The sequence below is a fragment of the Lycorma delicatula genome, chromosome 9, assembly GCF_047948215.1.
Source record: "Lycorma delicatula isolate Av1 chromosome 9, ASM4794821v1, whole genome shotgun sequence".
Taxonomy (NCBI): domain Eukaryota; kingdom Metazoa; phylum Arthropoda; class Insecta; order Hemiptera; family Fulgoridae; genus Lycorma; species Lycorma delicatula.
Window position 1 is genome coordinate 63,557,186 of NC_134463.1, and position 144,179 is coordinate 63,701,364.

The 144,179-nt window shown below is 27.7% G+C and overlaps 2 protein-coding genes across 8 annotated transcripts in view; both read right to left on the bottom strand.

Annotated features, from left to right (window-relative positions):
- Nucleotides 1-3,555: 3,555 nt before the first annotated feature.
- Dic1 (Dicarboxylate carrier 1) lies at nucleotides 3,556-77,750 on the bottom strand. 5 transcript variants are annotated; one of them, XR_012757585.1, is made up of 9 exons: nucleotides 77,621-77,750; nucleotides 76,987-77,093; nucleotides 55,174-55,326; nucleotides 30,675-30,841; nucleotides 20,632-20,839; nucleotides 18,437-18,517; nucleotides 14,211-14,267; nucleotides 11,238-11,419; nucleotides 3,556-3,737 (listed from the first exon to the last, which is right to left on the bottom strand). XR_012757585.1 is itself a non-coding variant. In XM_075374483.1 (9 exons), exons 2-9 carry the CDS (start codon nucleotides 77,077-77,079, stop codon nucleotides 3,690-3,692), a joined length of 825 nt encoding a protein of 274 aa, XP_075230598.1. In that variant the 5' UTR covers nucleotides 77,080-77,093; nucleotides 77,621-77,750; the 3' UTR covers nucleotides 3,556-3,689. The 5 variants fall into 5 exon arrangements, 3 of the variants coding, with proteins under 3 accessions (XP_075230598.1, XP_075230597.1, XP_075230599.1); XR_012757584.1 differs by having other exon boundaries at nucleotides 11,231-11,419; XM_075374483.1 differs by having other exon boundaries at nucleotides 11,402-11,419.
- A 26,446-nt stretch (nucleotides 77,751-104,196) lies between these two features.
- The window catches only part of LOC142329985 (protein rhomboid-like), a 295,664-nt gene continuing 255,681 nt past the window's right edge, over nucleotides 104,197-144,179 (bottom strand). For all 3 annotated transcript variants that reach the window (XM_075374980.1, XM_075374979.1, XM_075374978.1), the window contains exons 4-8: nucleotides 120,926-121,068; nucleotides 113,997-114,109; nucleotides 110,910-111,010; nucleotides 108,773-108,827; nucleotides 104,197-105,131 (exon numbers count right to left, since the gene is read on the bottom strand). In XM_075374980.1, coding sequence (XP_075231095.1) covers nucleotides 104,887-105,131; nucleotides 108,773-108,827; nucleotides 110,910-111,010; nucleotides 113,997-114,109; nucleotides 120,926-121,068 — 657 coding nt within the window. In that variant the 3' untranslated portion in view covers nucleotides 104,197-104,886. The remainder of the gene's footprint in view (nucleotides 105,132-108,772; nucleotides 108,828-110,909; nucleotides 111,011-113,996; nucleotides 114,110-120,925; nucleotides 121,069-144,179) is intronic.

The window sequence follows — 144,179 nt, forward strand, 5'->3', positions numbered from 1 at the left end:
AAAACGAAACTAATGAAATGCAGTAGAAATAATGTAGATGAACCACTGAATATAAAAAATAGGAAGAGAAAAGATTACGGAGGTAGAAGAATTTTGTTATTTGGGAAGTAGAATAACTAAAGATGGACGAAGCAGGAACGATATAAAATGGCGAATAGCACAGGCGAAACGAGCCTTCATTCAGAAGAATAAAATGTATACATCAAAAATTAATTTAAACGTCAGGAAAACATTTTTGAAAGTAGATGTTTGGAGAGTAGCTTTATGGAAGTGAAACTTGGACGATGGGAGTATATGAGAAGAAATGATTAGAAGCTTTTGAAATGTGGTGCTATAGGATAATGTTAAAAATCAGATGGAAGAATAAAGTGACAAGTGAAGAAGTGTTGCGGCAAATTGATGAAGAAAAAAGCAATTGGAAAAATATAGTTAAAAGAAGAGACAGAGTTACATCCCACATATTATGGCATCGTGGAATAATTAATAACGTGATAGAAAAAAATTACAAAAATATATTTGATTACATATAAAAAATTATTTTTTAAAAAAGCTTTTATTTAACTAATATTAATATTAACATTAATAAAAAAAGGAAACAAATTAGAAAAACCCTGTAAAAAGTAAAAAATAAGAATTAAATTAAATTGAAAATTTTAAACAAAAAAATATAATATAGTTACAAATATAAAAATGCACTGAAAAGTAAACAATAAATTATATAGATATCTAATAAATAACCAATAAATTAATGTAATAATTATTAAATTTTTTAATTAAAATAATGAAAATATTTAGTTAAATATAAGTGTGGCGCAGTTTTTATAGTATGCATTTATTGAGAAAATTATTATTTTGCTGAAAAATATATGGTAAAAGAGCGATTGAGGTAGATGAAAAAAAAAGAATGCACTAAAAATGCCAGAGGCTTATGCACCAGTTTTTGATGCAGAACATGAGGGTGTGTTTCTGATAAAGAATATGCATTTATTGTTAAATTTACGTAGTAAAAGAGTGGATTTACTGAAAAAAATGAGGTGGATGCAAAAAAAAGAATACATTAAAGAAGCCTGAAGCTTAATGTACCAGATGCTGATGCAGAACCTGAGGTTTCTGTACTATTCACAGATTTTTGACCAAAGGCAATGTAACACGTTTATTAATAAAGTCTAATGTTTATTTAAAAAAGCTAACAAAGTTGTTACACTTTTCTTGCGTTGGTTATTCTTATGTAATGAAAAAATAATGATACATGTAAAATGTTTTAAAAAATTGATATTTTTAAACTTTGACTCCCCCACCCTTAAAGAACTTTTTGGGGGACACTTGCACTACTGTTACCCCTAGGAAGACAAAAACATAATTAGTTTAGAAAATATGCAATAAATAAAAATAGAATAAATTCTATTTTCTCTATACGGTTCATCTAAGTGTAACATCCAGCAATAGTCTACCATCATCATAGTAGTCCATTTTCCTTGATACCTCCTTTTCATTTCTTTCATGTCCTGATGAAAATCTCTCACCAATCTCTTTGCTAACGACATCCAAATTTTCAGGAAAATAGTCCAAATGTGAATTTAGGAAGTGAACGGTCCCTTCAAGCTCATGGAACGGTCTAAATTTTTGTATTTCTGCAGCACTTTCTAAACAATTGATTTGAAGTTCAGATCCTTCTTACTGCCCACAAACTTAGTTACAAAGTCTTTAAAGACTCCTCACCTTCTTTTTCTGCAACTTCCATTTGTTTCGCAAAATTACCATCTTTGAGAAGTTTTCTAATATCTGGACCAGTAAAAAGATCCTCTTCTAGTTTGGCGGTTGATAAGAGTAAATTTGTCACAGGTCTATTTAAAACATTTACCTTCTTTTAGTAAGGCTTTGACAAATTGTTTCATCAAGCCTAACTTGATCTGCAGAGGTGAAAGGAGAATTTCATTCAGATCTATTTAGAGCTTTCTGGAGCACATTTTTGTTTCCAGGTTCTAATGAAGCTCTTTTTGGACTATCTTTCCTTATACAATGATTTCTCTGTCTCTGATATCCCATTGACACAAGGGAACTTTGTGTATCCTCCTTGCTGTCCTAGGAGCATCGACATTATTTGGAGATCATCGTACACAATCCACTTATGATTGATGTATTTAATTTTATCAGGAACGAATTCCAAATTATCATAACCGTCTTTTAAATGTACAGATTGTCTGACGGGTATTGATGGATACGTATTCCCATTGCTCTCTAATTTTTCTCTGATTTCTGAGAAATTTTTTAATTTTTCTCAAATATGCTATAAATTCTTTAATTTTTCACAAAAAAATTATATAACTTCTCATTTTCTACAAAACTAATAAAATTTCAAAAAAATAAAGCAATATACTTCCATAATCATTTATTTTTATTTTCTGAAAAAAAAAATTTTACATATCAATTTATTGAACACATAACAATGGTATATCTATAATTTACAGACATTTTTACATAAATTTTGTAGCATATATTATTAATTATTATAATACTAACATAAAAAATTTAATTACTTATCACTGAACAAATAACAAGATTAGAAAACTTTAAAAAAAAAAAATCAACAATAAATGTTGATAAAATATGTTGTATAAATTAATGTTGTAAAAATTGTTGGTAAGTGGAACTTTAATTTATACAACTGTATTAATACCAACGGTGCCAAATGCTTAGTAAATTAAATTGCTATGTTTACGTTAATTGCACAATGTTTGCTTATTATCCATTGTGTCTTCAAGTACTGTGCTTAATTTTTAGTTAATGCACAGAAATTGACCAACTGAAATAAAAAATATCCTTAAAAAGTTACATTTTTTATTAAAAGATTGCTTAGGTAAAATAATATCTTCAACACAATAAAATTTGATATATGTAACTGAAAAACATGAAAACAACTATTTTTATATCAGAAGTAAATGTCTAATGAGAAGATGCTTAGATTGACTAACAGACAGCTGAGGCAGCTATTATTTATCAAAGTTTAGAAAGTACAGTTGACATGTAAGGTGGGGACGGATTATTGGACCATTGATAGGGTTCTTGTTACCCATCAGTGTTACAACACTCCTATATCACGAAAAAATTATGAGCAATATTACATCTTCTTCATTCAATAGGATTACTCAGCCACTTACTATTAAGTTAAGAGTGATGATATGTGTCAAAATGATAGTTATTATACAACTTGAAAGAAATTAACATCAGAAATGAATTTCATTAAGTATTTTTTAGAAATATCCAAACAATCCAGTTTGATTACATTTATCAGTTCATATGGTACTAAATTAAGTTTTTTTTAAACAATCTAGCTTATGAATAATTGAAAATACAGCCATAACTTGTTATTTGCAGTTTCATAAATTTTGACACACTTTTCAATATAAATAATTTGTTCAATCATCAGCATCTTCAATATAGACATAATACATAATTTACGTGCAAGAGAAAAGTGATTCTAGTTACAAAAAGGCGAAAAGATCCTTCACATATGAAGAATTTTTCATAAAAAATTAGTCTGGCATGTCAGCTTACCCATATTCTTGGTAATATGGTGGTGTAAACTGATCCCAGCAATTAAAATATAGAAATATTAGCATCTGAATCCCTTAAAAAATATTTTTATATCCGATCTGCATTTAAATTAAATCCTCCATTTCTCCACACAACTATGGACGGTTAATTAAAGTTACATTTGGATGGAAACGACAGACTAGCTAAAGGACATAAAAAAAAGAAGTTAAATACTCATCAATATAATTGAAAACAGTAAAATAAAAGCAAAATTAAATAAAGTATTAATAAAGAAAAAAGAAGATTGAACATTTATGTGACACTTCAACATATACTCCATATTAAATATTATTATAGTATTATATGTATTATATTAAATATATAATATAATATTATATCATATTATATAAATATATTTAGTATTATATAGCGATATAAGAGTACCATAGTTTAGGTACTCTTATATCACTATATATATACACAATAGAAATAATTTTAAATGAGTTGAGAAATCGTACTGTTTTACATCTGCATTAATTGCATTTACTAACAATAAGTTTACATGACTTATTTACATACTAAATGTGTAACTTACCATTCATTCATATTAATATTTAAACAACTGCATAACTTAAAAAAAAAAAAAATCACAATATATAACCAGGAATATTATAATTTCACAGAATTGTGACAGTTTATTTAGTGAACTATTAAAATTTCAAAACAAAAAAAAGTAATATTTATTAACAGACTTATGTTTGTTACAAAATGATTTGTGGCATATTACAATTTTCTTTTGTAAAGTATGTAGGAGATAATTATGAAGAAATTTCTATAGATTAAAAAAATAAGACTTTCAATAATATTATAAAGACTTAAAGATTAGAACGATTATAAAGAGTTAAAGATTTATGAAAACTTCATTTTAAAAACAATCCAACTGTTGTTCGTCAACATGGTACAAACCATGATATTTTGGTGAAGTTACTTTTATTATTATTAGTATGGCTTTACTGGAGAAACAAAAATTCTAAACAAAATTTAGAATTTTTTATAAAAGGAAGGCTTCATAAATAATGATTCACAATCAGGACAGAAAAGTTATTAAGCTTCAAGCAAATTCTACGTCATTTAAGCAGATTAGTTAATGCTACATAAAATCAATGAGATACTGATCCTATAGAAGAAATAAGTAGAGTTATTAGAAAGAAAACATGCACAACAGGATGATTATCCAACAGGAAAGAGTTCAGAAAATAAAAAAAAGTAAAAAATAAAAATGATAACAAAATTTATTGCATTTATATTACTTCAAATACATTAGTGTATAATTAATTGCCTACATAATCCAGTATTGCTATTTTAAATTATTTTCTATATATTAAAAATAAAATATATTTATATATTTAAATAGATTAAAACAGAGATAAATAACTAATAAGAGAATAATTAAAATGAATAAATGTATGCAGCAAAAGCAATATGTAAAAAAGGCTTTCCCAAAACTGTTTAAAGCATCAAAATTAATTCCTGTTGCAAGCGATAATATACTTGAATCCCTTGCTTTTACCAAAGCTTACAATAGGAAAAAAACATAGATATAACAATAGATTCACCTTAACACAAGAAACTATTAAATTTTTAATATAATAAACTGTATTAGATGTGATATAAAAACCAAACTGTATTAGATGATATAAAAACCAATAATAAAGGTTATACGTCTGGAATACCATAATTTCAATGGTAACTAAAGAAAAGTCTTTCTTTTTTTATGCAATGCTTAATGTAAAAAAAGAAAGACTTTTCTTTAGTTACCATTGAAATTATGGTATTCCAGACGTATAACCTTTATTATTGGTTTTTATATCATCTAACATTGCATAAATAAGTCATTCATGTATATTCATAGCTTCAAGCTTATATATCAGAACTGAACAATTACATGGCTTAAAAAACATATTTAATCTTTTGAAAAATGTGAGTAATTGCATCAAAATTAAGTCTTATTGTATAAAACAATTTAAATTTAAGATATAATGAAGTTAACATTTTAAACACTTTCATGCCTACTATTTAAAAATAAAAAGATAACATATTTAAATTTGTTACTTAAAAAAAGTACTAAATGAATTACTTTTTTATATATTTATTATAAAAAAAAATTAAAATTACTAAAATAATGTATCCTACACAACAAGCTAGTCATAAAATAAATTTCAACTTTTTGTTCTTTAATAAAAAAAAAAAAATTGAACAGTAAACAAAATTGTTAATGGTAATGTTATACTACTTTAAGGAATGCAGATTAAAGATTGGAATGTAAACCTACCTGAATAAATATTTTTACATTTTTAATTAAATTTTTCAACAACTTTGAAACTAAAAGAAATATAAAAATGGAAGTAAAAAGCTAGTGTAATGAAAAAATTTAAGGTGAATAAAAAATTAAAATAAACCACTGATCAACAGAACTTAAAAAAAGATATCCTTCAATTTTTGATCTTTCATAAAAAAATGGTACAATTTATACGTTGATGAATTAACTTAGAAATTAATAAATAAATATACATATCTTTGGTATATAAAATACCATACCAATAAAAAGATATAAAAATGCTGATATTTTTAATGTATTACACAACAATGTAGAATATATAATTAGTTTTACTAATGTAAAAGTTGATGAGTAAATTAATTATGTAAATTACAAAATGTTTCTGATTAATGAAAAAGATCTGTTTTATTAATAAAGTTGTAAATAAGCTAATCATAAAGATAAAAATCATTAACAGCATTTGGCTAAAATATACAAAATTACTTTAAAAACTATGGAATATAAAGGGATACAAAATTATAACATTAAAAGATATCAAATTATATATATTCAAAAGTAAAAATCCAGTCAATAATTACTTTTTAACATAGATTTGTTTACTGGGAATGTTTTGCATTTAACCAAATTCAATCGATTTAAGTATATTCCTGGCATCATATGCTGGCATTAAAATTGTACAGATGATGACATGTTAAGGAAATAGAATTATTGCTATGCTTTGGTTTATTGTCAGCAATAGCAAACTGGCAGCATCACATAATAATGCTAACAATCAAGCGAACAACAAAATTGAATGACAACTCATTATTTATAGACAAAAAATAAAAGTAAATTAACAGATGATGTAAATCCCAGCATATAAGTCAAATATAAATTATCATGATGATTTTGGCTTACTTAAGGACTCTGGCAGCAGGAAGCACCAACTAATAATGCATAACATAAATTCCTGAGAGTATAGAGTCATTACAATTATTTGATAATGTAAACAGATAGTAAAAATGATGTATTACAGATTCCTTAATATATTGTGTTTTAATACAGCTGATATATATCAGTAATATAATATTACTGTAATCCAATATTTTCCAATAATCCAATAACTAAGTTAAAAATTATAGATCTGAAAGTACAACACTGAAACTAGGTAAGGCAACCATGTTAATAAAAGGAAACAAAGCTTTTGTGTTTAGCAAAATATAAAGGAATTAAAAAAAAAATTCAAAATGCACTATGTGAATAGACAGATGGTGATGACCTAAATTTAATCGTAAAGCAAAATGAGTAAATTGAAAGGAGCTTAATTAGTTGTTTAACACTCGCCTAAAGAAATTTTTAGAAATAAATTTAGTTGTCTTTTAACATCCATTTTCCAAGCTTTTCTTTTTACATAAGTCATATGGGAATTTTTACAAATGTATTCCAATCCCATCTAAAAGAGAAAGAGATGTATGGAAATTTATAATACGTGAAAAATGTCTGTTACGGATTTAAACCAGAAACTCTGGATTAAAAAAAATCTTCAACTCTGTCACATAGATTAGCAATAATTTTTTTAATAAACTATTTATTTATTGTTACTATCTATATTTCAATAAACTGAAGTTAAAAAGAAAAAAGAATCTTCTTATTTTAATATCTAAAGTACTTGTTGATATCAGCTTTGTTAGTTAATAATCATACTTTCGGTTTCAAAATTTTGATTTATGTGCCAAGATTATAAATTGCTTTGATTTTAATATTTATTCAAAAATTATTGTTTGCTAAATAAAAATGAAAGCAGAACTCAATCTACATGACATACTGTCATCCAAAATCCATGCATAAACAAACAGTGATAGCATCTGCATTGAAAGTTACTTTTAGATTATTAAAACGAATTAATTACAGAATTAAAGAAATCAATTAATTATCAACATCTTAAAATAACTCTAAATCAAAAATAATTTTAAAAGAATTACTAAAAAACATTACATGTCAAAAATTGAGTAATTAGTACTAATAAATTCATTGTACAAATCTGAAAATAATTAGTAACTATCTACCTTAAAAATATAACAAACTATACACTAAATGCTTTTGAATATATCTGATATAAGAATACTTTTTTTTATGTAATAAATTTAAATAAATAAATAAACATATAAAATATGTATAATTTAAAACACATATACACTCACTATAGCTGTAAACAAATATAAATTAGTAGCACTAAGTTAAAATCCAAAAACAATTAAAGTGAAGTATTTTTGTTTAACTTAAATTATTTTAATCATTTTCTACACTATCAAACAGAAACACTGCTGGGAATATTTTAAAATTATTCCAGATTACATTACAAGCTACAAACAATCCAACTCATAAAAGAATTAAAAAAAACAATCATTTAAGTACTTAAAACTTAAAGTGAGCCAAATTTGTTTCTTTAATCATCTTCAGAAACTAATACTTATTTGAAAAACTTATATAATTTATATGGTAATTGCATAATTCATATTCTTATTCATTACATGAGAAATTACATTAAATTATTTTGATAATAATTACATAATGAATACTTTTTTGTTTAGTATACTGTTAATATCTATACATCTATTAAGTTACATCAATTAGGACAAAACCTAGTAACATTATAACATATACAGAATATATACAAGGTGTATGAATATACTACTTACTACAAGAAATATCTTTATGCAAGCAAAAAACACACATAAATTTTTCAATATTCCTTTACATTTTTATTCTAATTTTATATAATACATATAAAAATATATAAATGTATATGTATATAATAAATACAGTCTCTAAATATAACAACACATAGGTAACCATCATCCTTTTCCAAAGTTACTTTTAAGAAAATACAACATATTTTGTATATTCAAACCATTTCATTAAAAATTTTATTTTTAACGATATAAAACAACAAAAAACTAATTTAATTCTTTAATAATCACAACAGACAAAGTATATACAAATAAAACTTTTTAACAACAGGTACAACCATGATTAAAGGATATAAAATCATATAGAAAAAGCAAAAGAATTTATTAATGAAGAAACTTTTTTAATTTTCAGTGGATAATTAATTTAGTAGAATCTCTAAAAGCAGTACGGAAATAAAAATTAAAATAAATTTTTGTTAAATTATACAGAAAAGGATGTCCTTCATTTTAAACATGCAAAAAATTAATATGTTAAATCGTTTTATTAGATGTAGATATTTTTTTAAATTCATTAGTCCCTGTACTCTAAGCATTAAAAAAAAAAAACTTTAGTTTTAACCAAAATATATTAATTAAAAAAGAACTAAATCTGATTGTCGAAGAATAAAGTTTCAGAAAAAATTTAAGGGCAGCGTAAAAAAAAATGGACAGGATAAAAAGAAAAATGTAGAAATTCATAAATTTTTCAAGAACTGGATTGATGGCAGAGGATTATTATAAAGGATTCAGCGGTAAGGACATGTTCTGAGAAGAGAGAAAAGAATGATTAAAAAATCACATGTGAGAAAACTAAAAGGAAAATGATTTATTAGGAAGACCCAAGTTGAGGTACAGGGGGAGCCAATAAGAACATGATGAGTGATAAGGAGACACGGAGGATGCTTAAAAATAAGGAAATAAATTGATCATAGTTTTTGAATGGCCAGCTTTCTTTGAACTAAGTAATTTTAAATTAAATGAGTTTCCATCATATTTATACTTTCCTTTTACAATTCTCTAAAAATAAACCATTGCGCATTTTTCTTTAAAAAATAATCAAAAACCTATGCAATATTTCACATTGTATATTTTATTATCATAAATGAAATTACATTAATGTACTGCATGATAAGCTAAATAGATAAACAATATTTTTTTTATACTTACAGAAGTTGTATTAGTGAGCTAGTAACTAACAAACCTGGTGAGAATTCTACCAGGAATGATGTAGTTTTTAAACTCTGCTGATTTATAAAAATAATAATTTTGTATATTAAAAACATTTTCTACTTATTTAAATGAAGAAAAATTAATGATAAAGTGAATGCTGGTATCCAAAGAATACATTGTAAATAATGGAAAGGAGACTAGATTTTTTTGTCATATAGAAATAAATAATCACATCCCTATGAATGATAATAGAATTTATACTTTATACATATAATAATATCCAAAAATTCAAATTGAATAAAATTAATAAATAAACTAAAAAGAAAAAACCAATCACAATAATAACATGTATACTATATAAAATACCATATAAACTGCAGTTTTACCTTAACCGTAATAACAAATGCTAGCCCGTTATCTAAAACTAAAAAAAATAAATATTTGTCTTTCAGACAACTTACATACTAACTTAATTTTAAATATATGTAACAAAAATGGAAAAAAAGTCTTAAAATAATAATAAACTATTATCAAATTTCATCTATTCTTTTCAAAGAAGAGTATATTATTATCTTACTGCAACTCATGTGCACAATAAAGAAAAATATATTTAAAATAAAAATGACTTCTTTCTTCCATTTAAAATTAATATTTAAGAAATTTTAAATAATAAATAAATTATTCTTTTTATTCTGATTAAAACAATAAATTTGTTTCTTATTATTATAACAGAAAATGTAGCTAAATCTATTAAAAAAATTGTGAACTTTGCTGTTGAACATGTCATATAACAATAGAATGTATGTATTTCTACCAGTTTTAATTAATCCTTGGTGCTACAATATGTTCTATAATTACAAGTTAAATATCATCAGAAAATGATTCATTTCATTAGTTTTGGATGATCAATCCTTAAAATGAGTGTTATGAACTTCAGCCATACATATGTGGAAAAGCCCAGAAAAGAAGATAAGAAAATCAATCAGTTGTATGGTTTTATAATCTAGAAAAACATTTACTTTTTTATTAACAAAGTTATTCTACATTCTGAACTGTTACAAATAAATATAAAGACTGAATAAATTAACCGATAGATTGGTTAGAACCCTAATATTAATCTGACTCAAACGTATGTACATCTAAAAACGTATGTACAGCTAAAAAATGTAATTTTATGAATTTCAAGTAAATAAAATTGATTTTAATATATATTAATACACGGTAATATGATAACAGTGGTTTATACACATAAACCATTTTTATGGATTTAATCCACAAGAATAAAGATAAAAAACATATATACGCAAGTACACATCCCCACACCAACTTCTATAAGTAAATATAATATAAAATTAGTCCTTCGGTAATTTAGATTTACTGTTAATGACAAGTCAAACAACTGTGTTGTTTATTATCTGCAGTATTAGAAAGTTTTAAAAAAGATTCTCTGAGTTACAGTAAAAAACGTGACATGATTTACCTTTTACCTTATGTTACTTTTTAAAAGTAATAACATCTTAGATATGTGTAATAACATCTTAGATATGTTTAACATTTCCATAATTTATCAACCAGTTCTAATACTTCCAAAATTTGTTCTTAATTGTTCTAAGAAAATAAAAGTAAGTATTGTATGTGGAGCCAATCTTACAAAAGCTGGAACATATCCCTGAAAAAAGAACCAAACATATGCATGAGATTAAAAAAAATAATAAAACAAAACAATAACGAAAAAAATAATTATACTGAAACAAAAGCTAAATGTTAAAAATTAAAAACACAACAGCTGAAAAAAAACATTGCTGACAAACATTGCTCTTTTTGTTCTGGTTTGGCTCCATGGTGATTTTGTATTATACTACAAAAAACCCCGTTTGAATTTTGAAAATCGGAAGATTGGTTGAGAAAATATAACAACATTTCCAGATCACAACTGTGATCTGCTAAATTGAGAGTGTACCTGATACATGCCAAAATTAGCCTTCAACCTACTAATAATTACCCTGTTTGAATTTTGAAAATCAGTGATTGCTTGCAGAGATAGAGCACCCCATTGCACCTCACAAAACAGCGCTCTAGAGACATCCCATTTGTTACCAGATGATGGTGATGATTGATCTATCCATGATCTGTCTGTCACTCCCTCACTCACCCCCCATTTCCTCGTGATGATTCTCAGAATTCCTCATATGACAACACACACTCCTCAGTCCGGTGGCCCTTCATGCCACATATTGCACAGGCACTGTATAACCCAATCGCTGGTGTCCCGGCCTCCTGCAGTTGTAACAGAGCTGTGACCTGTCAGTCCCTGTACAGGTCGTTGAAATGTGCCTCATGGCCCAGCTGATAATATCTGTTCTCATCCTCCCGGATGACTGCCCTACAACAGACCCATCTGATTTTGATCCTCCCCTCCAAAATATGTTTAGCCATGACAACAAAATAATATTAACAAAATATGTTTGGTACGTTATAACAATTGTGATGTCTTTAGTTTCTCCTTAAGCAAGATGGATGGACGTCACCTGAAAGCCATCAGTTGCCCCAATAACAGCTTTGTGTACCTCTCGGTTAGTTGTATCTGCATCAATGTCCTTAACATGCACAAAGATCCGTTTAGTGCCCAAAGACTTTATATCAATGTGTAAGTCCGGTGCTCTGACTCGTAGGGCAGCCAACAACTTCTCAGCCTTATTGGCTCCCTTGACCTGCATACACAGTTCAACGGATATACCCCAATGGAGGGACAGCAACTCATCTACCTCCTCCTATGTCACTGTCCACTTAAATGCCTTCAGAAGATCTGCGTAGGACTTTCCTGCTACTTGCACCCTTACAACCCCACTATCACTAACAGCCGGAGTGGTCCTTGGAACTACCGGAGTCTCCCAGTCAGTATGGCAGTCGCATGGAAGTGTATAAATTCACACCGGGTGGTTCATCCGCTAATGATATTCATAAGCCAGCACTCTCCTGATCTGGTGTTCCAATTTGTCACCAAGCAACTGAAAGACAGGCAAAAATAACTCCGTAGTTAACACATGCTTCACACCTCCTGCAGACTCATAAAAAACAGTAAACCTCTGCTCCTTCAAAGAGTAATCCTCCCTGCCAAGAACGACAGATTCAGCCTTGACAACTTCACCTCCCTTCCAGTAGCTGAGCCCCAGCTACCAGTCAAATTGCAAAAGTGAACCACCTCCCCTGCACCAGCGGTATAGACGGGAAGGGAAACTGAGTAACTGCCCTAGTGGCCTCAGCCGACCACCACCCTCACTAGGTTTTCATCTGTTAAAGTCATTTTAAGTAAATCCAATATCCTCCCTCCTCTTCCAGAACCCCTCTGAGACTGGGGAAGGCAATGACTGTGTAGACCTCTCCACCATTTCCAACAGCAGAGTTTTGCTCTAGAAATCTTTGAGGGCCTCAACCCGTTGTGCATCAGCAATCATCTCTCCGGCACGATCCTCGATGTCATCTCAAGACACCCTCTGGGAGACTAGATCATGTAAGTACTCAACTTTAAATAACAAATCCGCCAGTGCATCATGAAGCTCTTCCTTACGAGTGAGCATTTCATGCTCCTCCTAGCCGCTGTACACTTCCTTCATCTGATCTCAGTCATCAGCTGACTGTGTGCCTTCCATGGACGATATCGAGCCTCTGTTTGCTGCTCACAACTACTTCAAATCTTCCCCTTCTGTAGGAGAAACACTCAATCTCCACTTTGTTGGAGGTTCTTCCAGCGGTTGTCTTTCTTTCTTTTTTCTTTTTCCTGTTTAGCCTCTGGTAACTACCGTTTAGATATCCAGCGGTTGTCTACACACTTCAAAGTCCACCCGTGATACCCCAGACAAGGGTGGGAACTCCTGATAATCCGTGACCACTCTCACCTGAGCTGTTGGACCTACCACAAGAACTACCCCACGCCAGTTACTCCACATGTTCTCTCTGGAGGCCTTCTTCTCATTTTTCCCAATTGGGACTGAAGCATCACCATGAGAGTGCAGGGTCACACCCTGCGACCCACCAGTATAAGACATCATAGTTGTGAGCAATGAAAACCACAGTAGTAATACTCTAAAGGTCAAAAGATAAACAGTGATTGACTGGGCACTTGGTTACCATTGCTAACGTAAAAAACCAACAAAAGTAAATGCTAGGTTAGGACTGAAAAAAAAAACTAAAAAAGTAAACTAACTAACAATACCCCAATAAAAAACTCCATAAACAACAAACAAAATAGTACAACTAAACAACAAAATGATAACAATCATAACGGAATATGCAGAATCAAACTGCAATCAAAGAGCATCACAGAAACACGATTGCCTCGAGCAACAGCTTCTGACTCTATACAGTAAGAACAAGTTAGAAAAAAATACACATACTTATCAAACTAATACATATACAAATATTTAAAAACTGTTTAATCTTTTTAAATATTAGCAACTTACTTTGAAGAATCCAAGAGGTCCTACTTTAGCCGTATGTATAACAATGGCCCACAAGTTCTGAAAAAACAAAAAAAATAACAATAAGTAACCTAACTGAAAAAAATGGTTCATTACTTTTCTTCCTAAAACCCCATGTACATATGAATAAAAAATGTGGCTGCATGTATTAACAAATGTGTAGAGCTACATTTGATTGGGAAAGCATTGTAAAAGTATTATACAACACATTCAAATATTATCATAACAGTATAAAGAAAAACTTATATTTAAATTAAATGAAAATTGGTTTTAGCAAATTACCTCAGTTGAAGAGTTTTTGAATTGCAAACCTTCTAACATATCTAACTAGATAATCTCATGGATTATAACAGAGCTTGAAGTGACCAATTTAACGTTTCCTTCAACTTCAGAAATACAATTACAGAAATAATTTCTTCAGTTCTTTTAGATCTTCTTGGGCCTGTGTGAACCGTTTGCCTTTATTATTTTTACTTTGGAAGAAAAACTTTTCTTCCTTGTTCTTTATTTAATTTTTTTTTTGTTACAATTTATTTCTGTTATAAAGAATAGGCTTGTTATTGCTGGTAGGGGAATATTTAGTCAGTATTTTAATAAGGTTCTTAAAGATGATGACCATTAAATATTGATGAACAGAATCTATGTCAGGATTAAAAATATTTTCTGAAATGTTTTTTAAATTTTAAAATATAGTATTTGTCAAAAAATATATCATGGCAATGCAGGAACACACAGATTAATAAGTATAATTACAAAATGACGTATACAAACAAATGATGTTATTACCACATAATTTATCTAGAATTTACCATACTGACTTAATAAACAGTAACTAAAAAATTCTATACGGTACAGAAGATAAGCAAAAAGGAAAGCTTATGAAAAGTTCATCAATTCTGAGCATATATGGCAGTATGGCAATTTATTAGGGGTGAAGGAAATATGCAAAACTAAAACTTGTCCAGTTGAAATTAAACCATTAGGTTTAATGAATACTGTGCGAACTATGTAAAAAAAAAAAAAAAACATAGCTGCTACTTTTTCCATGGATGATAATAGTAATCTTATGAATTACATTTACTTAATATAATTCATAAGTCTAGTCTTACCAGAAAGATTAAAAAAAAGTATTCAAAAAAATGTTGATATGGAATTTGATTGAGTAAACCTTTACTATAAAGAACCATAATAAACCTTTAAACCTTTCTGATTCAAATAAACTATAATAATAGGCTATAATAAACCTTTCTGATTCAAATTCCAAAGATATTTATAGTGTCAAATAACTGTATGATAAAAAATTGTAACTTTTATTATTATTACTAAACAAAATTGGTGAACTCATATTTTCTCATTGGAACCTTATCCAGAATATTAAATTTAGTGCAAGTGACTCCAATAATTAAGTCAGGATAAAACAAAAATGTCCAAATATCATCCCATATGTCTTGTCAATATCTTTTCAAGGAATATTAAATGCTTAATAGAAACATAGTTTGTTAGCTACTGAGAAATATACAAATTTCTACAGCACACACAGTTTGGCTTCTTCTATTGGCATTGTAATATCTTGTGAAATTAATTATTGGAGTCTTCAAAAATAATGAGACTGTGTCATTGTCACTTAACCTATCTAAGGCATTCAATGTGATTTTACATGAGATTATTTTAAAGAAACCTTCTGTTTATGGAGTTAGTGAATGAACATGCACTAATTTTATTTTTAGATTATAACTTAAGATAGTTCAAATTATTTGCAATGAAGGAGAATTTTCTGAGGTAACAGAGGTTCAATTTAATGTGCCAATGGTTCAGGCCTGAACTAGAACCGGCTAGAACTATTTTAGCATTATATAGCATAATATTATGAGAAACTATTTTGTTATACTTCCACTGAAAAGTTTTTACAAATTTCTAACTAATTGAAAAGGGTTTTATCAACTTACTCAACAGTAAATTAAAGGGATTTATTTTATGAAACCAGTATTACTCTGCTAAGAGTTTTCAAACAATACTAACTAAAATGGTTTTGTGCATCCATGTTTTACATGTATGAATGATACATATTCAGTAATATCAGATACAGTAATATCAATTAACACCTGTCTAAATTATTTTATTTTATAGTATTTTTATAAATTAATTATCTCCTACATGATCCCTTTAAGTTTTTCAACATAACTTAACAAAAATTTTAAAAATAAAATATGACATTGTACATGTAGATGATTTGATGCTATTTTTTCATTTTTTGTTGTCATTATTGCTTAATATTGGATTAATACAACATTAACAGTAAACAGTTTGATATTCAAAGTAATTTTTTGAAATCCAAGAAAATAAACTTGAAAACTTATGATAAAAATAAATGTAAGGAACCTTAGTTCATGCTTCACTGCCGTACCTATGTTTCTTACAGGTGAATTCTATGGTATTGTAATAGTGTTAGCATATCCAAAAATAAAAAATAGATTTTTTGAATTCTAGAAAAAACAAAAAAACACCTTAAAAACTCTTTAAATTTTGTCTTTTTGAGGTTAGAATTTAATTAAAGAATAATAAGTTAATGATAGCATATTGTTCTAAAAGTAGTAATTGAAAGATGAATTAAAAACTTAATAGTTTTTGTGACAAATTTTATTTTGTTATTAACTGATTTTGTAAAGCTGCTCTGATCAAAATTTTCACACAGCTTCCTCTTTATTCTTCTAGGCTAATTCTTAGGTATTCATTTACCATCCTTGGAGCAATACTAGCATACATATCCATCCCTGACATGATCTACAAATAACATGCAATTATACAGGGTGATTCAAAGAAATGGGAAATTAAAAAAATTAAATAACATTAATGAAAAATTTTTTTTAGAAAATGAATTTTATTTCATGTAATTGTACAAATGTTGCCATTTTAGGATACAATCATTTTAGTTTATTTTTTAAAGATGACATCTTGAAGGTGACCTCCTCTTCTATGTAAACACTCACGAAGTCTCTTCGTTAAATTGTTCATGGTTTGACGTAACATCTCAACTGGAATTTCCGCAATTGCTTCTTGGATCTTTGCTTTCAGTTCTTCCATTGTAGCAGGTCTACTGTGGAACACTTTGCTTTTAAAGTGACCCCCACAAAAAGTAATCGCAAGCTGAGAGATCAGACGATCTGGGAGGCCATCCAATGTCACCATTTCGTGAAATGACACGTTGTCCAAACAATCGGCATACAGCTGCCATCGATATTCGTGCAGTATGTGACGTTGCTCCGTCTTGTTGAAACCAGGCTGTGTTAAGAATTGGTGGAAATCTCTTTTGTTGTTCCACAACAAAGGTTTCAAGCATGGCTACGTAACGAGCCGACGTCACTGTAATCGCAAGACCATTGTCAGCCTCAAAAAAATAAGGGCCTATAACACTGTAAGATGACATAGCACACCACACGGTCACTTTCTGGCTGTGCAACAAACGCTGGTGTAGCTGCGTAGGATTTTCTTGTGCCCAGTATCTGTTTACTTGTTAACAAATCCACTGAGGTGGAAATGCGCTACATCTGACATCCACAGTTCGTGAACAAACTCTTCGTTATCATTTATTTTCTGAAGCATTACATTACAGAATTGTAATTGCAAGTCCTTCACTAACATTCTTTGAACACTTGAACTATGCAATTGTAAAGATGCTGAGAGACGACAGATTGACCGATGTAGACTTCGTATGACAGCATCTTGTAAAGCTTGAACATTCTGTGGTGTACGGACGACCTGGAGGTTTCTTTTTCATTGCCAAACCAGTTTCCTCAAAATTAGATATCCATGTTTTAATTGCATGTGCTGATGGAACATGGTCGTGCCGTCCCAGATTAAAATGACGGCGAAATTCTCTACGCGCTCCCTCCACACTGTCATTGTTTTTGTAAAACGCTTTTACAGCAAATGCACGTTGCGCACCACTCCAAGGATCCATGACAACTAAATGGCAGGTTAGGTTAGAGAAGCTGGCGCCACTTATCAAGTGGTACTAATCGCCCACGGCTACCAACACAACTTTCAAAATTTCCTGTTTCTTTGAATCACCTGTATATCAATTTGAATAAAATATTTATTTATTTATTAAAAGAGATATATATCTCTTTTCTAAATGTTGATTTCTTATTTTAAGTTTTTTTACAACAAAAAACTTAATTTAAACATCATTGTTTTCAGTCAATACATACTTTATATTCACCAGGTTTTGCATTCATTGCTCTTGTTTTTAAAACATCTAATGGTTGTGTAAGTGTTGTTGCGACACCTCCCTGTAACAAATAAAATCAGATAAATTATTTCTTATTTTTAACTGACAAGGCAGTTTCTTTACTATATCAATGAATAATGATTTACAGATACATACACATTTGTAATAATACACATTTGGTCATTGATGACTAAATGTAAATATTGTATTAGTTTCACCTAGTAAACAAAAAATTGAAAACAGCACATTTAATAATAACATCTAAATTATTCATACAAAAAGTGTTATTTCATTCTACAAATTGGCAATGAAATACTTTTTTTCTTTTCCTCCCTACACCCCTGCATTTAATCTGTTCTCAATCACCTGTTCTCAACATTCAGTGGGCAAACCAGATTGGTTTGCCAATCTATTTCCTATCTCAGTCTCAATGAAATACTTATCAAACATTAGCCACACATGACATCAAATCATAATGAAATTTGTGGGAAATTGTCAATGGGATGTCATCAAAATTGTAAGTGAATTTATTTGTCACTAAGATAATTTGTCATTGTAAATCAAAAAAAATTTAAAAATTTAAAATTTAATAAAATTTTTATTTAACATACTTTTAGGAAATCCAACCTAACCTACATCACATTCAATTCTCTAACATTTTAACTTATGATACAACATACATGTATTACAATAGAAATAAATTTAACTAAAATTGTACAAAATATTTCAATTAATAAAATAAGAACACATTTAGTAGCTTTTTGTATAAGATTTAAATTAAATTTATTAATCTAAAATACTTTGGACTGATCAAGAAAACACAATATTTTTCAGAATTATAATTTTTTTAACACCTTTTTTTAGTACCTTGCAATTATTGTGGCATTGTGGATTTTTGTGACAATTTCGTTGATTGTAGCGATTTTTGGACATTCTTCACATTCATCTTCTTAAATGGACGTACGACCACACTTAAATTAAGCAGCCCACATTTTTATTGTCACAAACAAAGGGAAAGAATCTTTGAAGTGGAATGTAACTCTTTTTGTATGTTCATCAGGGTTAAAACTTTTAAAACAAACTACTTTATAACAATTTGAACTTCTGTTTTATTCATTTTTTTTAAAATGTCAAATTTGTTTGCTTTACTCAACCATCGTAAACAAGCAACTAAAACAATGTCTGAAACTGCACAAAAAACATATAAAGGATCATACTTGACAAATATAATATCTATTTGGTCATATTTGTACCATCTCTGTTCAGGCTGAGAACTTTCCCAATGACCCTCATATGTCACTTAAATGTATCAAGTTTGTGTAAGATTTTCATGTTTTTGTATATGTGATTTGTTTCAATCAGGCGATAAGCAAAAATTGTTTCAGTGCTAGTGTTTTAATGTGTTCTTAGAATTACTGTGAAAAGCTTTGTCCTATTTTCTTTACAGAATTTAATACAATGTGAGTAGTCAGTTTGTACACCTCAAATAAATCAAATCTGCTGTGTAGTTAATGTGAGTTTTTGTGCAATAGGTATGCTGCTTTCTTAAAAAAAGAAGGTTCTATATATAATATTGTATCTAGAATTTTTTGTTTGTATGTGGTTGATAATGTTATAAATTTATTTATTGTCTCAATCAGTTTTTGTCCTGAAATTTGTGTAAGAATTGATCTATTAGTGTTCTGTTGTATCAATTTTCTTTGGAATATTAAAATTTTATTTTATTGTTCACGGTTCACAAAATAAGACTTCAATTCTTTGAATCACTTCAACAATGATCCAAGCAGTTCAAATTTGTCATTATAATGGTTGCAGGTACTAAATCTCTCCTTTAATAACAGAAAGTAATCTTATGGATGAAAATCGTCATTACTACGGACTTATTATAAACTATAATCGTATATTTTTGAGAATGAAATATATTATGTTTGGGTAGATGGTAATCAAGTTTTAGGCATGTGTTATTATCTAATGCTTAAACTGACTGTTACTATTCAGAGTCCAGTTTTTGTGTGGTCTGCACTAAATCTGTAATGATTTAAGTTATAAATTATAGAATAAAATGACAGTTTCTTCATACTTCAAAAAATTAATACTATAAAAGAAATTAAAAAAAAAAAAAAAAATAGTAACAAAATTGAAAATCTATTTTTAAGACTTAGTAGTAGTACTTACTGCAGCAAGACTAGCAAGAAAATGTGTTGTGGGATTGTCATGAAAATAACCCGAAGCAAGCATATACTGTTTGAACTGGTCATAGAATGACAACTGACCAACATTCATTAGCATGGCTCGTCCAACAGCTGTAGTTGCACCAGAAAATAATCTTGTGAAGCCTTCATCTTTATAAACTCTCCATAAACCATCAATTGCATGTTTATAACTAAAAATAAATTATTTTTTATAAAAATTAATTAATGTGCACTAATTTTTGAAAATAAAGCATTTTTAAATTTAAAAAAATGTTTACACAGTACAGCATCCAAATTAATTAGACAGAGGATATCAAACTATCTGAAGAAAAAACAATAGAGAATATAAAATATAAGTAAGCTATAGAGTTTAAATTTACAAAGCTTTTGGCCACAAAGATTAGTGAATACTGTACTAAAATAACACTTTTAATGATTGGTGTTTCTTTATTAACACTTTTAATGATATATCAAACTAAAAATTTATTATAACATTTTTTGAACTTGCATCATAACGTTGGTCAATGAACCATTTACTGAAGATAGCTGCTAAAGCAACTAAAAGCATCTGATGAAAGTTACGAAAAATATTACATTAAAATAAATTTGGTTTTGTTTGTAACTAAAATTAATATCTGTGAACAATATTTATAATACAATAAAAAATTCTATACATTTTATAATTAAAATATAAGTCTGTAGTCAGGAGATTTTTTTTCTAATTAAATAATATCATTATAAATGATAAATAAAAATATTATTAAAATATTTTTAAAACAAGAAGTAGTTTAATACCATGAAAAAAGGTTACTTTTTTTTGTTGCAATATTTTCAAACAGCTTTTTTTTTGCTAGTTATTTCATCTATTAATTTTTAACAATTTAAGTTTATAACAAATGAAGACTATGATTTCTACTGCACATAGAACTACAAGTAGGTCAGTGTAAATGTACTACTCTTGCTGTAGTTGCTATCATAATTCACATTCACTGTCATCTTTGTTGCTTTCCAGAGACTTTATATGTCACTTTTATCCATTTTCACAAGTATTTAATTCAATTTATTATAATCTAAACCTCGTTTTTTTACGGTTTAATCAACTTTCCACCTTCATCAATTAGCTACAGATTCACCCCAAATTTTTTTTTAATAACATTAATTTTGTAAACATGTTTCATAAATAAATGAGCATAATTATTTCTTAAGCTGAGCTTCTGAGAAAAAGCTACAACGCTTTCTGATTCTTTATCACCCAAAAGAATGCAAGCTTAATATTTTCTTTGAATGAATTTTATTAAGTTTTTAATGATATATTGACACTGGGTTGAAGCATTATGATAGTATAGCAAAAAATAATAATGTGATGATTCACACCAATCACTGCTGACTCATATTATCAGTTAATCATATGTCTTAGCTTTCCAAATCACAAATTATTATTATATGAAAAATATAATCACTTTTTTGTATTTATATGGACTGCCATTAATAGTGTAGGTTTGGAACAGAATTCCTAAACTTCTACACCAACACCACAATAACAACACCAACAGAAAACATCAACCCTTCCACAATAAAAGAAGTCTACCATATACTGAGTGAGACGAAGAATTACAAAGCAGCAGGACAAGATCAATCAGACTTTTGTAGAGATCTGGAAACATGAAGGAAGATCGGCAAAAATTGCTCTTCATCAACAGCTTGTCAACATCTGGATCAAAGAAGATCTACCAGAACACTGAACGACAGCCCTTATCCTTCCGCTGCACAAAAAGGCGGACAAAACAGATCTTAACAATTACAGGGAATCTCACCCCCAGACACAACATACAAAGTTTTTTCAAGAATCATCCTCAACAGGAAAACTTGAGAAAGAACTAGGAGAATGCCAGGGAGGTTTCAGACCCTGGAGGAGCTGTCCAAACCAGATCAAGTCTCAAGCTAATAATGGATTGCAACAGGAACATGGTGATAAGATTTGTAGAATTCAAGAACATTTATGACTGCATCCACAGAGAACCTACTAAAAATTCAAAGACACATCAAACTACAAATCAAATTAATAAACATGATAAAACTGATACAAAGTGTCCATAACACAGTTATAAAACCAGAAGCCACTTATGCAACTGAGTCCTGAGTGTTTATGCAAAAGAGTGTTTCTACACTCTTTCACCTGAAAGAGCAATCAAAGACAGAGTCCAATCAAAGACAGAGAAAATCAAAAGAATCACAAGAACCTGCATCGATAAAAAGTACCAGAAAGACAGGAGGTGGTGGATTATGCCCAACAAAGTTGTATACAAAGAGTTAGAACCCATGACTGGCACCATGTGCAAGAGGTGACTAGGATTCTTTGGACATATCATGAGAATGCAAGATTCAAGACTTTTGAAACAGCTAGTATAATACAATCTTGACTCAAAAAACACTAAGACAGGATGCAGATGGATTAGGGAAATAAAAGAGGATCTGAAGGAAATTGGCATTATGTCAGTAGTCATCACAGATAAGATAAAATTAAACAAGAAAATCAAGAACAAAAACACTCGCTTTACACCCACAAGAAAAAACTCACAATGTGAATACTTTCAACACTAAAAAAGGGCACAAAAATCAGAATGTAAAAGTACTAGGAGGACCACAAGGCCGAAACAGTCCCATCAAAGAGACTTGGATAACAGACTGACTAAAGTGATCCTATGTGGTCATAAAAGATAATAGTAAGAATCGGATCGAACCAATTAACAAGAAATTAACCAATTAAAAAGATTCAGTACGTAAATAATGACAATTATTTTCTTTCTAAGCTTTGATTTGCAACAAGTAAGATACTTGGTGTTCGGATATAATCCCAATTTTTAAAAAAAATTAAATTAAAAATATTTTTTTCAATTAATACCACTTAAATTTAAATTCACAACTTCTGTTCATATATTAATGCAAATTTAATGTAATATATATGATTCGGCATATAGAAAAACTAATGAAGACCAAATGTCCTGAGGTTGAGCCCTATTCTAGGTTTACAGCACCGTATCAAAACTGCCTAGACTTTGAATCAATAGTGTTACGTAGAGAATTTTAAGAATTAGCTGAACAATTTTACAATTTACAATTTTACTGAAAACTGCAGTGTAAAATGTGGAAAAAGTAATGTAAAATTTGAAATGCATTTAAATGATAAACTATGGATCAAAACTGACCGTTAACAAAAGATGATTGGGATTAAAAGTTAACTGAAGATGACCTTAGTTTTACTAACATATATTTTTTAGACACAAGCAACTAACTGCAAACAGATATACTTTGCAAGATGTATATCAAATAGGGTTTTCTGAAAAAGTTTGAATTTTAGATGTAAAAAAAAAATTCTTCTACTATAGAGGTAAGTATGAAGCATCATATAGATATTTAAAAATAAATAAGTTTTTTAAATATTCCAGAACATATTTTAAAACTACAAAAATCTTGAGATTTAGAAATCTATTTAAAATAATTGATGAAGGAAACTTAATCAATCAATAATCTCTGTGTTCACTTGCCTTGTTCACTTTATTTTACCACAAATTGATGGTGTCTGTATTAGAATATAAATCAAATTTTGCATTGTAAATCGTGCATCTCACATTTCTCAAACACAATAGACCAATGGCTCAGAAGATAACTTAGAACACACACTTGAGTAAATACAAACTTATCCCATAACACTAGGCCAAGTTTACGTTTAACAGTATTCCTTTAAATTTGAATAATAACCAACAATAATAATGTCCAATTGTTCATATCATGCTTGAGGTTGATAAATGATATACTTCACATGAATACAGGTATTCGGTTGTGTATATGTTATTAAACCAAGTTTACAGAAGTTAAATGACTAATATTTTCAAGGTATTCAACAATTCACATGTCTTTACACAATAATTTTCTAAGTCTCATCCAATCATGAGAAATTTTCTTCACCTTATCAATATCTCAGATGAATTACAATGTAAATGCAACAATTTATATAAAAAAATAAATGTAAATATAAATTATTTGTCTCTGCAATTAATATACCATCATTATTACACCCTTCTGCCAGATGTGTCTTTATGGTAAAGAGCTTAATTTCTAATCAGGGTTAATAATATATTGCACACCCAATTTTATTTAATCATCATTTTACTTTATTTAACATTTATTGACTTAAATTAATTTTATTTACCATCAATTTATTAGCGATTTATTAGTGATCAATTACAAACAATTTTAATTAACAATGAACAATTTTGCTTTATATAAGTATATTCATCTTTTGATTCACTAAAAATAAATGTTCATTTATCCAATTAAATTACTGATTATTAAAATACATATAATTCATGGATATAAATTAAGAGATTTGCACATTTTTTTAAAAGTAACCTCTTTTACTAATAACGAGTTTATATATTCAAAACAGCTATATGTTAAATATTAATACAATTATATCATGCAAAACAATAGTATTTAAAATACTTTACCATTCAGTTACATTACCAGCATTGCACTTACAATTTCCTTTAATCTAAAGCTACTCTAGTAAAAATTTACTTACATAAAAAACTTATAAAAAGATAAAAAATTAATAATGTACATGCTTTATATACTGAAGTTATATGGCTTTTAAGCTTTGCATAGTTTGAAAATTATAGTACAATTATCAAAAATTGTAATACATTCCTTGACAAAATTTTTGCCCCCAAAAAAAAATTACTTATCATAAAGATTTCCTGCTTTAGAATAATGACTGACCCACATTATTCTGTTTAATCAACAAATCTACAGTGCATTGCAAAATATTTCATAAAAACAAAGCCTTCAAAATAATTCTACGATACTTTAATCAAAATCATTCTGTATAATTTTTTTAGATCATGCACAATTTTTTAAAATTTGTTACTTCTACATTGATTCTGGTAGCATCTTCAAATTATGGAAAACTGAATGAGAAAATGTATAAATAAATATTATAATGAATTTAATAAGTTTATGGATGAATAAATATGGTATAAAAAAAAATCAATGCAGTGGCAGCTTGCCCATAACGGGCAATAACATTACTGATTTGCTAGTTTAACAGAATGTAAACAAAAGTTTTAGAGTAATATAACAATGATGTTAGAGTGAGAAAATGTAAATATAAAGTGAGTTCCCAATTGATATTGCATTTTGTGCTCTGTATAAAAAACACATTTTCAAGAGAAAAGCAATGAAAAGGCATGCAGTACCAATATCTGCCAGCTGGGCTGTAGTCAATATGTATTAAACCAATTCTCAATGGCAGGTGCTACGTGAATTTTGATTAATGTAATCAATCATGCATTTATTTATGACCTGATTCAGATCTTTCCAGTTTTTTAACAGGTAGCATTTATAAAATTATAAGTGTAAACAAGCTTATTTGAAGATACAATTGTGACACAACTTCATGTACCTGATAATCTATTATTTTTACCTGTTCTGCTGTAAATGTTTTTTTTATTCCAACTTTTCAGTCACAGTTTTTTAAATAAAATCATGCATAGCAGAGTGGAACAAAGTACACACTAAGGGATCATTAAACCTGATCCAGTTGAATTTATGTAACCTGAACAAAACAATAAAGTTTAAACTTTTGATAAAATAATATAAAATTTCATTCACCCCATCTTTTGTAAATTTATTCAAATTAGAATATACAGTTAAGTTATATACTGTAAATTCAACATTTTTAACCTAAGTAGATTAATCACAAAAACAATAAATTAAAATAAAAAAGATGAGAATAAGATTAAAAATCAGGTGAAAGAAATTAATTACTATTTCAAATAGGTGACTGTATTGTTGAACTCTGTATGAAACATAATTTTATAAATTCCAACTAAAATGAATGCTTACACTTTCAGCGGTAGAAAATGCTACCTATTAAATGAAAAGATTCCTTGATTTTTCACAGCAGTATTCAGGTAACATTGTTGCCAAATTAAATTATTTTCGTTGAAGATTACATTTTTAATATTCATTTAACATAACTGAAAACAGTTAGCTTACCTACAAAAATATTTGTTTTTTCGGTTCAATACAGCTGAAAAAGAAATGAAACCAAGAATTTAGGTAACCTAGTCCTCATTTAAACCTACCTCACATATGTTAAGCAGATAAAACCAAATTTGAAAAACTGATCACAAAAATTTACAAAATAATACATAGTAATTCAATAAATACACTAACTGTTTAATAGAAAAATAAATTTTAATAACCATTTCTATTTAACACTCAACTACTTTTTACTGCTTAAGTTAAAACTGCCTGTTGTTTGTATTAACCAGTACAATGTAAAATTAAATAGACTATGGATGTACAGAAAATCTTTACGAGTTTCAAAGTTCTTATTAATTTTAAAAGCTGCCACTGAGTGAAAGTATGAGCAATGAAAGATACTGGGATAAAAAAAATAATTAAGAAATATGATAATATTGATCAATGATGAAAAAACATTTATGACATTTTTAAATGACAAACCAACTAAGTTTATAATTAACAGATCTTTTTTCCTTAGGTAACTGCAATTAATTTCTTTCATCTGAATTTGAAAAGATATGGACTACTGAATAATACTTTGAGAATCAAACAAAAAGTACTACAAAATATCTTGCTCGCATAATATTACAAAATCCTTCTGGGTCACGCCTACAGAAAAATAATAATTTCTTTATAGAAGTGAAATTGTGAACAAGATCTGTTTAATTAAAATAAACACATAGAATTTATCAACTAGTGTACATATAGTATGTTTTTCACATACTACATAACTCCTGGGCCTGAAGATTTTCTGATTGAGGTGGTCAGGATTGTGGTTGACATGCTGTTTAAGGTCTTAGATGCATTCATCTACATCCTGAAAAATTAGCACATGCTGATGGATTGGAAGATGTTACGGTTGTTGACAATCAATAAGGAAGGACGCTCTGCCAATGTACTTTGTGCCTATCGACTTCTTCATTTGATAAATTAATTTTACAAAACTGTTTGAAAAAGTGCTGGTAGTGCAGCTTACTGATACATCACTAGAAACAGTGGCCTAAGTCCATACCAGTTTGGTTTTCGGACAGGAATCTTGATGACTGACACTGTTAACAAGGTAATGAATACAGCTAACAGTGCAGTTGCTGAATCGAGACATAGAAGGAACATCCTGTCACTCATCTTCTTTAATGACAGGAATGCCTTCAACAGCCTGTTATGGTTGTTGATCTTCGAATGCTAGCAGATAAGGGGGTTGACGTCTATTTGACAGGGGTGCTTCAGTCCTATCTGTGCCGTGGGACTATCACATTTAGTGTTAATGGCAGGAATATGTTTACAGTTGATTGGAGTGTGCTGCAGGAATCCGTGCTGTCACTTCTATTGCGGAATGTTGTCTACGATGGGATGCTGAGGTTAATGTTCCCTTGCTTGCATTTGCCGATGACTTTGTTCTGGTCATAGTGGATAGGACCGAGCAGAACATCATGGCCTGGGACAATGAAGCCTCGAATTAATGAGGGCCAGGCTATTCAATAAAGAACTGAATTGGACACAGAGAAGACTAAGGTGTTAGTCATGGCCAGAAAGCAGAGACCAACGTACTTGGGGGAGATTGCCTTCAAAGTACAAGATGTCAGTGCTTCCTAGAACTTTAGTGAAATACTTGAGGTATGGCTGGATGAGAGACATATGATCGAAATCATGGTTAAAGCAGAGGATGGTGATTGTGCTGTGCAAGCTTCTCAGTAATGTTGAAATGACGCATGTAATACAGTGTTGTGAATTTGATCCTGCTATACGGAGCACTTGCCTGGTTTAGAGCTCTAAACACATAGTGTAATAATAGACTGACACCCTTGAGTGGGTCCAGAGAAGGATGTCTCTGCAAGTCTGCTTGAGCTACAGAACTGTCTCCTTTGAGGTGGCAAACAATGAAAATACCACACATACAACCTATATAATAGTATCTGTTTCACCAGAATTAATTATAATGTTTTATTATTTTATAATTTTAATAGTTGATCACTTTTTTTTTGTCTTCAGTCATTTGACTGGTTTGATGCAGCTCTCCAAGATTCCCTATCTCGTGCAAGTCGTTTCATTTCATTATACCCTCTACATCCTACATCCCTAACAATTTGATAGTTGATCACTAGAAATCCAAAAATATGAAAATTCAAAATCACCTAGATCCCAAGATGTTTGAATTACTAATGTTCTATTCTACAGACAAAAAAATGCCTTATCTTACACTTGAACTTTATGAAACAACCATAAAAATATATAACAAACATTTTTAGACCTAATAAACTCCTAGACAATATCTTAAATACAGTGGAACACCAATTATTCAAAGACTGAATCCAAATAATTACAATAAAGGTTTATCATACATATTATACTAATAATGTTTAATGGATATCACACTTAATAAAATTACTTAACTATTAAAAAAAAATTGTATTTCAGTATAATAAAAAACATTCAGAACATATGCACAACATAATAAAAAACAGATATAGTAATGGATTAAAAAAAATCCATTGAGTATTTACTAATAAAAGAACCAGAATAAAATTTTAAATTGCTAATCAATTAAAAATTTACTACACTAAAGAACTTATAGAAAATTAAAAAAAATTATTAAATTTTATTATTACTGAGAAATATTTAGAAATACATTTCAGTACTACTGAGAAATTCAGCTGACCAATTGTATTTTCATCAATCTTTTCAGAAGTTCATTTTATAATTAGTTCTACACAGGTCTAAATTTACATATATTTTGCACTATATGAATTCTATAAAAGTTAACTCAGTAATAAAAAGATCTATAAAAATACATTTCCTTTTGAAGCAAAGCTTTATTTGAATAGTATTTTAGATTTTCTTAATAGTGTATTAATTTTTTTTTTTAATTACTTAGTGTAGATGTAAGAAGTCTGGATAATTGGTATTTACCAATTGGTAAAAAAAAAAACAAAAAAAAATACAGTATTATACCACTATGTGTCTTCCAAACAAAAAAAATCCTTCAGCAATATTTTCTTCAGCTAGAACAGCAATGATAGTATTACAGAACAGCTATTAGTTCTTCAACATAAGTAGAATGTCTGTTAAGTATAAATCTGGCTTGGTTTGTCATCAAAAAATAATAACTTTGTGTAAAAACAATTTTTAGTTTGATGGACAAATGACAACACAATTTAAAGTAATGATAAAAATAAGAGGAGTAGTACAGGAAAATATGAAAATATGTTCACATTTCACTTACATAACAGTCAAAACAAAAACTATGAGGTGTAAAATTGAATAAGGTAAATAAAATAAAACAACAGAACAAAACATAGTTAAATGACAACTACAAAACGTTTTTTTTAATGTTAGAGCATCCTTTTAAAGAAATATTTTTAACCCAATAATCATTGGTGTGAAAAAAAAATCTTCCAGTACCTGAGACAGATCTCATAATCACCCATAAATGAATTAAGAATGCAGACTGATAACTCCATTTGTTACAGCAGCAGAGAAAACTTCCAAGTTGTAAGATAGAACTTTTTTAACGTACTTTATCTAACATCTTTAATATTTTTCTGTAAGGCATAAAAATTACATATGATAGAAATCAAATTCCATAAATAAATGAATCCTTAAGACCCATGCTATACAAAAGTAGAGACCTTTAATTTTTTAGAGGGTGCACTACATTTTTTTAAAAACTTTAGTTTTCTATTGGTAAAATAACTATACTGGAGCATTTTAAATATATATATTGAAAAAGCTTGAATCATCATATCAATGTATATATTTTCTTCTACAAAAATAATTGTACATATGAAAAAAAAAAAATCACATAAATTTTAATATCATACCAATACATATAACATAAGTACAATCTCCAGTGAAGCTGTTAACATTAATAAAATAACTAATTAAACACAAACATATATAAAATTAAACAAAAAAATTTCAAATAAATTCATGCTTACATACTTTCGTCTCTTTTCAGGCGGTAATTTAATATCATTTTGCATCCTAACATTGACCATATCAGCAGGTGTACCAACAAGTCCTCCAGCTGCACCAGCTCCAGCAGCCATTAATACTTTCATTGTAAAAGAAATAGGTTCTCCATTTGGTGAAACTGTTTGTTTTGATACCTTAAACAAGTTAATAACAATAAAAGAATAACATTTATTAAAATCAACATAACTTTGTTTTGAAAATTATAGGTTGCATGTAAATTATATTGAATATTAGAACTTATTCACTTATCTGCTATATGGAAGATATATATATATAAACATTGCAATAACAAAAAGAGGATTTAGATGAGTGTATATTTTTCATAAAACCCAGCAAATGACTATTAAAATATACAGATGGGACTAATTGAAGAGCAGCTTTATAGAAAATATGTTTCTAGGAAACCTGAAACATTGCAAAGGAGTACAACTGCCATAATTCATTAACTCATACTAAATGAGGAAGAAAAGTAAGAGAAAAGGAATAATAACTTCTACTATAGTAGTACTACTACCTATAACCTCTACTCAACATTTTAAATATTTATTAAAGAATGAAAACAAACATAGCAAATAAGTACTAACAATCCATGAAACTTCTTCAGTATAAAGTAGTCTATATCATTGTCAAAATTCCTTTTTTGTAGGGGTATAATGTAATGGCTAGAGAAGCTTCCAGAAGAAGAAAGAAAAAATCAAGAATGAAAAATCCAGAAAACTTAACAAAGAAATTCTTTCTATAAAGAATTTATAGAAAAGTGTAAAAGGTGAAGGCAGTAGAAATCATTACTCTTAAACAAAAGGGCTGGGTCAGGTACTGGTTCTACAGGAAAAGCCCTAGGCCTGGATATAGAAATACTGCTTAGGACCAGCAAGTTACAGTTTCAGTTTCCATTCAGTATGTGATAAATGCAAGAACAGTATGTGGGTGTCGAATAACTGCCGCCTTGGTGAAGTACCTAGGTTAGGTTGAATTATTCATGTATTTGATTATGTGCTCGTTCAATTATTTAAAGAAAAAGCCTGAAATTAATGAATAATAATTGTATTTATTATAGTTTTTGTTTATGTAATTCACAAATATATGAATGATGAGTTATAACAAAACAATGCGAGTATTCAAAAGATGGAACAGGACTGCCCGATTTTAGTGCAGAGCCGGCTTATATAGAATGGATGGAGCCGAGTAAATCATCAGGAGCTGTGTCTCAACATACTGCCCACCTAAAATCATATGATGACTTTTTTTTTATAGTATTAAAATGAAATGTTCCAGTAAAAATATTAAAATGATAATAATGCTATAATTGTAAATGAATGTATTATATGATTTTTTTTTTAACAATGTAAATGAAGATACCACCAATATATTACAGTAAATAATATGATTAGAAATTACCAATAAGTTATATACAAAAATATAATGTATAATATAAATTTGAAATACATATATGTATTTCAAATTAAATTATGAATGTTAATACAATATTTATGAGTTTGTTGACAATCATATCATAAGAATATAAATCAAATGAAATTACAATAATATAGAATGAAAATAATTACATCAATAAAAAATATTATTTAAATCAACCAAGTGAGATTGTTAACAGGCTTAATTTATGCAAGTATTAGACCTTAACCCGCTATCAAGAATCATAATTGGACAAGATTGAAAGAATTTATTCGCGGTAGTAGTACATAATTAAAACCGATGTTGCTCTGTTCTTCATTGGAATGTTTTTTGATTGCGTCTTTGTATCTTGATAAGGATTACATTTATTATTACTATCAATATTGTTATTGTTTGTATTTTTAATAATATTTTGATAATTAGGATTCTATTGTCCTTGTGAATAAGGTAACACGTTTAAATTTACATTAAGATTCATTTTTGGTACATGCGATTTCCTTTGTTGTGAATTGATGGTTTTCGTTGGCATCTGTAGGTTTTTTGTAAAATCAAATCATTGTTTTTTAGGGGTAGTAAAGAGTCTTCCCTTTTCAGATATTTATATGTTTATGCTTCGATTGAGGAATAGTCTCTTGAGATGACTTATGCGATCTATTTTGATAAATACTGTCACCATGTTGCGACACATAGTTATGATCATCATTGAAATTTGAATGATCTAGTTTATTCTTTGAATATTAATTATTATTATTGTAAAATTGTTTGATCAATACTCTAGGTTGTGGTTTCTCAGTAACAAAATGTTTTTTTCGACGTTTGACCTTTGTTGTCTCATCTGGATTTGTTGATGCCCAGAATAACATGAATTACGTTTCTTTAAATTTCCTTCAATTAGTTTTTCTTCATTACATTGGCAACACATGATATGTATGATTGAACTCTACCAATTTTTTTCTGTGACTGATTCTTAGGTAAACAATAAGTATTAATCTAAGATTTATTACTTTCTAATTTAGAATCATTAATTTTTTCCATATGAGTGTTTTGTTTCTTAGCAAAAATCTTACATTGATTTTTTTTTAATAACATTGATTAATGGAATGACCTTTCTGCAGACAATTTGAACAACAATTATTATTTCCCCAAAAGGCCTTACGATCATCAGTGGACAAGTTTAAAAATTTCTTACATTAATATAAGTAATGATTTGAATTATAGAATGAACATTAATTAAAATTAAATTTTGAATAAAAACTTGGCATTATTTATTTTATATTGTTTGTTAGGATTTAAATTAAAACGTTTGGTTAAAGATTTGGTTGTAATTTTATAACATTGTTCTTTGGTTTCGTTTTCTGTATTTTATTTGCTTGTTTGAAATGAATGAATTAATATTTTCTAAAAGTTGTTGTCTGGAATTAAGAAACTCAATAAAGTCCTTAAAGGTGGGAAACCTTTTATTTGATTTCTTATTCCATAATCTTAAAGTTTTATAATCAAACTTAGATGTTAGAAATTGGACTACAACATGTGAGGATATTTTTTTAATAAGATTAGACAAAGTATCTACAGATTCTCTTTTTATGGTATATGACCTTACTATGCAATTGGCATTATGAGATGCAATTAAATATTTGCTGTCAAATCCTGATTCTAACAATTCTAGAGCTATAATATAATTTTTGTTAGTTATAGACAAATCTTTAATGATAGCTACAGCTTCATCCTTCAAACAAAAATGTATATAGTGTAATTTTTATATATTTATAAAATCATCTCTATTATGTATTAAATCAATAAACATATTAAAATAGTGCTGCCACTGTTAACACATTACCTCTAAATACAGATATATTATTAATCGGCTATAATTGTGTTTATTTAATTGGTACAATTGAACTAACTTCTTGATTAGATTTTTTTTGGCTATTATGTATACATTTTTTTATTTGGATTCTATAGTACACAAATCTTCTTTGACTTGTACACGATCCAAAGCTAAAACTTCATCAAAGTATTCCAATTCAAGTTCTGATTGAATGGTGTCATATTTGCTTAGCAATTCAAGATTCCTTATTTTAATTTGTAAGGTAGCAATATCACCTTGTGTAGCATCATAATTGTGAGTAAATGTTCCAATCCTAGTTACCTTTACTAAACGTCTTTGTTTAATTAATTGCTCCATAATAATAACTTAAATTAATGTAAATTATTGATAATGTAAATTAAATGTAACAATAAATTAAAGATATTATGATAAATAATGTTGAAGATATAATTGTTGTGATCCCTGGTCATACGAAGTTTGCTGTATACAAAGATTCTTGAAAAGATGCAGATTATACCTGTGATGCTAGAAGATGATTATTCTTGAAAGTTGCATATAACATCGGCAGTCGGAGGACCAAAAAATATGTCGACTGCCACCTTGGTGAAGTACCTCGGTTAGGGTACTTCAGTTGGTTAGTAACTCAGCATGAATTATTCATGTAGTTGATTATGTGCAGGTTCAATTATTTAAATAAAAAACCTTGAATTAATTATGAATAGAAATTGTATTTATTGTAGTCTTTGTTTATGTAATTCACAAATATATGAATGATGAGTTATAACAAGACAATGTGAGTCTTCAAGCGATGGAACAGGACTGCCCGATTCTAATGCGGACCCAGCTTATATAGTGCAGATGGAAACGAGTGAATATTCAGAAGCTGTGTGAATCATATGGTGGTGCCAAGTGAATTGTCAGGAGCAGTGTCTCAACAGTGGGAGGATTTGGACTGAGTGTGCAGTAAACGTGTTGAAGAATATGTCACAAGTATTCCATTTTTGGGCAGTGGTTAAGTAAAGGAAGCTGTTCAAAAGTGACATTATTCATTTATAAAAGTGTAAGCTAGTTTCCTTTTGAAATTATTAAAAGTAAATAATTTTGTATAAAGTGAATGTTGATTTTGTGATTATTATCTTACTGTTATAATCTCTTCAATTTTTTTATTAATTTCTATTAGCTATTGCAGTGTATATAGTAAAATAGGAATTGTATTTTGATATTTATAATTGACATATTTTGTTCATTAACATTTTTTTAAGAGTAAATAAATTGAATTTGTAAAAACTTTTACATGTGCCCAATATCTCAATATCCTTGCGGAACAGTAAATACACCATAATATGTTTTTCCTGTAGCATATTGTCAACAAGAAAACAATAAGGGTTTTCTTTTCCACAAATGGTAAGAAATAAAAATTGTTTAAACAATAAATCAAATCGATATTTCATTTATCATTCTGAAGAGGACTATACAGAAAAAACCTCTGGTAATTGATTACTGGAATAAAATTGGAAAGGGAATTATCAAGAAACATTTAGAAAAAATGTAACTTTTGATGTACATTTTGATTATTAAACAATTATCACTAATTAATTAAATGTAAATAATATAAAAGTTAAACAAAATAAATAATTAATCATTACAATAAAAGTTAATGAATAAATAACACAAAAATCGTTTTGATTTTTATGTTAGTTTTACTCTATTAGTTGGTTTATTTATTTAACTTTATGTTTTGTGTTTCCATTATATTTATTTTTATAAAATTCCTATGTATCTATTACTGATTATTTAACAATCAAACTGCACATCCGTTATACATTTTAATTTTTTTAAACTGATTTTGTGCACTTTCCTCTAACAATGTGGTTGGTTACTCATTTGGTGGAGCAGTATTGACTGGAACAGTGACTGAAAAGTAACCGTGATTTTTTCTCCAAAACAGATTTGAATGTTCTTTGACCTGTCTAACCAGAACTTTTGCCTCTGGTGAAAAAAAATGGATTAGGTGTTTTTAGGATAGAAAATTTATTTATAAAGGTGATTAATGTCCATGTGATTAGTATTCTTCCTTAGAGAGCATTCCACAACCTAAGATTAAGTGATGATGGCATCTGGTATGTGATTAATGTTAATCTGTAAGGTGTCAATAAAATGGTATGCAATGCTTGTATTATAAATTGCATCTTGGAGTACAGTATGTTATACTGGACCAGAAGCTGATTGTAGCCCACTGGGCTGGTCTAGTGGCTAACTCATTGCAAATAAGCTGATTTTGAAGTCGAGAGTTCTAAGGTTCAAATCCTAGTAAAGGCAGTTACTTTTATATGGATTTGAATACTAGATCATGGTTACTGGTGTTCATTGGTGGTAGGGCTTCAATTAACCACACTTTTCAGGAATGGTCGACCTCAGACTGTACAAGACATCTACATTCATATATATCATCCTCATTCATACTCTGAAGTAATACCTTACGGTGGTTCCAAGGCTAAATACAAGAGAGAAGCTGATTTTACAGTTCACTGCTTCATATTTGAATTTTATGTTAAAGAAAATGATAAAACTGCAGTATTCATGAGCAGCAGAGTAAAACAAACTGTTCCAATTGGCGTTTGCTCTTTTGGGGAGCAATGATGAAATAGGAGCATTGTTTTTTTCTGGGGCCATCACTATTCCCTTGGCTATTCTATTTAGATGAGCTGTGTTTAATATCATTTAAAAGTTTTCTTTCTGTGATTTCATTACCTCTTACACAGTACTCTAAACATAGTTACTGCCTGACAGTTAGGACTAGTAAGTTACTTCTAAGGCAGTACTATTAATGAAAAAAGTCTGAAATACATGCAATATAGGCTTTTAAATAGGATATACATATAACTTTAACTGGATTTGAACATGTATCTGCAGCATTAGAATAGCTGTAATAATAAAAGTGATAAATTTTGAATTGGTCTGTGTAAACATTAATAAAATTAGATAGGACTTTATTAAAGTAATCCTTCATTTCCACCAAGTAACAAATAATTATTTGAATTTTCAATATGTTTTCTTTTCATCAACCTAACTGGTCTCTTGGCTTGATTAAAATTGGAATATAGTTTTAATAAACAAGTACATTAGATAATAAACTGAGTGAAACACTGCACGCACAGTTCTTCTGACACTGAACTCTACTTCTTAATCTTCCTATTAGTCACTGAACACAAGTTATTAAAATCTAATATATATATATAATAAACATTACTAAACCAAATTTTTTTATTTATTAACTCTCTGTACACCTAATAACAACTCCTACTCCTTTTTGTTTGGTTGGATAGGCAGCGAATTGTGCAGCAGTGTGTGAAAAAATACTGACCCTGATCAAGATTCAAATCTACAGCCTTTCACATAAAAAACAGTGATGCAACCACTCCACTAAGGAAGTAGCAATAATATTTCAAAAACAGATTGAAGTGGCACATGTCATTAAATACATGTTCATTTTATAAAACTCAATTGAATTACGATTGAATTATGCATATATTTTTGTACATATAATTCAACTCGATCCACCTAAGTACAGAATTAAACAAAGTAACATGACACTTACCTTATTTTTTCATAATGTCTACAATAGTTCTTTCATGACAACCCACAATCCTCAGTTATAATTTTTCTTTATAAAATGTTTATTATCAAATTACATAATTAAACTCAAAATGCTAAATAAAATATATAATATATAAAATTTAAAAAATTAAATTAAGATTAATAATTTAATAGTTTATAAGGATTTTCAAATTTATAATTTCTTAAAAAAATTGTTAAAAATTAATATTAAAATTATTGAAATTAAAAGTTACATATATAGAAAATATGACATCAATTATGATAAAATTAATATTAAATAGGATAAAAACAAAATGTACTACTTCTTTGGCCAGCGAGTACTATAGTACTCATTAGTTATATAATTTTATTCTTAATTTTTAACAATTTTTATATTTAAAAAAGTATTATAATTTGAAAATTTTTAATTTTTTAATTTAATTTAATTTTTTAAATCTTATACATTAAATTTTATATACTATATATATTTTAATTATCATTTTGAGTTTATGCAATCTGATAATAAACATTTTATAAAGAAGAATTACTACTGAGGATGTGAGTGGCCACAAAAGTACTATTATAGACATAATGAAAAAATAAGGTGAGTGTCATTTTAATTTGTTTAATTCTGTACTTAGGTGGATCAAGTTGAATTATATATACAATAATTAGTACAGAGGTGATATGAGTCTTGAAAAGATTGATCTCAAAAGAATTATTTTTGTACATACATATAAACAAATATTTTAAATAATTTTACATAAATTATTAAATAATTTACGAGTTTTTATAATTAAACAGAACTGATATCCTAAACAATAAGTACTTATATTTTCTTTTGTAGAATAATTATTATTTATTGTTTTATATATTTATAAAAGAATATGTGTGTGTGTGTGTGTGTTTGTGTGCATTGTTGTATTCAATATATTATCTCGTTTATAAATATATAAATCAATAAATAACTATTCTATAAAAGAAAATAAGAATACTTATTGTTTAGGATATCAGTTCTATTTAACCATAAAAACTCATAAATTATTTAATAAAAGCGTACAATATAATCAAACTAATAAAAGCTTAAAAGCAAACAACACAGGTAATTTTTATTGGAAAAATAGAATAATTTTAAAAACCATTAACAATGAAAGTAAAGAGTGAACAGGATGATGAAATATTGTAACATTTTAAAATGATAAACGACTTACTTTACTTAGATTGAGTAGACTTAGACTTACTTAGATTATTAATGATGGAATTTGTTTTTTTCATGACCTTTCAGGGCTAATTATTCTTCAATATAATTTCTGGTACCTCTGTTGTTAATGATGTCTGCCTTAGGAAACTCTACTAATACATAACTGAATATTACCCTTGATCAACATTGTGTTTGTTTAATATATTGTTATTTTACGTGGTACTGACTGAAATGGTCATTAGCCACAAAAAATTCAACAGTATTACGCTGTTGAGAAAGTTCTCAGCCTGGTACAGAGATTGTGCAAGAATGATGAAATGGCTACGTTATTTATCAAGTATGATCCTTTAGATGGGATGCTGTGAGTTTCGTTGTTTGTTATTGGCGATCAAGAAAATTGAACAACTGAAAAACTGATAAAATTGAAGTTTGAACTGATATAAAATACTTAGTTTTAAAACTTTTAACCCCAATGGACATAAAAAAAAATTATATTTGACTTTAAACAATTCATTCCCTTCGTTTTTCATGGTAAAAAGATGAGATGCTGAATTTAATTTTGGTCAAAATGAATGCCAAAAACTACAACTGATGAAATAATCACAAAAATTCTCAATGTCATAGTAAAAGTTCACTGACTGTGGATAAGAGAGGTTGTGGAAATTGCAAACATCTCAATACTGATCAATGGGTGCCACTTTTGTTAACTACTAAAAATGCATTTAACTGAACAATTCTAAGGACATTTAGAATAATTAACATAATTCTACTGAATTTTTTTATCATCTCACAACTGTAGATAAAATATGGATTAAACATTACATGCCAGAGACCAAAGAGTGGATGGGAGCAACTGAAAGTGCATCAAAGAAAGCGAAAACAAAACCATCAGCAGGAAAAGTCATGAATAAAGTTTTTTGGAATTCTTGTAGCGTGGTGCTCTTAAATTATCTAGAAAAAGGCAGGACCATCACAAGGGAGTGTTATGTTTCAGTACTGGACTGACTGAAGGATCCTATTCAGATTTAATGTCTACATTTGCCCAAAAAGAAAGTGCTTTTTCATTCTTTCACTACAATAAGGCGCTTGTATAATATCTCAGGTTGTTGATGCAAAACTCTATGACCCTTTGCTTTGAAGTATTTCCACAAGCACGGTATTTGTCTCCCAGGGATTATATCCTTTTCCCAAATCAGAAGAAATGGCTAGCTGAATGAAGATTCACTTCAGATGGTGAGTTGGACAAATTACGTTTTACTAAGGGTAATAAAAAGTTGGAATGTCATTGTTCTAATAGACTGAATTCAAATATATGACTTTTTGAAAAATAAAAAAAATCTCTGAAAGATCTCGTTTTCTTTCATCAACCCAAGAACTTTCTGAATGACCCACATAGCAACCAACTTCACTCAGTTTTTCTGAGGATTTTTTTGATCTACAGAACCATTTTCTTGAATGTGGCATTGGTTGCCGGCACAACATCTACTTGATAACTTATAACTTCTAGGATCCCTGCTATCAGCAGATATTGCTGTACTGTGCAACTATCAGGATGCAATTGTATTTAATATCTTATTTTGTAAATTTACACGCTAAAAATCTTACACCAGGGAACATACAAATACTACACAGATCAATTAATTAAGTACTCAAGGAATTCCTTAATAATTTTCTTTTTTGAAGACTAGGATCATTAACAACAACACTTACAGAAAAATCACAGAATAAAGTGCTGATAATTAAATTCCGAAAGACCTATCTTTAGAAGAAAATTCCATTAATTAAAAGGTTTAAAAAACTAAGGTAAGAGAAATAATAATAATATAAACTACCTATCAATTAAAAATTAACTAAAATTTAATTAAAAATAAAAAAAAATTAACTTAAAAATATTTTTTTTTACCATGACAAACTGAACCAAATTTTATAAAAAAAAACATTTTTATAAACCTACTTCAATCATCTTTGCTAACAACTTTAGTGATTGTGAAATCACTAAAAATGTTTTGAAAATAGTTTTAGCAACATTTTATTATAAAATTTGGTTTAGTTTGTCACTGCAAAAGTTTACATTTTTAAATTACTACTTTTGTCAACCAACATTGATGTATAAAAAAAAAGATTAATTACAAGAAATTACCATGCAGGGAGTGGTATTAAATGCAAATAACTTCAAGGATGGCAAAATATACTGTTATTGCACAGCACACTGTGAGTTTACATCCCCACATTACCAACAATGGTCTGCTTGATGTGCATAGTTTTACAGGAGTTTGAAGAATCTATCAAAAAAAAAAATAAAAAATAAACAAGATGTTTATAATTAAATAAAAATTGAATCTTCAAACTCAGTTTTAAGCTACTTTTAGACAATAATTTTAATACAGCTACTACTTTACAGAAAGTGATAAAAAATGATCTTGTGCAGAACTGTACAAGAATACAAACAATTTTTGTTATTTTCTTTTCTTTTTGGGGGCGAAAAACATTTTTATGTTATCATCGCTTGGAAAACAAAATATAAATACAAAATGTAATAGAATAACAAAAATTAAAACAAAATAAAAGCTTAAAGTAGAAATTTAAAAACAAAACAAACTAAAATATTAAAAACAAAGATAAAATTAAAAAAGTTTAACTAAAATGTTAGACACAAAAACATACAACTACTGTAAAAAATCCAAAAACACTATTAAAAAGTATGTAAAATATTATTAACACTCTGGAGAAACAAAAACACCTGGTCCAAACCAAAACTTTATTTCCCAGGATTTGACACATAACAATTTATAAGCCTATATATAAATTAGTATATAAGGAAACGACAATTTAAATGAATGGTATTTTTCGACTCCTCATATCTCAAAATATAAAGAAAATTAATTTTCACTCCCACCATGCAACTGAAAGTAATACTGCACCTTTCTTTGAAAAGTTGATAAAAAATTAACCAAATTTCAATTAAATTAATTAATTAGCTAATAATATATTAATTAATTAGTGTATTCAATATAAATTTAAAAAAAAATCACTATATAAAGATAATCTACAAAAAATAATAATTTAATATATACTAATCATGTCAATCCTAACATAAAACACAATATTAAAATAATTTTCAAAATGTACATCATAGATTAACAATGTTCTATAATTATACTAGTGACCTATTTTCGTTTTTATTTATATAATAAACTAAATAAATTTTATTTATAAAAATAACACACCAATGTATTTAATATGATCAAGGATGACAGTTTCTATTACTCCTATGTTCACAAGGGTCTAACAAAATAAACATTAACTAAGCTCAAGAATTTATATCACAATTCCTTTAATAATGTTTATCTTAGCAAAAAGCCAATCCTAGAATTAAAAAAAAGACAAAGATAATCATTTATACCTAAGTTTTAAAAAAAAGAAGAAAAAAGATTTTTCAATGATAATGTTATAAGTTAAAAAATACTTCATCTGATCAATCTTTCAATTAAGCTCTTATTAGAAACTAAAATCATATTTTATATAACCACACTATCAAGAATTTAAAAAAAACTTGTAATAAAGCATTTATATACAAAATTCTCAACTTTTAATGGGATAATCACATATTTAATAACATTATTGTCATAATTTTTCTTAATGGTCTTTTTATTAGTACAAGTTATTTCTCATTATAAATTTTAAATAGCAAATAGGAACAAGAAACCAGAAATCCTATAAAAAAATTGTAAAATGACAGATATCAGCCTGATAAATGTCTTAAAATAAAATATACTGTCATATCATATTTATCTTGCATAGATTTACAGTCATATTGTAAAAAATAAACCAAAATCAATCCTGGATAGAAATTCTGCGAGGAAAAAAACAGGTTTCCACAGGAAATCAATACCATTTTTCTAACAAAATTGTGTTGGATTGTCTTTATTATGAGAAAGCTTTTAAACAGGTATTTCAAAGTTAGCTGTAAAAAATTTTGGAATAGAAAGATGTGACAAAAAATTAAATCAGCACTTGAAAGTTCATATATTGGTAAATAGAAATAACTGAGATGAATAACTTTTGGAAAAAAAATGTTATCTTTTATTTTTATCGATTTTCCACTAACCAAGAGAATAACAGAAAGCTTAGTTAAAAACATTGTAGGACCTTCCGGTACTCTTCCTTTTTTTAAAATATTTGTTAATGCTTTAAGATTGTATCAAAGTTAAGAATCAATCATCTGTAAATTTAATTAAAAGATATTCAAGACATAAATAAGATTTGATGTCTGCTGACTTTTCGGATTATAAATGACGATTTTAATGCCTAATGTTAGCTATTGGACATTTTTATTTATGAATTTTATAATTTGTGATCATAGTCTGATCAATCATCCTTCAGATATATCATTTTACATAAAAAAACTAAATATTTAAAAAAAAAAAATTTCTTTTATTGTACTTGCTGTATGCAAGTAACAATAATATTTTATTTAATAAATGAAAGAATGATTTAATTAAATTTATTTCACGTTGTTTTATGAAATAGTAAGATTTTTAATTGATCTTGAAATGCAGTAGTAAAATAATATTTATTACATTTTTCTTATCAGTAAATTTTAACAGTGGGATTAAATTTAATTAATACATTTTACTTAATTTGATATTAAATCTAATATAAAATTAAGTCAATAATTTCTTTTTTATTATCATATAAGTCAATAATACTATGCCTGATACTGTTAATGATAAGCATAGTACATATATATATATATATATATATATATATATATATATATATACAAAAGAGAGGGAGAGAGAGAGTCATAACTATTTTAATTTATTACATTATTATTTTTTTTTTACAATTAATTCATTTGTGTAATTATTATGATCATTCCGTGTTTCTGTTTTTACTTTTACAAGCAAATAAAATGTGTATAAATAAAAACAGATAATCTGTTTCTCAGCTGAATATGTAAATTACTTGATTTAAAGTAAAATTATTCTAAAATGGATTGTCAGCTATTCATAATCATTATTGATTCTATTAAGAAGCAATAATTTTCATTTTTACTATTCATGCTAAACAATTTAAGTACCTTGTATGATACAAAGTAAATGTTAATCAGTTTTTTAAATCACTTTCTTATCTTAATTGAACTAAAATTTAACTTCTTTCTTGGATTCTTTTTTTTAGAGTTTTGCAATTTATTGTATTTTTCTTTCATAGTTAACTACTTTCCTAGTTTATAACTCTTACTTTGTAGTTCTTTTTTATTAAGATAACATAGCTACACCTAGGGCAATGCATCTGATAAAATTTGATGTTCTATATTTAGGGAGAAAAAACTCATCATCATCTCTTTTAAATGTTGCAGCACAACCCAAATGAAACTGAATCTATGTCTAGCGTCATCTGGATCATGGATAAAACTCAAATTGGTGGTATACATGAATTTTATATAATATGTATTTTGCAAAACAAACAGGTGTAGAATATATTAAAATTATATAGTCGGATAAATTACATCAATTGATTGAGATGAATGGCTGCTGGTGCGGTTCTTAAAAATAAGTTTCTTAGTGGGAAACTTTTTAGTTGTATTGTTAGATATGACCTTAAGGCATGATGCATTAAAAACAAATTGGTGAGCAAAATAATGATTTTACTCACTAATGTAAATTCATTTTATATTTATAAGAATCGACACTTTTTACGTAAGTCTTCGGACTTCCAAAAAGTTTTCTTTTTGTGAAAAACCCACAATGAAATTTGTTTTTTTTAAAAATTAATTTTCTTTTTTTAATCAATGTAAAAAAATAATAATGTTGACAAAACACCAATTAATTGTTACGTATATGTCTATAAACCTAACTGATTTTTTGTCATCATTTTTCTTTATTGCATTATTTGGTACTAGAGGTTACTAGAGAACTTTGTTCAAAAAATACAACAAATTATTTTTTAGCTGGAAGTTTAAATGACTGGTGCATATGAGCAGCTCACGTAGTCAGATGATTTGCTCAGAGGAACACAATGATCCTGCACATTATACTAACTAGCATCTGAAAGAAAACCACATTCTTCCACATCTCAACATTCTAATCCTTGTAATCTTTTCCCTAATTACAACCCTTCATCACTGCTGTTGACATGTCTTTTTTCTGATCTTAATAACTTTCTTCTACTTTCCAGTAGCCTGTTTTGAAATTTCTAACATAAACATTCACACCACTGACTTTTACTTCATGTTTACAGTCTTATTTTAGTTTTACATTTTCTGATCAATTGACTTTCTTTAGCAGCAGTTATTAATAGAACCACAATTCCCTTTTTGATATGAAGAAAATGACATGTTAAACTTAACTTCTGTCAAATCTCATAAATAATATCTAATAAGAAATGTTTCTAGAGATCCAGAGAAACTGAGAAATCCCTTTATGGTTTCAGTTTCAATGATAGTGAAATCCTGATTTTCACCTCCCCTTGGTAGGGAGGGGACAACAGCTGTTTGTAACACGTTATATGCAGGCAGCTAACAAATGAAGGGATCGAGTATCTTCTGGGATAAGAAGATCCCTTCTACCAAGTGCCAAAAGCCTCTTTCTAAAGTGCCTAAATTAATTATAGAGCATTTATTTTTCCCAATGTTTTTCGGTAAAGTGACAAGCATAAAAACACCAAGAAGTGTGGAATTTTGAACTATTTCGCGTACTCAATCAACTCGTGATCGTATAAAGCGCGTTTCGGTATTGAATATATTTTTTTTTTTACGCGCGACTTTTTCACCACCTGTTTTTGTACCATCTTTCATCAATCTTAATCACCTACCACTTTTCTTGTCTCAATCTTCCACCAAATTTAGATTTAAGTTTCATTGCGTTACAGCATAAGTCGCCGCTCTTTCAGTTAAACTACTATCTGGCACGATTATATGTTCCCAAGCTCGTTCAGAAAGCACTTTATCAGTTTGAGATCTGGTTTCATTATCCGAATAAACTACATCGTGCCACTTCATCTAATTTAATAATGCCTTTATCACTCCTTTTCAATCGTTTATCTAATTTCATACTGGGACCACAATAATTGTAACCCGGCAAATGAGCTTCGAACACTAATAAATCTACAGCTTTATTGACTATAGAACCAATAATACCACATCCTTTCTTCTTATTTTTCCTTACCTTCACATCTATATATATATATATATATGAACATTTTTTTCATTCAAATACATTATTGAAATAAAAATCTAAATGATTCTTTAATGTATTTTAAATTAGCTGAAGTAAGAATGGTAAAATACTTCATTTAAAACAATTTTTTTACATTTTTTACAATAAACAGCTGTTTTTTTGCAACATTTTCATGGATAATGATTCTTTAATGTATCCAAATTTAGGTAGTAGGAATTCCGACTATCAAAATATTTCATATAAAGTATTTTTTTTAACAATAAACAGCACTTTTTTTTAACAAAATTTTCAGGGTTAATGATTCTTTAATGAATCTAAATTAGGTGGTGAAAATTTTCACCCCCAAAATATTTCATAAAACCAAAAAAAAAATAAAATAAATTTATCAAAAAAACAGATTATTTCGCGTTTAATTACGCTAAACCGATTGAATTATAAAATGCACTGTTTTATGAAGTACTTTTAATTTTGTCATTTCATCTGTGTTAAGTGTAGATTTAATTTCATTTTCTATATGTCTTTATGTTAGCGGTCACAAGATCTGTAATTTGACCATTTAATTCAGCACTCATTAATTTTTTTTTTAAGAGGCTCAATTGCATTTGTCATAAACTTTAAAATTAAACACGTCCGCGCCATCAAACACATTACACAATCTATGATTTTGTATATCATAATTTGCATCTTTTGTTTGGGAAAACCCAATTCCTGGAGGACCTGGAATACCTTTTCCACTCTTTCCTCGTTGCCTTTTACTACCTAATCTTATTCGTGTTCATGACATTTCTATATAAAAAAAAAAAAAAAAATTAAAAACCAATAATCTAATCAAATTCAACATCTTTCAATCTGTAATTATGGATATGATTTCGTTTGATACGCTCTTGTTTCCAGCATAATATTCACCCACAAGGGTATAGAATCTAGATACCAATTCGTTTGGATCATCCCAATATATATAGACTGGATTATAATTAAATTGATCATGTAGTCCGCTACTTAAGAAAGATGTGGCTGGTGTTTTATATGGTGAAACAGATCTATCTGTTCGTTTTGGAGGAATAAGCTTTCTGATTACATCGTTATATTTGAAGGAATTATTCGTTTTTATGGTGCCAGCATCTGTCAAGCCCACCCGTTGTTTCAACATTTCATCATAAGTTTGCACATCTGTTTTCTGAACTTTCTTCAGATCTGGATTTTTATAAATTAACAACTCTAAAATACCAGGTGTGGCTGAATATATAAAACCTTTCAAATAAATTTTATCAACTACAAATTTAATTTCTTTATTTCCTAATGTGCTCGTATCTATAGTTTTATCATATTTCACACCATATACGTGATTCATTAATACTTTTGGACCTGTTTTTAACATTTCTAAATATGGTTTTATATCTTCTACAATTTTAATTGTTTCTTGCGTTTCAGAAAGATGTGTAAATGGAGTGTCTGGCATTGTATATGCGGTTTGAGTTTGTTCTAATGGTATAGTTGTTTGTTTAGATTCAGACAACGTGGTTGAACCGCCTACACCTACTACTTCTTCTTCTTCATCATCATCATCTGAAACTTGTAAATATTGCTCCAACAAACTCTGTTCACACCTATCTTGATGTTTTTGTAAATTACCTGACAATCTATCACCCAATTCGCGTCCTACACTATCAATATCAGTTTCAGTTTGAGGTGGTAACAGTGACTGGTTTTGATTTATCTAGTTTTCCTTTAATTTCTTTTATGGGTTCTATTATCAGTTTGAAGCGTTTAGCAAATAAAGCATCTTCTTCAGCCAAACCCAGCAAAAATGCTGCATTTTTACGTTTAAAAGCTTTATTACGCTTATCAATTTCAACTATTTGTTTCTCCTTCTTGTACATTGTTCTAGAACGAAAAAAATTAAAATTCAACGATTAGTTTATTCACGTAAGAAAGCCGCTCCTCAAATCTGAAGATCGACTTTATATGAAAGTACGCTGCATTCGATCAGCGTTCAATCAACAATTAAAAATTTATTGATACCGTTTCTATTGCGACCTTTATTTTTGTCACTCTCTTACCAATAAGTAGAAAACCATTAACGGTTCGCATTCCAAACGTGTTCGCATAATGATTTAAAATCATCAAACGACATGTCAACATTTACGTGTTCATTGTAAATGTGTTGTAAATCTAAACCATCTTGTCTGAATATTATTAAAAAATTACAATTGTCTCGTATCAGTTGTTTTGGTTTTTTAGAATACTTTGTGCTAAATAAAAACAATCTATCTAGATACCAATTCGTTTGGATCATCCCAATATATATAGACTGGATTATAATTAAATTGATCATGTAGTCCGCTACTTAAGAAAGATGTGGCTGGTGTTTTATATGGTGAAACAGATCTATCTGTTCGTTTTGGAGGAATAAGCTTTCTGATTACATCGTTATATTTGAAGGAATTATTCGTTTTTATGGTGCCAGCATCTGTCAAGCCCACCCGTTGTTTCAACATTTCATCATAAGTTTGCACATCTGTTTTCTGAACTTTCTTCAGATCTGGATTTTTATAAATTAACAACTCTAAAATACCAGGTGTGGCTGAATATATAAAACCTTTCAAATAAATTTTATCAACTACAAATTTAATTTCTTTATTTCCTAATGTGCTCGTATCTATAGTTTTATCATATTTCACACCATATACGTGATTCATTAATACTTTTGGACCTGTTTTTAACATTTCTAAATATGGTTTTATATCTTCTACAATTTTAATTGTTTCTTGCGTTTCAGAAAGATGTGTAAATGGAGTGTCTGGCATTGTATATGCGGTTTGAGTTTGTTCTAATGGTATAGTTGTTTGTTTAGATTCAGACAACGTGGTTGAACCGCCTACACCTACTACTTCTTCTTCTTCATCATCATCATCTGAAACTTGTAAATATTGCTCCAACAAACTCTGTTCACACCTATCTTGATGTTTTTGTAAATTACCTGACAATCTATCACCCAATTCGCGTCCTACACTATCAATATCAGTTTCAGTTTGAGGTGGTAACAGTGACTGGTTTTGATTTATCTAGTTTTCCTTTAATTTCTTTTATGGGTTCTATTATCAGTTTGAAGCGTTTAGCAAATAAAGCATCTTCTTCAGCCAAACCCAGCAAAAATGCTGCATTTTTACGTTTAAAAGCTTTATTACGCTTATCAATTTCAACTATTTGTTTCTCCTTCTTGTACATTGTTCTAGAACGAAAAAAATTAAAATTCAACGATTAGTTTATTCACGTAAGAAAGCCGCTCCTCAAATCTGAAGATCGACTTTATATGAAAGTACGCTGCATTCGATCAGCGTTCAATCAACAATTAAAAATTTATTGATACCGTTTCTATTGCGACCTTTATTTTTGTCACTCTCTTATCAATAAGTAGAAAACCATTAACGGTTCGCATTCCAAACGTGTTCGCATAATGATTTAAAATCATCAAACGACATGTCAACATTTACGTGTTCATTGTAAATGTGTTGTAAATCTAAACCATCTTGTCTGAATATTATTAAAAAATTACAATTGTCTCGTATCAGTTGTTTTGGTTTTTTAGAATACTTTGTGCTAAATAAAAACAATCTATCTAGATACCAATTCGTTTGGATCATCCCAATATATATAGACTGGATTATAATTAAATTGATCATGTAGTCCGCTACTTAAGAAAGATGTGGCTGGTGTTTTATATGGTGAAACAGATCTATCTGTTCGTTTTGGAGGAATAAGCTTTCTGATTACATCGTTATATTTGAAGGAATTATTCGTTTTTATGGTGCCAGCATCTGTCAAGCCCACCCGTTGTTTCAACATTTCATCATAAGTTTGCACATCTGTTTTCTGAACTTTCTTCAGATCTGGATTTTTATAAATTAACAACTCTAAAATACCAGGTGTGGCTGAATATATAAAACCTTTCAAATAAATTTTATCAACTACAAATTTAATTTCTTTATTTCCTAATGTGCTCGTATCTATAGTTTTATCATATTTCACACCATATACGTGATTCATTAATACTTTTGGACCTGTTTTTAACATTTCTAAATATGGTTTTATATCTTCTACAATTTTAATTGTTTCTTGCGTTTCAGAAAGATGTGTAAATGGAGTGTCTGGCATTGTATATGCGGTTTGAGTTTGTTCTAATGGTATAGTTGTTTGTTTAGATTCAGACAACGTGGTTGAACCGCCTACACCTACTACTTCTTCTTCTTCATCATCATCATCTGAAACTTGTAAATATTGCTCCAACAAACTCTGTTCACACCTATCTTGATGTTTTTGTAAATTACCTGACAATCTATCACCCAATTCGCGTCCTACACTATCAATATCAGTTTCAGTTTGAGGTGGTAACAGTGACTGGTTTTGATTTATCTAGTTTTCCTTTAATTTCTTTTATGGGTTCTATTATCAGTTTGAAGCGTTTAGCAAATAAAGCATCTTCTTCAGCCAAACCCAGCAAAAATGCTGCATTTTTACGTTTAAAAGCTTTATTACGCTTATCAATTTCAACTATTTGTTTCTCCTTCTTGTACATTGTTCTAGAACGAAAAAAATTAAAATTCAACGATTAGTTTATTCACGTAAGAAAGCCGCTCCTCAAATCTGAAGATCGACTTTATATGAAAGTACGCTGCATTCGATCAGCGTTCAATCAACAATTAAAAATTTATTGATACCGTTTCTATTGCGACCTTTATTTTTGTCACTCTCTTATCAATAAGTAGAAAACCATTAACGGTTCGCATTCCAAACGTGTTCGCATAATGATTTAAAATCATCAAACGACATGTCAACATTTACGTGTTCATTGTAAATGTGTTGTAAATCTAAACCATCTTGTCTGAATATTATTAAAAAATTACAATTGTCTCGTATCAGTTGTTTTGGTTTTTTAGAATACTTTGTGCTAAATAAAAACAATCTATTTCATGTTGACGACCACGCGCAAAGTAATCACAAATACTGTTTTGTTTTTATTTGATTACATCATCAAAAATCATTATTGAATACAGTTTGATTTCTTCTGGTTGTGGGACTACATTCATAATAACCGAGTTATAGATTTAACTGTATCAATTCTAATAATTTTCTAAACAATGGTTGATGAAGGGATTTTGAAAATGTACAAATGTTTAAAGCATATTTCGTTTTCGTGAATTAAAAGATGAAAAACAACATTTGTTTTACCAGTTTGAGGGGCCGCACACAATACATCTTATAGCGTCTGGTAACAAAGAACTATGCCTATTTTTTTGGGGTGATATACCATAGCCTACTGTTGCATTTTCAATGTTAAGTTTAGGTTTCTGTTGTACCTCCTTCATCATGCATCTTTTATGAAATTTTTGTTATTGAAAGTCACTAACATATGTATACAGAAAAAAAATAAAAACACAACTAATTACTCACGACTAAACTAGTGATATCTATCATATAGGTGTAATTCAAATTAATATAAAATAATACATTAAATACAAATGAAACAAGCAATTGAAACTTTGTGGAAACCTATATATGGAAATTAATAAGTGAGTGTCAATAAACTATAGATCTTATACTGTGGCTGATATGTTTACTGTAGTTGAACTAACTGAAAGAAAATGCATTAAATACGAATGAAACAATCGATTGAAACTTTGTGGGAATCTATATATGGAAATTAATAAGTGATTGTCAATAAACTATAGATCTTATACTGCGGCTGATATGTTTACTGTAGTTGAACTAACTGAAAGTAAATGATAAGAACATTTTGCCAAATCATTTTCAAATTCTTCATCAAGATCATTTATCTAATGCTATGTAATCATCACTGTGAAGAGTTATTTTTATATGAAATTCATCTCATTTATAGTGAGCAAAAACTCAATTAAAATTATCAATAAATTCAATTTGAGATTTTTTTGGTTTATTAGCTACCTTAAAGGAATAATTAATATTAAATCTGTGTGTGAAGGTTTTTAGATTCAACTGTTGTAGACATACTGTTATCTATAAATGATTAAAATTTTACATCAATAAGATATTGTGTTTGATGATCAGTTAACATCACTCAAATACATCCTGAATTATAACTTTTATCAAATCCTAACCATCTGACATAGGCTTTGTCGCCTTTTCGTCTGAGTATTTTCTCAATTTGATATACATCCTTATGAATGGTTTTTTGTAATTCCTGTTGATAGAAAGTCCTTTTACGATCTCATTTCTACTATCAATCAATTCATCTGTAACAGGACGAGATTAAGCGTGCATCGTATGTATTTTGAATTTTTCATTCATCCAATTCGGTAAATAACCCTTATCAAATACTTGTTTATGTTTGTTTATGCAAACGTAATTGCCAACTTTAAATTTAATTTTTACAACATCCTTTTTTCTATCATATTTTTTGTTTATATATGCAAGGACTTCCGCTCCATTCGTCTTATTTACATCTTTCGATTTAAATTTTGTAGTCGAATCCATGGTATCGTTATATTCATTGATGAGGGCTTGCAGCATATCAATCCATTTATAATTGACATTTTCTGTAAATTTAGTCCACATTTTTGTTTTCAACGTTCTATTGGAAGCGTTGAACTACGGCGGCTTTTTGTCGTAAAACGTGGAATAATGATTTATATTGTGTAATTCAATAGGGATTTCACTTGCGGATTAAACAATTCCTTTCCCTGATCAATTTTGAAATCTTTCATCTTATGTTTTTCAAATATTGGTCATAAACCGGCCGCTACCTCTTTACCCGTCTTCTTTTTTAACATATAGTGTATGCGAATTCAGTAAAACAATCAATAACCGTCAACAAGTATTTGTAACCCTTTTTGTTTCGAGAATAAGGTATCATTTCGACTGTCTCCTTGGTATAGGTCGTTAAAACCTTTGATTTCAGTCTTTCTAATAGGACAATTATGTCTAACCCGGCTTGTGTAATTCTTTCGCTAAATCGGCTTTAATTGACATTGCTGCTGCTCCGTTCCATACTAGAATAAAAAAATAACACATCTAAAAACATATTACATCAACTCGAATACTACAAATTCTTAAAATCTTAGGGTTATTCGATGATTTGATACATCGCCCGTAAAGAGATCGGACATAATATTTAATGAATTTTATTGGTTTATTTTTATCGTGTCTTCATGAATCGTATATATATAGTTTTTTTTAACCTCTGTTAGGTATTACTTCAACTCTGTTAGGATGAGATGAACAAAAATTTTTGTAGCGTGTGAAAAATGACATGCCTGGGACCTCCGGATGAAAGGTCGAGACACTACCATAAACACCACAGAGGCTGGCAAATCGGCCTCCGATTTGTAAATCGGGATTATACTTTAACTGTTGTTAAATTAATTCTGTATTTAAACTGTTTTTTGTAGCTTATAAATTGTTATTTATAAAAAATAAGCTGTATTTGTAAGAAATTCTTTCATGTGTTATTTCTCAATATCTTTGTCCAACTGCAAACATGTGACATTATATGTGTAATTTGACATGTAATTTTCATAAAACATTATTAAGGATAATTACACCAATAACAACTCTTTATTTATTCCTACTCCAATAACTCTTCATTCCTACTGCTTGAACTATTAACATTTTTAAAAGCAAATTTTAATCTAGAATTTTAACTAAAATAAGGAAAACAAATTTCTCATTATTATAAACCAATTCAGATCAAAAGTTTAAATTAGTCATTAGGGTTACTTCAAAAGTAACTGAAAATTTACCTGTTAAAACTTGATCATAACAGGAGAATGGAAGGCAGTAGTGGACGAGGGTGCGGTACGAGATGGAGTGATTGGGAACTATGGCTTGGGAGTCAAAAACAACAGAGGTGACAGACTGTTGAATTTTGTACAGATCACAAATAAAAGAGCCAATCACCACAAGAGAATGGCTGTCTCTGAAAATAGATCCCTATGGAAGAATCTTACAAGCAGAAGAGATATATTAATTGGGCATCTGCTAAGACTTAAGGAATCCTGGAAACCATTATTAAGGGTGCGATTGAAGAAAGGGACTACCAAGGAAGAGGAAGGCTGGAATATAAGGCAGACCATGAATGACATGAACTGCCAAAGTAATCAACAACTCAAGAGGAAGGGGCACAGGACAGAAGGACTTTGGAAGCTTGCTGCAAACCAATCTATGGATTAATGACTAATTTAACAAAATAAATAAATTTTAACATGATACCTTCCAACAATCTCAATTACAATCTCATTATTTGTCTAGAATGAAATCATTTAAAATAGCCATTTAGAATAAAGAAACAGAATTGAAAGGAGATAAAAACTCACATTCTAAGAGATCTAGTTGTGTAAAATTGAAAGGAGATCAAAACTCACATTCTAAGAGATCTTGTTGTGTAAAATACTATCTCAAACTTTCTCTTCCCCAACAACATAAAAAATATTACACAAAAATAGTTTGGATATAAATTTAATATATTTTGCCTCTTTCAACCTACAGAATTCTTTGCTGGAGATACTAACATTTTTTTATCATTATAAAACAAAACAAAAACAAAAAATTATTATCTACAATACTTTATATGTATTTACTTCAAGTAAAATTAAATATTATAGGCATTAACTAACAAGCACTGAAACTGAATTTTTTTATTTTTTTTTTTATGAAATCTGAAATAGCATTTGAGACACAAGTAAGAAGAACATGTCAAGTAGAAGTAATTTTTTTTTCTTGTAATACTTATAAATTTTACAAAATATGTATTAGATCCAGTTAAATAAAAATTAAATCCAATTTAATTAAAGTCAATTTAGATCTAATTTTATAATGGAAATACAGATGAATAATAAGGTACAGAGGATGGTAAGGACAATAAAGAATGGAAGGCTATAATGTAAATACCAGTTCAAATATTACAACACAACGTGATAGTGGTTCATGAATCAAAAATGTAATTCAAAATAGATTAAAAATAATGCACACAAAAAGCTATTAAAAGAAATAGTGTTATTTTTAACCTACATGAAAAATAAAACTTTTTTATCAGAAATTTAAATCAATAAATGATACAATTAAATTCAACAAAGAAGAAAAACCAGTTTTTAAATTTAATACTTTTTTCAACTAATCCTATTAAATAAAAAAAAATCATCAATGTAAACATTGTATTTCAGAAAATAATAGAAGGTGAACAATTAATAAATGATTTAAAAAAATTAAACTTACCTCATAAATACCAAAACGTGTTGTTGAATAGCTTAGTTGTCGACACAAAGATGCTGACAATCCATTATACAACGCTAACACACCATATTGCCTAACTACATTTCCTGTAACTTTTATTACAGACATTTTTTCTTGTTGAGTTTGTAAGTGAACCTAAAAGAAAAGATACAGAATAACATAAACATTTACAAAAATATCATACTAATGGTTTAAAGAAAACAAAACAATACACTTAAACTGCTTTTGAATTAGTTTTTAACATTTCAAGCTTTTCAGAATCTGTTTGTCAAATTTACAATTACCTTAGATGGGAAAAGTCCAATTACAAATGTAGATAATATCCTTTTCATACCCAAGAATTGCATACAAAAATATAATATTTCTATTGTAACATGTGGTTTGAAGCTGTCGGTTAATGATGTTTCCTTTTCTCTTGAGATGATATTTTTCTGGAGATATTTTCTTCAAAATTCCAGAAGAATTTTTTCCTGATCCTCAAAATCTGAAATGACTTTGCATGTCTTGCAAATATATTCCTGCACCCATACATTGCAAACTTTTCTCAAAAATGGTTTCATTGTTCAAACAATTAAATGTTAATTGAACAACAGTGTTTGCCAGCTACCTGCTTTTTCAACACACATATGGAAGGTTTTCCATAAAATATGTTAAATAAGTTTAACAATCATTCACAGAATGATTCACGGTCAGGATCAGCATTTTCATAAGCTAAACATTTCCACGTCATAGTTTTTTTTTTTTGGTAAATTGCAAAAAAGAATAAAAATAAAAACACACTTCAGCTAGCTGCTTATTACTTCCTTGTATTAAGTAAAAAAGTATTGCGATCGTGAAAAATTTCATTTTTTAGATTTTAACAGAAATATCCATTTTGAGTAGGTTCGGGGAGACATCTGTACGTACGTACGTACGTACATCTCACATAACTCAACAACGATTAGCCATAGGATTTTGAAATTTTTGATTGAGGATTATAGTACATCTAGTTTTGCACCTCCCCTTTTGATTGCAATTGACTGTATCAAAAGTGTCAAAAAAAGCCCAAAATCTAAAAAATTTGTAAGTTTTTTTAACTTCAGTAATAAGACCTCATTGAGAGCTTTTCAACGATATATCATAAGTGGTTATTATTTTCATTGGTTCCAGAGTTATAGCAAAATAAAATTTTAATTAATGAAATATTTGGATCTTGTAAGGGGAAGGCCCATCGGTTTGAATCCAACATCATCTCCTTTTTTTTAATTTAAATATATTGATCTATTAATAATCTCTTGTAAAACAATTTGTATGATAAATAATAATAATTCAATAACAATAAAAATAAAAGAAATAAAAAAACACATCTCAACCTCTTTGAGGTGTGTCCTCAACATTTGCTTACCAGCTTCCAATGCGAAAGATTTCATAGTCCACCTAATCACAATACTTGGAAAGAGAATTATTAAAAGTCAGACTTGAGCAATTATTCTCAATATTTGTAATTTTTTGAAGAGAGAAGGTGAAGAAGGACAAGCAAAAAATTTAAAACAAATTTAGACTCGTGTTTCTAAAGCAACCGATGTATCCGTTACATCCCTTCAGTACATTTTAAAGTAACAAGAACTAGTGGAAATGAATTCAGTACTCCTCATAAAGATGGCCAAGGAAGAAGTTGAAAACTGACCTGGGCAATTTCAACGAAGGTGTTATTCAAGGGACTGTGAATGAGTATTATTTACAACATAGAGAAAGCCATCTAAGGAAACTTGTCATTAATAAAAGAGCAAATAATGTTCGAAGAGAGCATTTGAATGTTCTCATGTGATTATGAAAAATTGAAGCTTCCGATGGAAAAAAGCTGAAAACAACATAAAAATTTTAATTGAAAATGATGATATATGAGATAAAAGGTTGCATTTTCTGCACCGCATAATGTGGTAAAGAGAAGGAAATTGTCCAATTATATAAACAGATGAAACCTATACATTCTTCCCACACGAAGGATCAAGCATGGACAGATGGTTCTTCAGAAGGGTTGAAAGTTCCCATTTCTAAACGAAGTCGAGCAATAATAGTTAATGCGGGAGAAGATGGTTTTACCAAAAATGCCCTCCTAATATTTAAGTCAGGTCAAAAAGGGGCAATTACCATGAAGATACAAATTTTAAAAAATGGGCTGTTTCAATTGCTGCTGAATCTATAATATTATCAACTATAATATAATATTATAATATAGATCAACTGGCTCATAAAAAACAAGATACCATTTTCACATGAAATGTTCAAACCTGAATTGTATACTCCGATAAAACTACATAAACCGCGATTTAAAATGTACAAAACAGATTCTTTCTTTGCTGAAAAAAAGACACACTGTTGTCAGATTACCGCTTTATCATCTGGACTTAAATGCTATTGAGAATGTCTGGACATGTGTTAAAGATTACATTGCCCAAAACATTTAACTTAGAAGACACAATAGAAATGGAAAAAAAAAATTAGAGAAATAAATGTAAACTTCTGGAAGGCAGTTTGCAAAACAAATTATTTAAAACTTGCAACCATGTTAGACAAAATTTCCAAGAGTTTTATGTAAAATTACACGAAACTGATTTCAGTTCCATGGATGTGAGTGGTGATGAAGAGGACATACTGATTGGAGTTGAAGAAACAGTGTAACTTGGAAAGAAATTAAATATGCTGTGTGTTAGGTAATGTTTTAATTTAATTAGTTTAGTAAAAATTATTTATGGAAACAATATGGAAATGATGTAATATTATAATGTGATTAATTTTGGAATTACAGTAAGTCAGTGGTTTTTTAATAAGTTAATTTTTTACATTACTACTAGCATCAATATTTTGTATGATTTTTTTTATTATTTCGCTAACAAATTAGATTCTATTGACATCAAATGAATTAAGATTTATGAGATTATTTATAGCATATGCTTGATTTCTGTAGTGTCATTAATTGTATGTTGGACATAAGGTAATGATTCTTAGAAATAAAAAACATGAATTAATGTCACACAATAAACAATCATACAGCTTGTTTAGAACTAAAATAACGCATAATTAAGACAAGATCAAAGACAGTCTTTCTTTTACTGAAGTAGATTTACGATTATCTACTGAAGTGTAATATTAGGGACAAAAGGAAATTTTTCAAAGGCAAAATTATGGAGCCGAGTATTCTTAACTAAGATTGTAGATGAAGGTTTGCTCTCTGTATTCCTGCCTGTAGACAGAAACTCTCTCTGTTACTGGATCGAGACAACTAAAAGTTCATCCAGCTCATACACCACCACTTGCCAAAAAAACTGTACTAGCAATTCATTTAATGTAAACATAAAATGGTGGATTAAGTTTTCAACACCATCGAAATGCTTTAACATTTTTCTCAACAAAAAATCATTTGAGCAAACAAATTCGCATCTTTTAATTCATGATCTATTTGAATTTTACAGGGCTGTAACCGTAAGTCCTTATTTAAGATTAGGTAGATCAATAGTTCACCGATATTCATGTTTAATTGCAGAACATTTTGGACCATGTTATGGCAGTTCAAACTCATATCAATGTATTCTGGCATTCTAACACTTTTTGCTGCTCCTTTATGTTTTAAATTTAATGTGGACCCAGTTGCCTCCAACTTTTTAAACCAATAAGAACATACAGTATCTGCTCATGATGCAGAATATTGAATTGATTGCATAATAACCTTTGTTCAGTGGTCACAGTCACCATTTTTATAAAACAATTAATATAGAAAGCACAATGTGTACTTGGCCAGTGTTCCATGTTTACTAAATGGCATTAACTGACTGAAAACATATCAAGCAGAGTACACTCACCCAAACATCAAATGTATAACGCAGCTTTTAAATTCTTCCACTTCACTGATGCGCTCTTAACATTAAAAGAATATTTCAAATAAATTACCATATGTTACACTTTACATTTGCTATAATCTCAATAGATTGTAAAATATTTCCAGATTATTCAAATTTATCCATCTGAATTACATCAGTGCTGTCTAATGTGGATGAGTGGATAGCTACTGTAGATTAATTCATTAATTTTATACAAAACCGATATGTTTTTTACTTTTAAAAATTAAATGTATAATTTTTATAGAGTTGCATATAATAAAAAAGAAATATATACTGAAAAAATTACAATGCGTAACATTAATGATGGTCAACCAGCAGAAATTTACATTACAAAATGTTTATCATTCTACTTACACATAATTACCTATTAATTTCAAGGTTAAGAGCTACACGCGTTAACATTGGTACAATTTAAAAAGAAAATAACCTGCAGTAAAACAGAAGAATTAGCTTCGTGTAATAAAAAAATGTAATATAATTCATATAATATTGTTTTTTCTAGGCTTATTTTGACTAAATTTTATAAAATTAAAAAAAGTCATAAGCAAAAAATTCCAACAATAATCCTTAAGAATAAACAAACTATGAACTTCCAAGATAAATTCTAATTATATTAAGTTAATGATGTATCTGTAGCAGCTAAGTGAATCTTTACCGACCAAGGTTTTGCTAATTTAGAGACCAACCACAGATATCCCAACATAATCTGCTGCCAAAATCACCTGATAGTCTTCAAATGTCTGTCTAACTTCTTTATCAGAATTTCAATTTTAAGATACATTGTTACTTTTTCTTTTATGCTTACTTTTTCTGTCCATCTTCTTAAGTAATCTTTTATCTTAAAACTATTAATCATTCCAATACCATTTTCTTTATTCAATTTTAATTTTCTATCAAGTCTTTAGAATATGTAAACTCAAGAGATCGAAGAAGAATGCCAAATATATTTTAAGTTAGTACACATTCTAAATGAAATCATTTTATTTATATTTTTTATAGCTTTAAGTATCGTCAATTTATTTAGTTTGGAAATTCAAGGTTTACATTTTGATTTGGCATGGAATTTCCATACACAAACAACAAATTTTCATATCATATCTCATTTATCAGATGCCAGGAAGGATATCTGTTCATAAAACTTAAAAAAGAAATTATACCTAACTCCATAAAAACTGGGAAAAAGAGGCATAAGGGATAAAAAGTCCTTGAATCTTAAAGAAAAATTCAACAGTAAAGATTTTTGTATCATTTTTTTTTTTTTTTTAAGTATTAGATTTTTGTTTATCTGCTAAAGCAGATAAACAAATTTTAGTTTTATGGAATTAATAAAAGTAAGAAATATTAAAATATATCAATCACCAAACTAATAAAACAAAAAGGTCATGGCCACATTATAATTAATAACAAAAGTACATTTATATATCACCAAACTTAGAACAATTGTCTTAAATTTTCTTTATTTAAGATATGATGGAATAAAATAAAGCAATGTCAAATGCCAAATCAATACATTGCCAAGAAAAACAATTTTTCTGATTTAAAATATTTATAACATGTGAACAAGAATAGCTCTGAATCAATAACAACAAAAATTGGATTTCTTTTAAAAATACCTCATCACACAAACAGCTGTTATTAATAAACAATTCAAAGCAAAATCTCATCCATCAATACTCATAACTGATTTTGTTACAGAGTTAGGATAAAATAATAATAGATTTTTAACTCGGATTTGAATACAGATTTTGAAATCAGTAAATCAAATTTTTTAAATTAACAAAAATAAAATGTGTAATCAGCAGAAAATAAATTAATGAACAATTCCTTTCAAAACAAAATTTTTAATATTGCATCAGTTGGCAGTAAAATATGAGTCACAATAAAACCAATGTGTCAATGCTGACGATTTAATTAAATCTAACATTCAATAACCGTAAAATGTTTCACAGCTTTTTAGAACAAATAATAAATCTGTCCTACTTTCTACTAGTTTTTACATCTCATAAAATATAGATTAACTGCTGCTATTTAATGAAAAAATTCAATTTCTACATTTTAAAAGGAATTAAAGAGTTTAGGGTTCCTAAAGTTATTTTTTAAAAAATGTCTCTTCACACAAACTTAGTCATTATTGCAGCATGCAATATTCAAACCCATTTTACATACATTATTGATTTTACCTGAATTTACAAAGTGACAATGGCTTCAATAATTTTGAATTAACCTTTGATTAATTATTATTATTATAATGTCATAATAAACACAAAATGGTGAATCAGAAAATTATTGTAGGTTCATTCTAAAAAAAAATCTTGTCTTCCAAATTTACGGTTAAAACATTGATTTTATTTTTATTTTCAATTGATGAATTAATTCACAACAGAAGCTTACAATGCAGCTTGTGCATGATAATATAAAAATAGGAATTTGTAGTAGATGAAAAGTGCCTTGGCTGACCAGGATTCGAATCTAGGACCTTTGGATGAAAAGCCAAGATGTTACCACTTTGCCACAGAGATCAGCATCTGCTTTAATCTAAAAAACTAAATAGTAAATAAAGTATGGAAAACATTTTTGTCCAGTTGGGTAATTTTTACTGAGAATTGCAAGGTGATCACCTTTTTTAATCTCTATTCCTAGTTTTCAAATACTTATAACACGGTTTTTGAGTATAACAAAATTATTTTGGGTAATGCAAATGAATCAATTTATTTATTTATTATTTTTTCTTTAGTTTTTGTTTAAAAACTTTAAACTGAAGTACTGTAATACCAAAACTCAGATGAGATCAAATCTGTCCTTAAAAATAGAAAAGGCAAACCAATTTTGCATTTTAAATTCCATAAATTAATTGAATTGATTTATTAAATCAATCAATTTTAAATATTAATTTTGTAAAATAAAATACATTTTTTGAAACATCAACTTTTTAAATAACAGTAGGCTAAATTATTCTAATAAGATATTTTTTCAGTATAATTCTTATTCAATTACAATAAACAATTTTAATTCTTTTGAATAATACTAATAATTTGCTCTAAGTATTCATATGTCCATAAGGGTAGAAGCAGTAGATGGTTTGGATTCTGAAGAGATTATTATCATCACTTGATATCTGTCTAAATGGTACAGCAGTCAAAGATGCTTTCTTCTTTATCAACTGGTCATAGTTCAATCAATGACAGCATCTTTTAATTAAAATCAATTTTTAAATGAGCCTGACAAAATAGAAGAGTAATTAAATTAAATCATTTGTTTTTTTTAAATAACTTACATTACTAAATCACATTACTTTGATTCTGTGGAAGCACATGTTCTTTAAAAATAACAGATTGATTACTACACATTATTTTTACAAATTTATCTTGAAAACAGTCAAAACACAAGCAATTTCATCTTAAACTGTAACTTCCAATTCAAGTCCCATTTAGTAAAAAGTAAATAGAATGAACATGTAAAGTTTAGGCTGGGAAATGCGATTGAAAAACAAATAAATCAACTTTGTTCTATGTTATAGAAAAATCGTCCGTAAGTTGATAGGTTAATATTTTTATTTCTTTATCATGTAATTTTCTATTTAAGCCACAATCACATTTGGTAACATCTTTTTTAAATTTATTAACCACCATATTACCTAATTTCATAGCATTAGTTCAGTTGATTTTTAAATATTTAAAGCAACAACATTCCAGCGAGAATCAAGATAAATGTTTTATATAGTACAACTGGAATCTTCCACATGATACACAATTAAAATAATTAAGTATTTAATTTAAATGATTAAGCATTATATTTGAATAACACAACTAATTTAAACAACACAATAAAGGTTTTATTAACTGAAGTAAAAGTAATTTGTTCAATCTAAATTTAAGTTACTGGGTGTAAAAACTGTTCAGTAATCAGTAACGTGCTGCTCTCATTCTGGGTAAAGATACCCTAATCTCTCACAGGATATTTTTGGGGATAATACCACGGGCTAAAATGCTCCTATGATTAGGTTTATTTGATCATGTGATTGTTTAAATGCTCAACTTTGGGCTGAGATAATTATCAATTCTTTCTAACAAAATATAAATGAAATAACACAACTAAAAGGTTACACACAGTCACAGTTTGTAATTTATAAATATTTTTATGTTCTCTAGACACTAATATGTTTTTATAAAAATAAACATGTCAACAAAATTTTAGAAAGTTAGAAATTTATTATTACCATATCTATTGGTCCTGAAATTTATTAAGCATCATAAATACAATTTTAGTAAAATTCTGGCAAAGCAACAAGGTTTATCATGTTCTTAATAGTCTAAAATATGAATCTGAGGGCATAGTTACTCTTTATCACACAAAGAACAGTAAAAAAAAAAAGTTAATAACAATGAAGTATTCGGTAAATGAAAAATGTAACTGAAGTTACATTAATTGAAATTTAAGTATATAAATATTAATGAGTAACCTGCCAGGCTAGCCTACTCGTCATCATAAAATAAGATAATTTTTAGAGTTGAGAGTTCAAAAGGTTTGAGTCCTTGTAAAGTCCTTATAAAGGAGTTGCTTTTATATGGAGTAGAATGAATAAATGGATCAAAAATGCTTTCAAAAATTTAACAATAAAAATTAAAAGGATTAAAAAAATAAGAATTAAAAAAAAATTTAAATATTCACATATAGAAAATGAAAGATATATTTAATATTAAAAAAATGTTGTGTGAAATAGTTTAAAAATAAATCATGATAATATAGTTCAAGGCAAGGTTATGTCAAGGAAACAAATTTGCTAAAGTTTTCTCTAATCTAACATTACATTCAATAAAAGCTAAAATAAGAAAAAGAAAGGATCAAAACTTAAAATATCAATTTTTTAAACTTTAATTTACAAAACTGAAAATCCACCTGTAACTAGTAATGTTTAATTTAAAAAAAAAGAAAAAATAAGATCCTGTGAATCCGACTTGATAATTAAGAATTTTCTATAATCACTGATATTTATCTATTTTTCAAGCTGTTATTTAAAGGGTTATATTAGATAGCTGATGAGCTAGATGATTAAAAGGGCCCAAATATTTTTATTAAAAATAGTAATTTATTTTCAGCTAATATACTCTAAATACAATTTTGATAATGAAAACAATTTGATCAAGGAGGGAGTCAACTGGGACCCAAAATGTTTTCTAAGAATTTTTATTTTTTTCTAAATTATGCTTTTAACACTGCATAATTTATATGAAGACTGTATATATACAGTGAATAACACTAAAAAAAAAAAATTACTAATGCAAAATAAAGTAAAAAATAAAATTTTCTTTTCATGACATTGCTCTAATACACTTACTTAATTTGTAAATGCACAAAAGTGTGAAATTAGTGTATTAGTACATCTGCAGTTACAATATGGAAGACTATAATGTTTACAGTAAAGAGCCATACATTCATATTAGTAACAGAAATAAAATCAGAGAAGCGAGAGTAAGAGAGAATGAGAGAGAAGAGATTATTACGGCTGTGACAGTATACTGCATTCATAAAAATGAAGGGAGAATAATAAAATTTAATGTGTCCTTGACATAATCTTGCCTTGAACTACATTATCATGATTTATTTTTAAACTATTTCACACAACTTTTTTTTAATATTAAATATAACTTTCATTTTCAAATAAAATATAAAAAAATAAACAATAATAAAAATATTCACTCATACTACAGATGCCTCATAAAATTTAATAACAAATTGCAACAACATATTTCATTATTAAATTAAAAACTGTTGATAAACAGAAAGTTAATGTCATAAGAATGACAACTGTCTTACAGAAGTATATTCATAATAAATAACAAAATTTTACCTAATTATAAAAAAAGCATTCATTAAAACGTGCAGTTCAGTCAGATACAATATCAAAAAGTAATCTCAATTCTGAAATATACTTTTATCAAAAACATCCTATCGACAAAGAACAGTTTTACTGCAAAAATGTAAATTCAACTACTTCAGTTTTTAGAATTTTGTGAAAGTGCTTACATCAAATGAGTAATAATATCAGAGCAAAAAAGTGTATTATTGAAATATTTATCGAGTGTATATAATTTATAAAGGTTTATTTTTTTACTAATTTTTGATTAGAAAAATATAGTACCAACCAATCTTATACCACATTAATTAAAAATTTCAATAAACTTTTTTAACAGTGCCCAGAATTACTTAAAAAACATATACACTAAAAGATTGTGCAATAAAATTCAGATAATAATCATTAGAACTACAAAATTAATCTATTGTATATCAGTTTAAAATTTGACAAAACTATTTTTCTTGAGCACTATTATTGCTATAATATTTATTATTAAAAGTTAATTTATCACCCAGCAGTTTAAGATCTGACAAACTAATCTTACCAGGATTGTTCAGAAAGTTTTTGGCCTGATACAAAGATGGTGCAAATATGACAAAATGACTTTATTATTTATAAAATATGATCCTTTAGGTGGTGTGTTGCAAATTTTTAGACATGTGAATTAAATTGTTTGTTTGTAATCATTGAGTAAAACACACAGGTTTTGACATTTCTGAAAAACAATTAAAATTAAAGTTATAATAAAGTATTTTGTTTTAAAACGTTTAATTCTGATGACATACAAAAGGTTTTACGAACCACTTCAAAGGATTTTTTCCCTTTGTTTTTGGCAGTAAAAAAGAGGGCTACTGAATTTAAATATGGTTATTCATACTTTCAAGATGATGGTCAGGATGCCCAAAAACTGCTATGATTGACAAAATTGTAACAAAAATCCACAATGCCATATTAAATAATCACTGAATGAAAGTATACAAGTTTGTTGACATCTCAACATCTTGATATACCACCATGACCACTACATTTTGCATGATATTTTGGATATGACAAAACTCTCTGCTCGAAGGGTGTCATTCCCAGAGTTTGTTTGATGTTTAATAACAATAAATGAAACACATGTTCACTATTACATGCTAGAGAACAAACAGCATTCCAAACTAAGGAGCTGGTGAAAGTGTGCTAAAGCGAACGAAAAAAATTCCATCTGCAAGCATAATCACTGCTGTTTTTTTGAGATTTTTGTGGAGTGGTGCTCACATTACAGACTACTTGGATAAAGGTAGGACCATCACTGGAGACTATTACAATTCACTACTGGTTCTACTGAAGGGGCCAAAAAGAAAGTGCTGTTTCACAAAGAATGGGCTGTACACGTCTCGAGTTGTTACTGTAAAACAAAAAGAATAACACTTCCACATGAGCTAGATTTAGATATCAGCAATTATTTTCTCTTCTCAAACATGAAGAAACGACTTGCTGGGCAAAAATTCACTTGAAATGATGAGGTCAAAGTAGAGACAACCATTTTTTCAACTACGTTGAAAAATAAAAAATAATTTTTTAAAATCTTGTGTTTCTTTGTCAGAGCAAGAAGAAAATTTCGAACAGAATAAAAAAAAATTAAAAATACATTTTCTTTTACATAAAAGAAGATTCGATAATTAATATTTAAAGCAAAATTAAATGGTTAAGCTAATTAATGTAGCAAGTAAAATAAAAATGTATAATGATTTAATTTTTCCTAACCAAAGAAACAATATAGTTCATTAAAACTTCTTTTTTTGTTAAGTTTTCTTACATAACTGTCTAATGAAAAAGTTCCAATAAATTAAAAAATTCAAGTTATATTAATAAAAAAACCATCGATGATATTTCAAGGAGAAAATTTAGAAGAAATGAGAAGTTTGTCTTTTTATACATTATTATACTATTTTATAACATATCAGCTGCTCATTGCAATACAGCAACTTATTTCAGATTCTCATCAATTAGTGCTCAGAAAGTCATGTAGTTAACTAAGATACACTGAATACATGAGCGGCAGATACTAAAACAAAATTACTAACGCTAAGCGAATGTATTTTTTTTAATGTTTGCAGAAAAAGCCAAACTAATGGATAGAAATGCCTATGACCTAAATTTGGATTTTTTGCTTCTTACAAAATCTAAACTAGTTGAACCTGAATCTTCCAAAATAATAAACAAGTAATTGTTGAAATGAGTAATATATGTTGATTTATTAGTGTCCTTGAAATTTTTTTTTTTAAAGTTGAAAAAATTTAAAAGTATATATTTATATAAATCCACCTTTATAACAAGTTTTATTATGGCAAGTAATCCATAATATGAAGAACTAATACGAAATAGTTCTGACCAATATTTCTAAAATAGAACCTTGTGAAAAATTTCTACAAAATTTTGGCAATTCTGGTTTTCTTTCGTTTTATAATTTCACTACAAATTTCACTTTTTGGTTTGAATATCAATAAATATGTAAAAAATTATAAATTCACAAATTATCTATGAAAAATAAATTGCTGTTGGAATTACGTGTAGAATTTTTCTTAAAATTTTTTTTTTTTTTTGTTTTGGGCAACTTAGAATCTACATTTTATTTAACTTCATTTACACAAATTATTAAAAATATTGTTTTATTCTGTGAAAATAAAATTTAGTATTCCACATAAAATAAACAAACCAATTTCTAAAACTTATAATATTATACAATACTTTTAGATTAAATAAATAAAAATCATACACAGCAACTTCGCTAAAGCCATAGTAACCTTTCAAGATTAATGAGTTAAATTGTTAAACATAATTAATAAATCAAATAATTTTTCCCTTTCTAATTCAAATCTTTTTTTTATTTTTGACACCTTTCATATACATCTTCCAATTGTGCAATTAGAAGATGTGCATGATACAATAATATACACACATCCTTCCCCATTCTCTTATCCCTTGGCCCCTGCCTCTTTCTTACTTCTGGCATTTCCATTACTTCCCATTCTATATTTTCAGTCTTATAATGATTGCTCTATTCTATTAATTTTGTCGAATAACTAACCCCTTGATATTATATCGCAGTTGGATGTATTTTTTCTATACCTTAAATTCGCTGGTTCATATTTTTAATAAATAAATATGAATATAAATATACATTATGTAAATATGAATATTACATTATTGATAAGACATGAGTTGAGGAAAGCATATGATGTCAGAATGAAATGTAAATCTAGAATGAACAATACATTAATAATTAGAAAAATAATAACAATAAAATATCAGCTGGTAAAATATGCTAGATGAATATAAACAAAAATTTATTTACTTTTACAAATGAATAAGAAGAACAAGATAGTTTATGTATTTATAAAAGTAATTAACTAGCAGACCCAGCAATGCTTTGCTGTTGCCAACTGAACATTATGTAAATTAACACAATTTAACCTTTCACTTTATCCCTTTTTCCCTTCTTCAGTTTTCCCCTATCTCCCTTTTTACCTTTGTGCTTTGTGGAAAAAATTATTCACCTTAAACAAAGATTTGCCTACTTTTATCACTACAGTCAATATATTGGTTACAATACCAATAACAAATTAATTATCAATAAACCATTAATAATGTAAGTTTATTGGAAGTTATGAGAAGCTCAAAATAAAATGTTCTTGATTAAATTCTTTACTATAATATCAAAAGCTACAGCAACTAAACAATACATTCACAGGAATTCATCCACGTAAGACTACTCAAGCAAAAACTTGTGCATTTTTAAGTTACTTTCACTAATAAACATAATAATAACCAAATTTTACTAATAAATCAAATATGCTGATCTCCATTGGAGAACAGTAGTATCTCACACTTTGTTCTGATTTTCCCACAACTTCTAAAAAAAATTACATCACTAATAGTTTTTAGTAAGTTAGTTTGGTAATTGATAAAATCAGTATATTGGTTGTGAAAATATAATTAATAAATAAAGCCAGGTAATCTGAGGTGAGCTCAAGACCACTATTTTTAATATTTTAATGAAATAATTATTTTGTTATAATTAATAGATGTTTCATTTACTGATGATTTTCATTGATCGCCACTTTCACAGAGATCTCTGCTTCTTCAGAACATTTTTTTAAAATAAATTTAAAACATAATTAAACATTTTAAAGCACTGAGATAGATGTTTGTTATCTCAGTAACTGAAATAAAATATACATTAGTTAGCAAACATCTACCTCTAAAATTTTAATTAGCTTGTTATAAAAAAAATGCATTCTGAAGAAACAGATCTATCCAAAACTGATCAATAGAGAGCACAAAAAGGAAGGTATAGCATGTAAAACAAATTAAATTCAACTGCGGCTACAATGCATTTTGTTTGTAAACCATTCATCACATACATGCATGCATATGCACATACACAACATGAGTGTAGGCACACACATACATATACACACACACACACACACACACACATACAGAGAGAGAGAGAGAGAGAGAGAGAGAAAACACATCTACAGACACCCTTACTTTAAATTCTGCCACTAAGTTGATCATATCACTTAAATGATAACTTATATAAATAATTATTAAACCAAACAATTACAATTTTAAGTTTAGTTAGTGAAGCATTGTTTTTAAAAACTGAATTATGATATCATATTGATTAAATTTTTTACTGTAAATTACTCTTATCATTAAATTTTTAAATTATATTTCATACATTATCAGTTAATACCTACCGAATAATAGATGATAATTTTTAATAAAAACAGAATATTTCCTATCAGTCTAAGTTGTTTAGTTATGCATGTAATTCTATTCCATGATTTGGTGAAAATTACAAATTAATTAATTTATGCTACAAAAAAACTTTTTAACAAATAGAAGGAAACAACTGATAATTACTCAATCTTAAAACTCAAGAGATTTTTTAATTTACATTAACTCTAGAAAAAACTAACTCAAAGTTCATTTAAGCAGACTCAGGTTGTATGGCATCATTTAAGATTATAATGTTTTTTAAAAAATTATTTAAATTCTCCACAGTGGAATATCCTATTCAGATTCAATATTATAATAGAATATGGAATCTTTTTTTACATTTTTAAACAAATATATAGAAAAGGTGAACAGAACATACACATAACTACAACCATTGCTATGAATTCCATTTAATGCATGGTCCAAAAAGAACCAGTAATTATTTTTTTAAATTAATGCAAAAGCACTTATTCATGCTAATTTCATGGATAAACGTTGTGCAAATAGCATAAATTATACTAACAAAGTATTATTTAATATATATGATGAATTATCAAGCAAACAAAAGAAATTTTAAAAATTGGTGAGTTTAATCAATGAACAAGTTGAAATATACAATGGTAAAACTTGAAAAAAAAATGGCTGAATCTCAAAGTATTTAGAAAATTTTTGATTAGTACAAGGATAAATCAATAAATGGTAATTTTGCTATTATACGCAGCAAGCAGTTCTGAGCTGGATGGCGGAGTGGGGGGATAATGTTTGGTGTATTAGAAAGGGGGAATCAGCTTGGTTAGCTCCTCTGCTCTGTTCTGCGGTCAGTATAGCCAAGAGTGAGCAAGAGGTTCTGTCGTCTGTTTTACAACATATAAACTTTTTAACTAATGAAGGTGTTAAACCTGCAGAAATTTTAACTCGTTTAAAGGTACAGTTTGGGGACGCTACACTGTCCCAGAACTGAGTGCATATGTGGTACAGACAATTTAAGGGCAGGCGAGAAAGTGTAGAAAAGGAAAGTCATGATTGATGCCCAAGGTCAAATCTCATAGCTGAAAACATCCGTGCTGTTAGAGCTTATGGAAGGTGATCGCTGGTTAACTGTTGAAGAAATCACATCAGAAGATGGTATTAGCTATGGGAGTGCTCATTCTATTACCACTGATCATCTTGGCTTTAGAAAAATTAGTGCTTGATGGGTTCCAAGGTTGTTGACCAAAAATCAGAAACTGGTCAGGTTGGAAATCTGGTGAGAGACTTCTGAATCAATTTTGGCAAGAAGGGGGTGATTCTTTGAGACACAACATCACATGTGATGAAACATGGGTCCATCATTACACTCCAGAGTCAAAAATGGCGAAGGAAGGATGAGGAATGCCTAGTGAAGGCTAAAACCCGTCTGACAGCTGGGAAAATTCTTGCAACAATTTTTTTTGACTAAGGCGAGTTTTACCCATTGATTTTCTCCACAATCAACAAATGGTGTATGTGACTTACTATTGCCACCTACTAAGACAAAAGACAAAGTATGCCCATCAGAGATGTCATCCTTCTCCATGACAATGCCAGGCTGCACACCAAGATTCTGACAAGGGTTAAATTGGAAAAAATGCACTGGAAAACCCTCAACCACCCTCCCTACAGTCCAGATTTGTCTCCCTGCGCTATTTTTTATTTGAGCCCTTGAAAGAATCACATGGAGGGTAACGATGAAAAAACAATGAAGATGCCGAGAAGCACGTGTGCATTTGGTTGATGACTCGTCTGTAAACATTTTATGAATAAGGAATATTCAAGCTTCCAAATCGTTGGAAAAAGTTTGTAGATTGTGCAGGAGACTATATAGAGAAATGATGAATGTATGAATTGTGTATATTATTAATCAATAAATTTATTTAAAAAATTACGGTTTATATTTAATTCACACTTGTAAAACAGAAGAATAGCCTAGAAATATTGATTTACTAAAAATTTATTGATTTACAATAAATATTAGATGCTGTTAAAAAATAAAACAGTATTGAAATAAGTAAAGAAAAAATATTAATATTGTCACCGGTTGAAAAAAAAGTAACAGTCTAATCACTGGTTAGAATTGATAGGATATTTCTTCAATAATCATGAGCCTGTTAGAATGGCTCTTTAGTTTTTGAGAATAAGCTATGCGCTACAATAAATAATTTAAGTTTGTCCATAAAAATTTATTTATCAATAATTAGCTGTTAACATCTTGGTAAAAAACTCCCAATTTTCAAAGGATATCAAATTTCTCAAAGAATTATGAACCTTGTTTGTCTCTTTTGTATAATTAATCTACAAATAGACTAATTTTTTCTTACTGTGTACCTATCCTTTTCCCTTATTACCTCTTATTTATCAGCAGTGTCTTGCAGGTTTTAACCAGTCGAATATTTTCTAAGAATGAAGAACCACCACTTTTAGTAAATCCTTGTTATATTTATGTTGTCTGCTGGAGATAGCTTGCCTGCAGACCGGTTCCAAGAAATATTTGATACACAATAGTTACAAAAAGCTCCACACTAATAATATTGATATTATTTCACTAATAATATACGTTGCTGATATTTCACTAATAATTGCTACGTTTAAATAAAGATTCTGTAATAGTGCAGACTGAAGAAGATAACATTTTTAATAAATGTTTCATTGAAATACAAGGACCATAAGCATGTTAGTAACCCTGTTAATCAGGACCCTGTCAATCATGTTAGTAATAATACTTTATATTATCCCACTACAAACTATTTACTAAGGCAAGAAAAATGTGAAATTAAACATAAATAACAAATAATAGAAAGATTTTTTGTTTTAGAGAAACAAATATTTAATTATATAATTATACATTGAAGATGACATAAAAATAAAAACCGTTGCAAATAATAAAGATAATGACTAAATATAAATACTTCATAAAAAATTTTTTTTTAAATTGAGTGAATGACTTAAGACATTCTCATGCTTCTAATCCATTCAACTATCACATTTACTACAGAGAGTAACCTCTGTTATCAACATCATGTGTTCAAAATAAAAAAAAAAAACTCTCACTGATAAACCCGAAACTTAATAAATGATTTATAAATATCAACCTCTACAGTATCAAGAATAACATTGTACTTTTAATTATTAAATCCACTTATACAAAATCAAACGATATATGATGTATTACATCAAAACATCATAAAAACGTTCTAATAAAAAAATGATATGAATATAGCATAGAGTTAATTATCAAGTTTTCAAAATTAATGACACAGTTATAAATAACTACTGTAGTTATTTAAAACAAGATAATAAATATTAAAAAAAAGTTTGTTTAAATGAATAAAATACTGTTGATTAATTTTCTTTGAGAAAACGGAATTTTTTGGTAATTTCTTCTCCTTAAGCAATCCATTTATTTCAATTAAAACCCAATATGCTATGTACAACAATTAGAAATCTGACCGTAGTTCTGTATTTGATATAATTTTACTTAACTATTAACAAAAAAAAAAATTGTGCAGGCATTTATTCACAACATAAGCAAAATATCATAAAACAGAAAGCAAAAACTGAAATGCAGTGAATAATTTAAATAAACATATAAAAGCTTCATACGTTCATTAAAGTTTTTATACATTCAAATGAGAAATATTTACAATCCATTTATTTTGATTGAGAAAAAATATAAATATAGTTTGAAATACTGTTCTTTGCTAGATCACCCTTTCGTTAAACCATCAAAAATGTTATATGTAAGCTGTTTTAAGCGATGTTAAAAGTTGCTATTCTGTAAGCAAGCTGTTCAACTTAAAACAAAATTTATTTCCGCAACAGTTTACACTTGTTACTCACAGAACAGGTTCCTCCAAATTAGAACACTAACTAATAACTACACTGGATAAAAGAAAAAGGCAGAAATCATAATTACAATAAAAATTATGACCAAAATTTACCATAGTTGGCTAAAATTTACCAACACTTATTCAAAGGGATTTAAAACTTTTAAGTTAACTGATATAAGACAGTAATACACTAAAATTTAACTATTCCCATCAGACTCATCTTGTATGTGCAGCTGATAATATTATCTGCACAGAGTACTGGAGCTATAGTAGTAAGTACATCATATCTCTTCCAAACACACAAACATATTCACAGACTGATGTTTTTTAAACATCTTATTATGATTAAATACATACATATAAGATTTTCAGGATTTTTATAATTAATAATAAAAGGTATTATAGTTTTTGTCTGTATGGTGAGACCATAAGCATGATGCACAACTGAAATTAGCTGCAACCAGATAATGTTGACAGTAAATTATTAAGACAGATACTATTATACTTACACTGTATAGAGATAAGGCCAAAACCAATGTCAGAGTAAAACAATTGGTGAAAGAAGATTATATGGCTGTCGATAATAAAGCCAGAGATTACAGACAGGTAAATGTGATATCAGATCTGATTATTACAACATTATTATTACAGCTAGAAATAATTTTATTTCCTATATTTATACACTTTTACTTTAAATGCAAAGATAATACAAATTGCATAATCCATACACTTGACCAGATCATGAAATGTTCAACAGATTCAACAAACTAATCAACGCTTACCTTTATGCCTGCAATGTTTATTTACGGTTTAAAAGTTTATTCATTTTGAAAAGCACTTGCTTTAAGAAATAGGGTAGCTGTAATGCAAGTTGTTTTAACATAAGTAGGCATGTTGTGGAGAAGAAAAATTGAGGAATGGTTTCTAAAAGGGGTCAGCGCAGCAGTTTTTACATAATTGTTTAGAGGATATGCTAACTGAAGATTAACACAAAAAGTTAAAACTTTAAATAAGTAGGCTGAGTGTCACAGTTTCAGTTTTTACTTTAAAAATATAAAAATCATGATACTTTTAGTCAGGCTGTGAAATATCAAAAAATTTACAGAAATACACCCTTTTCAAATTTAAAAAAAAAAAATGGACAAGTTAAAACCGCTTGTTGTAATAATTATATAAATAAAATGGAAAGTATGGTGAAAAACAAGTAGTCATGAATATACTTTTTAAAAATCATAATATAAGATTTACATGGGTGAGGCCCAGGAATTTACAGGCAGATATTTTCTGCATCTGCTGAAGTCAAAAAAGCTTTAAGTTCTTACAAAAAAAATGATTAAATTTTAAATTAAAAAAAAAAGGATTTAATATCTGAATAAACCATGGGTATGGTGAGGAAACATTAGGTGAGCAACTCCTGGATAATAAGAACTAACAGTGGAAGCAAAAAGTTTAAAGATTTAAAATGTGGTTTAGATAGAACATTTTTATCAGTATGTAAGAAAAAAACTGTATTAAAATAATTTAATTTTATTAATTGTTAATTTCAATGAGAAGAATTAAGAGTAAAATGAACGAGAGATGCAAAGTAGAAAATAAAATAATTAAAACAAATTTAACATAAAAAAAGTAAGAGAAAATGTCGGGCAATAAAACCAAAATGTAGTATTAAAGATCTAGCTAAAAGACCACTATTAAAAAGAGAAGTGATCCAAACTGAAGGAAACTGTGGGGAAAAGCTGAATAGATGGGGAAAATTATCTAAGACAAGTGCTAGAAATGTATGATGATTTCAGTAAAAAAACTCTCATATATATATATAATATACTCAAGAAACAAAACTACCTAAATCAATATATCTTAAAGGCATTCCTTTTCAGTATGCAATAGAATTTATGAATTGAATCAAAACAGCTGAAAGGTACAGAAGAAAATATATTAAATTCTTTTTTAAATAATTCATAGCTACAATAGGGTAGAAAATTTAGAAGTTAAGATGTAAGGAGAGAGATAATGATGAAAGAATATCCCTACAACTTTTGAATTTGTGTATGGCAGAAGTAACAAAGCAACTAATCATAATATTTTAGGAAAAAAGTGGATACTACATGACTTCCTTGTATGCCTATTAAGTTACGTATATACATTTTTTTTAAATGAAAAGTACATAAAATTTTATTTCATTAATAACTTCTGACATTTTTTCATATTTTTTTTTTTTATTATTATTTATTGTAATTTTTTTTACAATCAGAGACTAATAATTATTAATAAATCAATACATTTAAATTAAAAGAAAAGAAAGAGTTAAAAAAAAGGAGTGTCGGATTCAAACCAATGTGCCTTCTACTTGTAAAATCCATTAAAATTTTATTTGGCTATAACTCTGGAACCAATGAAAATATGAACCACTTATGAAATATTATTGAAAACTCTCAATGACAGCTTATTACTGCAGTTACGAAAAAGTCCAAATTACAATTTTTTTGGATTTTGGGCTTTTTTGGTCACTTTTGGTCCAGTCAACTGCAATCAAAAGAGGAGGTGCACAACTAGATGTTACAACAGTCCTAAATCCAAAATTTCAACATCCTATAGCTAATCGATTTTGAGTTATGCAAGATATATACGTACTTACAGATGTCACGCCTAAGCTAGTCAAAATGGATTCAGGGATGGTCAAAATGGATATTTTGATTGAAATGTGAAAACTAAAATTTTTCATGATCACAATATTTCCTTTACTTTATAAGAAAGTAAAAATAACATTCAACATAAAAAAAAATTCATATTCAAATTTACTAAATTATATTACAGTCTATCTAAAACTAGGAATGAGTTAGAAGGTAATATGTCTTAACTCTATATAATATAATATGTCTTAACTTAACTCTCTATAATATGTCTTAACTCAGTATATTAATAATGTATTATTCAATTTGAAAATAAACAAGAATAAAAAAATGACAAAAAGGAGGATAACAGGCAGTTAAAAAGAATAATAAAATAGTACATAATATCTAGTTGGATAATTTTGTGTTTAGGATGTAAAATTAATATATATAAACAAAGTAAAAATACCAAAATGCAATTGGTACAAGTAAGAGGAGCTGTTATGTAGAAAACATATCCATTAATATCTAACACTAATTTTTAATTTTTTTAATTCTTAAATACATTTAAAGCATATCAACTTACAGTATCAAAAAGGTTTCGAATAAATACTTAGAACTATAAATCATATTACACATATTTATTACATTTTCTAATTCCTCATATTCAATGATGATTACTAATTCTAAGAAGAATGTACATTCTAAGAAAAGTATCCTACTGTGCACAAACGATAAACAAAACTATTGATATGTTGTTTACATAACACTGACCATTACTAACTACATTCTACAAATGACAAAAAACAATGTGTAAATAAGCAGCACATAAATACCTTCAACAAATCTAATGGATGGGTGCAACAAGCTGCGCCAGCTGAGGCTAGCCCACCAAAATACCAGCGACTAACTCTCTTTACCTCGGTCATGATTTAAATAAAATCTGTAAAGAGATAGTTGAACATAAAAGTAAAAAATAAAATATTAGTTGGCAACTTCATAAATTTTAAAATGTTATCAACAAAGTACAATTACAATCTATCTGATAAAATTAATTTCTTATAAAACAAATCTGATTAAGAAACAAAATGATAAAAAAATAATAAAGAATTATTCTTTTATCATTTTTTTAATCAATTAATTTATCAACATAAATAAATAAAAAATAGTTAAGAATTAATCAGGAAAAGATTTCTAAAGTCGCAAAATGTTTACTGCAATAACTACTTGCAGAAGAAAACTGACTGGTACAAAAAAGATTTTAATGATAAAACAGTACTATATCATTTTCAAATTTTTTTTTAATTCTATGGTTATTCCTCTTGAACTTTTTATGTTCATAAAATTCAAAACGAAAATATTTCTCCGACAAAAAGTTGTTTAAAAAACCTAAGTTATTTTTAAATTTTTACAATAACTACAAAAATACAAGAATCATGAGAGTAAGAAATAAGAAAAATGTACACTTACTTTCAAAATAAAACGAAAAAACTCGACAAAAAAAACTAAAAATTTAATGTAATAAAAGAAACTATCAACTACTCTTGTTTTCGCCTGTCATTGCTGAGAACAGTTGTAGTTCTAACCTCCATAAAGCCGGCCAAGGACGACAACGGTCATCTTGATTTCGCTGATTAAAAACTCATAGCACATTTAGAAAGTGAAAAAGAAATGACTGAAATATACAAATATTTTGAGATATAATGAACAATGTAAAAAATTTAATTTAAATACATGTGCATAGAATAAATTAAAGATATAAAAGGGTATATTTGTTGATTAGTATTTAGTTTATAAAACATTTATTAATGATGTGCTTTTTCGTACGTTGGTATACATGATTTCTTTTAGCACTTAATTATAAAATTACGCCTTTCTTCAACCACTTGTTGAATATTTAGTTACTCGTATTTATCCGTAAACAACGAACTAAATAAATACCTTGATGACAATAACTAAAGTATTTTTTCAATAGTAAAAGAACTAATAACGGCAGAAAATATGTTTTCATTGTGAATTAACTATTTCTTTCACATTGAATTTACTCTTTACAACAGTGATTGTGAAATTGTATTTCTGTATAAGCAAACATAATCGTTGTTGTAAAGAGTTCTTTCACTTTCTACGTGAAAGAAATAATAATTAACTCACAATGAAAACATATTTTAGACTGTTATTAGTAATGTAATTAGTGAGAAAATTCTTTAGTCATCATCTTTTTTACAGTGTCTTAATGTCTAAATTATTCTGTACAGTATCTACATTGAAGAAACCAATTTCTGCTTTTGTTTTCTCCTTAACATTCTATTTTTGCAAACGTTAGCACCCATCAAATAAACTGAAGAACTTAATTAAAACCAGAATTATTTGTACAATTTTTATTAGCTAAACTTTAGCATGCATTTTAAAATTGTTATTTCCACCATTCAGACTTAGTTATTTTAATAACAGAAGGTAAAGTTTTTGAAGGAGACAAAAAGTAAAATAATTATTGAAAATGTAAACTGCAAAAAATATGTTGAAATTAAATATGTTGAGATTATTGTAGAAAATAGAAAGTGAAGGATTCATCAAACCAGCCAAGTTACTGAAAAATAAAACAAATCTTATCCATTTTTGTCCTTTATTATTTATTGATTTTACTTTGTCAACGATTCAACCCTTTTGACCAATTTTTTTCAGTTCATTATCATGAAACCATATCAAATTATTGTTAATTTTTCTTTGATTAATAGTTTTTTAATTCTTTATTACAAGGTAATGTTTAACACATGGTAAGGAATGAAAATTCTGCTATCAGCCAGAAACCTTTTTTATTTACCTGATTAATGTAGAACAATTTATGTATTTATCAAAAGTCAACATCTATACCATCCTCAAACCAGTTGTATTGGGATTAGAAATGTTTGATACCCATTACATGTTTTTTTCAGTTCAAGTCCTGTATTTCATTGAAAATGAAATATGGTGTTTTGGACATTTTTTTTTTATCCTTTTTTAAACACTATGGAGATGACCGGTAATCACCTAAAAAGACATTGACTCGATTGTGCCCATATGTTGTGGCTTTGAAGTGCTCCCCTAGCTTAAAGCCCTTACAGGCCCTCCCGTCGGGGTTGCCCCTAGAACAAAAGAATACCCTGATCGTCCCTTCTAGAATGCCAAGATACTCCTCCCCAGAAGAGCTATCCTGCCCAGCCTACTATCCTATGCAGGGTCTGGCTGGATATGTTCCAGTCGTATCCCCCCATCACGCACGCCCGCCTCTCACACCATAAGGGTAAGAGTCCTGACCCAGCCACTCTTGTGTGTGGTTCTCAGTAGAAAGGCTGCCTCCCTGGCCCTACATGGCCTCCACGTTTCAACCCCAGGTGCCATAATTTTTTGCACTTATTTTTTTTAATATATTACCGCGCAATACTCTCAGTGTACGTGCGGCACCTTCAATTGCATTACAGTTATATACACAAACAAAGGTTACAAATAAAACGCAAATTAAGATATACAAAAAAAGAATATTGAAAAACAAAGAACAAATCCATATTAAGGCTACGAAAGGACGAGAAACTGACTCTGTTCCGCTCCACAATGTCAACGAAACGAAACGAGCCAGCTTTACTCAGCTTCCCATGTCACCTCCTCCTTAGCTTTGGTCCTCAGGATGCCTGTGACCAGCGTAGATACTGCGTCCCACTGCGTCCTTCCCCACAGAATGTGATCGACAATAATCTCCGGTGTCAGTCGGTGGAGATCCATCATTCTCTGGCGGCCTGTCCATCTGTCACACTCGAAGAAGGTGTGCTCCGGTGTACCTACCTGGCCACAAAATATACAATCCGGGGCAAATCGACATTTGAATTTGTGTAGGTAACTACCATATTCCCCAGAGAGAAACTGCATGGGATGATATGTCACCTCACCATGGTTTCTCCGTGTCCACAGGGCCACACGCAGAATCAGCCATCTAGTCCATGCGCGCCCTTCATCGAGGCATCCCAAAGACCCTGCCACTTCTCCAAAAGCAATTGTCACGCAATGTTATTTGGCATGCCTTCCTGCATGTGTACCAATTTCTTAGCACAAAGTTTAATTGGGGGGACGCCCTCTATTACCTACACCGGGTCCTCTGACACCATGCGATAAGCAGCGACACTTTGATCGCCACACGTTGTTGCAAGGATGCCAGCCTGTTTACTTTGCAACTCCAGTCCAGGGCTTCTATCCAGACCAGAGCCGCATACATTACTGCCAACAAAGCGACCAACATGAGGAGGCTCCTTTTGCTCATCCGTAGCCCTTTTTGAGTAAACATTCATTTGCCTAGAGACACAATGACTTGCTCGGCTTCTTCCGAGACATTTTGCAGGTGAGTGGTGAAGAGGCACGATCTATCCAGCCAAACACCAAGATATCTGGCAGATCGTTACTCTTCCACCTGGTGTCCATCCATGTTCACCGCCATCCTTCGGTCGGCGTTAACCTCCCAGGGGGAGGTAAACACCGCTTTCTTCTGTGGAGCCAGCTTCACTCTGTTACCTTGCAGCCAACCGCTCACTCTCTCATCACAGAATCGTTGACTACCTCCTCTACCTCTATTTCAGTACAGCCAGCTACCAGGAGGGCCAGGTCGTTGGCATACGCGATCACCTCTACTCCTTCTGGAAGGTCCATCTTCAGAAGGTCATCATACACCAAGTCCCAGAGGCTTTATTTCCGACCCCTGTGGGACTCCGCATGCCATCTTAAAGGTCTTCTCTTCAGTGCATTTTGGATTTTTGCACAAGTGTCAAATACAGCCCCTAGTATCAAATTTCTAATAGTTGCTGGAGTACAAAATCTCCTTAAACCTATTACTCAGTTGTTAAATCTTTATGATGACTCATTCTAGAACTTTTTTCATATTACTAAAATACTGGCAGCTGAACTTTACATTAGTCTGTGTGATCTCCAGCTAACTTCCTAGATCCTTCTTTTACAGCATTAACATTGATTTTAACATTGCATTTTATAATTTTGTTTGTTAAATCCACAATTGATAAGAATAAATCCATTTTACTCTTCCATCTGCTAAATACTCAATTTTAGATGTGGTTTTTTTTTTACAACATACCTTCATTCTGTTTTGAGTAAAAAAGCACTAACGTTTTCAAAAAGCTTCAAAATATTCATTTGTCTCTCAACTTGAAATTCTTGAGAAACCATTTTTAGGGAATTATTAACATGCTTATCATCATTATAAAGCCCTAATCATCAGAGCCATCATTTTGACAGTTTTCCTAATATAATACTTCCCCCTTAATTTATTTAATATTCTTATATTCTTAAAATTTGTACTTTTATAACTTTTAAATATTTTCATGTATGAACATGGTGTAAAAATTTCATGAGGAAAAATGTTATAAGCTATTATATTAAATACTGCTGCAAGCAGTCATTTTAATGGTATGAAAAATCTTCCTGGTATTGTGTGTCCTTGCATGCTGTAGAAAATACGAGAAATCAGTTTTGAATATTTTGATTGTAACCATTCATATCTGCTTAATCTATTTATTAAACATTTTTTGTATATATAATTTTCATATAAATGGTAAAACAAAATTTTATATTTATATGAAAATTTAGTTTATTCATTACAAAATTATGCAAGTTTGTATACCTTTGCAAGGAAGTAGTACAATCCAACCAAAAGGAATATATGGTCACTAGGTAGGTAATTAAGCATCAGTTAAGTTGCTAAGTTTTGAATAGTCAAACCGGCTCCTTCATGGTGTAAAGGTATAAACTTTCAACCAGTTTTTTTAAAAAATATGCTTTATATTCAAGAATATGGTTAAAAAATAATTTTTGTTGTAAATATAATTAATATTCATTTAATTACACATTAGTGTAAGAATGTATATGCATATGGTATGCAGTATGAGTGTAATAATCAATATATATATATATATATATATATATATATATATATATATATTGATTGTTACATGATTATTAAATTTTTAAACAATGTTGTTCACATTGTTTAAAAATAGGTAACAGACTGCCTTTTTATATGCCAGTTGGAAAAAAGTGTTTCGTTCAAATATCATGACTGAGCTGGGTCACATGGCATGAGAAAAGGTGTAGATATAATTAATAGATCTTATTGGTTTCCAAATTTTAGAAAAACATTATATGAACAAATTCAAAACTACTTCAAAAGTATTGCTTTTAACCTCTTTAGGGATAAAGTTTAAGGTATACCTAAAGGGGATAAGCCATTTGACACTTTACATGCTGATCATATAAGGATGAGGGAGTGAAAATTAAGAAACATATATTGGTGGTGGTGGTTGATAATTTTATGAAATTCACTAAATAATATACTACAAAAACAACTAATCCAAGTGACTGTTGACATGATTGATGATTTGAAATGTTATTTTCGATACTGAGGCAAACTGAGAAATATAGTAATGAATTATGTGAGAGAACTAGTAATGAATTTGTATGTGATCATAATATTGATCATCCTAAAGTTGCTCAGTAGCAACTTTAGGTTCACCCTAAGCTAATGGTCAGGTTGAAATAGTAAGTAAAACTCTTACTCCAATGATAGATAAATTAAATTCTGGTACGGATTGTAGTAAAAATTAAACTCAAGCTGTAGGAGAAATAGAATTTGCTTTAAACAATTCTGCTCATAAACCAACTGGTGAGATTTCCAGTATGCTTCTGTTCATAGTCAACAGGGGTAAAGTACATGATTCTTTAGCTGAATTTATAAATCGTGATGTCAGTAAAAATGCAAAAAATTTGAATGACTTGAGATCTAAAGCAAGTAAAAAGATTGTTGTTCAACAATCTAAAATTAAAATACAAGCAGATAAGAAAAAGAAAGAAGTTACTGCATATAATGTTGGTGACTATGTTATGGTAAGGAATTTTAATAATACAGCAGGTATTACTTCAAAAATAAAACCTCTGTTTAAGGGTCTATATGAAATTGTAAAAATTTTACATAATAATAGGTGTGTTATATCAGATATATTTGAATCAAAAATGACTCAAAAAATTATGAAGGTGTATGGGAACCTGTTAACATGCGATTGTACAGAAAAGCAAATAATTCATGAATATGATTCAATGCGATTGTGTTATCTTATAATAGTTTTTTATTTCATTTGATATATTATGTGTTTATCAGAATTCTTGTTGAATTAATTTTGTTCAACTAATTTTACTTCTATGCATTTTGTGTGTAATTTTTATATACATTTTATATTATCGATTCAAATCTACATAGGTCAGTTTGAGAATGAACATTGTATGACGGGATTGACAGTGTTGTAAGAATGTACATAAAATATGAACATAATATTCTATATATATAATGGAAGCAAGAAAGAAAAGATGTGCAACAGTTATTGTTGTTAGTCAGTTATGGTTATTGCCACATTTCACTTAGAAATTGTATAGTTTATTACTTGATATTCATTAAATTTTTAATAAGATTACACCTGTGTCATCCTTGATTATGCATCTTTAATTAATACAGCTGATATTAAGTAAATATTTTGTAGTATATTGATCCAAGGTACTTCTTCTGTACTTCTCCAGTATATTTATTCAAGGAAGTATTTTATCCAATTAACAATTCAAATCAATGCATATCAGTATTAATAATATATTCTACAGCCTATAATCGGGTTTATACTAACACAGTATAAATACAGGCACTAATAAGTTTTATTTTTAAACTGAAATAGTTGTTTGTTCACTGGAACAAATACTTATAAAGATTATTTACTGCTAAATAATCTTAAATGTAAATATAATAATATAGTAATATAATAATGTTTACTGTGTAAATATTATTTACACATAATATTTACTGCAAAATATATTCTTCAAAAACTATATTAGTTGCCAAAAGAAAAGGTATCTGGTTGATCAATGAGATTGAGCACATGTCTTACTTGTTATTCACACTTACACACAAATTAATAAATCCTTCCCTTCATCATAAAAGCTGAAAAATAGAAGGATAATAATTGAGCAAGTTATTTGAGCATAACATGCTCAAACAATCTTTATATACCAATAATAGTAAAAAAAAGTAGTTATCCCATCTAAAATACAATACTGTTACGCAAGGCTACTTCAAAATGTCAGAATGTTTTCACATTGAGTGTACGTGTAGCATATCATCATAAATTCATACTACATTCTTCATATGTGAGGCTTCATGACAGTTACTACTTCATCATGTAAAGTATACACCAGGCATGAACAAAACTTTATGAAAGCATTCAACCTTTTCGGATGACCAGCAATCAGTTCATAGTCAGTTGCTGGAACTCAAGTTGTTCAATTGTGTCTAGTAACGAAAAACATGAACTTTTATATTGCTATTATTATTATTACCAATGGAAGATACATAAAGAAGATCAAATTTAACACAAAGAAGAATAAATTTCAATACACAATTGTTTATTTGTACAAGAGAGTTGTTAGAAGCTGACACAAAATTTAAATCATGTTACAGAATGATTAAGGAGTATGTACTTTTACTCATCCTGTAATCATATAATAAGTATAGCTAATCAGGCACAATCCACAAATCATTTTCATAAATAAATCAACCATCTATAATAACAAGCAACCTATGTCATATTTACTTAAATAAGTGAGGCATATAGCTGTTTTTTATTGCCTTCTTCATTAATTTATTTCTTTTGTTTACTGCAGGGATTGGTTGGGCAATAAAAATTATTTCCCTCAGAGAAAGCAATTATTACTGGTGTATCTTGCTCTCTAGGTGTTTTACATACATTATTGTCACAACAAATATTGGAACAGGGAGTATAAACCAACAATTTAATATACCCCATCATGCTATCTATATACTGCTTCAACTCATTAGGGTAACATTAAACAGTTACCAATAACAAAAAAAAGGATTTCTACATGAATAAAAAATGGCTGTCATATGTAAACATGCTTTTCAGAAATATTGGGCAAACATGTTGTCATTTGCAGCAATTTTGAATTAAACAGAATGTTGGATAACTGTATATAAGGTATTAAGAACTCCATTTTAATTATGGATACACACACACACACACACACACACACACACACACACACACACACACACACACACACAAAATGTAGATGTATTTTGTATGTTATGGTGCAGCATCAAAATCTTACTTCCCTTTTATCATTACTGACCTTATAGAGAAAATTATTGAATAATCTGTCTTGGAGTAAATTAACTCAAAGTCTTTAAATAACTGATCTTAAACAATAAACTAATTCATAATTATTGAATAATATACTTATTTTTGGTGAAGCTTGTGCATGGGATATGGAAATCAAATTTTTGATTTCGCATGAAAAATTCCAAGCTTAACCAGGATTGAAACCTGGGACCTCCAGATGAAAGGCTGAGATGCTACCACTCTGCCACAGAGATTTTTAGTAGCAAATTTTACTACGTTAATCAATTAATTAACATCATCTAGTTTGGTATATAAATACTGGAAATTTAACATTTCCTCATTTTCTCAAAGCAGTTGATAACAGCATGCAGATGTTTTTGCACAAGGTTCTTTTGTTTAAATTTATTTTTCCAAAGTTATTTGTAAAATAATTATAAGTATGTACTTAATTAATATGTAACATCTTGAAAAATCACACGTACCTGGAAGTTGTTATATATAACAGATTGATGTTCAATTTATAACAAAAAGATGAAAATGTTTTTCCACAAGAACTTTTTTCAAAAACAATCTTCTCTGTAAGACCTTAACAACAAAATTTCTGCAAGTAATTTTTAATAAACTGTTCATTTCATTTTTTATCCACTACAACTACAACATTAAAGGAAGAGTAGAATACACATTATTTAACAGCTAGTTTTACCAAAGTTGTAACATTTTTTACTAATAAGTATAATAAGATGTTATATAAAAGAATTTTGTTTAATTAGGTAAAATAAAAAGAAACTTACAACATTTTTTTTATCTTACCACAAGTTTTTATTAAATTACAATAAACAACTAAGAACAACAGGAAAGTGTACAAATTTGATAATAGTTTGTCATAATTGTATTTTAACAAGTTATTGTTGAGCAACTTAAAAACTTTTAAATTCTTATATAAATGAAAAGTGTCTGGCAATCTTATAAATTTATTTGTACAGCTACAATATTAAAGATGTGCTAACAACCATCTATAAATTAAAGTATATTTATTTTTAAAGTATTACCATTTTTGTGAAATAAAAAATAGCCTACTTGTAATATGTTACTTATCTACGAGATGCAAGAGTTATATTAAATTCTTCAACTCTGCCATTTTCAAATTTTACAAAATATATGCACAAACCTCATCCTTGAACTCTCTCTTTCTCTTTATCTGTTTAGCCTCTGGAGCCACCATAAGGTAATACTTTAGAGCATGAATGAGGATGATATGTATGAATGAAATGTAGTCTTTTACAGTCTCAAGTTGACCATTCCTGAGATGTGTGGTTAATTGAAACCCAACTACCAAAAACACTGGTATCCACAATCTACTATTCAAATCTGTATAAAAGTAACTGCCTTTACTAGGATTTGAACCTTAGAATTCTTGACTTTAAAATCAACTGATTTTTAGTGACGAGTTCACCATTAGACCAACCTGGTGGTTTCTTCCTTGAACTCTACTGAAAACAAAATTGACATTAAAAAAATTAACTAGTCTTAGAATTAGATGTAATTTATAAATTAAATGATCCTGAAATAGCATACGATCCTTTTCAAAAATAATATGTAATAATTTTGTTAAAAGCAATAAGAAAATAACTTTGGAAAGAACTTTAAAAAAGTAAAAGCAAAGATATAAGGAACCATATAACTTTGGTTAACAACAGGAATAATTACTTCTACAAAAATAAGAAATAAATTAACTATTAAAGAGATTTATTAACCAATTTTAAATGTCTAAAATCAAACATTATTTAATATTTTGAGAGAATATTATTTTAAAGAAGAAATACCAGTTTTTCAGTTCAACACAAGAGTTAAATGTTTAATGTCTAATAAATAGATGTCTAAAAACATGTAAGAACACTACATCCTTTACTGGAGATATAAATTTTTTAAATTCTCACTGCAAAATGTAGGCTTCAAACTATCTAGTAAAATACCACATAATAATAGAATAAAAGAGAAAAGTAATAATAATATTATTTAGATAGAACTAATAACAGAAAAGGAAATAGAAAGCAAAATAAAGTTATTAAAAATGGATAAACCCAGTAGTGGACCAGATAATATTATATTAACCCTTGCAAAAAGTTACAAGAACACTTATGTAAACCTTTAAACCTACATTTTAAAATTGTGTATAAAAAAATGAAAAAAGGCACAATATCAACATTTTTCTTTAAATAAATGAGATAAATGTGATCCAAGCAATTATTGACTCATATTGTTGTTACCAATTTTTAACAAAATATTAAAAAAAAAATCTCTTTATGATAGCTCTATTCCTTTAAAACTAAATACAACATTTTTTGGATTCTCAGTTTGGATTTGGAACAACATTAAGTACTGAAGATACTATTTTTAAATTAATGTTTTAAATCAAACAAAATTATTACAAGTTCTAAAACAATAACAAAACTATAGCAGTTTTCCTAGACTTACAAATTGCACTCAACACAGTTGATTCCAAAATTTTAATGGGTAAATGGGAAAGTAGTTGGAATTGCTTGAAAATTATTTAATTCTTATTTACAAGAAAGCTATAATACTAGAGCTAAAAACAAGTAAACAATAGATTAAGCCATTACTTGATGAAAATCCATCATAACAAAATAAAATAAAATATGTTATTAGATTTTCCCAAAATTTATTTAAAAAATCACAACAGCTGTTTCGGTACACAGTACCTTCCTCAGGTGTTACAAACACATTACTAAAACTTCTTTGTTTCTTTTATTTTAATATTCTGTTTGTAATACCTGAGGAAGATACTGTATACTGAAACACCTGTTGAGTTTCTAAATAAATTTTTTGAAACTTTAATAACATATATTTTGTTCAAAAAGGTATTTAAATGGGAAAGAATAACCTGCACTACACCACAGGGATCCTGTTTAAGCACATCATTATTTTATATTTATACAAATAACATTACAAATTTAAAATTAAATGGTCAACCTATATTTTTTTGCCGATCATGCAGTATTTGTTAAACCAGACAAGGTCTTATTTTCACAAACCAGTAATGATTTAAATAATATCAAATACTGGCTACAAGCCAACAAACTCTTGTTAAACAAAGTAAAATCAGAATTCAAATAAATTAACAAAATATTGCATAATCACTACTTTTTTTAATTTTGAATGGGTTTTAAATCTGTATAGTGGTAATGATATGTTTTGCATCTGCAGTAACTAATAATTATAGTGTGTTTTGTATATTAAGCAAAGAAGTTTTGATTGAAAAAAATCATTTATTTTTATTATTGAATAAATCATTTAATAATTTATTTTAAACTCATTGAATTTTTAAAAACTAAAAAACTATGCAAAATTGAAAACTCATGAAAATAATTTAATAACATTTGAAAATTCATTAAGAAAATAATTATTCTTATATTTAAAACACGTGGTCTTAAGAACGGTTTTCTGAACAGATAAAATGAATTTAAAAAAAGTTAAAATTAAAATTATTACTAGAGAATAATAAAAAAAAACTTGTAATGATTAATAATTTTCATTAAAGTCTGTTTACTTCTGTGATTTTCCTATAATTTACATCCTGTAAATCTATTATGAAATTTCTTTCAAAGAAATCTTTTTAAAACAATTTCTGTGGACACACCTTTTTGACCCACACTAAATAAATTCTTTAGTGTAAATATCTGTGCTACTTCCATCATGGGAATTTCATTTTCAACTACCACGATCTATTTTATTCAAACAGATTATAGGAGTTAAAAAAAATTAATCTCAGCTACTCAATTTTTAAGTTCAACTTTGAGCAAACATATTTATTTTTTAGAAACACTTTTTAGTAACTTCTGCTCATAATAAATTTTTCAGATTGTTTCTTAGATAATCTTGGCAGCAGAAATCTGGTATTTGTTTATATTGTGAGATGAAGATTTTACCTATCTCAATACTTTCAATTTCATTATTACGTGTAGGAAAAATATATTCCCAACTAATTAAATAGAGTACTTGTTTGCATTCAATATATTTATATTTAATATTACTAAAATCATTAAGCTAATGATTGAAACAGATTGTTTAAAGTACAATGTAAAATCAATTCAAAAGAGATAAAACTCTTTCTTTTTCAGTTATTTTTCAAACTGTTATTGCATTATCAACTTAAATAAAATTATCAATGTTACTATTTTTATAAATATTTGAAATATCAAACTTGCATAAAGGTTTTTTTTTAAATATACAATATAATCATGTTATTTTTATCTGATGAAACAGTGTTCAGGTACGACATACCAATCTAATAATAGAATATTTTAAACAAACCCAATTTCTAACAAAATTCAGATTTACAATCACGTGAGGAAACGTCTTTCTGAATACAATTTCTTTCATCCTCAAGATACTGTTCTAAATCTTTGTCCATTAATTTAATATGTTTTAATATTTTTAAGACTATTAAAATTCACATAATCCGTTAATGCATTTTATTCTAATTTCTAAATCACAAATATTTTTAAATTCTCTTGTTCTGTTTGTGGATTTCAAAATATTTTCCAAATCCATTGCTTTTTTATTAATATGATTAATGTCAGTTGGCAAGATAATGTAATGAATGATAAGGTACATTATTAGAAATAATAAAAGAAAGCAGGAGAATATTAAATGTAATTGACAGCAGGAAAAGGAACTGGTTAGGACATTGTATAAGAAGAAAATGTAAATGTAAATTGTATGAGAAGGAAATGTAAGAAGAAAATGTATGGATGCAATAGAGGATTTGGTAAATGGAAAAAAAGGAAGAGGAAGAAAAAGATTTCAAATACTAGATAGGATTATGGAAAACAGAAAATATGAAAAAAACAACAGATTAGCGCAGGTCAGACGAAAGTGGAGAATGGCCATGACAAGACTTGCCCTAATGGCAGAATGAATGAATGAATGTTTGTTATGTTTAAGAAACAATTTTATTTAAAATTTTGAAAAATTAAAAAAGTTTTTTTTTTTTGCTTGATGATATCACCACATAAGTTTGAAGCTTGTGTGTGGGATATGGATGAGATTTTGTAGCGTATGAAAAATGCCATACCTGACCTGGATTCGAACCTGGAACTTCCAGATGAAAGGCGGAGACACTACCACTCACGCCACGGAGGCCGGCAAAGATCATAGTCTAAGATCAGTTATCCAAAATTCTGAGTTAATTTTCTATCGAAGATCAATTATAAACATTTTTTAGTTAATTTACTATCTAAGATCAAGTATTCAATAATTTTGATTTAATTTTTTCTATAAGGTCAATTATGATAAAAGAGAAATCAGATTTCGATGCTGCGCCAGAACAGACAACACACACTCATACACACACACACCACCAGGAAATTGGCCACATTAAAACAAATATGTACTTTACAATAATTTCTTATTGCAAAAAACAGAACAGTAAAAAATTACAATAGTTTTGAGGTAATATGGTATATATAATTATATTACAAAAAAAGGAAAAAATACATTATGGTTATCATATAAATATTACACTTAATAAATAGGCAGTGATTAACCTATTTTCTTTGGGGGTTTTGAAAATGTCTAACAAATAATATATATTTAGTAATCCTACTAACTATTTACTTAAATTAATTAACATTCTGTTATTTTAATACAAAATTCTACATTTTATACAAATAATTTATAATAAAAAACTTACAAATCTTATTGATTAATTAATTAATTACAATGTTAATGTACAATATAAAGTAGTTAATCCTTAATACATAAGATATTATGATCACTTCTAGCGTAAATGATCTTTCAAACCAACAATTGTTCTTACGATATCATCGTAAGAACAATTGTCTGTCATATGACAGATTTTCAAATATTGTTCAAAATTACCAGTTTAAAAGAAAAACATCAACACATTTCACCTATCTTATGTGTTGAGCATTAATGTGTAGTAGAAATTTACCATCTTATTATATGATTTAAGTAACATTTTTTTATTACTTTAACCCTTTTCTCAGAACTTTATATTACATAAATGTATTATTATTTTTTAAGCAAGCAATACAGTTAATATAATTTGAATTAATACATATATTAGTTAATATAATACAATAAAAATAATAAATAAATACAGTACATGAATTTAGATATTTGATTTAAATAAAAAATCTGTAAATAAATATATTTAATAAATCAAATTTGATTTTCTGGGCCGGAAGGGTAATTTTACGTTATTTAAAAAAAATAAACAATGTTTGGAAATATAAATTATTTCAGAATTTAAAAAAAGATGTGAACCTATTCATATTTATAAAATTACATTTATTAAATGAATCATGTAATTTAGATGACATGTATTTAAATCAGTGAAAATGTAAATGAAAACCAAATTCAAGAATTTTATCAATATTTGATTATATTTTATGCTAAGAGCTTATGTAATTTATATAATTTATTAAATATTAGTCTGAATTCTCAGTTAAATATAAAAATAGACATGGTTGAAATACATTTAGAGTACACAGTCATATCAAAATTTAAGAATTTATTGGGATTTATGGAATTTTAAGGATATGTAATTTATATATATGCAGTATTAACATTAATAAAGTAATAATAACAAACTTAAAAAACAAGTAGATATTAAAGTAGGTGATATACTCAGCTTGTCTGGAAAGAAGTTTATATTTTTTATTATAAAAATATTTATTTACAATTTTCAAAATAATTAATTTATATATTATACATACCTTTAGATATTGGAAGCCTCTGGTAATATTCTCCTTCAGTAGAATTTTCAGGTTAAATATAACATTTTATTGACCGGTTTTCTACATTAAACTTAAATAGGTTCTACTCATGTTATTTTCAATTTTTGAAAAAGAAAATAAGACTAAACTGGTTTTTACCTAAACTGTTTGACAGTTTAGGTAAATATGCCATATTTAATATCTTTATATTGACAATTTCATCTCTCACCTATTTTCCTACCTTCTTCTAACTTAAATCAAAAATAAGAAATTGTGGAATAGATTTTCTATAAGAAAATTGCATAACTCATAATTTAAAAAATCAACTTTACTGGTTTGATTACGTACAGATTTAATATTTACATCAAATATATTCAAGAGACGTGCTTTCATCATCTTCTGAAATTATTTGTCAAATCATTTTTATTCACATAGCTGACTATGGTAAGTAATCAGCCTTTGATTATAATTTGAATTTTTTTTTTTTATTCAGATACATGTACATATACATTTTTTACTCATTATACATATGCTATTGATTCTGATTTTTCTTGACATACAATTCTCTTGACATAATACCTACTGTCTAAATTTTCTATTGGCATGTAAAAATAATACTGTTCTTAAGTTTTTAATTTAGTTTAACCCAGTAAAACTGCAGTTCAAATCCACTGAAGTCCATGGTGGAGTGGTAATGTTTCAGCCTTTCATCTAGAGGTCCCAGATTCAAATTCCGGTCAGGCATGGCATTTCATATGCTACAAAATTTTCATTTCATATTCGCACAGCACAAGCTTTAAGCTTATGTGGTGAATAAATAAAAAAAAGAATTGAACTTATATTTTTCTTTAATCTGTAACCTCTTTTATATTAATTGTACAACATTTTTATTTTTAATAATATTTTTTAACTGGGCTAAATTTTTGTTTTTGTAAAATGAGTAAGATTTTTGCATTTATTCTTAGAAATGAATATATTACTGTGCTTACTGAGATTATTTCATCATTACTTTTCAATTGTGTAGTTTAGAAAATTCAAATCCCAATACTTAGTTCAGAGTAGACAAATAAAAGCATCCATGCTAATCTACTGTTATACTGGAAAGCATACTATTTTACTTTAATATTGTTTTTATTTTAAATTTTAAGGCATGCTTTAGTATATTAATAAATAATGTATTTAGTATATTAAACTAATGGGAGTTATATTGTATAATTTTTATTTTCTGTACATACATTTTTTAATTTAGCACTTGCTATTTCTATTGGGAGGGAGGCCTTATATCTTTCATCATGTACTGTTATAGTTTTCTGATGTGAAGTTTTTCAGAAGACTATTAAGTACAAAATAACCTGATTTACGAGTATTAACAACAATAAACAGAAATAAAGAAAGGTTTGGGTAAATGGCTACAATCACTGCTACGTAGCAGGTTTCTTGACACAAACCCCAACAGTTTAATTGTTACATACTTTTAGTTTTCAATGCTAGTGTTAATGAATTACATTGGTTATTTGAATAGAGTTAAACTATCAAAAAAATAAAAAACCTGAGACTGAACAATATCATAAAAGGTAATTGGACTAACAGCCTACTGTAAAATATAATCTCAAACAAATAATATCGATTACTAACAATATCTCATTACAAGTTGCACAAAAGTATGCTTTTGTTAAAAAAAATTACACATTAATTTAAAAGGGCATTAAAAAAATTTATTCATATAACTTTCCAGACAAATTGAATATTAAAATTAAAATAGCATATATTAACAATTGGTAATTAAATTAAAGAAAAATAGCAATAACAGAATAAACATTTATAATGCAAGTCACACATACAGATATAACTACCTAAAACCAGTAATCGGCAGCTAAATTTCAGTCTTTGTAGCATAATTTATTCAGTTATGAAGTGAATTAAATTTAGTGGCCATGTTTTATAATTTATTATATTTAATTAATATATTACTTATAATTACAATATTTACAGTAAAAGTATATCTGCCAAAAACTGAAGGCAATATTGGTTTAAGAAAGGCATTTGATATTTTTCTGATTTTTATTAATTATATTTGGTTTTTTTATGTAAAAAAAGATATTTGATAAAATGGATGGATTTGTTTTTTTTTTATTCATACAGATAAAACTTTTCAATTTTTTTTATTTACAATAATTTCATTATATAATTAAATATTTAGAATGCATTTATAATTTAATTGGTAATATGATATTTAAATATGGTTAAAACTAGTTAATTATTATAAAACTGCTCAATATCAATAAACTGTTTCAGCTTACATTTCTATTTGCTTAAGAAATATTTTCAGGCAATACAAAAAAAAATTTATCTCACAATCTAATTTTTGTTGTGTCTAAAATCTCTTGGGGAATGTGTAATATATATATATATATATATATATATATATAAACATCTATTTGTCAAACATAATTTTATTTTTAATCCTAGATATTACAGTGCTTGTAATATTCACTTTTAATGAAATCTTTGCATCTTACAAAATTAAAAACACCATCATCTTGATTTGTAACTGAATTTTTAATTTGAGCTGAGATTTAAGCTAAATTACTTTTAATAAACATTGAAATATATAAAGTGAAATCTATACTACAAAAATTATTATTTTTTTATATATCAAGGTACAATTCATGGAAAACATTATAATAGGACAAAAATTATGCTTCATTAAAGCATAACCTTTTATGAATAATTTTTTTATTATCTTGTATTTATCATTGTTATGAAACAGTTTTCCATTTTTTTATACTATTATGATTAAGAATAGGTTTTAACAAAAATTTATGGGAATAAAAATTACTTTATATATAATTTTAAACAGTTTTTAAGGAAAATCAATTTTTTTAAAAGATTTTTAATAGGATAAACCTCTCTTTAAAATACAAAAATTATTTTTAATAAATTATTTATTTTTAGACTTACATGCTGTTTTTTAAGCAGTTAAGCTAATGGCAGATTTAGAAGCACTTGGCAAATACTCACGCAGTTGTCAATTTTGTTGCATAACCAGAAATTCTCACTAAACACACATCATTATAATTAAGAGAAGCTAATATTTTTCATTTTTATAGATTACTTTTAAATAGCATTAAATTAATACCAAATTTTCCTTCTCATAAAATGAGATAAGCAAGAATATGTTACTTAAATTTATTTTAAAACTTTTCCTGCATTTGAATACTAAAAAAATTAAAATGTTATTTTTATTTATTTTGAAGCGCTATTTACATATCTTTTATTAGAAAAGATAAATATCAGATTATACAGAAGTTTACAGCATCATTAAAATTATTCAAAATATCAGTAAATTTAGAATATCAAACTTTTAACAATGATTAAATTTTTATTATGAAAATGAATTTAATAACATGTTAATAATTTTGTTATGTTAATAAGTTAATTTACATATAATAATATTTTATTCATTTTTTTTAATTTTTGTTTTACATTGTTTTAAAACAATCTGTTTAACCATGGTTTTATCTAGATTTCTTGGAACGTATAGGTTCTGAAACTGCTTAACATATTTATGTACTTTTAATAAAGAACAAAAATGTATTAACATTTAAAATTATTTTTAAAATATCAAAATATTCTGTTGCAAAATTTATACATTTTTTTATTGTTATTCCATGCATTTCTTTAAGAAAAAAAAGAATAAAAAAACCATAAATACATGGGCAAATATGTACATATAACAGTAATTTAATCATTGTTATAAATTCAATAGCTGATAAAGTTTGTTTTTAATATCTGTAAAATAAACAAGGTAGCTGTCAAAAGTCTCTCATATGTTTTTTGTTCTATAAAATTTCACTGCATTTCATTGATGAAATACATTAAAAAGTTATAATTATCTGATAGAGTGACAAATAAAATAATAATAGAAGTAACGTCTGGATCAGATAATTATAGTATAAGTAGTACTTAATTTACATTTAATAAAAGTGATATAGATGACAATAAAAACAAAGTTGATAGTAAATATAACAGACTAACAAGCAAGTGATTGTGTGGAAACATTTTCAAATAAAGTGATTCACTATAACAATTCTTAAGCAAACTTTAAATTTTACAACAGTTTAGTTACCTCATAATTGAATATTACTATAGATATTATGTATACTTATAGCACTTCAAAGATAAAAGGCTGCAACGTACGTAATGCTAACTTTGTGAAGAACTTACATAAATTAATAATGTAAAATTACAAAACAAACACTGATATAAGTACTTTTAAAAATGTTTAAAATAAAATACAATGTATGTATGTACCACTTAAAATGTTTAATGTAAGTTTAACTAATAAAAATAAAAATTTGTCTAAGATCTATCAGGCATTACAAACTCATGTACCTGAATCAAGATTATCTGAAATTCTAGATTATCTCACAAGAAGAGCAAATAATCCTCTCTCCCCTTGTTATTTAAATAATAAATATTTAATAAATAAATCATTAATCTTTACAGTAATAAATTTTAAGGTAATTTATTACAAGAGATAGTGCAACTATCTATACTATTGTATTTCATGACAGGCTCATGTGTGTATGGTGTATGTACTCTTGATTATAAACACAGCAATGGTAAAAGAAGATAACGTTGGCAAAAGTAACTTTAATATTGTATGAAACGGACAGTAACACTGCAATTCACAACTCGTAACATAACTTGAAAACAGCTTAGCCATATTTTGTGTAACATAAACCTTACTAGAATCTAAAACTTCAGCTTTGGCAAAATGAAGGTGTTGGATTTATTTGAGTGTTCTACAAATTTTTGTGTGATTTGACTAGTAAGTAAAGGAACAGTTATAGATAGTTAAGTTGTTATTTTCATTAGTCATTGTTAAAAGTTACAAACAATTTTTCTTTAAATAATTTTTCTAGAAAATTCTCTGATCATCCCCAAACAGAAAAATATATCATTCTGAATAAAAAAAAATTACTGAAAAGTAGCCTAAAATAAGTTTTCATTATTTATTTATTCTTGAAAAAATTCAGATATTAGTCACAATTAATGTTATCAATAATAAAGGATAAATTTGATAGCATATCAAAATTGTTAAGCCTAGCTGTGATTCCATCCAGAAACCTTTTGAATGAAAGACAAAAACAGAGAGATTGAATTATGAGATTGAACTAATGAGTAATAATATTAGCTGGCTTTTTATTCTATTGATCCTGAATTTGATTCCAATAACAGATCCAAAATTTGAGAATAATACATTTATAAACCAATTATACAATTAGCGTGTATTAAATTTATTTTTATAAATGTCAATAGTATTTTGTTTCGAGATTTTATGTAAATAATAAAATCCATCCTCCTTATAACCTGATGTATTAAAAGAAAATATGAAGCAATAGTGAAATGTTTAACACCAAAAGTTTCAGACCAATTTCATTCAGAGTGAATTGGTGCATATTTTCAGCAATTATTGTGTATGACTATAAAAACACAATGATTTTTTTAAATATCTCTCTTTTTCTTCTTTTTTGAATAATATAATTTTTGAACACATCTATTGAGTAATATAATAAAATAGCTCCAGTAAAATTAAACACATTTATGTTGTATAATAACTCTATGCTTAATTAGAACAATATTATATGCTGTTTACACACTATTTTTACCATTAGAAATTAAATTAAAAATAAACAAAGTGTAAAATATAAAAATTAATTATATCAGTAATAATAATAAAAGCAATTAAATAACAGTAATTGAATCTAAATGATCTTTTTATATTTGGGTAATAAATTTTAACATTTTATATAAAGATACACATAAAATGTATTTATACATAAAATACATTATGGTTAGGTTACTAATACTAAATTAAAAGTAAACGTACAAATAAATAAATTCAAACACTGTTGGTCCCTTCCAACTGACAAATTAAAGAATTAATAAAATGTGCAAACACTTGACTAGCATCACTGATCACTTTTAAAACTAAACCATGATAAAATTATAGTAATGTTTATATAGTACTGGTTTTAAAATTAGTATAATTTTCTAAAATACAATTTTTACAATTATTATAGTTTTATTATTTACAGTAATTAATACAAGAAGTTTGCTGAATTTATTGAATAGCTATATGTGATATATGATAATTATTTACTACATAAACTGATTTAGAGATTATACAGTCATAAAAACTTAACTTATGGGACGGGTTAAATTTTAATCCCTATGTAAATACGTGGAAAGTCTAGCAAACAAGTTTTTTATACTTAGTACAATAAGGGCTTCAATAAAAATTTCCTAACATCAATATTAATTATTGCCTAGTACCATATAAAATAGTTGAATAACAAACTCCATTCTAAGACAAGAACTTTTACAAGAGTAACACAAAATTTTAATTCCTACAGCCAAGAATATTGGAGAATAACTCTGACATTTGGAAGCATAGTAACAATTTTTTACCTCAGAGAAGATGACATCTTTGTTTACATTAATTAAATTTAAGTCATATTGCATTGTTAAAATATAGTCAAATTTATCCTGCAAATTATCGCCACAGATACTTTTATCAAATAAGAGAGGATATCATGTTTTAATATTGCATTCTTAATAAATTTCAATAATAATAATAAATTGGTTTTTATAAACAATTTATAACAAATACAAATAAGAGCTACGCTAAACTATTACTGAAATAAATTGAAAGTCAAAGTTATACTCGAAAATCATTTACAAAGATTTTGCTTCAATAAACCTACATTTTGATTATTAAACAATTGTATTTAGCTGCTGCAGGAAAATATGTATAAAAAGTAAGATAAATAAAAAAAAAAAATTATACTGATTAAAATTACTCATTAATTTTTTTCTTTTTAATTTATTAACATATAATAAAAAGCACATCAACAGCGCCTACTGATGACTGTTTTGCAGTTAAAATGATCAATATAGTTGTAAATTTTAAAGTTTTTTAAACTTTTTAGTGTAACTTTTTTTTCTAAGTTTTTATATGATTAAAAATGTAGTGTTTATGATTTACTTTTGACTATAATATAACAAACCAAAACTTAAACTGCAGTAAAGATATTAAGTGGGTATGCTGATGATTACTACAGAGAGCATAAACATATATTATAGACAACACTGTTATTCTGCCAAATTAAAATAATATATTTTACATTAATACACATTGGTCAATAGTTGGAGATATTGGTTTTACTAGTTTTCAACTTTTCATGTTATTCTAAAATATGCTCGACTGTAGTATTAAATCAGAAAATAGTTCTCATGACTTGATATAAATTATTCATTTCACAAAGTCTATGTATAGTATTACTAATGATTGTATTCATACCATCAATTTGATGTTGCATAAGAAATCGTCAAATACAAATTTTTAGGCCACAAAAGTTATATTTTTTATAATTATTATTACAGAAATGTTTTTTAATATAATAATTTTTCTTTGATTTCCTTATAAAAATATATTTGTAATAATAACATCACATAATGACATAATTCACTCAGAAATCTTAACATTTTCAGAGAACCCAAAACCTAGATAGTATGATTTTTTTTTTAAGATGAATTTCGACAGAAGAAATGATTATGTTACTTTTTATAGGACTTCCTTCTTTTCAAAATTATACAGGATTTAACAAAACACACTTTGAAGTGGTTAACAAAAATCAACATTTGTATCAACATTTTTTACCATGATTAAATCATGCGAAAAAAGATTTGCTTAAGTATTTAGTCCCTGTACAGTACAAGTTTTATTAAATAATTTTTTCTTAAAATATTTGTTTTATATGAAACTTCTTAAATCAGACTTTTTTTTTTTTTTAGACTATATTTGATATATTCAAAAATTAAAATAACTGCAACGGATAAATAAATGTCCTAATATATGTATTATTATACATAATGGTACAGTAATCTTAAGTTTGAAAGTTTTAATAATTTGCATACTAAATACGTACATCAACCTTACGGATTAAGCAGATTTCTTTTTTAAGGCAATTTAATAACCTAAGCTGACATTAGGCCACATAACACTATACACAAATCACATGTATGAAAATACCATAGCTATTCCAAAAAAAAAATAATCCCTTTTAGAACCAGAAAAAAGGTTGAGTAGAATGGTTTCATATGTAACCTTTTCACAAAGCTAAATACAGTAAAACTTCTCATTATCTGAGGCAGCTTGGGAACAATTTGTCTATATTTAGAGGCGTCCGCTATTCAGGAAAATTTGAATATAGTACTGTTATTATGTACACAATATAATTGTGTATCTCATGTAATTTAAAATAAAAAATAGTTGCCAATTACATGATTATTTTAATAGTTTTTCTGAAAATAAAACATTGTCCTCAAGTTCATATTTGAATAAAATAAATAATGCTTTACTACTGTAATCTACCAATAAAATAACTACTATAGAGAATTTCCTTCTATTCAGACACCAAATTCTCTTCTACAACACCAGCATCACCACAAACATTTTTACATGAAACGTTATATCCAATTCAGAATTTATTTAACCAATCCCTAATTTTTAAACTCATTGTAATCAAGTTCTTTAGCAATTTCTAGGGCTTTCTTGCATATCAAAGTTCCAGAGACCAAAATATTAGTATGAACCTTGTAAAAGCTTTCATAAGTCAAATTGTCAACTGCTAGGACTGGCATTTTAGGAAATTAACTGATTGTTATTTTCAATCCATGACTTTACAATAATAAAGTTTGTTTTTTAAGATATCACTTATCCAAGTTCTTTCAACATCAATATATTTTGCCAAATCATGCACACTGAGTTTTTTTTCATATTACTATTTTTTTTCTTTTAATGCCAAGAGTTGAGATATTTTAAGTTGCAGTAACAATGGTTGCAATGACTTTTATAAAATACAAAAAACTGAACATACAGTAAACATATTTATAGAAAATGTACTACAAGAAAAATTACAGTATTGTACAATAATAAAAATGTTTCACATGTTCAATGTATAGTACACGCTTACACAGCAACTGATGAATCATGCTGGAAGATGAATTAATTGAAATCATAACTCAATGTCTATGTGGGAAGTGATGCAGTTCACAACAAACAAATTAGATGCCCAAGTATAAAATAAAACAAGGATAATTATAATTTTTATTCCTGCTATCCATTTTTCAGAACTTAATTGAACAGTTTTTATAGATAAATTCATTATCTGCATACACTATTTAGAGGGTCCATTATTGAGAAGTATTTTATCCATTAATTCCGCTATAAAACAGCCAGGGGGAATCTAAAGTGACCGTTTCACTATAGTTAAGTTTCACTATATTACGTTATATAAAAGCATGCTAAGCCCTTTAAAAGGTAGATGATATTCAGCCTTACAAGTGACACCTTTACTCTAGTCACAAGAATGACCTATTATTATTTTCAGAGAAACTTGAGAGATTCTGGACAAGGTCTAAAGTTTGTAAACATTTTGACTCAAGCAAGATATTAAGTTTTCAAAATAAATTTGCAATAATTAATTTACATAAAGTTTTTCATAAAAATTGATGGTATTACAATATATGAAAGAGATAATTAAGAATGTAAAATATAGATGATTGGTTAAGACTAACAAATTACCAAAGAATACAAAGGGACATGGGCGAGTGTATCAAACCAATCAAATAAATTAAGACAAAAAAAGTATTATCATTAAATTTATTACTTAATTTAATTAACAGATAGGATCTGTGAATTGACATTTTATGACATTTTCGAACACATCTTTATTAAATGTTACCATATAGTCTGTATTACCAATGCTTAAATAAGGTGAGCAGTTTTACCTACTTATAATTTTTTTTTTTGTCTTTTTTGTCAGATTTCTTTATAAACTTTTTTTTACTTTTAAAGAAATAATTATGAATAAATGCCAGTACATAATATATAAAATTTGTTTTAGTTTTATTCAAACCACTATGAAAATATATTTAGAAAAAAATATGTGGAATGGCTAATAAATGTTTTATGTATTACTGGATTCAAGTTAGTTTATTCTGATTTAAAACTAGATCCCAATCCCACAGTATTACAGATCATGTGTAATGATGCTAATTGGTAAAGTAATTTGTAATTAAGATTATATTTTAAAGTAATATATATTAAATGTAACTTTTTTTAATAATATAGTAACTCAAAGTACAAATTCAGTTACATGTAATGTCTACAGTTAATTGTAGGAGCCATCTCTTCACCTGTAAATAACTTGTTTTATGAAAATGTTTTATTAAACCCACCCAAGTTTTTTTTATTATAATCAACTAAATCAGCCTAGGTTGAATAATTAGCAAGTAACAAATAATGGAGGCCAGAAAACAAACCTGAGAATTTGTTATCAATAAAGAAATAAACCATTATTGTGCTGAATGAAACCTTAAATCGCTGACCTAACCTAACACATATGTAATTCATAATGGAGAGTAAATGTACACTTAAAATAAATAAGCATGAAAGGAAATATGTATATTCACATTCATAATTTTACATTACTGTCTCTTTCAAATTTTATTTACATTCTTTTTTGTTTTTCCTAATTATTTTTTGATATATCAAATTAAATAACAAGGAAATCATGAATTAAAAAAAAAAAATCAGTAATTTTGGTAATAGCTATGGGAATATAAAAAAAAATTAAAAACAGAAAAAAAAACAGATGTGTAACAATGCAAACTCATTATATAGAACTATACATTACAAAAAATAAATATTTTAAAATATTTAGGCCAATATAAAAATGATGCTTCTAAAGAAATGTTAATTTTTATCTTATAGTTAATTAATATTTTTTTATTATTAGTCAATTTATTACAATAATTAGAATTTAGATGAATTGTGAACAAAAAAATTACGTATGTATAATAACATTTTTACCAAATACAAATATTACCACCAAATTTACATTAATTCATAATAATAAATATATAAATAAACTAATTACTAGAATTAATTAATAAGTGAATAATTATGATACATAAATTAATAAATAAAACATACAAATTAATTTATGTAACCAAAATATAAAAATTATACAATTATTCAAATAATTCAGCCTTCTTTGGTGTCATTTTATTTAAACTAGACTACAATCGTTATTTTATAAATAATACATAATTACAATAATTGTTAATATTTTACAATAAATATAATTAATATTATTATGAATATCATATACATATTTAATAAATATACACACTGAAATATAAATAAATGTCTTTCAATACAGTTTTATAACTGAAACATGATTTATTATTCTAAAATTATACAACAGTTATTATTTAATAATTTTTTTTAGTTTAGTTGTACAACAAAAAGTTAATTCATGCAGTTAATATTAATTTTGTTTTCATATTTGCACATAATTCTTCAGATAATAGTAGGGCTCTTGAATAATAAACTTTTTAAAATAATGATATTCATTATACATATGTAATGTAAATTGCCACAGAAATGATTTGATTTTTAAAACAGTCTTATTTTTAAAAAAATAACAATAAATAAAAAGAAACTGTTTTCAACATTACAAAATGGCGCACATTTAGAATATTTGGTGCACAAATTAAGCCGTTTATTTTTTCTTCTTAAATCAAGTAAATAAGTCAAAGCCTACTGATTTTTGTTTTTTATTTAGTATTTTAATAAAAAAAATACTAAAAATCAATGTAATACTGCAACAAATAATATAAAGAAATACTGCAATTAAAAATAAATAAAATAATTTTAGAGAATTTATTAAATAATACATTAATACAAAAAATTCTTTTAAAATAACAAAAATAATACTATACTGATCTTTTTTTTGTTTTTCATAGTTTTTGCATTCAATTGGTTGTATTTTTTAATGAACAATATTAAGTATAACTCATGCATGCATAATGGATTCATTTAAACCATATTTATAAACTCAATCTTTGTTATCATAATATATAAAAATATAATCATGTGCAAATAATAATATAAATAATAACTATTTATGATAAACATAGTAAATAAATTACTTTTCTTGACAATTATAAAAAAGATGTACGTTAATTATTTGTTGATTACCTAAAAATTCTATTCGCTTCCAATTGATGACATTTCTTTGCAATTTTAATAACTAAGTTATATGTTTTTTCATTAATAAAAAGTTCAGACTAATTTGATTAACCTTTTTTCCAGGCACTTAAATATCAATCAAATTCTCAAAATATTAGTACAAATTCTAATCCAAGTTAAAAATACGTTGATTAAATTAATTTAACTTCCGTTGCAAAATGTACACTGTATATTTATTTTCATAACATTAATGAAAAATATATTGCAAGCATGATAACTGATAAAATTATGTTCCCAGTACCTAGAAATTTTTCTTCATTCACTATTTTTCTAGAAATGAACATATGTAGATTAAAACGTTCTTTTATCAGTTTAGGAGTGTCCATTGTAGTTTTAAATTATTAGCTTTAAATGATCTCAGTATATTTGAAAAAATACTTGTATAACTATTAAAAATATTCATTTATTTAAATCAATATCAGTCATCAGTTTTCACTTATTTAAAATCATTTAACTTGGACCGAAACCTTAGTATTCCGCATACAAAATCAATCGTTCAAAATGACTTCAACTGATGTTCCTTGAAAAAAAATGCCTGGATGTTTCTAAAGCTGTTCTCAATTAAAGTCACGTAGCGATGTGACGATAATAAACCGTATATCATGGACCAAAACTTGGCGTAAATACATTAAATAGTATTGCAAATATAGTACATGCAGCATAAACACCTAATGCGACCCACCAAATAAGTTGTTCATGTAATTTTTGCTCAAAATTTTTAAGAACAAGAAGTCCAATTGTTAAACCAGCTAATGCTCCTGTGAGATGAGCAACATAACTGACTGGAGGCCCAAATTGTTCCACAGCATATCTGTTGTATATAGCAAATCCAACATCTGCACTCGCTGAAATAAAAAAAAACCATTATAAAGTTGACTTGAAAAATCTTTTACATTTTTGAAATATATATTAAAATTATTTATCTTTCAAATATCAGATATATATATATATCTTTCAAATAATATATATCATTGGTTGTTTATAAATATGGAAAGGGAGATTAAACTAAATGATTTTACCATAAAAACCAACTTTAGTACATGTACACAAAATGTAGAACTAAATAGCGTTGCCATAGCCAAACCAAATCCTATGGCTACAGCCATAGGCGCCAACTTTTCTATACAGTACAAGGTGTCTGTAAAATAATAGAGGGGTTTTAAATTGTAATAGCTTCAGAATAGAGCATTGTGGAGAGATGAACTATACGTTAAATCAAAGAGAAACACTCCAAGTTTCTTACCTGTTTAGAAGATTTCGATGTTTGTTCTCTTAATTGCCCTGCAGATATCAAGAGGATATCAGTCTCTTACCATACATGGTAGAGAACATCTGGCATGGTAGAAGAAATAACTTCAGTGATCTTTAAATGGCCAAATTTCAAACTTAAACGGAACACACTTTTGTTTTTCTTAACCCCCAAAATAGAAATCCATGGTGGTAAGGTCTGGAGAGACCATGGAGGCCAGACAATCTACTCTTATCATGTGACCCATCACTCAGGAAATGTGTTAAAAAAATATTGTACATTTGAGGCAAAGTGTGGTGTAGCTCCATCTAACTGGAAAATGAAATTTTCTGGTATTTAGGGCGCTGCATACTGTTCTAACATATTTAGAAAGATGTTCCTCATTATTGTTTTTTCAACCAAAAACAAGGGCCAACAATTCTGTCTCATCCAATAGAGGACTACACATTTACTTTTTCACCGACACCCTGATGTTCCAATAACAAGATGTGGAGGTTCAGTACTCCATATATGAACATTATGCCGATGTACTTGTCCACAAACATGAAACACTTTTAATCACTAAAATTGATGTTTAAAAAAATTATCCTGTTCTAATCTATCCAGAATGTCTACAGCAAAACAAATTGTTTCACTTTGTTCTGTGGATAAAGTTGTTGTAACAGTCTTTTTAACACATTGTGAACAGTTGTTTTAGAAATGCCCAACTGTCTAGAGAACACACTTCTGTACAGAGTTCTTCAGGTTATACAAGAAACTTATTTGCACTGCTTCACTCATTTCATCAGGTATGAGATGGCTATTTTGGATGCGTTTGGTTCAGTAGGCTGCCTGTTTCTTGTTGAGTTTTTTTCAGGTGGTGGGGGGGGTTCTTCATTGCACATACACACCTAACTCATGTAACGAGACTCAAACATAGCAAGCAAGCCACAATACACATTGAACCTTTCTCTGCACAGCAAACATTATGACTAATGCGCATGGGCTGCTTGCCTGTACGGAAACAAAAAGTATATGCTCTTGCTTTTGCACATAAACTTTTCTCATTCATTTAAAGTACAGTTGATTCTCACTGAAATTCTTTGTTCTGAAGCTATAACTATTTAAAACTCTACTATTATAAGACACATTGTATTATTATGGGTGCTTACACTGGATATTCTAATTTATCAGATATATTTTGGAGAGGGGAATTTTTTAGACCTTCAGACTTTTGAAATGGAAATATTTATGCTGTAAAATTTTGTTAATATTCAGAATGTAGTGATGAATGAATAAAAAATACTAAACTTTTTTTGGTACGGTTTTTAGACTGAGCCAAGCCTAAAAACATGATAAAGAGTCAACATTTATATTAGTTTTTCTAATAATAAATTTCACAATATAGTTTTCTGGAGGAAAATGACAGTTCACTACTGTCATCAATGCATTTTGGCTTTCTTCTGATTATGCTTATCTGTCTATATATCACTTACATTGAAAAAATTCTCTAGCTTTTATACACATTTCCAACATAAGATAAATTACCATTATCAATCTAACTCCTTAAATCCCATTTTTAAAGATGAATAATCAGATTTATCACCTGGGAAATACAAGCAAAAGTACGCTACTCAGTTACAAATTACTTGAATGAAAATCTTTAATAAAATTTTGAAAAAAGCAGTAAAAAAAATTTTCAAAATATAGATAACAAAGCTAAATCTTGAGATATGTAAGCAATAGTGAAACAGATATATTCAAGCACCTCTGTACAATGTAATGAATATTCTTCACTGCAAATAAAGAAATCATAGTTGTAAAGGAACAAGGTCATGAAAATCATTCCTTCAGGAAAATATATCACATAGGAAGTTATTGTAACAAGTATTAATATTAGAAATTTTAAAATATCTCTGTAGAAAAAAAATTTAAAAGAATAAACAAATTTTTAATTTTAAAAGTTTATGATATTTGTGGTTCACAACTTTCAGGGGAACATGACAAATAATTATCTGTAAGAACCAAGTTGATTGCTGCAATAGATAGAGAAAATCATGAACATACTTTGCTTTGTTTTGAAACACATAACCCCCTTTTATCACTTCACTATGGTTGGAGGTTAAAGTAATTTAAAAAATACATAAATTACATATGCTAATCACAAATATCAAAGTAGTTGTATGAAAATTATACCAAGCTCTCATGGCAATGTTTAGATTTTTATTTCATTAAAGTTAGAATACTTGCATGAGCACAATTTAGTAGGATTTCTTTTTACATTTAAAAGACATTTAGTGTAAAAATAAATTTTATTTTTGAACAGAAATTTTATATGCTTTTAATTCTTATTCCCTATAAACTATTCAAATAACAGGTTGAACAGTTGGTGTAATGTTTAGTAGTGAGATGGCTTCTCAGCTTCTTTTGAGTTCAATCCCAGGCAAAGGTCTGGGGGTTTTACATTATTGTTTCTTTCATCTCTCTACACATTAAAATACATGCATGAAAGGATGTCAAATTTGTTGTAATAATTTAAAAATAAACAAATTCAAATATTTTCAGGGATTAGGTTTGTTATAAAATAAAATACAATCCACTATTTTGTAAAATTGAAGAGAATTGAAACTTACCATAATTAAACTCCCAAAAATGTAAGTTCAAAAATGTAAGATTATAAATACTGAAAAAAAATTGCTGAAAACTTATGAAAGATTGATTATATTTATGTTACTTTAACAGTAGCATCATCTGTGTAAAGAAAGGGGTTTTGGTTTTATACGATTCTCCAGAATGACATGGCTGGGCTTAGTTCATCTACTGGTCTATATTTAAATATTTTTGTTAATTATTTTTAAGTTTCTTACTTTATCTAACAAAAAACCTAAATAATTAACTGTAGGTAATATTTTAATATAATAAATTAATTTAAATATTAGTAAATAAGTTAAAGGATAAATATTATTCAAAATTAAAATCAAAACAACTATTTGGTCCATAAAATACTGCATATGATCACTTAATTGTTGGGTTATATCTAAAGTCCAGCAAGTGAATGTGTATGTACACATTCACTTGAAATGCAGAAACAGAAAACTGCTAGGTTTCCAATTTAGTTACTGCAACTACCTCTACACATCTGTATCCAAAAATTCAATAAAGATTTATCTGAAAGTTCTGATTATACCTAACCTTATGTTAAAATTGTGTTGTATTATTATACATAACTGATGTAAAAATACAATAGAAAATCCTTACCTACAACAAAGATTCCAATAAGCCTTACTATTCCAAACTCCATATTGTTGTAATTCTGAAAAAAAATGAATTTCTTATTGAGTTTTAATTAAAATGTAAAATGTAAATAACTTAAATAACCTTGTAAAACCCTATTGTAAAAAAATTGAAAATAAACTAATTTTAACAACTAGTAAATATATATTTCCTTATTAAAATCTGCCATTATGCTTTACAACCTTATATTTGTTAAAAATCACACTTTTAAGTTAAAATATGAATAAAATTGATCTTTTAAAAAAAATTGATTATAGGTAAAAAATCTTGAATGGTAATCACTCCTTATAACATTATAAATATAAATATAATAATATAATTTTAAATGAAGTTACAGAAGAAGCTGGAGTGTAAAGATGTCCACTCCTTATAACATTATAAATATAAATATAATAATATAATTTTAAATGAAGTTACAGAAGAAGCTGGAGTGTAAAGATGTCCTATTTTTTTATATAACTTTTTAACTTGCAATGAAATAAAAATATTTCCCTAGGGTAAGGTTAGTATGAAACCCAATATTAGTATTGATTAGCTTTTAGGATTTGTAATTCCTTTGTGACTATTTCATTGTCATCATTTAAGCATTTGATAGTTAAGTAATTGAGATCAATTGTATATAAGCCTTCAATCTCATATCCAGATTTACATTTTTTTTTTTAATAGTAATATTACAAAGTGTAATACTCTGTATAAAAGATAGTTTGTACAATATTTTATAACCATATTTCTCATAAGTATAAGAAAAAGTTTATATTATTTGCTATTATTCAATTATGTTTTAAACATTATTATAGTGATTTATATTCACATATTATTAATTTAAAAAGTTTTAATTTTTAGCCAGCTTTTTGACTAATGAATCTTAGTCATAACTTTCTTTTCTTGGAATCTTGGGTTGTTATTCCCAACTTAATTAATTTAAATTTACTCTTTAAATTCAATTTTAAATATAGAAGTATTTGTTTTTTTACATAATTTAACTTTAAAGACTACAATTAAATGGTTTTACTTAATTTTCTGTTTCTTTTTTCTATTTTTTTATTTTTTTAATCTGTTAATTTTTTTTTTTTTTAAATGACTAATCTTATTATTAGTTCTTGGTGATTAATAATCATCAAGAAATTGCAAGACAAGTAAAAAATCGATAAGCAGTATTGTGAACTGCTATATGAAAAATTACGGTAAGATATTCTTTACAGTACAGAGGAATAATATGAATCTTAAAATGGTTTATTTCAGTTAAATATATATATTTAAAAATTTTTTTAAAAAAATTTTTGTTTTAGATTTGATATTAAATAATAAACAATAAAATTTTCTGAAAAGATTAGTAGAGAATTTAATTTTGAGAAAATTAATGTATATATCAAGTGAAAACAAATGCAAATTAGAGATTTTCACCTGTTATTTAAAGCAAAACAGACTAAATTAACCAAATTAAATGCTAAAAAAAAAAAATAAATAAAAACCATTTAATTGCAGTTTTAAAGTTAATTAAGTTGTGTAAAAAACAAACTTTTATATTCAAAATTGAATTTAAAGATTAAATTATTTGAGATTAATTAAGGTGGGAATAGTAACTAAAATTCTTTGTTAATAGTTTTAAATTAAATAAATTTTAATATAGTTTCATTTTACTGTCCAGGCCAAGATTTAAAAAAAAAAACTTTTAAATACTAAAATTCTAGAGACAACAAATTTTAGTTACCAATTTATTTTTTTATTTTATTCTATTTTTTTTTTTTTTTAGCATTTAATTTGATTAATGTTGTCTGTTTTGCTTTAAATAACAGGTGAAAATCCCTATTTTGTATTTGTTTTCACTTGATATGTACATGACCGGTATGGAGCTTCCAAAGAAAATTTTAAGATAAGTTGGTATATAGTGACAGTTCAAAACCACTTGATAAATTCAGAATTAAAATTTCATTTAAATTAGTTCAACTGTTTTGAACTAGCTTGTAATAAGAAAATTGTGAGAAAACTCTAAAAGAAAGTTTTATGCCATAACTAAAAAAATAAAATAAAAAATGTCATAGTTTAAATGATGAATTATTTTTATTTATAAAGATGAAAGTTAACAAAAAATAATACAAACCAAAAGAACATTTGCTAAATGAGCAGCTAATAAAGCATAAACACCTCCCGAGGCACCAACTAAGTAAACATCCATGTCAAACACTGATGTTCCTAGAGAACCTATAAAAAAAAATTAAATAAAAGCTATAAATTAATCACAAAAAATATTTAAAAATTCATATGCTTACAGGAACATAAAAACTTATTTAAAAATTTAAATGGATTTATTTTTTTGCAGAGCTAAAGAACCCATACAAGTTATATTGGTGAAGAACAGTAATAATCTATGAAGCACTACTAATTTACAGCAAGAATCAGAAAAAAACTTATTTTTATTGTATTATACTGTACTAGTTTTGTAATTTTCTTTTTAATTTAAGTGAAAAAATACCATTGTTTAAAATAAAAAAAGACATTCTTAACGATAAAGTAATTATGTGTTAAATATAATAAATAAATAAAAAATTTTCAAAATCTCACATGCAGATGTATGATTTCAAACTAAATTATTTTTTAACTTTAGAAATCATACTTAATAAAATATGATAAAAAAATAAGAATACAAAAAGCAGAAAAAAGAAAGTGAAAAGGAGTTCCAGATAATCATGAAGTTAACAGTTGATAGACTGCTAACATGATTTTTTAAGTTTAATTTGATTGCTTCATCATCAAAAGGGTAATTATTTTTTGAAGGGAATAATTAAAAAATGACAAGTGTTCTATGAAGGAAGAATTTTTTATAAACTAGTTTGTAATCTTCTTGTAATAAAAAATTCTAAATTATATCTTTATTGTAAATAAATGAAATTTTTTTTATAGTATTACATCAAAAAGAAGTAACTTAACTTTATACAGTAATGGAATTAGTTAATATACTTTTTTCTAATCTGTAATTACTTTAATTATTTTACTTTATACACATTTGATAATATTTTAAGTCAGAAAATTTAATTGATTGTTACTATCTTTATAAAATCAGTGTAAATGATACATTTTATTGAAATATGATCAGTATTCTGATGGATGCTCTTACTATTAATATGGATTTAAAATAATTTAAACTGAATTTTTTATGAACTACTTAGATTTGCATTACTTGTTATCTGCTCAGAAAAATCCCCCCCAATATTTTGCTGAGAAATGATTTTTGTATGAATTGTATGAATTTCATTAACTTAAAATTCAAAACCAAATTTCATCAAGAACATAAATATTTTTAATAATGCTAATATGATACAGATACCTTACAATAAACTGTAATTTGTTATTCCTTTTCCAAATAGTCCTGAAAACTATATATCACTCATTTTGTACTAAATGTAACAAAATTGAGATCTAATAAGATAAAATAAAGTGAAAATTAAAATATACTACAGTTAATTATGAAGGTTAAGTCAATGCCAAAAATAACCTTGCTGTATTAACAATATCATGCATTGATTTAAGGGACATTGGAAATTACCTATTATATTATATGGAAAAGTTGTTTACATAGATATCATTCTAGTTAATAGAATTAAAATGTTAAATTGTTAACTGGAAAATGTTTTTAACAATTTTAATATTTGACCTTTGCTTTTCCAGCAAGACCCAAATTGGCCCAAGTTGAGTATAGTTGACCCAAGTTGGCACTTGACTGAGTTGACTTGCTAAAGGTTGAGTAAATCAAGGGCATACTCAACCTTTTTGAATGATGCCTGTTTTGTGTCTAACAGTTATTAAAGAACCCTTGAATTTGTTTTCAGATCTTGAGGAATCTCTATATAGTATCTGGATCTCCATAGTAACAGAAGTAAAAATAATTATTAATACTTTAGTCAAGCTATTTGACATAAAATCTTCAAAGATCAAAATGTAGTATTTTCATACTGAATATAGATATCCAAGAAAATTTAGATTAGAATCTGTCTTTTACTTTATAATTAAAAAATCTATTTTTTATCTTACAATATGTTTTTATTTTTATATTTTATGTTGCTTATATCAGTGATTTATATAATGTGTTTTTATGTTCCAGTCAGAATAAATATATATTTATTTACAGTTCTTGTGGATAGATCACACTTTTATAATTTCTCTAATTCTTTTAATCTTTTCCATGGTGGTGGTGTTTTTCATTCATGTTCTAAGATTCTGAGGAACCACACTACAACATATTTACAATCCGTTACAGTTATTTTAAATTTTCTTACCTTCACAATTTTGAGGAACTGTGTCCCCTGATCTGATGGGATCTCTATCTATAGATCCAATTGGTGGTGTCTGTGTTTCCTTCAGTGGCTGTTGGATTAACAAATTCAATCTAGAGCTGAGAAGCTCTAAGGGTTAGGGCAAAATCTCTTAACGCATACCTCTAATCTCTATATAACTGGATAGAAGAAAATCCCATGTATTGTAACTGGTAAAAACTAGTGTCACCAAATGAGGGGTGCTAAACTAAATAAAATGAAACTGTGCATGCACAGAGGTAAGTGTAAGAGTAGGGATAAAAACACGTTTTAAAGCGATGCAATAGAAGTGTTCTGATTTTGTATTTTGAACACTGATCTCTATATAACTATATATGTGATCTCTATAACTGTCCATAAATTTCTGTTTGTGTTGCAAAAATGACCGTTCTTTTGCTTATGTGACAAGTAAAATAAACAACCCTACCATCACGATTATACAGTGCGATTATACAATCACGATTGTGCTAGTGTACAATGGTGTTGTTTAGTTCCCAGCCAGTCATTCTGCGGCACTGGAGTATGCTTCAATATTGAACACTTTGTATTTTAAGCCATAAGGATCCTCTATCCAGTTGTATAGAGATCAATGATGCATACATAAAGATAAATTAATTTATCTTTAGTGGATTTATATAAATACTATAATGATATTAATTCAAATGTCAGTAATATTAGTATTTTACTTTTTACTTAGGTAAAAAGTTAGTAAAATATTGATTGTCATCCAAAATATGCTTAGAATCTTTTTTGGTGATATAATTAACTATTTTAATATATCTGATTAAAATATATATTATATTGTAGTAAAGTCTTTTCTACCACTACAAAAAAAAAAAAAATGGTTATATATGTAATACAAATATTAATTAATATACCTGCTAATACACCAGCCATATATACAGTACCAATACGTAAGGAACCATGTACCATTTCTAAAGGCAGACCAACTAGCACTTGAACCAGCAAATTAAAGATCAAGTGCAACCATCTGTAACAACAAAAGAATAATCATCGATCTGTGACAGTTTTTGTTTGTTTCTCTGTGGGAATTTGTAGATGACATCAATTAAACTGTACCTTAAAACCACTGACACGCTATACTGTTTAAAACTAATCCATTGGAACAATTTTAAATTCTTTCATTATTCTTTGCTTCAGTCATCACATTTGTCACACTAAAATTCTTAAAATTAAAAAAAAAATCTGTCAGTTGAAAGGCATGTTTTTTTGTTTTTTTTTTCGCTGTGACATAACCAAAACAGAGTATAGTTTGTTGTGCTGCTTTAATAGCAAAACTTTTTTTAAATGTAAAAAAGCTGAAAAATATTTCAATTAAATGAAGAAAATCAAGATAAATGACGATTTAAGTCATTCTAGTTAAGTTAACTATAATGATGACTAATTATAACATTAAACATACACAAAACATTTCTAAATTACTCTAAGCAACATCCATTCCTGTTGTAAACAGTGGCCAGTTCCACATTGCTAATTTTGTATAAAACAAAAATGAGATCTTATCTTATTATAATCAATATATTTTTTTTAAATTATTAATTTAGTTCAGTATGGAAAACCTGATAATGTAATATATGTTCAGTAAACAGTGGTTTTTCTACAGTTAATATAATTTTAGTTATAAAATATTTTTACATTCCTTGCTTTTTCAAAAATTTATATATAATTTTAAATTATTTAAAAAACAAATTTAACTAATAAGAATACAAATAAAGAGCTATGCTAAACAGTTAATTTTTTGATCAAAAATCATTTATAAAAACTTTTTTTACTGAAAGTGTACAAATAGATGGCCATTTCAAATGTTAAACAATCATGCCAATCTCCGCGGCAGAATAGTAAAATCTCTGTCTTTCATCTGTAGGTTTCAGATTTGATCTCTGGTCAGGCATGGCATTTTTCAAATGTTATAAAATTCATTATAATTACCTATTTATTTTTATTTATTTGCTATCATCATATATTTAGAATTATTTCATAAATTATTTTTAAATATTAACATGGATTCCTATTTTTTATTTTATAATTAATTACATATTTTTTATGCTGTATCTTGATCATAGTTTTCTTACTTTCCCTTGAATAATTGAGAGAATAATATAAAAATTGTTATACTACAATTTTTGGTGAAGTTATATTAATTTTTTATTTTTGAAGTATCTATCCATTTAATGATGAAATATAACACCGTTCAAATGAATGGTACTCCTCTCTATTGCCATATAGTACCAAATTATTTATGAAGTAAAAGCTTCATAAGTTATATTTATGCATTATATGAAACTATTCTTATCATGAGGAAAAGGGAAGTCACAAATTATTTCTATGTAGCTGTACCAGATAGAATATAAAGTACGATAATTTCTACACTACTATAATATGGAAATTACATAGCTTTCTGACATGTAGAGTTTAAATAATAGAACACTCTAATGCTAGAACAGCTACTAAATATCTGAATAAATATTACATAAAACAGGCTACTACAATAGAAAACTAAAATAATGATAAATTATACAAGTAACAATGATTTATGCAGTGTGAATTATAATTTTATGCATTGGTTTTTGTTGCATGAATTTATGCATACCATAATTATTATGCTTAATAAATTCAGTTCGATTTATTATTACATAAATGTATTCATCATAATTAGCACAATTTCTTTTTTCTAAGAAAAGTATAAAGCCACCTATAAACAGCTTCAACTTGTAATGTTAATTGAGGAAATCTTTTTTCTTTTTTGTTTCAATTGTATAACAATTATATATTTTACATTTTGTGAAAAGTTTCATAAATAATAATTACAATGCAGTTAAATTTCTTCATTTTAGTGATTTTTTTTGCATTTTACTTTTAAAAAATGTATATTTAATAATTCAATATATTTGATTTTTGCTTTACAAAAAGATAAAACATATTTAAAAAAAAGTTTACAATCAAAAAAAAATTATTACAGTATTATGTGGAACTAGATGGGCATGAACATGGTACGGATAAATGAAATTCCAGTTAAGACTACCTCCCAGATGTTAAAATTGCGAAATACACATTGAACCAACCCAAATAAGAATTATTAAGTCAAGCTCGGACCAGAATTTTTTTACCAATAAACTATTAAAAAGAGAATTTATATATGTACAATGGACAAAAGTGCTATAAATTTATTTTTAATTTTGGCAATATTTTTGATAAGACCAAATCCGGTACTTAGATAAAATGTATTTATTTATATATGTAAATTTATTCGATTTTTCAGATTAAAGCCCACAAAAAATCACTAATTCTGCCCTTGATTAATGTTCCAAAGATTTCAGTACAACCTCATTTTATTGGGGTAGTTGAAATCTGAGCCTAATCTTTCACTAGCTGTAACTTGCAAACGAAGGATTTTAGGACACATGTTTATATAAACTTTTTCCATTACTTGCATAAGTAGAGTAGGTTATGAAAGTTCTGGGAGAACTTTGTGATACATTCTGTATAAAATTAGTTATAAATAATTTGTATGACCTTGCGTGTGACATTTACAGATCTAAAAAAAAAATAAGTTATTTTTTCAAGAATATCAGGTTTAAGATCTTCTCATCTAACTCAAGATAATTATTTTCAGGTGATAATTCTTCTCATCCATTTTTATTTTGAAAAAATGTGAGTAATTTTCATAAACATCACAAAAAAATGAAAATGCACTAAATAAGATCACTGTATTTCCTCATTATACAAAAAATAAACTAAGAATAAATTTCATTATTTTTTTCAAAAATAACAGTTGCGTAAAATAACGTTCACTAATGTAAAATTAGTTCTGTATTATGAGACAGAAATTGTATATATTTTACTAGTAAACTGTCAATTTTATAAATATCTATAAAAACTATACAACATCTTTGTTTATGGAGGGTCAACAAAAATTAAACCAATCTTTTATTTAGTCATTTATTAGGTCTTTAGTATGTCTTTCATCCATTTAAGTAATTTTTAACCATTTTTTAACCACTAATTTTTAACCATTAACTCTGTTAGTGAGCAAATTGTTACATTTGGTCATTTAGTTAAACATGTATATACACAATTTGGTACACTCACAGATAACTGGTAAAACACAGTAATACAAAAATTACAAGTGTAGTCTATTGCGATCACAATAAATGTAAATTCTAAAATAAAGAAACTTAATTGAAATTATTTTTACCATATAAATTTAAATTCAATATTATTTTCTTAAAGTAGTATTGAAAATCTGCTTGTAATAATACAAATTAATGCAAAAAAAAAATTCTCTCATTCACATTTCTCTGAGCAAGAGATAGGCAAGTGTAGTTTAATACAGTGGCTTCAGCAGCTCGCACTTGTTTATACACAAATATGTCCAACTGATCAGTTTGTAATCTATTGTTGGAAAATATAAAATAAAAATTTATAAATTTGAAAAAATTAAGTTTATATAAATTCATTTTGCTGTAGTAAAAACTGGAATAAAATTATACAGAAATGTAATTCATTGTTTCACAGAAAATAAATTAATGTATGAATTAAAAATATCTCAATACTGAATCAGTCTGGATAATCTAATTATCCAAATTATTTTTTTTTAATTTTAGAATAAACTCGTATTTTGTAAATTTTCTTTACTGGATTTAATAACAAAAAATGTATAGCTAATAATGTATATACATTTTTTTTAGTTTTGATTAACACTATTTTGAACTATTTTGTTATATCATGGAGATTGTTAAATAAAATATAACAAATGGATGATTTTTTAATTTCATTTCTAACCAGTTTTATTTTTGTAATTTAACAATTAATAATGCCTTATTGCAAAAAAGTAAGAAATTTATATTTTATATGAAATTCTTGACCCATACTTTATGATTTATAATGAGTTTTAAAATATATTTTAAAATAATTTTAAGTAATTTGTGTAAAAAGAGGATCAAATGTAATCATTATATACAATTGCCATCAGTATTAATAGATCCATTGTTAAAATGGAGGAATTTACCTTATTATTACCTATTATCATTGTAACTTATGAGAAGTTTTCCAAAATGTAAAAGATTTGTAATTTACAAAAATTTGTAATATTTATTGTAAAACAAAAATTTTTATAATTGAGATTATTTATAAGATATCTAAACACTAAAAAAAAAAAAAATTGTGTAAATTATATTTTTATTATTTACTTCATAATAAAACAAACTTAATTTATTAAGCATAGTACTTTTCTACTACTTAGATATTTTACTATTGTGTACATAAGAGTTATGCATATATATTACAAAATAACGTTGAAAAAACTTATGTGAGATTAGCTTGCAATTTGTAAATTATATTTCATATATTTTTGAAACATTACAGGGTTCATAGATATAACTGTTTAAGAACTGTAAACTTTTGTTGTGTACATTTTATACTCACAACATGTGTGTGTGTGTCCTCCAATTTTGATGAGGTTTTTTGCATTACATAGATATCACTTCCGAGCAAGTTCTTAGACATGTTTTATGGTTAAAGGCCACCAGGAGGCGCTGCAGTATATGTGTTTGTCTGAAATGGCTAGGCCGATTTTGATGCGGTCTTTTACATTACCTAACATAGGCATCACTTTACATTACACAGGTATCACTTCAAGAGCAGGCTCTTAGATTAATTTTATGGTTGTAAGCCACCAGGGGGGCAACATATATTTCTTCAAATTGGCTTGGTGGGTTTTTAAAATTTATATTTTTATCACTTGTACGATAATTATTTGTTTATGCAGCCAGAAATCCTGCTAATAGAAAGGCTGGGTTCTGATTACAGCCCACACTAAAGGATTAATGATGAGATCTTTTCAAATAGCTTTAATATTAATTACTATTCCTTTTAAAAAAACAGTGTTATTTGTTTTTTATGTTTATTACTAATTATTAGTACTTTTATATTTCTTTCTAAGTGTGCATTTATACTGCAAGGATGCTAATAAAGTTAGTCATGTCATATTATTATAAATATGTAGTAGTAAATACTACCATACTACCATATGTAGTAGTAAATTTAGTATGATTGGATGGAGATGGCTAGACAGACGCATATATAAATTGAAACAAATATGTTTTGTATTGAAGATACAATTGCTTGACACCTTTCATCTGCTCTGAAACAGAGCTTAGAGATAAGTAAGTACTCATCCTAATGTTTTGCCCTGCAATGGCTTGTTCCAGTCATTTTCTACATATTCTTAATTGGAGCCATTGATTCTCAACTTAATGCTCTATTTTACAAGTAATATAAAGTTAAAAATTTTGTTTGTAAATAAACATGGAATTATTGTTAATTTGAAAAAAAAATTCTACACGACTGTTTTCATTTCAAGTATATTTTTAACCTTATTTTACATATTAAAAAACTTTTTGTAAATATCACATATGGCAGACAACATAACAGTTCCACATATAATTATTATAATACAATTAAATTATAACAGATGCCAAATTAATTTTTAATATGCTGGCATAAATAAATTGATATATTATACAAAACCATCAAGAGACCATGTGGAAAATTACATAAAATTACATACATAAACAAAATTTACAATTAATTAAGCTTCACCCCTGAATATGAACACAATAAATAAGTAAATATTGAAAATCAATATAAAAAAAAAAAAACATTTTCTAGATCTTACACCATTATAAAAAGTGAACAATTGGAAACACAATCACAAAATACCATGTATAGAAAATTAACAATTGATACAATTATTCACAATATTTGAAATACCCAACCTCACAAAAATGTTCAACCCTTTAAAAGTATGATTCACAGATTGCTATTCAACACATCACCTGAAGGCCATAAAAATGTTATTTTGACAACAAAGTTGTAAAATTTACCTGACATTGGTTACTTACTTTTTTATCGTGGAAAATAATGAAATACAAAAAAAAAAGATTTAATAAATTCAAAAAAATTGATAAGTATTGATCGGCTCCCTCAACCACTATTTTGCTGTTGAGTATTTTTTTACTCATTTGCACTACACTATTTTGCTTAAAAAGACAAAAAAATTCATTTTAAAAATATGAAATAAATAAAAAGATAGCTTTTTTTGATTTTTGGAGAAGAAGAGAATTTGGGGCAAATGTTTTTTAAAAATGGTAAGATAGGCATGTACGGATGTGTTGAGTAATATAGAATGTAATTATGATTGTAATGTAATTATATAATATAGAATGTAATTATGATTTTACAATTTTGAGAAAATTCACCCAAAATAAACTACCTACCTCATCCCCTGGAGATATTTACTCAAATTTTTACCAGTAAATTTTCCCATATATACAATTCAATGTAAAAAAAAATTATCAAAATTTCAGTTTATCCAGTCAAAAATTATTAAGCTTGAAACATGCCAAAGCATTGTTGTATGACTATTACCTCTCACTTTTTTTGGTTTTTTGAAATCCCTAGGTCCTGAAATGTCGAGTAATGAAAAAACCACCCATACCCTATTTTTTGATTACATTTTTCTTGTAGCACAGCTCTTAAGCTATGATACCAGGATAGTAAAAATATGTAATATTTTTTATAGCCTATCATTATGGTATAGTGGCAACTCATCCTTTCATCTGGAGGTCTCGGGTTCGAATTCCGATCTGGCATGGAATTTATCATACAGTACAAAATTTCCATTACATATTTCAACGTTCAAGCTAGAGCTTCTGTGGTACATTATTAACCATAATTGTAAAAATTTAAGCTGTAACAAATACTTGTATATATTATAGATACTTACCCGGCATGTAATACCATATAAAAGAAAAACCTCCATACTTCTAATCTTTTATCTGGACGGTAAATAAAAAAGCTATCTATTGGAACAGGACCTGCTGGGTTCACTTCTCCCATAGAAACTGTGTAGTATGTATAAAATCCAAGCTGAAATAAAAAAGTAAACCAAAATAAATACATAGTTTATTCTTATTAATATATAATAATAATAATAATAATAAATTACATAAATAATACCAAGATTTGTAGATTTGCTACTCCCAAGGATAAAGAAAAATATATGCTTCAGCATTTGCCTGGATTAATCAAGAAAAATCGTGATAAAAAACCTCGATAAAAACATCATAAAACAAATAATTACAACAAAATAATTTGATTGGAGAATGTAACATACCGGGTGATTAAAAAAAGGACGTAACAACTTCAGAAGCAAATAAAAATTTATTTAGATAACTTATAGATTCGGTTGTGCCCTCATTTCATAGCAAAACACATAAAGTTTTGACTCGCGTACGTCAAAACTTATTGAATTCGGCGATCAGTGCCGTCATAAGTTTAGTTAAAAATGGATATATTTACTTATGGGGTACGTGCTCGCTGAGCGTTTTGGTTTCACCCAATGGTGCAGTTCAACCAATTTTCGTAGAGTGTACAGTAGGAAGCTTCCTAGTAGGCACACAGTTTATTCTTGGCACCAAACCTTCGTTGAGACAGGTTGTTTTTTTTCCCCTCTCAGCTCCCCTGGGCCGGACCGACTTGTTGGTATTACGCCACCCAGGGGAGTGTCTTTAAATTCAAATAGGTCTCCCCACCTACCGGCTATATACCGGCATGGCAGGTCGGCCTACCGGTTAGCTCTTTTTGAGAGTATTGCCCTTTTGGACACCACGCCATACCTAGTGACGTGGTGCCGGGTCTTTTCGGTATTCAGTGTGCTGTTACCTGACTGTTACCCATGGAGTCCTTGGTGGCTCATCAGTGCCAACACACTGCAGCATGTTGGACCTCACCAGCAAGGCTGTCCACCCAGTCCTATTCTAGCCAACACCTTGTCTTCTCTCATCGGAGTATTTCTGTAGTACGTCTAAGTGTGTCCCACCTATTGCACTCAAAAAAGGTGTGGTCAGCATCATCTATCTCGTTGCATTAGTTGCAAATTGGCTCTTCTCTCTTGCCTATTTTGTGCAGGTAGTTATTGAAGGAACCATGTCCTGTAAAAAACTGCGATAGGTGATGATCAACCTCACCAAATCTTCTCGAAAACCACGGTTTGATGTTGGGGATGAGGGTTCTCGTCCATCGACTACACCTTCCTGCGACCATCTTTCCTGCCAGATATTATAAACAGCATCCCTGACTTGTTCTGGCTTGCCTTGTGCCCTGTCCAACCTCTTTTTTGCGTATAGGTCAATAGGTGGTGCCCCCGATAACACGCACAAGGCGGCATAGGACACAGTCCTGTACGCGGACACGACACCTAGGAGCACACGCCTGTGTGTCTTCGCTAGTCTCTCCTTGTCGCGCCTGATGGCGATAGATCGCCACCAGGCCGGAATCGGATACATAAGCGAAGACACGACGGTGGTCGCCAGTAAGCGGCGCTTTGAGGCCCTAGGCATTCTGCAATGACATAATGATGTTTAAACTTTTTATCATCCTTTCTGCCTTGTTGCATACACTGCCTACGTGCTCAGTGTATGTACCGTTTTTCTGGAGGATGACTCCTAAGTACTTGATGTTATTCGCTTCTTCTATAGCATGACCGTTGATAGAAATGTTAAATGGTTCTAGCACTCTTCTACCCGTAAAGGCAATACACCGGGATTTTTCCGTAGACAGTTGCAGACCCCTGGACCTCAACCACTCCTGTATAGTGTCGATGGCCGCATACACCCTCTCCCGCACCTCCAAAACCGTCCTTGTAGGTGCGGGTTGTTCTGTTAACATAAAAAACCACCAGGATAACCACAGGTTCCTGAACCTGCTGTGGATCAACTCATAGAAAAAGATTTGTATGTAGTCCAAAGAAATCAACTCGACTTGCTTCACGTGAGACTGATATTCTACAAACGACTGTTTGGTACGTAATACGTACACGATTGCACTTGAAGCCATACAAACTAACCGTGATTCAACACTTTACAGATTGCTCGGTAATATATTACAGAGCAATCTGTAATATATATATATATATATATATATATATATATATATAATACATCGTTGAAAATATATATATATATATATATATATATTAAGTGGCACTTAGTTTCATTGTTTCCAGAGTTATAGCCAAATGAAATTTTAAATAATGAAATATTTGGATCTTAGGGGAAGGCACATCGGTTCGAATCAGACTTCCGTTTTTTTTTTTTTTTAATTTAAATATATTGATTTATTAATAATTATTAAAACCTTTCATTGTAAAAATGTTTTTACGATGAATAATAATTTAATTACAAAAAAAAAATATATGAAAAAATATCAGAAGTTATTCGTGAAAAAAAAGTTTTATGTACTTTTCATTAAAAAAAAAAAGTGTGTAAATATAATTTTTTTAAATTTATTATCACCAGTTAGGATTTTAATAAAAAATTATGTTATTCTAATTCTTGCTCTGAGTACGCAAGCCTGCAAATTGAAAAAAAATTTCATAATTTAAAATTTTTAATGCTCAAAACGTATTTTTCAAAAAAGATGCCGGTAAAGTTATGTAATTCATTTCCGGCTTTTTTTATTAAATTAATCTGTAGGAAAATTTTTAAAATGGTTCGGTTATTTATTAAAAATGGTCTACGGTAAACATAATAATGTTTTTCTTAAATCCACAATTATTGACTTTGAACAGTTTTGTTGTCTTGTTTGATAAAAGTGGATATTGTTCATTTTTATGAAAAACTGACTATTCGTTTTAGGAAAGATTGCATGTTCATAAATATAAACACAAGGATAATTAATTTTAATGAAGATCCTTTCTTGTACAACGAAGGAGACGATTTGTGTAACACGAAAATTGTGTTTTGTGTTTTTTAACATACTGTTTTTTATTTTACATATAATCTTTTTTAATGAAGTAAATTATAATTTATTTATTCAATACTACAACGTATTGAATAAATGTGGTGCTATAGGAGAATGTTAAAAATCAGATTGGTGGATAAAGTGACAAATGAAGAGGTTTTACGGCAGATTGATGAAGAAAGAAGCATTTAGAAAAATATAGTTAAAATAAGAGACAGACTTATAACACACATATTAAGACATCATGGAATAGTCGTTTATATTGGAGAGACAGGTAGATGAGAAAAATTGTCCAGGCAGGCAAAGTTTGCAATATGTAAAACAAATTGTTAGGCATGAAGGATGGAGGGGGTATACTGAAATGAAACGACGGACTAGATAGGGAATCTTAAAGAGCTGCATCAAACCAATCAAATGACTGAAGACAAAAAATAAAATCAATACATACAAGTATTTCTTATTATTAACTTAGCTTAATTTTTAAATACTTATATTAATTAACTTAAATATATAATTAATAATTTTTGATTCATGAAAAAAAAAAACAATAACGTACAGCTAATTAAAGAATGAACACCGAACGATTAATTTAAAGAACCATTAATACAATTTGTTACATAGATATATAAAATCTAATTTATTTATTATTTAATTCAATTATTACAAATTCTTGAAAAAAAACAAACAAAACATTCAGCCATTTTAAGCTACTATACGGTTATTTTAAAGGGTAGTAGATTTAAAGAACCAACTTTATAATTCTCCGTTTCGAATTTTTTAATGATTCGGTTTCCTGCCAAACATGAATGATGAATTTACGAGAAAATAATTTCCTACTGTTTAAAAACCAATATTTGTTACCAGAGCAGAAACTAATAACGAAAAACTTCTTGTTAATTTATTTTGCCATACTGTACCTTTATTTATTAAAGAACAGATGGACTCTTGTTTATAAGCTTGTTTATAACATTAGGTGTTTTTACTGTCAAAAAAGGGGCACTGGTAGGCAGTTTCCAATTTCCTGGTGACCTAGCCACCCGGACGGACGGATGGACGGACGGACGGACGGAGTGAAAGAGAGGAGGTTTGCGTATATCAGGGCAGATGACGATAGTCAACTTCCTGCAGGTGAGAGTAAGTTAAGAGAAGAGCAGATGGGCAAAGAGGGTTGTGCATTGGTTACTGTAAAACGCCCCCGACTACCTACCACTTTGTATTTTCAGTTTTACCCCAAACTGGCCTTATTGACAATAGAAATGGCACGGGTTCACAGCTGAGATAAAGTAATCTTAGATATATATATATATATATACTACAGTAAACAACAACAATAAGATAAGGACGAAAAGCAATCTACCGAGTAGATCTGTATTAGTGTGTAAAATAAATTATTTGTGATTAAAAAAAAAAACATTTATTAATTTTTGAGAAAATTACAAAATTAAAATTTTAATAAATAATTCCATCTTTTCTATTTAACTAATTAATTAATCTATTCTTAGATTAATCTCCAAACTTTTTTGTTTGTGTACCCTGAGACGAAAATAATTATAAGTTGTACTTCATGTAATATTATATATATGTATGTGGTGTGTGTGTGTGTGTGTATGTGTCATGTGTGCGTGTGAAAAAAAATCAAATTATTTATGCTACTTCTTTAGCGTAGCCCCTAGGGTACGTGTATCCCACTTTTGAGACCACTGCTGTACATGCACGATCGTTTTATATAAATTTATCGGAATGTCTGAAAATTTTGAATATTTCTTACGTAGATATACAGTTATAATGATTTAAAAAAAAAAATGTATGGTTTAATTGGATGCCCCAGTGGATTGCACTGGAAATATTCTTAGACGAAGAAATAAAAATTTTTCAGACTCAAACCTTTTCACCTTTTATATTAATAATAATTTTTATAGCATACTTTTTAATGTGAATAAAACATTTATAAGACAACACTTTATAAGTGTTTCTTTGTATACAACAAACAAATTTATAAGCTAATAAATAGGTATGCTTGATTACCGTTAGTATATGTATAAGTTAAGAGTGATTCACAATAACCCAATGGGTTGGTCTAATGGTGAACGCGTATTCCCAAATCAGCTGATTTGGAAGCCGAGAATTCCAGCGTTCAAGTCCTAGTAAAGCCAGTTATTTTTACATGAATTTGATTGCTAGATCGTGGATACCGGTGTTCTTTGGTGGTTGGGTTTCAATTAACCACACATCTCAGGATTGGTCGAACTGAGAAGAGACTACACTTCATTTACACTCATACATAAATCCTCATTCATCCTCTGAAGTATTATCTAAACGGTAGTTACAGGAGGCTAAACAGGAAAAAGAAAGAAAGAAAGAGTGATTCACAACAAAGAACTTGATAAACGTTCAGGAAATTTTCTACTGGTAAAAAGAATTTAAGGCATTTAAGTTCATATATACAAACAGGTTTGGAAATGGCTCGTTAGCGAATATCGCCTGGTGAAAATTTCACCCTAATTTTTGCATTTCGGTAAAATTCACTCGAACTGTAAATTCTTGAAGCACAAAAATTAAGGGATGAATTTAGAAAATGTCTAAATTTGTCCCTTAAAAGTCTTTTATGGGAAAATAAAGTCTTTTCTCGATAAGTTCTTTTATAGTAGTTTCTGGGGGGGGGGGGAGACAAAAGATTGGGGTTGAAAACCACATTATTTTATGTTTCGCGTAAAATAACTTAAATGCATAAAATTATTAAACAGAATTTGTAGAGAATTTAATTTTAAGTAAAATGGTATGAAAAAGTCCACAGAAACTAATACAAACGTAAGTATTTCGAAGTTAAATTATTAAAAAAAATATAAAAATTTATTAATTTTTGTAAAATTTGTAAATAAAAAATTTCTTCTTTAGACGCATGATCGGAACTTTTCAATTAAAACTTTTCAGTATTATAAAACAAAAGAATTAAATATTTTAGAAAAAAGTTGAAAAAAACAAAACAATCATAAATTATTTGACATCTCTAAAGCGAATTAAAAATTGATTTTGTCTAAATCTGTTTGAAATTATTCCGTAAGCTGGATTTAACTAACAGCTGATTGCAACCATTACACACATTTTTATTTTGCATTTAACAGCAGTAAACATTTAAATAAGTGAAGAAATAGTACTTGTGTCATTAACTAACACCACCTTATAAATTTCTCATTGAAGAATAAAGAGACATTTTATTTTTGTTTATGGAAACGCACGACCTTCATAGCGAGTTCGAAGTTCCGAATAGAAGGGATTCCAAGTTACAGAACCTTTCTTCGGCATTTCGTTGCTTACGTACCATTAGATCATTGCCGTCTTCGTCATAAACTTCTGAACGGCAAGGATAACATCATATCAGGGAAGAGGAACGTAATTCAGCACAGATGTTAATTTTAAAATTCCAATTTTATATAAAACCACTAAATTTTCCCCAAGAAGTACAATCTGGTTTAATTTTACCCGAAAGCGCAGAAATCACAGCGAAATTTTTCGCTAGCCAACACTCGAATGAACTTTCGTCTTTATTTTCAACAGTATTAGAGCATGTCCTGAAAGTTTGTTACATTCTTTGTGAGTCACTATGTACATTTCAGTCTTTGTCTTTCTGTAAAACCTTCTACGTGTCCTTCCATCAGGAAATTAAATAAACTTGAATATCTCTATTGAAACATGAGATTGATGAACCATGTATTCATGGCCCATCAGCCTAATCTCTTTACTAGATTTCACCTTCAAATTTCTTTCTTCTATTCATAATAAGACTTCTTCATTTTGGATTTAACACCACATTTAAAAGAACTTGATTATTTTTTTCCTAAAATCTATGTTCAAATATTTTCATAAAATTTTTATTAGTTTTTAAAAATTTATTTCATACCAATATATATATATATTTTTTTTTTTTTTGCTACATTTTATTCTATTCTATAATATTAAATAATTTTCCCAAACCTACAAACATCATGTAGATTAGCTTATTATTTTAAAAATAATGCAAGAGTCAAAATTGCCTTTTTTTTGTCTTTCTGAAACTGAAATGTTTCCACTCCATGTTCTACAAGTAGGTTATCTTTGCCTTAAAATAAGTGCCTTTTTAATGTTTAATTAAGCAAGGATAATCGGGAGTTTGTTCTCCTTATTTTGTTTTCCTTACTAAGATAAATAATACGAATATAACAATAAAAATAACGTAATAAACATTATAAATTAAAAATAGGTTAATAGTAAAAAATAGAATAAATAATCATAAGAATAGTTTTAGTTAAGAAATCAGGAAATGAGATCTCAAGAGATTATTCTAAAAGAAGAGAGAAAAAAATAAAGCAACATTAAAGTACTAATATATCACGAACTGTCCATTGAAATAATAGCACTTAAAAGTGTTTTAGTGAGAGCAAGTGAGTGAGTGAGTGAATGACATTAAGTTAAAGTGTTGGCAACTATTAAAGAAAAAAACTAATGGCACAAAATATTTAAGCGGTTAAACGTAGACAATATCATCTCACATCTATTGTCTAAAAAAACATCATAGCTTATGTATTTTTAAGCTATACTCTTTTTAACTAATTTAATCAGATGTTTAAAAAATTAAAATTAAATGTTTGAGGATATTACTAAATATTTTCTTATATTATTTGAATATAATCTTTAATATAACAATGTATAAAAAAAGTTTCAACAAAAAGTTTGAGAAAATCTGATCACATAACGACGTTAAAGATTCAAGAAAATGTATAAAAAAACTACGCTGTTTTATATTACATTACAACTACATTTATAAAAATTCTAATGAAATTTTTAAATAAACTGTAAATTTAGCATGTAGAATATAAAAAAAATTACCCAAAGGAACCCAGAGAAATTGTAGGATTTTAAAAAAATTATATTTTATTTTTAATAATTTAAAGAAAAGATTTTTTTTTTCTTAATTGAAAAAAAATTGTTAGAAGTAAAAAATTGATAAAGCTGACTGATTCTCTTACAGTGGGTACACACTATAAATGAGATCAGTTCATATAATATAAGAGACTCTAAAGCAACCCCTTTATCATCAAGATTTTCAATGATTTACAATGAGAAAAAATGATGGCTTATAATATAATTAACAGTATGTATTTATAGATTTTTTGCATATTTCACACGAGCATAAATGTAACTTAAATAAAAAAATTGTAAAAAAAAGAGGTATCACTTTCTGCAGTTTTTATTTAATTTTTTGAATAAAGATTTCAGTAATTGCAATGCTTTAATAATGATATTATGATAAAAAATCTGATGTAGACACCACATGACTTCCGTGTGCGCCTATTAAATTACATATACACATTTTTTGCTGCATTTCATTTGAACTTACTTCATTTGAAAGTGAGATATGATCCTCCAGTTCTTTAATAAAGTTGGCAAGTTACACAATAGTAGTATTGTGGTGGACACCACATTGCATCACATTATTTTGTGGTGTCCGTAACTGCATTTTATATTATTAATTTTGTTTGAAGTCCCTCAAAGCGACATGAGAAGGTTGTAGGATCTGCAACCACGCACACATCGATTCGATTCCGACTTCATATACACATATTTTTTTTAACTTTTTTAATTTTAATATATTGATTTATTAATAATTATTAACCATGTAAAAAAAATTTTAGTATTAAATTGAAAAGTACATAAAATTTTATTTCACTAATAAACTTCTGTTTTTTTTTCTTTTTTTTTCGATCAGAAAATAATTATTAGTAAATCAATATATTTAAATTTAAAAAAAAGTTAAAAAAAAAGGAAATGAAGCCGTTTTCGAACTCCCCCTTGCCTTTCTTCCCTTTGTAAGATCCAAATATTTCATTAATTAAAGTTTTATTTGGCTATAACTTTGGAACGAATGAAAATAAGTACCCCTTATGATATATGGTTGAAAAGCTCTCAATGACGGCTTAAAAACTGCAGTTAAGAAAAAGTTCAAAATCCAAATTTTTTTGGATTTTGGGCTTTTTTGGACATTTTTGGGCTAGTCGATTGCAATCAAGAGGGAAGGTGCACAACTAAATGTTACAACAGTCCTAAATCCAAAATTTCAACATTCTACGGCTAATATTTTGTTAGTTGTGTGAGATGCATGTACTTATGTACATATTTGGCGTGACGTCTGTACATTACGCCAAACTAATCAAAATGGATATTTCCGTTAAAATCTGAAAACGAAAAGCTTCAAAATCCTGAATCTTCTGGCTGTCTGAGTTCTGATGTTTTAATAGAGCTCTAACCTCAATGTTTTCCTTTTTTATCCCCAAAACACAAATATAGGATTAGATAATTATAAACAAAAATTAAATAACATATGGATAATAATTATACGCTCAAAATACGAAAGACAAAATTTATGATAAAGATAAGCACGAAGCTTACAGTTTTAATAATTAAAAAAAAATGCAGCAGCATTAAAAAAATAATAAAAAGAATTGCAATAAAAAAGTAAATTGGATAAAATAAAGTAAACAAATTCAGTTTGGTATGAACTTTTGTTGCATATTGCCAAGAAGCGCTTCATTCGAAATAAAAATCTGATGTGGACATCACATGACTTCCTTGTACGCCTATTAACATATGCACATTTTTTGCTGCACTTAATTTAACTTATTTCATTTGAAAGTGAGATACGTTCCTCTAAATCTTTAATAAAGTGTACAGTTTGCTAAAATATTAGTTTTTATTAACATCAAATATTTATACAGTTATTAATTCAACAATCTTACCTGAAATATTAGGATATAGTAAAAGCCGTTTTCCTTTATTACTGTTTAAATAAATGTAAGTCTTATATCTATCTAATACTATGTTTTTTAAATTATGACGTAACCATCAACAAAATGAAAAAAAAAACAACGAATAATCAGATGTTTCACCAAATCTGATGTGGATACCACATGATTTACTTGTAGGCCTATTAAATTACACATACATATTTTTAAAATTAAAAGTACATAAAATTTTATTTCATTAATAACTTCTGTTATTTTTTCATTATTATTACTGAATTATTATTTATTGTTATTTTTTTACAATCAGAGGTTAATAATTAATAAATCAGTATATTTAAATTTTAAAAAAAAATCTAAAAAAAAGATGACGTCTGATTTGAACTGATGTGCCTTCCACTTGTAAGATCCAAATATTTCATTAATTAAAATTTTATCTGGCTATAACTCTGGAAACAATGAAAATAATACCATTTATAATATCAACGTTGAAAATCTCTTAATGAGAGTTTATTAGTGCAGTTAAGAAAAAGTCTATAATCCATATTTTTTTGGATTTTGGACTTTTTTGGAAACCTTTGGTCCAACATCCTACGGCTAATTGTTTTTGAGTTATGCGAGATACATACGCACATACGTACGTAACTACAGACGTCACGCCGAAACTAGGAAATGGATTCACGGATGGTCAAAAAATGTATATTACCGTTGAAATGTGAAAACCGAAATTTTTTGGGATCAGAAATACAATTCCTTGTTCTTCGTACAAGGAAGTAAAAATCACATCTTGAAAAATTACAATTATTTCTTTAATGGAAACATAGTAAGCCGTAGTTTTTTTTTTGAGGGATCTCAAAAGTTCAAAATTTTGTAAAGAATTTGATTATAATTTCGTAAAGCAATTAATTTATGGGTTCTATGAATCGTGAAAACTTTAAAATATGTTTGGCAAACCTTCCAAAAAATATATCACATTATTAACAAATATCCTAATACTTAAAGTTACGTAAACTATCTACAGTTAATTATTTAACATTATTATGAAACATAATTTAAAAATCAAGATTTACTACTGATTTACCGAATGGGCACTATTCGTAAATATTTAGATACCAATAACTAATTCTAGATTAGGTAAGAGATTGGAAAGAGTTATTTCTGTTGTAGTACACGTCTCGATCTAGCCGTTGTTTAAATTGGTTCAACGAATTGAATGTTGCAATTTCTCTGATCGTGTTATCGAACGATAGATATTGAAGTTATTGTAGTCTACAAGGATTTTTGTTATATTTATATTACAGCTATTAATATTATTTTTATTATTATTACCATTTTTAATAATCAGATAGATATATTGTGTTATTATTGTGAAATAATTCCTTTTTTAGGATTTTTATTAAAATCCTAATGGCAACATTGTTAAAAGTGTTGTGTTTCAGTCTGACCTAAATTACGAGTAAATTGCAAAATTCTATAAATTTCTTATTTAGAATACAAATACAGTTAAAAGGCATTCATAAGGAAAAATTGTTTAAATTTTGATTTAAAAATATTGCTGTTTTCAAAATAATATTTAGTTAAAATATTTTTATATTTAAATTTATTTTCATTGTTTGTTTATAGACTCAACAATTATACAAGTCAATGGCTACTTAAATAAAACTAAGTGTTCGTAAGTAATCCACCGGGTTGGTCTAGTGGTGAACGCGTCTTCCCAAATCAGCTGATTTGGAAGTCGAGAGTTCCAGCGTTCAAGTCCTAGTAAAGCCAGCTAGCTACTTTTACACGGATTTGAATACTAGATTGTGGATACTGGTGTTCTTTGGTGGTTGGGTTTCAATTAACCACAAATCTCAGGAATGGTCGAACTGAGAATGTACAAGACTACACTTCATTTACACTCATACATATCATCCTCATTCATCCTCTGAAGTATTATCTGAACGGTAATTACCGGAGGCTAAACAGGAAAAGAAAGAAAGAAAGGTGTTCGTAAGTAACCCACCGGGTTGGTCTAGTGGTGAACGCGTCTTCGCAAATCAGCTGATTTCGAAGTCCAGAGTTACAACGTTCAAATTCTAGTAAAGGCAGTTACTTTTATACGGATTTGAATACTAGATCTGAATGGATACCGGCGTTCTTTGGTGGTTGGGTTTCAGTTAACCACACACCTCAGAAATGGTCGACCTGAGACTGTACAAGACTACACATCAGACTGTAAGTGATGTGTAGTTTTGTACAATAACTGTACAAGACTACACATCACTTACAGTCATACAAATCATCCTCTGAAGTAATATCTGATGTTGATTCCCGGAGGTTAAAAAGGAAAAACGTGTTCGTAGTAATTAGACAATCAACACTAAACATTGGATAACAAGAATCGAAACAGGAATGTGACCACTAGACAAATTTCATTACGCATCGCACACACACAGTACTCCGTATGGGATCTCACTTAAGCAAAACCACTAAAGTTCTTCATTCCATTATCATAAAGAAACTGCTTTGATTTATTTGTTCCGGTTGAGCAAACCCTTCACATTAGAACCCAGGTTTAAATTGACCAATAGTTCGAAAGATTCGGCAATCTTTGAGTAAGTGGTTTACGGACCATTTTACATTACACGCCTCGCTGTTTTGCTAAGGACTGTTCTGCTACAAAGAGGTGGGCGTGCGTTAGCTTGGCGTTCCCAATTCTTAGCCGCGTTAAGATGACTTATCTGTTCTGTTTGGGATAAAAGGTTTCTCGAAGACGTTCTCCCGGATGCTAAATAAGGCCGTGGGAGGACTAAGAACCCAAAACTGAAAATTTTGTTTCTTTCAATCTGTCACATCTTATAACAATTTTGTTTTGTTTTATTTTTAATGAAATTCAAAATTTTTACGTTTGTATTTAGTTTCTGTTGAATTTGTTCATAACATTTTATTCAGAATTAAATTCTTTAAGAGTTTTGTTTAAAAATTTTGTGTTTATATCCAGTTAAAGTTGTTTTACTTCAAACATAAACATTTTTTTTAATCCCAGTATTTGGTCTTTTACTTCAGAATTGCCAAAAACTACTAAAAATACAGTTTTGGGACCTATTTTTTTTTTACAAATTTTCAGGTGAGATTTCATATAAAACCACTAAATTTTACCCCTTAATTTGAGTTCCAAAATTTACAGTCTGGCTTAATTTTACCGAAGGTGTAGAAATCAGAGCAAAATCTTTCGCCAGCCGATATTAGCTAACGAAGCATTTCCGAATCTATGTTTATGTAAACTTTCTTCTTTATTTTCATCAACAGAAAATGTCCTGAAAGTTTGTTACATTCTTCTATACATATATAATTAAAAATTTGTATCATTTATTGTATTTCTGCAAAACTTCCACTGTAAAAGTGATAAAAAACATTAATTAAAACTATAGAGATATATGTTTACCGTCTCATTTATTTAAACAAAATCAACTATTCTGCTACTATTACAGTCACTTGGACTATTATTAAAGTCACAAAATAAAACTTTTTTACACAGTTCGCTAAAATTAATTTTACAGTTCATTATTAAATAAAATCAATTTAAAAATCCTACCCTATTAAACGGCAATAGTCTGTGTGCGAGTCCCTCTTAGCTTAGCAACGGAATGTACCGATCACTAGCAGAAAATTCCATTTCGTTAGTACATGTCTGGCGGTGGTTAGGTGTTGTGTACTTGTTCTAGGTGTGTACTTATCAAGGCGCATATATCGATATATCGTATATTTGCGAAATATATAACGAAGTTTAGGAAAAATTTAGTACTTTCTAACCGTATAGAATTTTCGGACGTAAATCGCAAATATCTCGAAAACGGTCTTTTCTTTTTCTTTTTCCTGTTTAGCCTCCGGTAACTACCGTTTAGATAATACTTCAGAAGATGAATGAGGATGATATGTATGAGTGTGAATGAAGTGTAGTCTTGTACATTCTCAGTTCGACCATACCTGAGATGTGTGGTTAATTGAAACCCAACCACCAAAGAACACCGGTATCCACGATCTAGTATTCAAGTCCGTGTAAAAATAGCTTGGCTTTACTAGGACTTGAACGCTGGAACTCTCGACTTCCAAATCAGCTGATTTGGGAAGACGCGTTCACCACTAGACCAACCCGGTGGGTCTCGAAAACGGTCTGTGCTAGCGTTCTAAAAAATTGTTTCGATCCTCTAAAGGATGTCCTATCTGCTCCCAGCGGTAGCTATTGGATGATAATATTTTCAAGTGCCGCTAGGGCACCGATCGGAAATTTGGGAGGGGGTGCGATGGGGTGCCACTGTAATATCTCGGCAACCGCTTGTCCGATTTTCATTATTCAAATGGGGTATGTATCAGCAGGTCGAGCGCTAACCGTTTAACGCATCCGGTATGCGCTTGATCAACCGGATCTTGGTTATCTGGAAATTAAATTATTTAGCCCTATTATTTGATTGCACTTACCCACCGTAAAACGTACCGATCCGATCTTTCACTAAATACGCTCAAACCTTTGCACTAGCGCAGCTGTAAAGTATATACATATGAAGACTAAAAAGTAGAAAATAAAAATATGTAAAAAAAATTACAACACCACTCTTAAATTAAATGTACTAAAAGGCAAAAAATAATTTTAGGAAGGTACCTCAGAATGGATTTGACAAGCTTTGATGGTGATATGTAAGATTATATGAAAGTCGTAGCTTTAAATTAAAAATTTGATGTTTTTGCCAATTTTTTCTTACGCGTGATGAATGGTCTGAGTGGGGTGCAAACATTTTTAATTAATAATTAAAAAACACATTGAGCATATACAGAGTGTTTCTAAAATGGTGGGCTGGCTATACTTTTTCGGATTCTACTTAAAACATCCTTAGGAAAAATGGTAATTTCTCCTTCGTTCTCCATCTGTCCACCATTTTGTTATTTTTATATAATAATTTATATCTCAAGTTCAGATAGACGAATCACATTAATATTTGGTAAGAGTCTTGAAAAGTCTTGAAAATAAAGCTTTAAAATTAACAAAAAATCAATAAAAAAGTTAATATTTTAGTAAATAACATAAATTTTGTTAAAAGTAATATTTATGGAGATATAACGGATTGAAAAATAAACATGGCCGCTATTTTGTAATTTGCAAAGGTACTTAAAGTCCTGTTTTTTTTTTAAATTTTAAAACCTTATTACCAGGACTGAACCTGTGATATAAATTATTATATAGAAATAACAAAATAGCGGACATAGGGAAAACCAAGAAGAAATTTCCATTTTTCCTAAGGATATTTTTCGTTTAGTTTTACAAGTAATATCCGAAAAAAGTATAGCCAGCCTACCATTTTAGAAACAATCTGTACATAGGCGTAAAGCTGTTTGATTAATAAATAATATAATTAATTTCAATTATTTATATTTATTAATGAAATTAAATTTTACAAAAAAATAAAAACTACTTTTTTTAACCTTTTTACGAAAAAAATAATGAACTTATCGGGAAATATACAAAGGAATTATTATATATCGTGATATATCCCGCTCTACAAATAAAAACTTGTTTTTTTATAGTTTAACTGCTTTCTGTTACAGTATTTAAAAAATAAATAAAAACAATTTCATTAGTTGAACTCTAATGTATTCCATGTTTGTATTTAAGCTATAATTAATAACCTTTTCTTATTATTGGGTATGAAAAAACACTTTATATTCTAAAAAAAAAATATTTACTATTATTTTATTTACTGTAAATGTATTAATTTACCAAGAGGGTTTTAACTCCATACCTAATGTTAACAAATGCCAGACAAAACAACTTCTCGATAATTAGGAACACACGTTTCACCCAATTAGTTGAAATCAGTCAGGGCTTTAATACATATAAAAAAATGTTTAATTATTAAAATAACAAAATTATTTCATATACAAATGTTAAAATAGCAATACTTTATTAACATAACAAAATGAGAAAGAACAACTGTCTTATACGCTATATAAATTACAGCGTCTAATCGCTGGAGGGAGCATCAACCTAAACTAAGTTATGTCTCCGTAAATAGGGAGAAGAAATTCATCTAGCTATTTCAGGTGAGTTCAGGATTAACCAAACGGTATAACTACTGAAAACACTTTCCCGATGAGTCGTCTCGACGTCGACGTCGACTTCAATTCGTTGTAGTTATAATCTAGTAGTTGTTCAGTTTAGTTTGTTGGCTTTAAGCCAGGTGGCGCCGTTGATAGATATTGTTCTTGAATCCAGTGTTGAGTGAATCAAAGCATAGCCACTTAGGTCTAATCCGTTCGAACTTCTTCCTGTTGAAATTGGAATGGTAAATCAGTTTCTCAATTAAGATTCTCTTTTTTTTTAATCTTTACCTTTTCTTATTTCTTTTCTCGTTTTTTTTTTTTTTTACTAAACAAACTTTGTAAAAAAGATAATGAATAAACAGCCAAATATAAATTTGCATGATGTAAGGGATATAACAAAGAAGTTGCCAAGAAATCAACTAACCATGAGTCCAATGAAACTAACTTAATTTTTTAATTATTATTTATTTTATTTCAAAAATGTTTAAAATATTTACATTAATGAAGCATAATTAATAAATTTATATTAGAGATTTATTTTTTTAAATTTTATGAATATTTGATAAGACAACTTTTGTTATAACTTTCCTGGTCATAACGATATACTATAAGTTGCTATAGCATAACGGGAAAGCATATATAGAATAAAATTATTTCAAAACAGAAAAAAAAAACTTAAAAATAATCTACGAAAATTTGTTTTGTTCCAATGCTTCCAAGGCTAAAAAAAAATATTTTTAACAAATATATGTTGGCCTATATTTGGTCTTATAACTCAGGACCCCCCGTTGACCGATTATCTTCAAAGTTTATACACAGGTACCGGCGGAATAGATACTAGGTATTTTTCGAGAAGAAAAGAATGTATTAATTTTTTTAAAAATTTTTGCCGAAATAAAATTTCATAATTTTTCTGCGGCATTTAGCAAAATTTTTTTCTTGTTGAAATTTTTTATCAAGATCACAAATTACCAAAAACTTTTTTTTAATATTCTCACTCCTCCCCAGAAGATGACATTTTGTTTTAGTTATATCTTGCTTCAGAAAAGGTTTTAACGGAAGTTTTTTTGCATCTATATTTTTTTTATATCAATAGGCCTTCAAAACACTATAAATCTTACACTCATCCCCTTCCAATAGTCTATGTTAACAGAAAATATTCTTTAATTTTTAAAAAAATCTATTTTAAATTTAAATCCATCTCGCAGGTTACCCATTACATTTAAAATTAAAAAATCTTAATCTTCCGAACGCACAGGGCAATTTAACAAGAGATTGACCACAATTAATTGATATATCAACAAAAGCTCTCTGTATTCACTTGCTGTATCTTTCAGTTATTGTATATGTTATGGAAAAGGACAGAATACAAACAATAGTCCCACCTTCAAGTCCTCCACAAGTATAGAAATAATCAGGGTTTTTAAATTTATTTAAGCATAACATAAAATTAAAACATAATATTTTAAAATAAAAATGTGAAAAAAAGAATTCATAATTTTGACAGAATTATTTTCTAAAAAGAAATTATTTTATCGTAAAAATATAAATAAAGCTTAAAATGATTTAATTGAAAAACTTTTCTGGCGTTTTTTCGATAATGGATTGCCGGCTTTTTCACTCAAATTATGATCTAGATTAAAAAAAGAGACAGGTTTATTAGAATATTGTACAAAACCTATATAGAGGTTCGTAAAATTAGCCTACAAGATTCGTGTCTTGAAGCAAAGTCTTTTTTTGCAAATCACGAAGGAAAATTCAACAAATTCCTCAAACTTTGATTTTTTCCAAAAACAAATGAAATCTACAATTTAACTAAAAAACTAAGAATTACTTATAATTCATGGTTTTTAGTAATAATATATGTTTTCTGTTTGAGAAAACAGATTTTAAATATCTCAAATACACGATTTTATGATACTATAACTATAAAGTATAACAAATTGCTGAAATTCTGTTTATTTGAAATATATTTTATTGTTATATATTTTTATTATTATATTATATTTTATATATATATTTATTGAAACATCATAATTTTATTAAAGGACCATTCAAAATAATCTACCCTTTCAATTCATTATATCACCCAACCTTTTTTTCATATTAACCTAATTAATTTTTCGACAACTAGTAGTATTTTATTAATACGAATCTGTCTTCAGATGAAACCAATAATGTTAAAACAAATACATGAATAATATATCTATTGAAATAAAATAGCAAAAGGGAACAATGAAGAAAAAAGTTAGGTTAACGATGAAAGTTATTTTTTCAACAATAAAATTAATCCAAGCTGAAAGTAAAAGCTTACATTGATCTATATAACTTAAAAAAGTTATATAGACCATTGGCCACATAATTATAAAAAAAAATCGAATAGTACGTGACAGTTTGTTCAGATGGAAAGTTTAAGTGATATGCATTAAGCTATCTCTTGTTCTCAACTAGGACTGCTCATAATCATTTTTATTTTTCTGTTATTTCTTAAATATAAAGATATTCACGTATTTTGGTTAATTTATTTCGTAAAGGAAGTATTGTAATAGTGAGAAATTTCGGTTTTAAAATTACAACGGAAATATCCATTTTGACTAGTTTCGGTGTGACGTCAGTACGTATGTATGCTTGTATCTCGCATTAACTCAAAAACAATTAGCCGTAGAATGTTAAAAATGTTGGATTTAGGACTGTTGAAAATTCTAGTTGTGCATCCTCTCCTTTTGATTGCAATCGACTGGATCAAAAGTATAAAAAAACCCAAAATGCAAAAAATTGGATTTTGGACTTTTTCTTAACTGCAGTAATAAGCTCTCATTGAGAGCTTTTCAACGATATATATATAATAAGTGGGACTTATTGTCATTGGTTCCAGCGTTACAGCCCAATAAAATGTTAATGAAATATTTAGATCTTACACAAAGAGAAGGCACATCGGCTGGAATGAGACTTCAAAAAATAAAAAATAAGAATATGTAATTTAATAGGAGTACAAGGAAGTCCATATCAGATTTTTTTATTTATAAATATTTTAGTATCTTTATATTTTGGTGATTTTTCTAAAATCAAAATTCGTATTATTTCTTCTTTTTTTATTATTTTCATAAAAGGTTAATTTTTATTCACGATACGTTTAGCAATACAAATATTATTTTACGGATTATGGATAATAGTAACAAAACTTTATCTTACATTAAAGACAAAAAACAAATCATAGTTATTATAAATTTATAAAAGTAGTTTTCTAAATAATGAATAGACTACGTACTGATTAAAATATTTTCCTAGATATTAAAGAGTATGATACTCTTATCTAGTGAGCGTTTAGACTTCACATCGAAGTAATACTTGAATAGATTACCGAAGGATGATAATCTTTTCTTAGAGGATTTTATTTTCTAACTCATAATTTTAAATATTTTTGTTTCTCTACTATTCATTTTATACTACACTGAATTTTTTTAGATTAAATCGTAAATAATCGGTACCCACGATGTTTTTAAACAAATATACGGGGCGAAGAAGAACGAAATAAATATATTTAAAAAAACGAACAATTTCCATATTGACGCAGTAAATCTTTTAATTTATATCTATAAATAATGAAAAATAAAACAACGTAAAGTCTAGTCACACAGATGCTCTTTTCCTTTCCAATTCCCGTTTCCGTAAATAGCAGTTTTCAATTTGCGAGGGTCTGTCTCAAGTTAGTAGGGTGAAAGTGAATTATGGAGCACCTTAGGCCTCAATGTGATGGCGGATGAGGTTTAGGGGGGAAGAAGGTTTTGGAATTGTAGTTGTATAGAGTAGGTAGAGTATATGGGATGATGACAAAGCGGAAGGAAATCTTCCTTGTTTCGGGAAACCTAATGAATGCAGAGTGGGGTTCTCAGTTTGGCACGTGTTTGTCGTATCCTCTTCCCATATATATATATATATATATATATATACACAGGAAATATATACAAACACACACATAGTCTCACTTCTACAAACTCTATCTTTAATCCACATAAGCAGGTGTGCTAAATTACACTCCTGAAAGCAATATATATATATATTTATTTATTTACTTGTCTACTATTACTCTGGTAGCAATCTGCAGAGTAGATATCGCTCCACCGAATGTTGTATCTCATTTCACGTAAAAGATTCTAATCCTGTACACTTAAAGAGAAGTGGGATTTAGTTGAACCTTTCCTTTTATTACTGCAGTAGGAATACGGTCTCTTCATTTAACTTAAGTTACAATCTTTAGCAACAACTACTGCATTCCATTTTTTATTCTCTTACATTTTAACTATGAAATTATTTAGGCTTTAACTTTACATTAACTTTTTTTTAAATATTAAAATATTTTTTTTGTAAAAATTTTATTTATAGATTATCTAACCAATTAAATTTATTTTTCCATTTCATTTTTTTTAGATTGATTATTTTTATACATTTTATTTTAAAAGTAACAAATACAAGTTTTAACCAGTACCATATAACAATAAAACATAATTTTTGTTTAACTTTGCAGGCTTGAGATGAGAGGACGTGCTCAATTTTATTCAAGGGCATTGAATCCATGGTTATTATTAACTTTTACAATATAACTCCAGATATCTTGATTACCTGTTTGTGTTTGTATTGTTAACATAACATGATACGAAACATAATTTAAAACCAAATATGGTATAAACAATTTCAAAAACACAAAACAAACATAGAATGCCAGATATATGATAAAATAGATTAATAAAAATTATGAAAACAAACACTAGCTTATTTAAAAAATTTCATAGCTAAATAGAGCTTAAAAATGAAGATACATTACAGCACAATAAATAATATATTTTTTTTAATTTTAAGATGAACGGAATCAAAATTTATATGAAACACAATTTTTTTCTATTAAAATCTTTTCAGTTAACATCAGAGACTATTGACCATCATAAGCAAAAAAATCTTAGATATAATAAAAATTTCAACCCACATGGCTATTAGGGTTACAAACTAAGGAACAATTTAAAATGCGTTGTAAATTTCATATTGAGTAAGTGTATTGAAATCTTAATTTTATGTAAATTTATAAGCTATAAATTTATAACCCGATATTTTGCCCTGTCCTTGAACAAAGAATGAAGTTGCTAATAAGATATATTCAAAAATATTGTTCATATCGATTGTTTTAATAGAATAAATGTAATAAGATTGATTCGAGTAAAGGGATCAGAGAATTTCAAATTTTTCTTTTCCTTATTTATGTAGTATTCGTCAAAAGTAATATGTAGAAACAAAATAGGCCTATTACCTCAACATTAATAATAACCGAATTATACTTGCTGACTTTATGCTAGACTTACGATAGATAAAATTATCATCATTACAGATAAGACAAGAATTGAGAAAAATTTCTGGTTAAAGACTAGAAGACAGCTTAAAATTTAAAGATAAATAATAACTTTTGAAAACACTAAACAAGTAAGATTTAAAAAATAATTATTTTTTTAATTACAAGACTATTGCATATATTTATCGATGAATACTAAGTAAATAATTCGCTACATATTAACGTTAAAAAATATATCGGGATAACATTTTATTTCAGATTTGTGTTTTGGATTCTTTAAATTTAAGTATGATTAATTTTTTAAACATTACCGCTGATATATTAATTAATTATTAAAAAAGTGAAAATTCACCTTACCAGCAAGTTAAATGTATTCAAGACCTTTCAATCCTTAGAGACAATCATGGTTTTTTACATTTCAATTCAGTATAACTAGCAAACAGTCATGACTGCTTAATCATTTTAATTTTTTGATTATTTTATTCTCCTGACGATGGTCTAAGGACTGAAATATCTAAAGAAACATTTAATTTGCTGGTAAAGTGAATTTTCTTAGGTAAGATTGCTAAACGTTTTGATTAAGTTTATTAAGAAAATGTGAACCATAATTTAGAAAAAAATCACTTCTGAATTGTTATTCAATGGGGAAAAACTGCTTAAAACTGGAAAAAATACTGTAATATCACATAAAATATATTGTATAATCTTTGTTTTATCCATTAAGGTTGTAGTAGGTTCGAATCCCTCTCAGACTTAGCATTTTTCACACGCTACAAAATTCATTTAACATTATTATAATTTGGTTAATTTGGTTTCATTCTATTGTTTCTTGAATAAAGTAATATATTGTGAACCGCTACTCATAAGAAAATATGTGTGCTAATTATTTTCTTGCGCAAATTACTACAGCTCACATACTACTGATTTATAATCAGACTGTTTTTTATTCAAATTTTCTTACTCAGATTTTCAAAACGAACATAAAACAAAGTTTTAATTAATCTTTCAGGAGTATAATGGATAGTTGTTAAAAAATAACAATAATTAAACTTTTGATTAAAACAGCAATTTAAATATATTGATTTGTTATTAATAATCATTAACCTCTGATTGTAAAAAAAAATACGATAAATAATAATAATTCAATAATAAAAATATGAAAAAATATCAAAAGTTATTAATGAAATAAAATTTTATGTAGTTATTTTTTTTAAAAATGTGGATATATAACTTAATAGGCGTACAAGGAAATCATGTGGTGACCACATCAAATTTTTATATTTATATATATGTACACAAGGAGCAAGAATTTGTGATTACCAAAAATTATGCCAACGCATCAATTTTAGTGAAAATCCATACGATTTTGGATTCTCTAGCCGGGAAATGATAACTAAAGGGGATTTAAAAATATTAAATAATATTTTTCAAGTCTAAAAGTACTTATTTATTTTTTAATTGGTATTAGTAGAATGCCACTCATACTAGTAGGATGTGGACGAAGAATTTGATACTTATTTAAAAAATTTTAAAGTTTTCATGTTTTAAAAATCAATAATCAAACTATATTCAGTATTTTAATTTATTGTATAACGTGAGAAGCGTAGAAAATATGTTTTTTACATTTTGTTCTCTTTTAATGTTTTAGTAAAAACATCGAACCATTTCTTTAAAGTATTACATTTAGTAATATAATTTAAATTGCCTATTAAACAAATTTAAATTAAAAAAAATTAACGATTTTTACATATATTTTAATTAATTTTGTTTTTATATTTATCAGTGTTTTCAATTTACATTTAGATTTTTAAAAATATTTTTCAATTAATTCATGAGTAAACTACTACATACATATACTGGGGGTCTTATGAAGAAACAAAAAGCATTTCAACACATGTTCTAAAAGTGAAAATACAGGAAAAAATTTACATAAACATGGATCCGAAAACGCTTCGTTTTCGAGTTATAGTTTAGGAAAAATTTTGCCTTTAACATTTGTGGTCAAAGGATAAAGTGAAACTATACTGAAATTATTTTAAATTTTAAAT

Excerpts from the sequence above, each read along its gene's own strand:
- Dic1 (XM_075374482.1), bottom strand. The coding sequence starts at position 77,079 with ATGACCGAGGTAAAGAGAGTTAGTCGCTGGTATTTTGGTGGGCTAGCC. Across the intron at positions 55,327-76,986 it reads ATCCATTAGATTTGTTGAAG|GTTCACTTACAAACTCAACA; the intron begins GTATTTATGTGC and ends CTTTTCTTTTAG. Across the intron at positions 11,420-14,210 it reads GACCTCTTGGATTCTTCAAA|GGATATGTTCCAGCTTTTGT; the intron begins GTAAGTTGCTAA and ends TTCTTTTTTCAG.